The 137,805-nt window shown below is 51.5% G+C and overlaps 7 protein-coding genes and 3 pseudogenes across 18 annotated transcripts; 6 read left to right on the top strand and 4 right to left on the bottom strand.

Annotated features, from left to right (window-relative positions):
• The window catches only part of LOC101435497 (sorting and assembly machinery component 50 homolog), a 3,434-nt pseudogene extending 3,196 nt beyond the window's left edge, over positions 1–238 (top strand).
• A 1,434-nt stretch (positions 239–1,672) lies between these two features.
• Positions 1,673–2,493, bottom strand: LOC101435061 (G2/mitotic-specific cyclin-B3-like; annotated as a pseudogene).
• A 20,279-nt stretch (positions 2,494–22,772) lies between these two features.
• On the bottom strand, positions 22,773–28,591 carry LOC131274164 (kelch domain-containing protein 3 pseudogene; annotated as a pseudogene).
• A 37,912-nt stretch (positions 28,592–66,503) lies between these two features.
• Positions 66,504–77,428, top strand: FBXO17 (F-box protein 17). The gene is made up of 6 exons (XM_058280221.2): positions 66,504–66,610; positions 70,545–70,910; positions 71,586–71,697; positions 73,710–73,805; positions 74,696–74,831; positions 76,013–77,428. The coding sequence occupies exons 2-6, from the start codon at positions 70,562–70,564 to the stop codon at positions 76,154–76,156; spliced, it is 837 nt and encodes a 278-aa protein (XP_058136204.1). The 5' UTR covers positions 66,504–66,610; positions 70,545–70,561; the 3' UTR covers positions 76,157–77,428.
• A 69-nt stretch (positions 77,429–77,497) lies between these two features.
• Positions 77,498–81,428, bottom strand: MRPS12 (mitochondrial ribosomal protein S12). 5 transcript variants are annotated; one of them, XM_004481442.5, is made up of 3 exons: positions 81,300–81,428; positions 81,013–81,079; positions 77,498–78,899 (listed from the first exon to the last, which is right to left on the bottom strand). In XM_004481442.5, exons 2-3 carry the CDS (start codon positions 81,059–81,061, stop codon positions 78,529–78,531), a joined length of 420 nt encoding a protein of 139 aa, XP_004481499.1. In that variant the 5' UTR covers positions 81,062–81,079; positions 81,300–81,428; the 3' UTR covers positions 77,498–78,528. The 5 variants fall into 5 exon arrangements, with proteins under 5 accessions (XP_004481499.1, XP_071065355.1, XP_004481497.1 ...); XM_071209254.1 differs by having other exon boundaries at positions 81,332–81,418; XM_004481440.5 differs by having other exon boundaries at positions 81,305–81,411.
• Positions 81,429–81,480: 52 nt separating this feature from the next.
• SARS2 (seryl-tRNA synthetase 2, mitochondrial) lies at positions 81,481–90,821 on the top strand. 3 transcript variants are annotated; one of them, XR_009181580.2, is made up of 16 exons: positions 81,481–81,891; positions 84,249–84,344; positions 85,443–85,472; positions 86,029–86,169; positions 86,250–86,304; positions 86,921–86,984; positions 87,223–87,328; positions 88,048–88,095; positions 88,352–88,456; positions 88,727–88,772; positions 88,845–88,932; positions 89,016–89,125; positions 89,822–89,915; positions 89,994–90,086; positions 90,168–90,271; positions 90,357–90,439. XR_009181580.2 is itself a non-coding variant. In XM_058280213.2 (16 exons), the coding sequence occupies exons 1-16, from the start codon at positions 81,582–81,584 to the stop codon at positions 90,492–90,494; spliced, it is 1,590 nt and encodes a 529-aa protein (XP_058136196.1). In that variant the 5' UTR covers positions 81,481–81,581; the 3' UTR covers positions 90,495–90,821. The 3 variants fall into 3 exon arrangements, 2 of the variants coding, with proteins under 2 accessions (XP_058136196.1, XP_058136197.1); XM_058280213.2 differs by having other exon boundaries at positions 90,206–90,271; positions 90,357–90,821; XM_058280214.2 differs by having other exon boundaries at positions 81,543–81,891; positions 88,348–88,456; positions 90,206–90,271; positions 90,357–90,821.
• Positions 90,822–90,950: 129 nt separating this feature from the next.
• CCER2 (coiled-coil glutamate rich protein 2) lies at positions 90,951–95,315 on the top strand. Its single transcript, XM_058280220.1, has 5 exons — positions 90,951–93,076; positions 93,240–93,280; positions 93,415–93,502; positions 93,776–94,275; positions 94,949–95,315. The coding sequence occupies exons 1-5, from the start codon at positions 93,001–93,003 to the stop codon at positions 95,036–95,038; spliced, it is 795 nt and encodes a 264-aa protein (XP_058136203.1). The 5' UTR covers positions 90,951–93,000; the 3' UTR covers positions 95,039–95,315.
• Positions 95,316–95,412: 97 nt separating this feature from the next.
• On the bottom strand, positions 95,413–105,471 carry NFKBIB (NFKB inhibitor beta). 3 transcript variants are annotated; one of them, XM_058280219.2, is made up of 7 exons: positions 105,191–105,470; positions 102,696–102,735; positions 98,159–98,264; positions 97,744–98,077; positions 96,727–96,815; positions 96,330–96,602; positions 95,413–95,557 (listed from the first exon to the last, which is right to left on the bottom strand). In XM_058280219.2, exons 1-7 carry the CDS (start codon positions 105,327–105,329, stop codon positions 95,462–95,464), a joined length of 1,077 nt encoding a protein of 358 aa, XP_058136202.1. In that variant the 5' UTR covers positions 105,330–105,470; the 3' UTR covers positions 95,413–95,461. The 3 variants fall into 3 exon arrangements, with proteins under 3 accessions (XP_058136202.1, XP_071065354.1, XP_004481495.1); XM_071209253.1 differs by having other exon boundaries at positions 98,159–98,383; positions 100,319–104,984; positions 105,191–105,424; XM_004481438.4 differs by lacking the exon at positions 102,696–102,735 and having other exon boundaries at positions 105,191–105,471.
• Positions 105,472–105,739: 268 nt separating this feature from the next.
• SIRT2 (sirtuin 2) lies at positions 105,740–127,574 on the top strand. 3 transcript variants are annotated; one of them, XR_011646349.1, is made up of 16 exons: positions 105,740–105,841; positions 106,598–106,644; positions 109,539–109,587; positions 109,858–109,971; positions 116,233–116,274; positions 116,436–116,542; positions 116,670–116,726; positions 117,217–117,285; positions 122,964–123,093; positions 124,978–125,037; positions 125,316–125,371; positions 125,509–125,585; positions 125,662–125,713; positions 125,867–125,976; positions 126,494–126,564; positions 126,702–126,768. XR_011646349.1 is itself a non-coding variant. In XM_058280215.2 (16 exons), the coding sequence occupies exons 1-16, from the start codon at positions 105,826–105,828 to the stop codon at positions 127,042–127,044; spliced, it is 1,170 nt and encodes a 389-aa protein (XP_058136198.1). In that variant the 5' UTR covers positions 105,742–105,825; the 3' UTR covers positions 127,045–127,574. The 3 variants fall into 3 exon arrangements, 2 of the variants coding, with proteins under 2 accessions (XP_058136199.1, XP_058136198.1); XM_058280215.2 differs by lacking the exon at positions 125,867–125,976 and adding an exon at positions 126,889–127,574 and having other exon boundaries at positions 105,742–105,841; XM_058280216.1 differs by lacking the exons at positions 106,598–106,644; positions 125,867–125,976 and adding an exon at positions 126,889–127,574.
• A 125-nt stretch (positions 127,575–127,699) lies between these two features.
• Positions 127,700–136,092, top strand: RINL (Ras and Rab interactor like). 2 transcript variants are annotated; one of them, XM_004481435.5, is made up of 12 exons: positions 127,700–127,902; positions 128,960–129,077; positions 129,277–129,436; positions 131,717–131,819; positions 132,764–132,836; positions 132,920–132,984; positions 133,371–133,526; positions 133,608–134,033; positions 134,291–134,608; positions 134,813–134,944; positions 135,088–135,251; positions 135,332–136,092. In XM_004481435.5, exons 2-12 carry the CDS (start codon positions 129,028–129,030, stop codon positions 135,386–135,388), a joined length of 1,704 nt encoding a protein of 567 aa, XP_004481492.2. In that variant the 5' UTR covers positions 127,700–127,902; positions 128,960–129,027; the 3' UTR covers positions 135,389–136,092. The 2 variants fall into 2 exon arrangements, with proteins under 2 accessions (XP_004481492.2, XP_058136195.1); XM_058280212.2 differs by having other exon boundaries at positions 127,700–128,282; positions 128,315–129,077.
• Positions 136,093–137,805: the final 1,713 nt, after the last annotated feature.

The raw sequence follows: 137,805 nt of genomic DNA, 5'->3' as shown, positions 1-137,805 counted from the left end.
GAACATACTTTTTTCTCAATGCAGGAAATCTCTGCAACCTCGACTATCGGCGGGGGGGACCCTAAGGCCCATGTTCGTAAGCTGGCCGGACGCATCCGCTGGTCTTACAGCACCAGGGCTGTTCTCAGGCTCGGCAACGTCGCTCGGTTGGAGCTTAATTGCTGCATCCCACGGGAGTCCAGAGGGGCGACAGTCCTGTGCTGGTGTCCAGGCTGGTGCTGGGATAAGGATCCTGTAGTGGAAGCAGAGCGACCCCCAGCTCCTTCCAGGACAAGCTCGGGGGTGCGGGCAGCAGCGAGTCGCTCAGAACCACTCGCCTCCTCTCAGAATAAATGCATCTGAGTATTCTTTAACCCCAGTCCTTATGGGAAACCATGCCAATAGATTTTAAAGACAACTACAAAAAGAAGAAAAAGAACCTCATTCCTTTTCATGACTGAATAATATTCCAGGGTATGGCTACACCACAGTTTGTTTACCCATTCATGAGTGGGTGGACACTGGATTGCCTCCTTCTGGCTATTGTGAATAACACCACTGTGAACACCATGTGTAAGTACCTGCTCAACTTCCTGCTTTCAATAAATAAATATGTATATATATATATATTTGGTTATTTACCTAGAAGTGGGATTGCCGGGTCATATGGTAATTCCATATTTAACTTTCTGAGGGATCGCCAAAATGTTTTCCACAGCGGCCGTGACATTTTACATTTCCACCTACAAAATGTATCAGTGTTCCTATCCCTCCCCATCCTCATTTTTTAAATTTTTTAATTTTTATTTTTTATTTCTTTCCCTCCCCTTCCCCCCCCAGTTGTCTGCTCTCTGTGTCCATTCGCTGTGTGTTCTTCTGTGACTGCTTCTATTCTTATCAGCAGCACCAGGAATCTGTTTCTTTTTGTTGCGTCATCTTGCCGTGTTAGCTCTGTGTGTGTGTGGCGCCATTCCTGGGCAGGCTGCACTTTCTTTCATGCTGGGCGGCTCTCCTTACAGGGCGCACTCCTTGCACGTGGGGCTCCCCTACACGGGGGACACCCGTGTGTGGCACTGCACTCCTTGCAAGCATCAGCACTGCGCTTGGGCCAGCTCCAAATGGGTCAAGGAGGCCCTGGGTTTGAACCGCGGACCTCCCATGTGGTACGCAGATGCCCTAACCACTGGGCCAAGTCCACTTCCCTCCCCATCCTCTTCAACACTTATTGTCCATTTTTAAAAATATTAGCCATTCTAGTGGGTGTGACATGGTAGCTCATTGTGCTTTTGATTTGCATTTCCTTAATGGCTAATGATATTGAGCATATTTTCAAGCGCTTACTGGTCATTTGTAGCTCTCCTTTGATGAACTGCCTTTTCAAGTCCTTGGACCATTTTTTAATCAGGTTGTTTGTCCTATTGTTGTTGAGTTATAGGAATTCTTTATATAATTGATAGGAACGCAGAATGGTCCAGCCACTGTGAAGGACTGTTCGGCAGTTCCTAAAGAAGTTGAATATAGACAGCCATTAACTTCCTTATTAAATTTCTAATCAAATACTACAATAATTTCTTCTTTCTCATAAAATACTTAAATATTTACAACATTATCAGTTTGGGAAAAGACAAACAACAAAAGGTAAAAGTGATTAAAGACAAAATCAAACATAGAATAAATATCATCTATTAAAGTGTTATCTGGCCCCAGTGGTTTTGGTGACTTCAAAGCAGACTTGATGAGAAAACTTGGAATACACAGTCCTGAGCCTGTTGCAAGACTGGAATGTCAGCAGGATGTTCAGCTGCTGACCAAAGGGTGAAGCTCAGCAGTCTTGTAGCCTCTGTAATATTCTAGGGTAGGAGCCCAGTGTCCAGGATTCTTCAGATAGAGGGCCAGGAGGCAGGAACCAGCAGCTAGTTTGGAAGCACGCTCCTGAACATAAGTCACATTCCTTCAGGGTCATCTCACAGATGAAGCAGGACAAGGTCAGGGTCTTCGTGTTGGCATGGACACACCTAGAATATCTGCATAGAAAATGATAGGCGATGGGAATGTCGATGTCAAATTTGAGGGTTTAAAGGATGTGGATTTCCATGGCAAGCATCTCATCTCATTGATAAATATTATCATAGATGTATAGGAAGTCATCCACAGAAGGTGGGCAAGCTTCCTCAAATTTTGCTGCGATCAGAAAGGCTGTGGAACCAAGGAGTTGTAGTTTGTCCCTTCTGCATATTACCTCCATTAGGTAGTGATTTACCAGCTTTACTGCCATGTACAGGGTCTCATGACTCATCTCAAAGGCCATCTGTACCTCCACCAACAGTCCACAAGAATGGCCCTCATGTAATTACTGATGTCAATCTGCCTGTTCATGTATATTTTAAGTATGAATTTTTCCTCTCTGTCCTTCATGTAACTGAAGATATCCTTGGCATACATTGGGTTGAAAAATGGATCACTGTGATCCTTGTCAATATCCTCCAGTGAGGTAATCTCTTCCTGTGTACTCATGCCCTAAAGTGAGAAAGGTTTACTGGAACCACGTGACCCTACAATACCACTCCACTGGGTACATAACCAGAAGAACTGAGAGCAGTGACACCAACAGACATCTGCACACTAATGTTCATAGAGGCGTTAGTCAGGATTGCCAAAAGTTGGAAACAACCCAGGCATCCATCAACAGATGAATGGATAAACAAACTATGATGTAGTCACACAACGGAATATCATTGCAGCTGTAAGAAGAAATGAAGTCATAAAACATATGACAAGATGGATATTGAACCTGGAGGACATTATGTTGAGTGAAGCAAGCCAGACACAAAAGGACAAATATTGCAGGATTGTGCTACTATGAAGTAATTATATTGTGTAATCTCATGGAGTTAATAACTTGAATATGGGTCACCAGAAAATAGAATAAGGTTAGAGAATGGAAAACTGAGGGTTAACTTGTGCAGAATTGGTAAAAAGGATGTGTGTTAATCTTTGGAAATGAATAGAAAAGGTAAAAGCCCAACATGATGTTAGTAACTATCACTACTATTACGTGGGTATGACAGTGGTTGGAAGGGAAAGCCTAAGGTTGTGTATATTACTGAAAGGAAGGCTAAAAAAAGGTAACACGGGACTATATAACATAGTAAAACTGCATGTCAAATATGAACGGGTAAAATCGCATATATCAGACCACTTTTCTTCGAAACTGAACAAATGCATATTAATACTACAAGATGTTCATATTAGACAAAAAATAATATGCTAAGTGAAAGAAAGGACACAAAGTACTACAAATTGTATGATTCCATCTATATAAAATTTAAATATAAATCAACTTACAAAAATGAAATTAGTTTAATGGTTATGCAGGGCTGGGGAAGGACTGCTAAGTGGTGTGGAGGTTTTCTTTTTGGAGTCATGAAATTGTTCTAAAACTTTTTGCGGTGATGAATGTACAACATTGTGATTATACTAATAGGCATTGATTATACACTTGGGTAGATCATATGGTATGTGAATATATCTCAATAAAACTGCTAAATAAATGAATAAATAAATAAATAAATGTACAAGAATATCCAGAAATAGCAGCTATGGACAGCAGGGGAATCATAGAGAGATTGAGAGGTGAAAAATTTTCTTGTTTATTTGTCTATTTTTGCTTATTATTATTATTGAAATAATGAAAATGCTCTAATAATGATTGAAGTGATGAATGCACAACTATGTCATTATATCAAATATCATTGATTGTACACATTGGATGAATTGTGTGTAGCAATAAAATTGATTTGTTAAAAAAATTAACTGGCTGTAGATGTAGCAATAAAATTGATTTGTTAAAAAAAAATTAACTGGCTATAGATGTGAGGGTTGAGTTCTGAACTCTCAGTTCAATTCCATTGGTCTATATGGTCAATATTTGTGAGCACACCAAGCACTCAGCTCTTGGTTTCTATTTCCCATTCTCCACTAAAAGGAACAAGGACTCCTTAGCTTATTTCAGGGCTGGGACATTAAAAGTATAAGATGAGTCTGGAACATCTTGTTGTGGCAGAAGAGAATTATATGCTTTATTAATATATATCAATTAAATTGATTTGAGAAAGAGGAAGGAAGGAAGGGAGGGAGGGAGGGAGGGAGGGAGGAAGGAAGGACCATGTCCTTAAGGCAAATCCATTCCTGTGAGTGTGAACCTATTGTAGGTGGGACCTTTTTTGATTAGTCCACTTTAGTAGGGGGGTATGACCCAGGGTGGGTCTTAATCCTTCTTACTGGAGTCCTTTATAAACAGGGTGATTACAAAGAGACACAGAGAAAAAGCCACAGGAACAGAGGGAGCAAGCCACAGGAACAAGGAGCTGAAATCAACAGCACCCAGGAGAGAGGAAGCCAGAAGCTGAAGCAATGAAACCTGAAAGAGAAGGGAGAGACCAGCAGATGCCTTCTGGTCTTGGAGAAGAAACCATCACCTGATGATGCCTTGATTTGGATGCTTTCACAGTCACAGAGCGGTAAGCTTGCAACCTGATAAATCCCCGTTTTAAGAACCAACCTATTTCTGGTATATTGCTTCTGGCAACTTTTAGCAAACTACAACAAGGAGTATGCACACCAACATTCCGAATGTTTTCAATCAGTTCCCTAGAGTTACAAGCTCAAGTGACTAAGAGATTGCTAGCATAATTATTGAAGAAGACACTTCTACAAAATTTTGTTCCCTGTTATAACAAAGGTCACCAGCTTATCCTACAGTAGCTAGTCTGTGCACCTATTATAGGGCCACAAAGACAATGCCACGTGTTTTATTTTATGCATTTCTGGTATCAATTTCTATATTAATTAAGTTGCAGCCTAGGCTGCTAGAGCAGATACCCTCAAATACAGTACCTCAAGCAATAAAGAAGCTCATTTCTCACTTAATAGTTTACAGGTTGGTGGGTAGGCCAGGGCAGGTAGCTGGCTTTGATCCTTGAGCAGTCAGTTCTACCACCTTCAACATGTACCTTCATCTCTAAGTCCAAGGAAACTACCAAACTTCCCATCCTTTGGGTAGAGGGAAAAGAGAAGCATAGCACATTGGCCCTGTTTTTAAGATGAACTGGAAGTTGCACACAATACCTCTCCTCACATCCCATTGACCTGAACTTAATCACACGGCCACATCCAGCTGCAAAGGAGACTGGGAAATGTAGTCTGTGGCTGGGTGTCCAGCAAAAACTTGGAGGAAGAAAGGGGTAATAGATATTAAGGATACCAAGGAAGTTAGCAGTCTCTGTCATCATGGATGGTGAGGTAAAGACTACTCACTCCCCTCCAGTGTCCATTTTCCTATTTCAAAAGAGTAATAGAAACAATATCTCTAGGGAAGTGGATGTGGCTCAAGCATTTGGGTGCCCACCTACCACATGGGAAGCCCTGGGTTTGGTTCCCAATGCCTCCTAGAGAAGAGGAGCAAGACAGCAAACTGACCTGATAGGCTGGTGTAATGGACTGGTATGGAGAGCTAATGCAATGAGATGATGCAACAAGAAAACACAAGAGGAGACACAATGAGAGATACAACAAAGCAGGGAGCAGAGGTGGCTCAAGTGGCTGAGCACCTCTCTTCCTCGTGGGAGGTCCCGGGTTCAGTTCCCTGTGGGTTCAGTTCCCAGTGCCTCCTAAATCAGAGAAGGCAAGCAGACACAGAGAACACACACCACTGGAACAGAGAGCAGACAACACCAACAATAGACACAGAGAGCAGACAGCCATCACAATGAGGGGAAGGGAGAAATAAATAAATAAAATAAATCTTTTCTTTAAAAAAAGAAACAAAATCTCTAGCCACAAAGCTTCTTGAAAGAAAACTACATTTCCCATCTTCCCTTGCAGCTAGGTGTGGCCATGTGACTAAACTCTGGCTAGTAAAAGGGAGGAAAAGCAGTGGGTGCAATACCCAGGATGTGCCTTTAAAGGAGGGGCCATGCCATTTCTATCCTTTCTTCAGTATTCCTGTTGCTTGGAATATAGAAGAAATGGCTGGAGCACCATCATGGAGCATTGTGGCAAGAGCCACATCCTACAATGGCAGAATAAGAAGCTGGCAGGAGCCTAGCTCCTGCCCGTGGCAGAGCCACCATTCCACCCTGAACAGCCTAAATCTTAATTTTACTTAGGAGAAAATAAACTTATATTTTATTTAAGTTACCATGATTTGGGATGTCTGTTACATACAACTAAACCCAAATCCTAATTAATACAGAGAACGTCATACTTCATGTTCCTTTTGCAACTTGCTTTTTTCACTCAACATTACTTTTTTTTACATTTATTCATATTGATTCATGTAGATCTAGTTCATTCGTTTTAATTACTATAAACATGGTATCTATTTATTTAGGTCATCTTTGCTGCCCTCTAATAAAGTCTCATAATTTACTCTAAAAATAATTTGAACATCTTTTCTTGGCTTTTTGGATGCATAGTTTATGAAATCTTTTTTTAAGAATTATGTTTCTAATTGGTTGTTGCTGCTATTATGGAAGTGCTATTGACTTTTTAAACATTTATATCAAGAAACTTGCTGAAATTTCTTGCTAGTTCTTAATGGGAATTTTTCTAATTAAGTTGGATGTTGGTTACAGGTGTTGGCAGGCTCCTGTTATCAGGTCCACGATACCCCCTCTTATCCCTAGTTGGTGACAAAGTTTTATAAATGAGTGTTGAATTTTATCAAGTGTTTTTCTTTAAATTTTTAAAAATTAACCTACTAATACCATAAATTGGGCTGGTTTAACAATAGGAATTTATTGGTCCACAGTTTCGAGGACAGTAGAAGCCCCAAATCCAGGCTTCGGCAAGGCGATACTTTCCGTCTAAAGCAGGCAGCGTCCTGGGCTGGCCGCCGGTGATCCTTGGGTCCTTGCTTTCCTGTCACATGGGGCTGCACACAGCCGAGGCTCCTTCTTGCGGTTCTTCCTCTTCCAGTTCTGTCGACTGCCAGCCTCCTGCCCTGGGGCTTCTTCCCGTGAGGCCTCTGGTAACAGGATTAAGGCCCATCTCCATTCGCCTGGCCACACCTTAACTAAAAATAACATCTTCAAACTGTTCTGTTGGCGGAGGAGTGCACAGCCCGCAGCACCAGCGGCTGGAACTGGAATATGCCGTTTGTGGAGAGCGTGATCCAGTCCCCAACGTTTGGTGTATTGCCTTAATAGATTTTCACTTTAAATTATTAAGTATGTCATAGGTACGGACGTAGAGAGGATGCTGTCACGTGCTCCCCACAAGCCCCCCTCCGGTCCGAGGCGTCACTCGACCAGCCAGCGGCGCTGTTGGCGGCTGACGACCTACAACGCCCTGGGGTTAAGAGAGCCGGGCCACTCAGCGAAGCCCCGTTGCAGGGTCCTCGTCCTCTATCCAGCCAGTAAGGGTGCGCAGAAGCCTGGACGAGGGACAGCACTGAAGGGCCCGCCCCGCTGCAGGTTCCCTGGAGGGTTGGCTGAAGCCCGCGTCGCTGCTGCAGCGCAGTTCAGTTTCTCCCTCTGTCCATCCTGCTCCTCTTTCTTCCTTACAAACGTTGCCCCAGGGAGCATTCCACGAAAAACCATCTGCCTGCAAACTCCCACTCAGGCTGTCTCCCAGGAAACCCTACATAAGATAAACACTGTGTGTGTGTGTGTTTGTATGAATTTTTTAATAGTTTAACATATTTTAATAGAAAACCTACAGGAACAGTACAGAAGACAGACAATGTTAAAAACATACACTTGCCTGAAGGACAACTTGGAAAAGTGTAGTAAATAGATGGACTCTACCGTACAATAAAATGCTACAAATGCCAGTTAGCAGTCATCAGTAAGAAATTTGCTTGTATTTTTAAAAAATCTAAATGCTGGCATTGTCCAAAAAAGTTTAACAAGCATATTTATGTTAATAATTGTCATAAAGTTGAAGTGTTGAAATTTGTTCATTGAAACATTTTTTCTTTAAAGATTTTTTAATTTATTTCTCTCCCCTCCCCCCATCAGTTGCCTGCTCTCTGTGTCCATTTGCTGTGTGTTCTGCACTGGGAATCTGTGTTTCTTTTTGTTGCATCATCTTGCTGTGTCAGCTCTCTATGTGTGCAGCACCATTCTTGGGCAGGCTGCTCTTTCTTTTGCACTGGGAGGCTCTCCTTACGGAGTGCACTTCTTGCGTGTGAGGTTCCCCTGTGCGGGGGACACCCCTGCGTGGCAGGGCACTCCTTGTGCGCATCAGCACTGCGCATGGGCCAGCTCCACACGGGTCAAGGAGGCCTGGGGTTTGAACCACGGACCTCCCATGTGGTAGGCCGACGCCCTATCCATTGGTCCAAGTCGCTTCCCCATTGAAACATTTTGACTTGCATTAATGCTTTATGTCCCCACACTTATATTACAAATTCACACACAAATGAAAATGGAAAAATCACTGATACGTGATTTCTGTACCCATTTTTCCATTCACAATCATATACTTTGACCCACGGGGTACAAAATATCTAATAGAAAGAAGAGGAAAACAATTTTTTTGAAATGAGATGTTTCCCATTATAGTGGATTTTTTTTTCTAGGAGGAGGGGGTGAGATTCACAAAAATAATCTCAAACTGCCACAACCCACTTTCTTCTTTGGCTGGAGCCCAGCAACCAGAGGAAGTGCTGGCATTACAGAGCGACAGCTATGGCTATGAACACAATTCTGCATTAAAAAAAAAAGAATAAAATACATACATTGTGTTCACCAGCTACATTCTTTTTTTTTTAAGATTTATTTATTTATTTCTCTCACCTCCCTCCATTGTCAGCTCTCTGTGTCCATTTGCTGTGTGCTCTTCTGTGTCTGCTTGTATTCTCATTAGGCAGCTCCAGGAACTGACCCTGGGACCTTCTGGAGTGAGAAAGAGGTGATCATTCTCTTGCACCACCTCAGCTCCCTGGTCTGCTGCATCTCTTATTGTCTCTCCTCTGTGTCTCTTTTTGTTGCATCATCTTGCTTCATCAGCACTCTGCATGGGCCAGCTCACCATACGGGCCAGCTTGCCTTCACCAGGAGGCCCTGGGTATTGAACCCTGGACCTCCTATATGGTAGATGGGAGTCCAATTGCTTGAACCACATCCGTTTCCCCACCTACTACATTCTGAAACAGAACATTACCAGTACCCTAAGTGCCTCCTGTGGGTCCTTCCCCAAACCTTCTCCTTCCAAACTATCCAGAAATAATCAATATCCTGAGTTTAATCACTCCTTGTTTTTCTTTAGTATTTTGCCATCTGGACTTAAATCTCCCCCCAAAAAATATATGTGGGGAAGTGGATGTGGCTCAACCTTTGGGCACCCACCTACCACATAGGAGGTCCCAGGTTCAGGTCCTGATGCCTCCTAAAAGAAGAGGAGCAGACAACACCTCCTGCCACAACAAGCTTAGATGCCACCTCCCACCACAACGAGCTTAGACACCACCTCCTGCCGCAATGAGCAGATGCCAGGAGCCAGCAGACACCGCAGCCCACAGGGAGCAGATGTGGTTCAGGCTGTTGGGCACTCGCCTCTCAAGTGGGAGGTCCCAGGTTTGGTTCCCATTGCCTCCTGGAGAAGGCAAGCAAACAATGAACAGACAGACCAGAGAACCGTCTGGGGGAGGGGTGGATAAATAAAGAAAAACAAAGTAAATAAAGTAAATCTTAAAAGAAAAAAAAAATAGGGAAGCAGACTTGGCCCAGTGGTTAGGGCCTCCGTCTACCACATGGGAGGTCTGCGGTTCAAACCCCGGGCCTCCTTGACCCGTGTGAAGCTGGCCCATGCGCAGTGCTGATGCGCGCAAGGAGTGCCGTGCCATGCAGGGGTGTCCCCCGCATAGGGGAGCCCCACGTGCAAGGAGTGCGCCCCATAAGGAGAGCCGCCCAGCACGAAAGGAAGTGCAGCCTGCCCAGGAATGGTGCCGCACACACGGAGAGCTGACACAGCAAGATGACGCAACGAAAAGAAACACAAATCCCCATGCCGCTGACAACAGAAGTGGACAAAGAAGACGCAGCAAATAGACACAGAGAACAGACAACCGGGGCAAAGGGGGGAGGGGAAATAAATAAATAAATAAATCTTAAAAAAAAAAAAAAGATTGGAGACCTAACCCCCCCACACCCGGCACCTGAGAACATGATCTCATTTGGAAATGGGATCTTTGCAGACGTAATCAAGTTAAGAGGAGGTCCCAAGAATTCACAAGGGCTCTAACTGCTGTCTTCACAAGAAAAGTGACACAGAGCAGAGAATGCCATGTGAAGACAGACATGGGGTCTGCTGGGCTAAACTCCAGGTGTAGAGGCCAGGTGAGGATGGAGGAAAAGAGCAGAGAGGTGCTGCCACCAGCCAAGGCACGCCCGGGGCCTCCAGGAGCCGGAAGGAGCCAGGAAGGGGCCTGCCCCGCAGGCTCTGGAGGGCGCCTGGTCCTGTCGACACCTGGAATTTGGACTGCTAGCCTCCAGAACTGTGCAAGAGTAAATGTCTCTTGTTCTAAGTCACCCAGTTTGTGGTAATTTACTATGGCAGCAACAGGAAATTAGTAGACCCTCTAGGTAGACTTCTGTATATATTTAGCACTGTCTGCTCTTGAGCTTTATTTAAATGGAAGCATGCTGTCGTGTTCTTTTCTGACCTGCTTCTTTCATTCAACATCGATTTTGGGTTCACCCATCTTAACAAAGACGGCAATTGTTCATTAGTTTTGCCCTTCATGTGACTAGGCTACGGTGAGGCTGCATTCTGCTCTTCTTCAATTTAATTTCATTTTAACTTGTTTTATTTTATTATTTTATTATGTTGGGCTTTGCTTCCCCCACTCTGCTGTTGATGGATGTCTGCGCTGCGTCAGTTTGGGGGCCCTGGCGCCCCGGGGGCACGCGTGTCTCTAGGGCAGCTTCTCCACCTCAGCACGGTCGACCTGGGGGCTGGGTAACTATTTGCAGTTGGGTGCCGTCCTGTGCGCTGTAGGAGGTTTCCCAGCATCCCTGGCTAGCTGCCAGGAACACTGCTCCCCAGTTATGACAACCAAAATGTCCCCAGACATTTCCAAATGTCCCCTGGGGGGAAAATCGCCCCGGGGGAGCACCACTGCTTAACATCCGCAAGCTTCCTCCCCTGCATAACAGTGCCATACAGCACCTCCCTGCCAGAGCTGGGTGCTAACGCATGTGGGGTGCTCAGAAGAGGGCCTGGCGCGGGGGGGCGACCGTTAGACGCCCGTCAGCATTAGCATTCTCGGCTCGATGCAAGAAGCTGGCACAGCTCCTCGCAGGGACCACCAATTAGTTCCCCTGCCTGCGCCTGCTTCCTCGAGCACCAAATAGGGATTTTCTGCTTTTATGAACCTCCCTCGTGGGGCACAGAGCCACCAGGAGGAAGGGCCCAGGCTTGTCATTGTCTTCGTGGGGTAGGACCCCTCTGGCAGCCAGACAGGTGGTTTAAAGATGGCAATCGCTGCTTGGCAAACAGCCATGGCCAAGTGCCCCGCTTTGCCTGGCTCCGTCCTCAGGACCCCTCCCCTCCCCACTGTCAAAGGGGCACAGCCTGGCACACGGGGGTGGGCTGAGCGGGGGGCATTCTGAGACCCTGAGCTAGAGCCCCAGCCGTGTCAGTTCTGACCGGCCCCTGCCACAGGAGGCCGTTATCCAGTACCCTGGATCACCTCCAGCCCTGCAGCTCCTGCTACCTGACGGCCATTCCCCCTTCCTCTTGCTAACAGAACACCAGGATTTTTTTCCTCGCTGCAGCCGCGTGCCCAGTCCCAGGTGATGACTCGGGATAAGCCAGCCCTGGCAGGCCCGTTCCCCTCGTGCAGCTCCTCTGTGGACGAGGGTGACCATGGAGCCCAGCTCTGGCCCAGGAGGCCTGGGGAGAGAGGTGCCCGGTGGCTTCTGCTGAGGCACAGGAGGGAAAGGGGAGCTCCCCGCGCCTCCCCTGCCCACGTCTTCCCCCTTTGGGAGAGGGTTATAGGAACTGCCTCTGAGGAAACCATCTCTAAGGGTGAAAGTCAACATGCCGAGGGGAGCGGAAGGCAGGAGAAACGGCCCGGCTCCTTGAAGACAGACTCGACCTGCTAGACCAACCCCGAGACAGATTGCTGTAAGCGGTTTGGTTAAACAGACAATAAGTTATGCTTTTGTTAGCTGGACTTGCAGCCAAGAGCCTCCCTCCTGACCCAGGCTTGTGAGTGGAGCTCAGCGGTTGAGCGCCTGCTTTGCATGCACAAGGTCCCGGGTTCAATCTCTGGTCTCTCCTAAATTTTTTTAAAAAATTAAAACAAACAAACAAATAAGATTGTGGGACGAGTCAATGAAATGATACATGTCCAAGCCAAACACAGTGACTGACCCACCGAAAGTGTTCATGGCAGAAACTAGGCGGCCGCCAGTGGCCTCTCTTCTTCCTTTTAGTGACAGAAATCACCGCCACCATCACCTTGACCCCGACGTTTAGCTGGACCCAGGCCACTCTGCCAGAGATGTTCCTCAGACTCTCCCGCAGCTAGATGTGTCCCAGTGACTAGACCTAACCCAACAGGACGTGAGCAGAAGCTCGGGGCCGCGGGGTCATCTCCTCACAGGGGTCATCACCAGCTTCTTCCTTGGGGCGGCGACGCGTATGTGGAGGTGCAGGCACCTTCAGCCGCACAGAAAGGAACAGCCGGGGGGTGGCAGAGCAGCCAGGAGGAAGGGGCCTTGTTTTCTGAATGTCACAGGGCTGATTTCCTGAGTCCACTCACCTCTGGGCTGTCACACCAGAGAAAAATAAGTGTCTGTCTTTTTAAAAAATCATCAACTAAATTGATTGATTGGTCAGAGAAGTTGTAGGTTTACGGAAAGATCACACAGAAAATACAGAGTTCCCATCTACCCATCCCTGCTTTTATCGTTTTGCATTTACCATTTTACATTAGCGTGGTACCTTCGTTACAATTGATGAGAGAATATTATTAAATCCACTATAATTCATAATTTACATTAGGGTTCACTGTGTTGTACAATCTTATGGGTGTGTGTTGTTTTATTTTTTACATTTTTCTCTAGCAACATACATACCACCCAAAATTTCCCCTTTTAATCACAGTCAGATATGTCATTCATGGTGTTAATTACATTCACAATGTTGTGTTACCATCTCCACCGGCGAGTAACAAAACATTAGTTTCCATTACCCCAAACAGAAACTCTGCACCCATTAAGAATTAACTCCCCATTTCCTACCCCCACCCTGGCCCCTCCTAACCTGTATTCGAGTTTCTGACTTAATAAATTTGTTTATTCTAATTATTTCTAAATATCTATCTTGATTGAGCCAGGGTAATTGAGGGTCTCCTTGTTTTAGCATCATAGCTTGTGCTAATTAGTAGAGTGCTCTATAAATGGAAGCTACTTTGATTATCTATTTCCAGAAGCTATTCCTGGTTTTCAAGTTGCAAAAAAATTTCCAGCTATTTAAAATACACCATAGGGAAATGGATTTGGCTCAACTGATAGAGCGTCCACCTACCACATGGGAGGTCCAGGGTTGAAACCCAGGGCCTCCTGACCCGTGTGGTGAGCTGGCCCACGCACAGTGCTGATGCACGCAAGGAGTGCTGTGCCACACAGGGGTGTTCCCCGCATAGGGGAGCCCCACGTGCAAGGAGTGCGTCCTGCAAGGAGAGCTGCCATACACGAAAAAATTACAGCCTGCCCAGGAGAGGCGCTGCACACACAGTGAGCTGGCACAGCAAGATGATGCAACAAAAAGAGATACAGATTCCTGGTGCCACTGACAAGAATACAAGTGGACACAGAAGAACACACAGCAAATGAACACAGAGAACAGACAACTCGGGGTGGGAGGGGAGAGAAATAAATTTAAAAATTTTTTAATCTTTTAAAAAATTAAATACACCTTGGATAGTCTTTGGGGTTATAGAGGGTTTAGAGGAGGAATTCATTCCTTATTGCTGCTGTAACAAATTGTCACAAACTTATTAGTGGCTTAAAACACTGCAAGTTCAGGTTGGGCCTTACTTGGCTAAAACTGAGGTGTGGACAGGGCTGTGGTCCTTCTGGAATCTCTAGGGCAGAACTTGTTCCCTTGCCTTTCCCAGCTTTCAAAGGCCGCCCACGTGCCTTAGCTGGCAGCTCCTTTCTCCATCCTCAGCACCAGCAATGCTAGGCCACCTCTCTGCTTCTCGCTTCTGATAGCCTCGTCCAGGTTTAGGGGCCCATGTGATGACATTGGGCCCATTGCCATGCCAAGGTCAGCTGATCAGCAGCCTTAATCCCATCGGCTGCCCTAATTCCCCTTTGCCATGTAACGTCACCGATCCGCAGGTGCTCCCTCGGGTGGGTGCGGGGGGTGGAATTATTCGGCCGACCATAGAGGAGCCCATCCCTCGTAGGCTACCCTTCCTTGCAGAACTGAATCCTCTGTCACCCGGAGATGGAGCTGTGCCCGGAGAGATCTGGGAGCCCTGGGTGCAGACTCTGGGGTTTCCCGTAGCATAATAATAATCTCATCTCTTTCTCCTCTCAGCATGGAGGCAAGTGAGCAGACAACACAGGAACCGGCTCAGTGGAGAGGAAAATAACAGCTTTAGTCACGATGCAACAATTAGATAATAAGATTTGGCGCTGGATTCAAACGGGCTTCCCAACACCCCTTCCCCTTCAAAAGGAAATTTACTCCCAGAGAGCTGACACAGCAAGATGACGCAACAAAAAGGGACACAGATTCCTGGTGCTGCTGACAAGAATACAAGCAGGGAAGCGGACTTGGCCCAGTGGTTAGGGCATCCGTCTACCACATGGGAGGTCTGTGGTTCAAACCCCGGGCCTCCTTGACCTGTGTGGAGCTGGCCCACGCGCAGTGCTGATGCGCACAAGGAGTGCCCTGCCACACAGGGGAGCCCCACGCGCAAGGAGTGCGCCCCGTAAGGAGAGCCGACCAGTGCGAAAGAAAGTGCAGCCTGCCCAGGAATGGCGCCACCCACACGGAGAGCTGACACAGCAAGATGATGCAACAAAAAGAAACAGATTCCTATTGTAGTTGGTGCTGGGTTTAAGATATATGTAGGGGATTTGAATCTCTGGACTGATAATATGACACCCAGGCCCAGAGCCTCAACAGACTTCAGCTCCTACACTTTGACTTATTGGACTTACTCCACTCAGCTAACATGGAGTTGAAGAAGGTCAACCACCACAACATGGAGCCTAGAGTGTCTACAACTAGAAGCGGGAAGAGTGCATCCAGTACCCATGTGGAATCTAAGCCCTCACTTGACATAGATGTGCAATGGACACAACCAATCCAATGTCCACAGAGAAAATGTGGAATGGGTGTGGGAACGGTAGCCATGGGGGCTGCTGGGTGTGGGGAACCGGAGGAAGAGATGAGATGTGGAGGCGTTTTCAGGACGTGGAGTTGTCCTGGATAGTGCTTCACGGACAATTACGGGACACTGTAGATCCCCCCAGGGCCCACTGGATGGAACGTGAGAGAGTCTGGGCTATGATGTGGACCATTGACTATGGGGTGCAGTGATGCTCAGAGATGAACTTACCAGGTGCAATGGATGTATCACGATGATGGGAGAGAGTGTTGCTGTGGGGGGAGTGGGGGGCGGGGGCGGTGGGGTTGAATGGGACCTCATATATATTTTTTTAATGTAATTAAAAAATAATAATAATAAATAAATATTTAAAAAAAAAAAAGAAACAGATTCCTGGTACCGCTGACAAGGATAGAAGCAGTCACAGAAGAACACACACCGAATGGACACAGAGAGCAGACAACCAAGGAGGAGAGAGAAATAAATAAAAATAAATCTTTAAAGAAAAAAAAAAAGGAAATGTACTCAGCCAGTCGGAAGCAGAGCTGGAGGATCCAAACTCTCCAGAAGGGGAAGAACGGTTTCCTCCCGAGCAGAGGAGAAGGGGCTGTCCTGCAGGAGAACTCGAGATGCCAGAGACCACCCATTCCCTGGGGGGACCAGAAGGAGAGCGAAAGTCCTAACTCTTAGGGTTTAGAAAGCCCAGGGCGCTGGCGGACAGAGGGGTCACTACCCCTGCACCTCTCGGCCTGACATCCGGGTGGTTGGCAGGCAGCGCCCAAAGGACGTCCTCGCCTGGGAAATAGCCCTCCTAGGGGCTCTTCACGGCACGAGCACGTAAGGACAGTTAGCGAGGTGGCAAGGAATTCCTGGCCTGGCTGTGCTGGCTTTGAAGCAAGGGGCAGGAACCGGGCAGGTGGCGGAGGGGAGATGGCAGAGGGAGGGGGAGGACGCTGGAGGGCTGCCAGCTGTCTGTCCGTTTGCCGTCCTCCTCCTGTCTGGGCGGCCCTGAGTGCCTTGGGCTCTCCATCCCTCCCTGCGTGGTGGAGGAAATCCCGCTCGGCTGAGCTTCAGGGTGTCCTTTTTCCCCCTGCCAGGGACTAGTGGAGGGGGCGTGTGGCCAGTTCTGACCCATGGCTTGAAAGGAGGAAGCCTTCCGGGGGCTCCTGGGAAAGGTTCATGAGGCAGAGACGCTTGTGAATCCCTGTGTCCCCCGCCTCCGCCTCCAGGCCGTCCCCACTGACTGTCCCTGGCCTCTCCGGGCTGGGCTGACCCACTGAGCCTCCAGGGCCCGGCGGAGGGGGAGCCTGGTCCCCGAAGGGCCGCGGGGGCGCAGCGCCCCTGCCTGGCTGCCCAGGCCCGCCATGCAAATGAGAAGTAAACCTTCCTCTTTTTTTTCAGGTTCCAGGGATTGAACCCAGGACCTGGTACTTGGGAAGCAGGCGCTCAGCCACTGAGCTACAGCCTCTCCAGGGAAGTAAACTTTTCCTGTGAGTGGTCCCGGGGCTTCTGGGATTGTTCCAGCAGTTAGCGCGCCCTCACGCGGCCCCCCTTTTCCAGGAGGGGTCCCGGGGGTGAGCCTTCATTCCTCTTTCTTCCGGTAGACGACGGTCCCGTCTGCGTGCAGCATCTAGAGCTGTGACCACCGCCTTGCTGCCCGGGGACGGCGGGAAAGAGCCTGGACCCTTCAAGATGGGGCTGAGCAGCTGGGGGAGCCCCCACGTGGCTGTCGCCTTGGAAATCCTCGCTCTGTCCTTACATGCTTTCTTGTTGCCTGGGCCACTTGGAGTCAGACTTGGAGACTAATCCGGGGGATGGGGAGAGACCCAAACTCCAGCCCGGTTTGGGGTGCTACCGGGCAGGGTGAGGAGCTCTGTCAGGGCAGTGGGTTTGTTTCTGTCTGTGCCGGCCCCCGTGCACCCCTCAGCGGACGCAGGGACCACCCTGCCCCGTTGGCAGGGGGGCTCCCGCCCCCCTGTCGCTGGCGAGCAGGAGTCCTGGGTGCCAGGCGGGCCCAGCAGGGAGCCCGGTGTGGTGGGCAGTGGCCCTCAAGGGCGAGAGCAGAGTCCAGTGCTCCCCTCGAGCTGGCCGTGCCCGGTGCCCGCGTGCCCTTGCTCACTGTTAGACCCGAGGCGCCTGTCCCGAAGGTGGAGACGTGCCGGATCTGCAGAGGCCTGAGGCCCGGAGCCCCGCTGCCCGCCCCGCCTCTCCCACCTCCTCCCTTGCCCCAGGCCCACCTGAGAACCTCTAAGCCTTCCCAAGTGACCTCAGGGGAGGGGACAAGGTCAGCAAGAGGGAGCTGCCATCCTCCCGGGCCTTGACCGGCCACCGGGGGTGCCACCACGGTCTGGAATGGGCCCCACTGACGCTCTGTGGCGGCCTGACTGCACCTCCTAAGGACCCACCAGGCCACTGCCGCGTGGGTGGCGAGCACGCAGGGCTCCGGCCAGACGGACCCCGAGCCTCGCGTCCCTCGTCTGTCACCTGAGTGCGTACGGGGTGATATTCATGATAGTCAAGAGGCTTAAAGCCAGCACAGCACAGCTCTGTTAGGGTTGAAATGTGCCCCCCACACACACACACACAAATACACGTTGAAGTCAACTACTCCCACTTCACCCCCACCCCCCGCCCACATAAGGAAACCCCAGGAAAACCCTGGATGCCAAAGCTCAAGAGGCTCCCCAGGCAGAGAGTGTAGCTCGTGGTTGAGCACCTGCCTCCCATGTCCCAGGTCCCAGGTTCAATCCCCAGTACCTCCAAAAAAGACAGCTCCCCGGGAGGCTGACACATCCTACTCCATGGAATGAGGACGAGGAAGCTTTGCGTCTGGGGGCCTCCCCGACCTCACTCTGCGTGTCTCTTCGAACTTGTATCCTTTTACTCTAATAAAACGGTAAAAGTGCAGCGCTTTCCTGAGTTTGGTGAGTTGTTCTAGTGAATTATCAGACCTGAGAGGATGAGAATCTCCAAGTTCGTAGCCAGCTGGTCAGAAGTGCGGGCAGCCGGGAGCCCCTGAACTTGCGGCTGGTGTCTGAGGTTAGGATGATCTGGGGGGGTCTGTGCCCTCAACCTGCAGAGTCTACATTAACTCCAGGTAGGTGGTGTTGGAATTGCAGTGTAGCCGGTGACAGAAGTCATTGGAGTGACATTTTTTTGGAAATAGGGTCATTGCAGGTAGAATTAGTTAACTCAAGATGAGGTCCTCCTGGAGTAGGGTGGGCCCTTGGTCCAATATCGCTGGTGTCCCTATGAGAGGACACACCTGCCCGGATGGACAGGTAGGAGCAGGGACGCAGGGCTGTGGTGGAGAGAGACATCCCACAACGCAAGTCCTGGACAGCCGGGCACCTGGAGGCCATGGCGTGGGGCCCCTCCCTCCCGTCTCTCCTCAAACGTCCCCAAGGAGGGGGACTTCCCTGGCCACTCGGGTGAGGGTCTCCAAGACCACCTTCAGGCTCGATGATTTGCTAAAAGGACTTGTTGTTTTTTAAAGATTTATTCATTTCTCTCCCCCCTCCCGCCCCCCCCCCCCCCCCCCCCGTTGTCTGCTCTCTGTGTCCATTCGCGGTGTGCTCTTCTGTGTCTGTTTGGATTCTTATCAGCAGCACTGGGAAACTGTGTCTCTTTTTGTTACATCATCTCGCTGCTCCAGCTCTCCTGTGTGCGGCGCTGCTCCTGGGCAGGCTGTGCTTTTTGTGCCCGGGGTGGCTCTCCTTATGGGGCACACTCCTTGTGCGCATCAGCGCTGCGCGTGGGCCAGCTCACCACACGGGCCAAGAGGCCCTGGGTTTGAACCCTGGTCCTCCTATGTGGTAGTGGAAACTCTACCAGTTGAGCCAAATCCGCTTCCCTGCTGAAAGGACTTGTAACCAAGAGTTAAGAATTAACAAGGGAAACGGACTTTGGCCCAGTGGTTAGGGCGTCCATCTACCACATGGGAGGCCCGCGGTTCAAGCCCCGGGCCTCCTTGACCCGTGTGGAGCTGGCCCATGCGCAGTGCTGATGTGCGCAGGGAGTGCCCTGCTACACAGGGGTGTCCCCCGCATAGGGGAGCCCCACGCGCAAGGAGTGCACCCATAAGGAGAGCCGCCCAGCCCGAAAGAGGGAGCAGCCTGCCCAGGAATGGCGCCGCCCACACTTCCCGTGCCGCTGACGACAACAGAAGCGGACAAAGAAACAAGATGCAGCAAAAAGACACAGAAAACAGACAACCGGGGGAGGGGAGGGGAATTAAATAAAAATAAATCTTTAAAAAAAAAAAAAAAGAATTAACAAATGTTGAATGTAACATTTTAAAAAATATAAAGAGAAAAAAATAAATAAATAAGCTTAACATATGACCCTGTTTAAAAAAAAAAAGATTTAACAAATGATTGTGATTACTGAATCAATATACAGGTTTGTTTTTGTTTTTGTTTTTCACTTTCTCTAATAGTATATTGTAGAATAGCCAAAAGTTAATACCTGAAATTACTGGAACTCACTGAACTAGTCTCAGCCCCTGTTATTTGTTTTGTTTTGTTTTGGAGGTACTGGGAATCGAACCAAGGACCTTGTACGTGGGAAGCAGGTGCTCAAGCACTTAGCTGCATCCACCCCCAGCCCATTTATACTTACTATTTTACTGGTAATCACTCCACCTTCCCTTGTGTGAAACTCCTTAGACTCAGGGAGACAGACTTTTAGGCTGATCTCCTTTGTGCTTAGCACTAAAGTCTTCCTCTCTTTGAAACCCCAGGGTCTCAGGACTTGGTCACTAGAGGTATCGGGCAGGGAACCCCCTCTTTGCTCTGTAACAGACTCATAGAACTCAGGAATAGGGAAACGGACTTTGGCCCAGTGGTTAGGGCGTCCGTCTACCATATGGGAGGTCCGCGGTTCAAACCCCGGGCCTCCTTGACCCGTGTGGAGCTGGCCATGTGCAGTGCTGATGCGCGCAAGGAGTGCCTTGCCACGCAAGGGAGTCCCTGCGTGGGGGAGCCCCACGCGCAAGGAGTGCACCCATGAGGAAAGCCGCCCAGCGCGAAAAGAAAGAGCAGCCGTGCCGCTGACGACAACAGAAGCGGACAAAGAAACAAGACGCAGCAAATAGACACCAAGAACAGACAACCAGGGGAGGGGGGGAAATTAAATAAATAAATCTTTAAAAAAAAAAAGAAAAAAAAGAACTCAGGAATAGCAGTTATACCCACGGTTACGGATGATTACAGCAGAAGGACACAGAGTAAGCTCAGCGAAGGCAAAAGGCTCATGGGGCAGAGTCCAGGAGATGGGGAACCAGCTCCTTTGTCCCCTCAGTGGAGTCACACGGACAGCGTTTCATTCTCCCAGCAGCGCGGAGGGACACCACGTGCTAAGCACTAGCAGCCAGGAAAGCTCACCTGGGCCTCGGTGTCCGGGGTTCTCCTGGGGGTCAGCCCGGAAGGTGTGGTGCGTCCATGCCTCTGACCTTGGCTTCTCAAGGTCCAGCCACCTCCCACCCCCAGGGGTCAACACGATGTAGGTAGCCCAGGACCCCAAAAATAGTTGTCTGCCATGAATCGCACCTTCAGCAGAAACTATCTGGCATAGCCCGAGGTAGACAAAGACACACTAATCAGGCAGAAGATCCCAAGGGCTCAGGGTTTATCTCCGAAGAGCCTGTCACTGGTCAGCATCGAAGACCTCTGGGATGGGAGCGTCCAGCTCAAGAGGTGGCAACACAACTGCAGTTCCCTATCTCCCACGACTGGGTGGCCACCAGGAATCAAAGGTCCCTCACCCTGCCCCTATCCTTTCTCTTCCCAGACCACGTGCTTCAGCACGCCAGGGTCAATCCAGTGGATCCACTTTTTCTGACAGCAGCTGGAAACGACTTCTAACCCTGCCAGCATTAACGACCCTGCAGTTCTGACTCCGACTGCCCGGCTTAGGTCAGGTTCACAGCTGAAGGGCCATCCTCTACCAGACGACCCTGCAGGCGCCAGGTGCAAGCTCGGGGGATCCCAGGGCCACCCTCACTTTTGACCAATATGCAATTGGGGTTCCCATCGCCCCCTCAGTTCCAATAATTTGCTAGAACCACTTGCAGCACTCAGGAAAGCACTACACTTGGCATTTCCCATCTTATTATAGTGGAAAGGCTGCAAATCAGAAGAGATACAGAGAGGTCTGGGAGGGTCTCAGATACCAATTCCATATCCTCCCAGTGGAGTCAGAATGCCCCCTCCTGACATATCAAGATGAATAAGCCATCATTGGAAGGTCCCTTAGGCTTTGGAGGCTGAGGTTTTTATTGGGTTTCATTAAAAGGTAGGATTGGGAGCAGACGTGGCTCAAGTGGTTGGGTACCCACCTCCCACATGGGAGGTCCCAGGTTTGGTTTGCAGTGCCTCCTAAAGAAGATGAGCAGATGCAATGAGCTGATGCAACAAGCAGAAGTAATGAGCAGACCCAACAAGCAGGGAGCAGATGTGGCTCAAGCATTTGGGCACCCGCCACATGGGCAGTCCCAGGTTCGGACTCTGGTGCCTCCTAAAAAAGACGAGCATAGTCAACGAGCAGAGACAAGGAGCAGACACCGCGAGCAGACAATGAGCAGACAGACAAGGGAGACATCTGCAGGAAGGGGTGGGGTGGGGTGGAGGGAAAAGAGGGCAGGATTGATTGAATCAGTGGTTGAACTCAGTCTCCTGCTCGCTCCCTTTCCCAGAACTGATACTAAGTGGCTGATATTAAGTGATATCAGGGCTGATATTAAGTGGCTCAAAACCCAGCCCCCTAATCACATGGTTGTTCTGATAGGTGTGGCCCCACCCAAAGACTACCACCCTGTCCCGGGTCTACTCGTTGGGAGTATGGTTATCAGGTGAGGTCTTGTGGGGGGAGGTCCCACCTAGAATAACAAAAGACACTTCCACCACGGAAAATTCCAAAGATTTAGAGATTACCCTCAGGAGCTGGGACGGAGGCCAAGCCTCCCTTTGGCTCTTCCCTGCACACCACTCTCCTGATAATTGCAACCCCACACTCCAGCTGGCTCCCCTAACCCTTCCCTGCTTGATTTTTCTCCACAGCACTTATCTCCAACCACTGTCCTGTGCCCTCTATTTATTATCTAATTATCCACCTCCCCCTTGAACGTGGGATTTCCGCCCCTCGGTGCCCTGCTGCAGCTGCATTGGTACTAGGGGAGTATCTGCCGAGCAAACGGGCATTCAAGGTTCACACGGTGATGTCCCCGGGCCCGCGGCGGGTCTAGGGCTTGGTGGTGGCCGCAGAGCCCCCCACGGACCCTGAACCTGCCCTTCGTCCCTGCCTGTGGCACCCAGAATCTGGGGTCAGGCCCGCTCAGGGCGCCCGTGGGCTCTGCATGACCTTCTAATAAAGTGCGTTTGCCCTGGAATCGGGCGGGGTTGGTTCTGGTGCAGGGACCCAGGCCCTGAGCGAGTCACGGTGCCCGCAGCGCTGGGCCCTCGGTGACTCGCGACCCACGACAGCCTTCCAGAGCAGGTCCGTTGCCGGCGGGCGCCAGAGCAGGGCCGTGGAACCCGGGGCCGCTGGTGTCACTGCGGTGACAGCGAGGAGTCCCACAAAAACAGACAAGCAGGCAATGGAATATCGTTCTGTTAAATATAAAAGACCACTTATCGTTGGAGTCAATCTGTGTGAAACGTCCAGAAGAGGCAAATCTCTAGAGACAGAAAGTAGATAATGGGGGCCCGGGGGGGACCAGGGGGCAGGGGGGCGGTAAGAGGAAACACGAGGGGGCGGGGGGGGGGTGACTGCTGGAGGGTCCGGGATTTCTTTTAAGGGGATGGAAATGTTCTAAAGCGAGACTGTAGTGATGGTTGCAAAACTCTGTGACTATACGAAAAACCCCTGAATTGTACTCTTTAACTAGGAAATGGTGTATGTGAATTCTGCATCAATAACACTCTGTATCAATAACACTACTGTTTTTTAAAAAGGCAAACAGGGTTTCACACTTTAACTGTCTGGGAAGCACTGGGCTCAGCCAGGGCAAGTTAGTTTTGCTTGTCGTTGATTTGTTCCCCCGTGCAACTTGAAAGCTGTGAGTCTATCCGAGGAGGGTATGTCCCCTGGCAAAGTTTCCCAAACGTATCTATCTCCCCGAGCCGACTGTCCAGGGCCTAGGAAGGGCTGACTGTCACTCACCAGAGACGACGTGAGCATCCAGCAGTATCTCAAAGGCACACGCCGCCTCCTCGCGCCCTCCGCAGGAAAAGGCGCCTCCTCTAACCCTGGCACCCCAAGCCCCGCCGCCCCGGGACCCCTGCCTCTCCCTCCCTCCAAATGTGCGCAGCCCCTGCCCTGCTTCTCACCCACCCCTGGTCCCTGGGTGACTACGATCCTCAGCCTCGGTGCCATCAGGACCCTGGAAGAGTGTCACAGCACACAGTAGGTGCTGCACAGAGTAGGTTCTCAGCCTCTGAAAGCCCTCTCTGTGCGGCGCTGGGCTTTGAGATCGCTTGGCCCGGCTCCTTCCCCTGCCCCCTCCAGCCCCCGGAGCCTGTTAGCTGCTCCCCCACCCCACCCCACGAGGACCCCTTACTTCCCCTCCCCCTGCTCCACGGGCCACAGGTTTTTAAGGAGCTGAGTTCACTGCCCCCCCCCCCCAAGGCAGCCCACTGGCACCATTGGAAGAGCTGATGGGCCCCAGGGACCATCCCCACAATCTCCTAGGGACACCCCCAGACCTGCCTGCCCATCCCTGGGTCACGGCCCAGACGTCAGCCTGGTGGGTGAGAGCAGAGCCGAGCAAAGGGTTGAGGAGGCACGAGAGTGACACAGCTGGCCTCTCTTTGGGGCAGGAGTTCTTAACCAGAGGTCTGGGAGCTTGAATTGAAATTCAGTAAAACATCATTCTTGTGGGGACGTGTTTGTGTGGGTGTGATATATTTATTACATAATACCCAATAGAGGGAAGCAGATTTGGCTCAACTGATAGAGTGTCCGCCTACCACATGGGAGGTCCAGGGTTCAAACCCCGGGCCTCCTTGACCCGTGTGGAGCTGGCCCATGCGCAGTGCTGATGCGCACAAGGAGTGCCCTGCCACGCAGGGGTGTCCCCCGCATAGGGGAGCCCCACGCGCAAGGAGTGCTCCGTGTAAGGAGAGCCACCCAGCGTGAAAGAAAGTGCAGCCTGCCCAGGAGTGGTGCCGCACACACAGAGAGCTGACACAGCAAGATGACGCAATAAAAAGAGACACAGAGTCCCAGTGCCGCTGACAAGAATACAACTGGACACAGAAGAACACACAGTGAATGGACAAAGAGAGCAGACAACTAGGTGGGGGGAGAGAAGAGGAGAGAAATAAATTTTGAAAAAATAAATAAATCTAAAAAAATAAAAAATAATGTATAATCCTATGTTAAACTATGGACTATAGTACAATAATAAAAATGTGCTATCATCAATTTAAAATTAAAAAAAAAGTAATATCCAGTAGACTGTGGACTTAGTAAGGGGCCCGTGGTTTTCACCTGACCAGCAAAGGGGTCTGTGGAACCAAAAAGGTTAAGAACCCCTGCCCCAGGGGTCGTGGCCAGGCCAGAAAGCAGAATGCAGCAGGGCAGTAAACAGCCGGCGCTAACTCCAATCCAGCTGTGCAGCCACCCAGGAGGCGCTGCAACGTCCCTCTGATTTATTCTGCTGGCTGGAAAAGTTAGATAATGAAGCAGGGGTGTGGGCCAGAGGACCAAATTTTTGCAGCCCCTTTTTATGGTAATTATTTATTGCAGCTCAGCAGATTTTTTCATAGCACTCAGCCCAGCCCCAAATCTCCAGCCCAAATTACCCTCATCTTGTCAGTAAAATTGTTTCCCTACGAGTGTTTTTTAACCCCAGGAAGAATTAGACTCAAGCACAGAGATTAAATAAATCAAACTTAGAGAATTAATACTTTTGCACTCTAGGAATGACCTGGAAGATTTGCTATTTAAAGTATTTGTATTGTCCAAGAGAATTTGGCATATTAGAAAACATAACTAGTTAGTCTTGTAAAATGTATAGTGAAGTAATTTATTATTTTATACTGATGAACTTTTTTCACTGAAATGCAAAAGAGAACTTTACTAAGTTAATAAATGGTACTGGAATGTTTAAAAGATCTTGATGAGTTTAATTTATTATATTTATGAGATAAGTACTTGGGAAGGTTTTGCTTCTTAGAAGCTTCTGTTGAGCTTTCAAAGAAAATCGAACAGTTTAAATTTATGAAAGCAGAACATGTAAGGAATTTAATTAACTGAGATTCTAAGTGGGATGTTAGGCTGTTGAACTGGAGTTAATTGAATATTAATCAAAGATCTCCCTGATAACGGCTTAAAATGTACTAGATTTATAAATAGAATAATATTTGAAAGTAGAATGTAGACAATGTGCTTAATTTGTAGCTTTAATACATTGAAAATTAACTTAAAAGATGAACTAATCAGTCCTTCTGTGAAAAAATGCCACTTGCAGTGACAGCAGAAAGCTCACCCGGACCTCCTGGCCTCTCTCGGCGTCTAGAAGCCGTCTTCCTCACCGGTGTGTTTATCCGGTTTTCCCTGTACAGAAAGGGTGCTAGACCCAGCTAGCTGTCCTCAGCACCTGTCTTCTCTTTTCCCATCGTCGTGCTCAGAGGCCTCTAAGCTGTCCCAGAGATGCCCGCCTCCTGCGCCTGCCCTGTTTCATCTCCCCCACGTGACAAGGAATGGATGTCTCTTGAAAACAACCAGCAAAGACCCAAGGCCTGGCAACAACTAGGCAAGTAAACTTGGAAGATGGTCCTTCCCCCAGTTGCCTTGAGATGATTGCAGCCCGGCTTTGAGAAATACCCTGAGTCAGAGGCACCCAGTGCTACCCCTGGGCTCCTGGACACAGAAACCGTAAGATAAAGGTTTGTGAATTTGATTTGCTACATTTGGGGGTCATTTGTTACACAGTGATAGCTAACTAATACAATAGTCATAAAATCTTAATGGGCTTAAGGTGCCCAGAAACAAAAATTACATTTCCCAGTCTTCCTTGCAGACAGATGTAGCACGTGGAGTATGGTAGTTATGACAAGCACCTCTAACCATGCAGGCAAACCAACACAGAGAAGGAATCCTTGTCCCTGACTAACTGTGGAGCAGAGCCATTGTATTGGCCCAGAGAGAAATAAGGAGATAGAAATAAACTTCTAACTTCTTAGCTTGAATCTTTATTAGAGAGATGAATCTCAGCTTCTTCCAAACCCCCATTGTCACATTTTAATCTCCCCCACCCTGAGATGGCTCCGTCGTCTGTTTGCTCATTGTTTTTGCTTATTGTTTTTGCATTCATTGTCTGCTCATTTTTTGTATTGTTTTTGTTTTATTTTTGCTCATTGTGTGCTTGTTTTTTTTCTTTAGGAAGCACCGGGAACTGAACCCAGGACCTCTCCTGTGGGAGGCAGGTGCTCAACTGCTTGACCCACATCCACTCCCACATTTTAATCTTTTAAACAGAAAACAAACACTTTCCATTTGTTTTTGTTTTCATTTTTGTTTTTTTGAAGTTTTTGATTTGTTTTTATAAAATCTGAGCTGGCTGAGATTCAGGGTACAGCAACAGCTCAGGGAAAGGTGGGATTATCTGCTGGTCCCCTTCTCCCCGGGTAGGAGAGGTGTCATGCCAACAGCTGCACCCCCTCTCAGCTCCTAATCAATGCTCACGGTTCAAGCAGGGGGACGGGGTAGGTAAAGGGATGGGGGAAGCTCCTGAGGCTCAGATACTGCTTGCTTCTCCCTTCTCCCCATTCTATTCCCTTCCCTTCCCAGCAGAGCCTCGCTGCCCTGGGGAGAGCACAGGCCCAGGAGCAGCTGGAGGGAGGTGGGTGGGACCGAGCACCAAGGGAAGGGGCCCTCGGCCCAAAGAGGGAGACCCGGTCCTCCTCCCTACAGCTCCCCACTGAGTTCACAGCCCAGAAAACACCTCCAGACCAGCAACTCCATGTGGAATACACCGAGTCTGGGGTCCAAAGGGGCAGGCAGGTGAGAGAAGGGCAGGCGCAGGAGGACAGCAGGCTCCGAGGGGGGGTGGCAGGAGCTTGCTCCTCCCCGCGGGAGGATACGATGGGACGACTGATATTGCCGGCGGTGGTTGTGGCGCTCAGCGCCCATCTGATGCCGGGGGCACACAGGACTGGCCGAGGCTACACTGAACCACCGCCAGTTTGCACGGGGTCTTCAGACTAGGGCTAAAGTCCAAAATGTGTGAGTCAGAGTGATCTATGAGGACATTCTCATCTCCCAGGCCTTCCTCAGGAAACGGACCCCACAGAGGACAGTCTTGTCACCAATGATACAGCAGCGCTGGCACCTGTGGGGACACGGCCCCTTGCCCTTTGGTTCAATCTTCCTCCAGGTAAACAACACAGGGTTAAACTTCCAAAGGTCACGGAAGTGCCAGTTCAGCCTTGTGTTAGAGTCACCAAAGACGTACCACCCCCCACTGTCACCAAAGGCGGAGTGACTCTGGAGCCCCCCGGGCAGCACAGGGGTGGGTGGGCAGTCCAGCCAGGCCTCGGTCCTGGTGTCAAAGAGACGTGGATGCGATTGCAGTAAATCTCATTGTTGGAATGGAATGGCCCAAAGCGGCCGGCACGACCCCCAAAAACACACGTATGACTGCCCAGCATTGCAGCTGAGTGGCAGTCCCTCCAGCGAGCAGGGTCGCCCTTCCTACAGATGAGGGTCCACGTCACGGCGCTGGTATCCAGCCTGTGCATGTCAGTGGAAAAGCAGTCTGCCATCTGTCCGTAGCCCCCGAAAACGTACATGGTCCTGCTAGGACACAAGCGGAGAGCTGTTCCTGACACTCGGGTGTGGACCACTTGTGAGTACTGATGTCAAAGGCATAGAGAACTTTTCAGGCCCCTTCGGTGTCATTCTGTCTACCCCAAAGGAAGACCGTGTTGCCAGTGAGGACGGCTGAGTGTCCATACATGTAAGGTACCCCTGGAGCCTGTCCGTGGACGGTGGGTCACCAGGGGCAGCTTTGTCCAGCTCAGGGACACTGCATTGAGCATGTGCTCATCCATCTGACACAGTGTCTCACAGTCTCCAGCAGAGCAGGAACCCCCGAGGGAGGATACCCGGTGCCCAGCGGCCACCAAGCATGGTTCAGCCTGCGGGGCCGGCCCTCCAGGTGCACTGTCCACCGTAACATCCCCTGGGCCACTGGTTACAGCAGCATGCCCCCCCGGCATGGCCTGCTGCCTCTGCTACCTGCCAGGCCGGGCCAGACGGGGCCTCCAGCCCTGGCGCCGCCTGCAGCCTAGAACCCGTTACGCGCCAACCATCGACGCGGTCCCCAACGAGATGTCTGTTTTTAATGAACTTCATTTTGATCAGTGATAACCAAATTCCTGCAAGTGTGATGTGCTCAGTTCATGCTTTCAGTATTCCTCTCCTCTCCCCCCATCACAATTACAATTGTTAGTAAATATATTTTTTCTCCTATAAATCATGGGGCATCCCACCACTGAGACACATACCACCAGTCATATAAACACTGCTCTTCTCTTTCTTTCCTCCAGGGAAGCATTGTTTATGAGGGTTACATTCTTAAATTTCTTTTCAGATTCTCCCTCACAGACCTTCTCACAGGCCATGGGCTCCTGGTGCCTCAGCTGTCCTGCTTGAGAAACGCTACTGGGTGAACTGGCTAATATCATACTCAATGGTGAAAGGCTGAAAGCTTTCCCCCTAAGATCTAGAACAAGACAAGGATACTCACTGTGACCATGATTTTCAACATTGTACTTGCAATTGGGCAAGAAAAAGAAATAAAAGGCTTCCAAATTAGTAAGGAAGAAGTAAAACTTTCCCTATCCACAAATGACATGATCCTATATAGAGAAAATCCTGAAAAATCTACAACAAAGTTACTAGAGCTAATTTAAAAATTCAGAAAAGTGACAAAGTACAAGATCAATAAACAAAAATCAGAAGAAAATCAAAATAAGTGGAAAAAAATCCACTTATTGAAGACTCAAATATCTAGGAATAAATTTAACCAAGAACATAAAGGACTTGTACACAGAAAACTATAAAACATTGCTGAAAAAAATTAAAGAAAAGACAAATAAATGGAAGAACATTCTGTGCTCATGGGTTGAAAGATGTCACTTCTACCCAAAGTGATTTTCAGATTCAGTGCAATCCCATTCAAAATTCCAAGAGCCTTCTTCACAAAAATGGAAAAGCCAATCATTAAATTCATACAGAAGGGTAAGAGGCCCTAAAGAGCCAAAAAATCTTGAAAAGAGGGAAAAAATTGGAGGACTCGTTCCCCATTTTAAAACTTATTACAGGGGAATGGGTGCAGCACAGAGGTTGAGCACCTTCCTCCCATGTACAAGGTCCTGGGTTCAATAACCGGCACTTCCTAAAAACATATCTATATGTTTATTACAAAGCTACAGTAATCAGAACAGCATGGTTCTGGCACAAGGACAGACACATATACCAATGGAATAGAATTGAGAGTTCATAAGCCCTCATATCTTTGGCCAATTATTTTTGACAAGGGAGCCAAATCTACTCCATGGGGAAAGAATAGTCTCTTTAACTAATGGTGGTGGGACTATCCACATGCAAAAGAATGAAAGTTAATCCTTACCTCACACCATATACAAAAATTAACTCAAAATGAATCAAAAACCTAAATATCAGGACTAAAACTATAAAACTCCTAGAAAACATCGGGGAGTATCATTAGTACCTTGTTTTAGGCAATATTTCTTAGACTTTGTACCAAAAGCACAATTAACAAAAGAAAAAATAGATAAAATGGATTTTAAAATTTAAAACTTTGTGCATCAAAATACATTATTAAGGAAGTGAAAAGACAACTACAGTATGGGAGAAATAGCCTTATAGGATGATATGCATATTTGTTTTGTTAGTTCACAACTTTTACTATATACTTATTGTTTATGTATGTTCATGTATGAATGATATACTTCAATAAAAAATTTTTTTAAACTTTTGAGAGAAAATATTTGGAAACCACATATCTGATAAGGGTTTAATATCTCAAATATATTATAAAAAGAACCACCACAACTCAACAACAACAACAGAAAACACTTTAAAAATTGGCAAAGTCCTTCTATTTGAACCTATAGTTAGTATTGTACTTGAGAAACGTATGTCCAAGAGACTTAAATCTTTGGTCCACCCATGTGCCAATTGATCCTTGAATCTCAGCAGAGTGCAGCACCTACTCTTCAGTTCATTGGACTCACTCAGGACAACCAACAAGGAGATGATGATGGACAATGCCCATCCCAAGGTACAGAGAGAGTCTGCAACTGCAAGCAAGGTAGTTCCATCCATCTGCCCCGTGGGATCTAAGCCTCCTCTCAATTAGAGGCAGAGTGGGGATCACCATCTCAAAATTCTAAAGATTGGGGAATGAAGTAAGTAGACTTACTATCATTCTACTATAGAGTTATTGTTAATCTAGCAATGGAAAAACTGTTATCATTGATCTGTGGCCACTGGAGGTTCTGAGGGGAGGGAGCGGGAAAAATAGGTGGAATACGGGGGCATTTTCAGGACATTGGAATTGTCCTGTATGAGTTGCAATGACGGATACAGGCCATTATATATTTTGTCAAAACTTATAAATTGCACGGGAGTATAAACTATAATGTAAACTATAATCCACAGTTAGTGACAATCTTTCAATATATGTTCATCAATTGTAACAAATGTACCACACTAATGAAGGATGTTGTTAATGTGGGAAAATGTGGGAGGGGTAAGGAATGGGGCATATGGGAATCCCCTGTATTTTTTATGTAACATTTATGTAATCTAAAATATCTTTAAAATAAATAAATAAATAAATAATGTGTTAAAAAATAAAAATTGGCAAAGGACTTGAATAGAGAGTTCTCTGAAGAAGACATATGAATTGTCAATAAGAACGTGAAAAAAATGTTCAACATCATTTGCCACGAGGAAAATGCAAATCAAAACCACAATGAGGGAAGCGGATTTGGCTCAATGGATAGAGCACCGCCTACCACATGGGTGGTCCAAGGTTCAAACCCAGGGCCTTCTGACCCTTTGGTGTGATGAAGCTGGCCCATGAGCAGTGCTGATATGTGCAGGGTGCAGTGCCATACAGGGGTGTCCCCCACAGAGGGGAACCCCATGCACATGGAGTATACCCTATAAGGAGAGCCTCCCAGTGCAAAAAACGTGCAGCCTGCCCAGGAGCTGGGCTGCACACACAGAGAGCTGACGCAGCAATATGACGCAACAAAAAGAGACACAGATTCCCAGTGCCGCTGAGTAGAATAGAAGTGGATGCAGAAGAACACACAGCGAATGAACACAGAAAGCAGACAACTGGGGTGGGGGAGAGAAATAAATAAATAATAAATCTTTAAAAAAAAAAACAACACAATGAGTTACTACTTCACACCCACTTGAATGACTACTATATAAAATATGGGAAAAAATAAAATAAACAAGTGTTGGTGAGGATGTGGAGAAAAAGGAACACTCATGCATTGTTGGTGGACATGTAAAATGATGCAGCTGCTGTGAACAACAGTTGGGTTGTTCCTCAGGAAGTTGCATCCAGAGTTACCATATGACCTGGCAATCCCACTTATAGGTTTATACCCAAAGAAGTCGAAAGCAAGGAATAGAACATATACTTGCACACTGATATTCATAGCAGCATTATTCATAATAGCCAAAAGATGGAAGCAACCCAAGTACCCATCACTGGATGGATAAACAAAATGTGGTATATCCATTCAATGGAATAGTAATCAGCCATAAAAAGTAATGAAGTGGGAAGTGGATGTGGTTAAACCAGTTGGGTACCCATCTACAACATGGGAGGTCCCAAGTTCGGATCCCAGAGCCTCCTAAAGAAGATGAGCAGATGCTGCACCCACCACAACAAGCAGACACCTAAATGAGCAGATGCCACAAGTCAACAGCTGCCACAGTGAGCGGATGTGGCTCAGGCTATTGGGCACTCGCCTCCCATGTGGGAGGTCCTGGGTTCAGTTCCCTGTGCCTCCTGAAGAAGGCAAGCAAACAATGAGCAGACAGACAAGAGAACCATCTGAGGGAAGGGGGATACATTTTTTTAAAATTATAATTAAGTAAATAAATTTTTTTTAAAAAGTAATGAAGTACCAATACCTGCTACAACATCGATGAACTAGGAAGACATTTTGTTGAGTGAAATAAGCAGGCACAAAAGGACAAATATTGCATGATCTCACTCATATGAAGTAATTAGCGCATGCAAATTCAGAGTCAGAAATTAGAATATAAAGGGATGGGGTGTCGAGTGGGGAATTTTTTTTTTTTTTTTAAGATTTTTTAAATTTATTTATTTAATTTCCCCCCCTTCCCCTGGTTGTCTGTTCTTGGTGTCTATTTGCTGCGTCTTGTTTCTTTGTCCGCTTCTGTTGTCGTCAGCGGCACGGGAAGTGTGGGCGGCGCCATTCCTGGGCAGGCTGCTCTTTCTTTTTCACGCTGGGCGGCTTTCCTCACGGGCGCACTCCTTGCGCGTGGGGCTCCCCCACGCGGGGGACACCCTTGCGTGGCACGGCACTCCTTGCGCGCATCAGCGCTGCGCATGGGCCAGCTCCACACGGGTCAAGGAGGCCCGGGGTTTGAACCGCGGACCTCCCATGTGGTAGACGGACGCCCTAACCACTGGGCCAAAGTCCGTTTCCCTCGAGTGGGGAATTAGTGGTCGATGGGTACAGAGTTACTCTATCTGGAGTCATGGAAAAGTTCTGGTAATGGATGGTATTGATGGTAGCATACTGTGAATGTAATTAACACCATTGAACTGTTTACTTGAAAGTGGTTAAAATGGGAAATTTTAGGTTATGTATATGTTACCAGAATAAAAAAAAATTAAAAACCCCACAGGCCTACATAATGCAAAGAGTGAACCCTAATGTAAACTATAGTCTTTAGTTAATAATATAATTCTACATTAACTATGAGGTGCAGCGATGCCCAGAGATGTACTTACCAAATGCAATGGATGTGTCATGATGATGGGAGAGAGTGTTGCTGTGGGGGGAGTGGGGGGTGGGGGCGGTGGGGTTGAATGGGACTTCATATTTTTTTAATGTAATATTTTTTTTAAATGAATGAAAAATAAAATAAAATAAAATAAATAATATAATTATAAAAATATTGGTTCATGTAGCAGTTTGATGTGGTTATGAATCCCAAAAATAGATATTGGATTTTGTTTGTCATCTGGTCTGTACCTGGGCATGATTGAGTTATGATTAGGGCTTTGATTGAGCCACGTCATTAGGACGTTGAGTCCCCACCCCTTGGTGGCAAAGGACTGAGTTGGAGCTTTTGATGTGAGGGTTTTTTGATGTTGGAGTTTGATGCTGAAGCCTTAAGCTGGAGCCCCAGGAAGTAAACCCACCGAGGAAAGAGAAGCCAGCCCCAAGAATGTAGGAACCCAGGAAGCCTGAACCCTCGCAAACATCAGCAGCCATCTTGCTCCAACACGTGAAAATAAACTTTGGTAAGGGACGTAACTTATGTTTATGGCCTGGCATCTGTAAGCTCCTACCCCAAATAAATACCCTTTATAAAACCAACCAGTTTCTGGTATTTTGCATCAACGCGCCTTTGGCTGACTAATGCAGTTCATCAATTGTAAAAGAAATGTACCACACTAATGCAAATTGTTAATAATAGGGAAAATTATGTGTGTGTAGGGGAGGTAATATGGGAACTCTGTACTTTATGCATGATTTTTCTGAAAACTTAACAACTGCTCTAAAAAATAAATTAAAAAGCCACTGGCAGGCTTTCTTCCTAAACCTGGAGCTTCAAAGGAGATACAGGTTCAAACACTTGGTACCTGGGAAACACTGCCTTAGTGCCCGGTAGTGCCGGGTAGTGCCGGGTAGTGCCCGGTCTTCCCCTGAAGTATTACTTGCATGGGCCAATGGTTCTCAGAGATTCCCTCTGGTTTCCTGGCACCAATAGGGAACTGCCCAGTCTTCAGTTTTCCAGAATCTGTAGGACTGCAAGTGCTGGGGCAGGCCAACTTCACAAAACGATGTCAGGAGCACTTTCCAGAGGGCCCAAGGTCTTTCAGTAGACCCACCTTACAAAGATTCAGGGACACAAAGCCTTGGGAAGCCTCAGTCAAGGAAAGTAGCCTCTGCCGGTCCTCGTGGGTCTCAGGCTCCCGAGCAGGTCAGCCTGGGGTGGTGGCTAAGGGCTCCTGGGACAGATCCGGGCCCCTCCCTTTCCCGGCTGCGTCATCCTCACCTCTGTCCTTGAGACAACAATGATCCCCACCCCAGAGCACTGCTGGGAGGACCAAATGCAATGTTACCTTGGCTCCTTAGCCCAGAACCTGGCACTCAGGGTTTAGAGCTAATGACCGTGTAGCACTGATGCATAATAACTTCCAAGAAGATGACTAGCTACCATTATTATAAAAGAATTATGACCTGTGGCAGGCTGAATAACGTCCCCCAGGAGTGGGGGGCGGGGGCGGTGGGGTTGAATGGGACCTCATATATTTTTTTTAATGTAATTAAAAAATAATAATAATAAATAAATATTTTAAAAAAAAAAATAACGTCCCCCAAAGATTTGCAGGTCTTTCTAGAACCTATGAATATTACTTTAGATGCAAAAAGGATTTGTGGGTGTGATTAGTTATAGACCTTGAGTTGAGGAGATTATTCTGGATTATCCAGATGAGCCCTAGATATAATCACGATGTTCTTTAGAAGCAGAATAAAGAGGGAGATTTGACAACAGACGATGGGCAATGTGACAAGAGGAGCAAGAGGTTGGAGTGATTGATGTAAGGAAGGGCTCCTGAGCCAAGGAATGCAGGCGCTTCCAGAATCTAAAAAAGGCGAGGACATGGGTTCTCCCCTCCAGGGGAGCCCAGCCCTGCTGTCCCCTTGACTGCAGCCACTGAGACGGATTCCAGACACGCGTAAGAGAATAAACACGTGTTGTTGAAGGGCACCGAGTTTGAGGTCATTCCTTACAGCAGCCGTGGGAAGCTAATACCTGGCCCTAGAGAGCGATGACGCTGGGGGATTCACCTAGGGGAGGGGGAGGGAGGGGTGCGGGCACCTGTGATACACTGTACCCCTCACCAGCTCCACCGCCAGCGCCCCACCGTGCCAGTGCTCCCACCCACACCCTGCCCCCCAGCCCCAGGCCACACACAGCCTCCCGTGACACCCGGCGGGCAGAGTCTCTAGGCCGTGTGGACACTGCGAACCTCTGCTTGGTGCACACTCTTCGTGCATTTACCTGCAGCTCCGTGTGCGTGGGCCGGGTGCACAGTTATGTTTTCATGCCCCACGTTTCCTCAAATGGGTTCCTTGCAACTTTCCTTTTTCGTGCAGAAGATTTCCCTCCATCTGAGAAGTGTTTCCGTTTTAGCGCTCTGTCCTCCCAATAACTGATTTGTTGATTGATCCCCTAACCATCGTCACCTGGACCAGCCAGGCCTGTTCTTGAGAATCCTCTTCTCTTCTAAGGGCCCACAGAGTCTGCAGGGCTGGGTCCTAGAACTCAGGGCTCTGAAAGGCTAATCCCAGGCAGGGGTCACTGCCGCAGCTGTCCCCAGGCCACCAGGCCGGCAGGGCTCCTCCAGAGGAAGAGAGTGGCCTCCCTCCCAGGCGGCTCCCGCCCTGTGACAAAGCAGGTTCAGGGCTGCCAGGCCTTGCCTTTTCTCAAGAGAAGCTGGAAAATTAGAATTTTGTGTGTGTGTGGCATTGCCCCATTTGTCAGCCTTTGCAACCAACACAACCTTTAGAAAGCACAGCCCATGTCTAGTAACTGCAGAAAAGTGGGCAGAGTGATTCACGGACATAAATCATGGGAAAAGGAAGGCAAATGGCTCTCAACCACATGAAAAGGCGGTCAGCCTCCTCATCGTAAGGGAGATGCAAAGTCAGACCACGGCGAGTTTCTATTTTCCACTTCTTAGAGAAGCAAAGATCGAAGAAGTCAGATAACACACTGTATTGGCAAGCGCGGTCAGGTGGATGAGAACAAAAGCTGGGGTTGTATAAAGCCGCACAGATGGTGGGCTTCTGAGCCTGCACACTGGTGTGTCAGGCTGGGCTTTGTGAGCAGACACCAGAGCAGGTGTGACTCTGAGGGGAAAGCAGGGCCAGGGACATAAAAAACAGCACGAACGCCCTCTCTGCAGGTCAGAGCCAATCCCACTGAAGGTCTCTAAGGGCTGCAGCACTGGGCGCTCTCGGGCCTCTTCCCCAGGCCTGAGTCGTTGACCAGCTGAAACTGGCTCTCACTTCCACCTAGAGCAGGGGGTCTTAACCTTTTTTGTTCCACAGACCCCTTTGCCAGTCAGGAGAAAAACCACAGACCCCGTATTAAGTCCATACTATACTACGTATTATTTTATTTATTTATTTTTAAAGATTTATTTATTTATTTCTCTCCCCTTCCACCCCCTCCCCAGTTGTCTGCTCTCTGTGTCCATTCGCTGTGTGTTCTTCTGTGTCCGCTTCTATTCTTGTCAGCGGCACTGGGAATCTGTGTCTCTTTTTATTGGGTCATCTTGCAGCATCAGTTCTGTGTGTGTGTGGTGCCACTCCTGGGAAGACTGGACTTTTTTCACGCTGGGTGGCTCTCCTTATGGGGCGCACTCCTTGCGCGTGGGGCTCCCCTACGCGGGGGACACCCCTGTGTAGCAGGGCACTCCTTGTGTGCATCAGCACTGCACATGGGCCAGCTCCACACGGGTCAAGGAGGCCCGGGGTTTGAACTGCAGACCTTCCATGTGGTAGGTGAATGCTCTATCTGTTGAGCCAAGTCTGCTTCCCTATGTATTATTTAATAAATATATAACACCCACACCAACATGTCCCTAAAAGAATAACGTGTTTTTTTTTTTTTAATTTCAATTCAAGCTCCCGGACTCCTTGTTAAGAAGCCCTGACCTACCCAGAACCTCAGCTGCTCTGCAAAAGTGACTGTGACTGTGGAAGGGTAGGGAGTGGGGCAATATGGGAATTCCCTAAATTTTTTATATTTATGTAATCTAAGTATCTTTTTTAAAAAAAATTTTTTCAGTATTAAAAAGAAAAAAAAAAGTTATCATAACTCTTAAGGTTGGGCAAGCAAAATCATACTCCCAACAGCAAAGAATACAAATTGAAACAGGAAAAATACAGAAACTGTTTCAAATCCAGGGTGGCAGCCCATTTGTGGCAGGCTTCAGCCTAAGCTCCGTGAGCTCGTAATCCTTAGAGCATCACGTTGTTCCTGGACCGCTCTGGGTTTCTAGGTTCTTGGCTACGCCGCAAGAAAGAATTCAGAGACACGCCAGAAAAAAGAGGCCGTAAAAAGAGTTTATTGAGAAAGGAGAAAAAGGAAAAGTACACGCCCGAGACTGGGGCGTGCTACGGGGTGAGACCCACAGGGGACTCCCCGGGGCGCTTTCGGGCCCTTCCTCCTCCCCCTGCCCGTGATGAGGCGGGACCTCAGCTTTCCACCTTTCTAGCTTCACCTGTCAGCGTCCAGGGAGCTAATGGTGGGCCTTTCTGTCTGGAGTTATCTGACAGAATGTCTGGGCTTCTTTTGAGCCCAGCAATGTCAAATGGAGGAACCTCATGACCAGGGACTTGGCGGGCCTTTCACCAGTTACAGCTTTGTTTCCTTTTTTTTTAAAGAGTTATTTATTTATTTGTTTGTTTTTATTTATTTATTTTAATTTCTCTCCCCTTCTCCCTCCCCCCCCCCCCCCCCCGTTGTCTGTTGTCTGTGTCCATTCACTGTGTGTTTGTCTCTGTCCTCTTGCATTCTTGTCAGTGGCACTGGGAATCTGTGTCTCTTTTTGTTTGTGTCATCTTGCTGTGTCAGCTCTCCCTGTGGGCGGCACCATTCCTGGGCAGGCTGTGCTTTTTTCAGGTGGGGCGGCTCTCCTTGTGGGGCGCACTCCATGCGCGTGGGGCTCCCCTATGCGGGGGACACCCCTGCGTGGCACGGCACGCCTTGCGCGCATCAGCACCGCACATGGGCCAGCTCACACAGTTTTATTTGGGGCTCAGCACATAGATCTAGTTGGCTCCCACATGCTGACCTCCCGTCCCTGTGGTGGCTGAGATGACACTACATTCCAAGGGCTTAGAGATCACCTCCCAGGAGTCAAGGGTAAGGTTAACTCTTGACTATAGAGAGCAGTTTAAGTGCTTATATTTGGAAGGAGTGCTGAAATGATTAGAGAAATCTGGTTGAGAGGAATATTCAGTGGAATAATTTTAACAAATTTTTCAAAGAACAAAGATTAATTAAGTATTCCTGTCCATCCACAAGCCTCATGGATGCTAAGGAATCTAGTAGCAAGGAAAAACATCTGCTTGCCTGTGTTACTGGTAAATAATGAATAAATTTTCAATAGCTATCAAAATTTTTAATGCACATGCTTTTTTCTTTAAGTGTCACTTTTTATTGATAAGTGGTTCACATAATATAAATCCACCTTTATAAAGTGTATAATTCAGTGGTTTTGAGTATATTCACTATTGATACCAAGCATACACAGGTTCTTTCTCCCCGACACACTCTAAGGCCAATTCCTGAGACACCAGGTTTTCAAAGAGAGAAAGAGTTTGTTTGTCAAGCCTTGACCTGAGGCAGGTTGTACAGGGAAGGGAAGACTTGGGTCACAGCTGAAGACCCGGCAGACAACATGGCCGACAGACAAACAACATGGCCGACAGACAAACAACATGGCCGACAGACAACATGGCCCTGAGACCCTCCTGGAAACCTCCCGAGGGATCCCGTGAGACCCTGGAATGAAAATCTCATTAGAAATGAGAATCCCATTCAGGGTCAAGGGAAAGCCCCGGGATACCTTCAAATAGCCTGAGAAATGACAGATGGGGCAACCAATCAGAGTAGAAAACAGACTTTGAAAAGTCCTAACCTGGGAAGCGGATACAGCTCAAGTGATAAGGTCTCTGCCCACCATATGGGAGGACCCGAGTGCGATCCCTGGGGCCTTCTGGTGAAAAAGAAGAGAAAGCATGCCTGCACGGCAAGCCAGTGCCCACATAGTGAGCCAAGTGCCCACACGGCAAGCTGAGTGCCCACCTGGCGAGCTGAGCGCCTGCGTGGTGAGCCAAGTGCCCGCGTGAGTGCCTGCGTGGCGAGCCAGTGCCCACACAATGAGCCATTGCTCACACAAATGAGTCACGCAGCAAGATGATGACAACAAATGAGAGACAAAGGGGAGAGTCCAAGGTGGAGCACAGTAGAGACCATGAACGGAGGTGGTGTCACTGACAGGGAGACTCTCTCCACATCAGAGGTCCTCAGGATCAAATCCTGGTGAATCTTCGAAGAGAAAGATGAGAAGAGAAGATAAAAAAGAGAGAAATAGATACAGAAGATCACACAGGGAATGGACACAGACAGTAAAAAAAAAAAAAAAAAAACAGGGTGGGGGGAGAGGAAAGGGGAGAGGGAGGGGGAAGAGGAGAGGCAAGGAGAGGGGAGAAATAAATAAATAAATCTTTAAAAAAAAAAAAAGTAAAGCCCTGGCCTGGGGCCCCAGGTGCGCCTCTCACCCTGCGGTCTGCCCGCGGTCACGCCTCGGACCATGTACTTTTCCCATTTTCTTGTTTCTTAATAAACCCTTTACTCCCTTGTCTACCCTATGGCATTGCCTTAAATTCTTTAATGCAGTGTAAGCCAAGAACTAGAAGCCCAGAAACCAGAGCCATCCAGTAACATTGGGCGAGCCAGGGCAGGAGACAGAGAGGAAATGGTGCTCCCCGACCCCTGCCAAGGACTGGTGAGTTTCAATTAGAGCCTGCCTGTAATTAGCCGGGCCCAGAGCCCCACGACTCTCACCCTGGGCTGTGCCAGGAGGTTGGTTGTCCCTTAGTCAGCCCCCGGGAGGCCCTGCAGTTCCTCTTAATCCGTTACCTCTGGGGCCCCCGAGGTGGTTTGCCTGTAAGCTGCAGATCAGGCGCTGCTTCTTAATTGCCTTTTAATGTTGGGTTTAACTGCAGAACTCGGACCCTGGCAGTGGCCATGAGATGAGCTCGCTCATGGCTCTCTCCTGAGACATCTGCAAAGTAAGCAGAAGAGAGGTCCCTAGGCAGTCCCTTTCCTAGCAGGAAAGCCTGGTTTGGGAGCTAAGATCTGGGAACCAGACCCAAATGACTCCCCAGACCTCTAAGGCTCTGGGGACACCCAGAGACATAAGGCTCCCAATTCCCAGAACGTGGGGACAGCAAGCAGGCCTCCTGACCTTCAGCACGCTGGCTTGGCAAGCAATCCATTCAACCAGGCCCAGCACTTGGATGCCACCAAGACTGACAAATGCATTTATCCTCCCCTAGGATAATGAGCTGCTTCTAATTGAAACAACCTGCCTCCTGAGAGCCTAAAAAAGAAAGTGGCTAATCTTTTCCTGCCACACCACATGGCTGCAGTCTGGCCGAGTAGGCTCTCTATGGGACCCTGAATTCCAGTTAAACCTGTGTAAGAGAGGAGAGGACAGACAGATCTGAGGGCCAGAGACCACATGGCCCTGTCTCCTTAAAGGGATGAGGAGATATACTACCAAACCGGTCAATGAAAAGCTCAGGGAGGGAAGCAGAAGTGACTCAGCCAGTTGGGTGCCAGCCTATCACATGGGACACTCCCAGTTTGGGTCCCGGTGCCTCCTAAAGATGAGCAGACTCCCGCACCCACCGCAACGAGCTGGACGCTGCAGTGTGCTAGACACCCACCCCACTGCCACGAGTTAGATGCCGCACCCTGCTGCAACGAGAAAATGCTTCAACAAGCAGATGCCACAAGCCAGCAGACACCACAGGCCACAGGGCGGAGATGTGGCTCAAGCTGTGGGCACTCGCCTCCCATGTGGAAGGTTCCGGGTTTGGTTCCTGGTGCCTCCTGGAGAAGGAGAGCAAACAATAAGCAGACAGATGAGAGAAGCGTGGGGTGGGGGGAGAATAAATTGAAATAAATACATAAATCTTTAATTTAAAAAAAAAGCTTGAGGAAATTACTCAGAGGCAGAATCTAAAAACCCACCCTTATTTCAAAGAAAGCTGATAGAGGCAACAAAAATACCGTCTTGAAAATCCTAACTCTAGAGAAGGACAGGTCCTCCTAGGAGCCCCCATCTGCCGCGGATATCTGCAGAAAGCAACAGAAACTTTCCCTGCGCCCCCAAATTCCACTAACTCCCTTTTAGAAACAGCTTTCTCAGGTTTCAACTTCTCTGCCAAAACGGAGAAGGTAAGGAGCAGCAGGCGCAAGTCCAGGACAGGCTCACCTTTTAGCTGCCACCGTTAAAGACACCCATCCCCTCAGGGTGACCCGAATCCAGGCTCCACGGGAGGAACCTGCCCCAAGCTGCCTCACCACGTGGACCGCTGGGGCCTTGCCCAGGGGAGGACAGAAGGGGCCTGAAGCCTGCAACCTGTAACCATCAACCAGGAGGCCTCGGATGACCCTTGATGTGGCAAGTACATTTATTTCGTAATTATCATGGGAACCAATTACTCAGTCCTAGCCAGCTCTCCAGACTTCTGCTAGCCCTGGCTGTGCCTCTTGAAGGGAATGAATGGGGAATTAAGATCTAGGCCAGTTACTAAACCTCTCCCCTATTAGAATAAGGAACGTCCTCATCATGTACCATGAATTAAGAGTAAAAGGTTCCTGACTATTCCCTAGCTCCCTGCCTGTTCCATTGTTTTGTTTTTCTAAAAGATTTATATATTTATTTATTTAGTACCTCCTCCCCCATTGCTTTGGGCTCACTGTCTGCTGCATCCATTTGCTGTGCATTCTTCTGTGTCTGCTTGTGTTCTCTTTAGGTGGTATCAGGACCCGATCCTGGGACCTTCTGGAGTGGGAGAGAGATGCTCAAGCTCTTGCGCCACCTCAGCTCCCTGGTCTGCTGTGTCTCTTATTGTCTCTCCCCTGTGTCTCTTGCGGTTGTGTCATCTTGCTGCGCCAGCTTTCCGTGCAGGCCAGCACTCCCTGCAAGTAAAACCTGGGCCTCTATAATCTGTCATGGGGAATTGTAGTCTGTAAATCAGCCCACTTTTCACTTTTCAGCCCCTTCCTCCCTGCCTCAACCTATGATCTGTTGTGTTCTCCCATTTCTCTTCCCTCCCTACCTTAATAAATGACTGGCCTAACTCACCTGACATGCTCTTGAAATTCATTTCTGCAGCATAGCCAAGAACCTAGACAAAATCTGGTTACAGTCTTGGGGTGGTTTTCAGCTCCCAGCGGCCTTCCCTTATTTCCTATATCAATCTGCCTCACTTTGTTGTACTTTTTTTCAGTTTTGTACAATGTATATATATTAGTCATTCAAAAGAAATAGACCACCAGCCTGTGACCGCCACGTCGTCCAGTTTGACCCTCACACCATGAGGAAACTGACATACAATGAGGCGGCGACTCACCTCGGGTCACTCAAGAATCAGAGGTGTCCCTGGGGGTCTGAGTCTGGCCCTGGAGCCCACAGGTTTGGCACAGTTAAGAGCATTCTCATTGGCATGAAGTAAGGCAATAACAAAGGACATCGACCGACAGTAACAGCAGGGGGGTCTGTTAGTCTCCTATTGATGCTGTAACAAATTACCACAAATTCAGTGGCTTAAAGCAACACCAGTTTATTCTCTTCCAGTTCTAGAGCTCACTAGCCTGAAATCAGATTCATTCAGCTAAGGTCAAGATGCCGGCCGGGCTGGCTCCTCTGGAGTTCGGGGGGAGAACCCATTTCCCGGCATCTTTCGGCTTCTAGTGGCCGCCTGTTTTCCTTGGTTTGTGGTCCCATCCTCCATCTTCAAAGTGCATCACTCCAATAGCTGCTCCCATGGTCACATGACCTTCTCCCCTGCCTCCCTCTCATGAGGACTCTTGTGATCACATTTCGGGCCCACCCAGACAATCCAGGATAATCTCCCCATCTCAAGATCCTTCACTTAATCACACCTGCAAAGTGGTCACTGGGATTAGGACCTGGATATCTGAATACCTGGCATACCACGGAGACCATCCACAAGTGAGATCCTAGCTCAAATCAGGTGAGGTGTAAGGACATGAATCAGAGCAAGGAAGGCCCCAGGACTCAGGAGGGCCTGGCAAGAAAGAAGGAGCCCAGACTGCAAGCTATCAGGAGCGAAAAGGGTCATGGGTTCAGATAATATTCCAGGGCCCTGCCCTCCCCCACCCCCACCCTGGGACAAAGGCCACCCAACCATCACATGCAGGGAAACAAGGACTGAAGGAAGGTCACTTTTCTAAAGAATTTCAGCTGTCAGGCAGCCTGACGGGGGGGGGGGGGGGGGGGGGGGGGGGGGGGGGGGGGGCCCAGTCCTGTGCTGGCACTTGAGGCAGAAGGGAGCCTGGGGCTCCATCCTGCCTTCTCACCCACCCTCAAGCAAGGCCAGGCAGCGAGCAAGCGCCACGGCAGGCAGAGCTCCCGCTCAGATCCCAGCCCAGGCCAGAGAGCTGGAGGAAAACCGCCCCACACATAGAACAGAAAGCTCACTCCCCGTTCAAGTTGCTAAAGCTGCTCAAGCAGACGCCGTAACATGGGTTGGTTTAGAACAATGGGAATTTACTAGCTTACGCTTTTGAAGCTGAGAAAAATGTCCAAATCAAGACATCATCAGGCGGCGGACTTGGCCCAGTGGTTAGGGCATCCATCTACCACATGGGAGGTCCACGGTTCAAACCCCGGGCCTCCTTGACCCGCGTGGAGCTGGCCCATGCGCAGTGCTGATGCGCGCAAGGAGTGCCATGCCGTGCCACTGACAACAACAGAAGCGGACAAAGAAGACGCAGCAAATAGAAGACAACCGGGGTGGGGGGGGAGAGGGGAGAGAAATAAATAAATATGTGAAAAAAAAAAAAAAAAGACATCATCAGGCGATGCTTTCTCCCCGAAGACTAGTTGCTGGCGATCCTGGACTCCTCTGTCACGTGACAAAGCACAGGGCAGCGTCTGCTGGTCCTTCCCTGCTCTTCCAGGTTTCATTGCTTCCAGCTTTTGGCTTCCATGGCTTTCTCTCTCTCTTTGTCTGAATCTCATTCTCTTATAAAGGACTCACCCTGAATGAGGTGGGTCACATCTTAACTTAAGAGCCTACTCACCAAAATATCCTCCTTACAATGGGTCCACAGCCACAGGAATGGATTAACCCTAAGAACATATTTTTTCTGGGGTCCATTCAAACCATCATACTCCCCATCACCCACAGACACCAATTTTATCCCTCATTTGAGAACATCAAGGGATAAGCACGGATCACCTGGCAGAAGAAAGCCAGCGGTAAGCAAGACAATGACCAAAGTAAACAAGCGATTCAGGGCCTCGGTTTTGCAGAGCTGCTATGACACATACCACAAAATGGGTTGGTGTAAACAATATTAATTTATTGCCTCTCAGTTTAGAGGCTAAATATCCTAAATCAAGGCATAGGCAAGGCCAAGCTTTCCCCTGGAAGTCCGGAGCATCTGGTGCTGGCTTGCTGCAATCCTTGGGTTGTATCTCTGCCACCCTTCACATGGAAGATATCTCTCTCCTTGTGTCTGCTTTTCCGGTTTCCGCGACTTCCAGGATCAGTAATATGGATTCAGGCCCACCCTGATTCAGTGTGGCCACATCTTACCCAATAACACATCTTCAAAGGGTCCTATTTACTGATGGGTTCACGCCCACAGGAAAACACGCGGAGAAAGATGAAGAAAGTGCCTTTGGTCGAGGTACCCGGTTTAGTCTGCCACAGGCCCAGTCAGGTCCACACACTGTACTTGGTTATGTCTCTTTGGTCCCTTCCTTTGGTTTTTCTTTTTCCTTTTTTTTTTTTTTTAAAGATTTTTATTTTAATTTATTTAATTCCCCTCCCCCGGTTGTCTGTTTTCTGTGTCTTTTTGCTGCATCTTGTTTCTTTGTCCGCTTCTGTTGTCGTCAGCGGCACGGGAAGTGTGGGCGGCGCCATTCCTCGGCAGGCTGCTCTTTCTTTCACGCTGGGCGGCTCTCCTTACGGGGTGCACTCCTTGCGCATGGGGCTCCCTACATGTGGGACACCCCTGGGTGGCGCGGCATCCTTGCGCGCATCAGCACTGCGCATGGGCCAGCTCCACACGGGTCAAGGAGGCCCGGGGCTTGAACCGCGGACCTCCCATGTGGTAGACGGACGCCCTAACCACTGGGCCAAAGTCCGTTTCCCCCTTTGGTTTTTCATACTGTGACTTTTTTGAAGAGTCCAGGCCAGTTATCTTGCAGATGCCCCACATTCTGAACCTGTCTGATTATTTTTCTCATTAGATTTGGGTTAACATTTTTGGCAAGAATCTTACACAGGCAATTTTGTATACTTCCAGGTCACATCAGGACCCACCTGATGCCAGGACGTCCCATGTATTGGGGCTGTTGTTTGATCCCTTGTGCTGCTGGCCCCTCTCCTTGGGAGGTACATCTTTCCCTTTGTAATGATAACTCATCTGCTGAGTGATCTTTTTTTTTTTTAATTGATTTTGTAAAAATATTACATTAAAAAAAAAATTATATGAGGTCCCATTCAACCCCATCACCCCCCACCCCACCACTCCCCCCCCAGCAACACTCACTCCCTTCATCATGACACATCCATTGCATTTGGTAAGTACATCTCTGGGCGTCTCTGCACCTCATGGTCAATGGTCCACATCATGGCCCATACTCTCCCCCATTCCATCCAGTGGGCCCTGGGAGGATTTACAATGTCCGGTGATTGCCCCTGAAGCACCATCCAGGGCAACTCCAAGTCCCAAAGGCGCCTGGGTGATCATTTTGAACTGTGTGACTATCCTATTCCCCAACAGCTTTTTACCAAAGGCATTAGCAGTCTTTGATCATGCAGTTATTTTACTGGGGACCCTCTATGTTTTTTTCTAATGTATCTGTAATAAACAGGTATTGGTTGTTGAAAATAATGCTTAATGCCTCTAAAACTACATAGGTCTAAATACTCTATATAGTCTACAGCAGATGCTTAATAAAGGGAACAATTTTTTTAAAAAATCATCCCAATGACCAGGTCACAATCTTTTATCTGCAAACCTATGAAAAACAGTTTCTTTAGGTCCTCAAACCGCAAAACATCAGACTAATTGGCATTATTTATAACCTAAGTTAATAAATATTCTTCTCTATATGGCACTTAATTTTTTAAGCACATTTTCTACTTGTATTATTAGCTATAGTTCATGGTTTAACTTAGGGTTTGCCTGTGCAGTTCCATGGATTTTTTTAATGTTGTTCTAGTAACATATTTACAACCTAAAATTTCCCCCTCTCGTGGAAAGCAGATGTGGCTCAACTGACAGAGTGAGCGCCTACCATATGGGAGGGTCCAGGGTTTGATCCCCAGGGCCTCCTGACCTGTGTGGTGAGCTGGCCCACGTGCAGAACTGCCCCGCACAAGGAGTGCTGCAAAGAGAGCCACCCCGGGGTGAAAACTGCACGTAACCCGCCCAGGAGTCAGAGACCTGACACAGCAGGATGATTCAACAACAACAAAAAGAGACACGGTTTCCCAGGGCCACCGAGGGTGCAAGCAGACACAGAAGCACACACAGTGAATGAACACAGAGAGCAGACAAGGAGGGCGCGGGAAGGGGAGAGAAATAAAATAAATCTTTAAAAAAAAAATTTCCCCCTCTTAACCACATTCAAATATATAAATCAGTGCTGCAGATTACATTCACAAGGCCGTGCTATGTCTACAAGCACTGTGAAGCCCCATTATCTATCACTGGTCAGGGGGTGCTGCCCCAACCCTCCCCAGCAGATGGCAGGACACTGTGCATGTTGCACACAATTACGCCCTAGAACCCACACACACAAAATCCAGAATCCAAAACAAAACAAAACAAAACCAAAAAACGCCTCAGTCTCTCAGATAACAGACTGTTTGTGGCCAACCGTCTTAGAGCAGAAAAGGCCCCCAAAGGCGCTCGGTACCAACAACGCCGGCCTCACTGCGGCGCTGCGCGGCCCGGCTGAGGCGTCCGCGCCACACCCGTGCCCAGCGAGCGACTCTGCGCGGAGACTCCCAGCCTCTGGGCCGCGGTTTCTCAGAAGAGTCGGTGGGACAGCGCATTTGAGGCATTTAGCGCAGTGCCGCACGGGAACACGTGCTCGGGGTCGCTGACGCTGGGACCGTGGTTTGCCACTAGTGCGCGTGAGGCCCATGTCCTGGGCCTGGCTCTGAGGTGTCTAAGGTCAGTCACCCTGGGGTCCCTTAGGCCACTGAGGGACCACGAAGGCCCCAGGGCAGAGGTAAAGGGGCCAATGGGTCCTGACCCAGACCTTACAGTACTGAGCCTCCTGACTGATTCGGTCTCTCCCGCTTTGGTGGCCGCAGGGGCTCAGCCGCAGGGCCGGCCTGGAGTTCAGAGAATCTCCCCTTGGGGCACAAGGTCAACAGGAGAAAATCCCCCTGGGGAGAGACTTTTGCCCAGACCCTTTCAAACCAGGCCCTGGGTGGGAGACAGAGGTAAGCCAGCTGGACAAACAGTCAGACGGATGTTCTGTTGTAGAAGTTGAGAGGTTCAATTATTTGCCTATAGAAAGGGCAGGACTCAGGAATAATTTTGGGAAAGAGAAAGGATTTATTTACCACCAGCCTGGCTCGGAGCATCTCACTCAAAATCCGAGCCTGCAACAAGATTTTCGAGTTCTTTTTGAACAGAGGAAGGGCCAATTGGTTTTTTGTTTCAGTGCTCAATAAGCGTGAATTAACATATATTTTTACGTTCTAGGTAAGCTTTTAGCATGGACTTGGTACATCCCATGTAAGCTTTTAGCACATTTGGTTTGCATTTTCCCTGAATATTTAAAGTTTATGGAGTTTGCATTGCTAAATTGTTTTTCAAGGACTGGAGCGTTGCCATGGTTACCAAGGGCAGGGCTGCAGCTTCTCTCTGCCCCACACACAGAACTCAGGACTCAGACAGCTCAGGTTATCTGTGAAGAGATGCACAGCCCCCCACCCACAGCCCGCATCATTTAGGAATGGAGGAGACCGCTTGAGGCGGAGGTGGAAGGGGAAGGAAGCAGGGTAGGGGTGGGCGCGTGGGAGGCTCCCGGCAAGGTGGGGCTCCGCGCCCGGGGCTGCCTCGGGGCGGGCGCTGGGGGACCCGGGGCTCCGAGCGCGGGGCGCCTGGGCGCCAGGGAGCCGAGAGGGGGCAGTGGAGGGTTACCGGGCCCGGCCTCCGGCCTCCGAGGGGGCGGAGGCGGGTGCTCTCCCCGCCCTCCCCGCGGCGCCTCCCCGGCTCCCGCCCGCCCGCCGCCCACCCCGGAGGAGACCGACTGCTCAGGCCGCCAGGCCGGGGGCTCCCTGGGCGGGCCGATCCCGGGGGGGCCCCCGATTGCCTCCCAGAGCGGGGTGGGAAGGGGGACCTTAGCCCGCCGCCGCCTCCGAGCGGGCCGCCAGGTGAGCGCCGGGACAGGCAGGGACCGAGGTCGGGGCCCCAGTGCCCCGTCCCCACCCGCAGCTGTGACGCCCCGGAAGGAGTGGGGAGGGTCCCTGGGAGTCTGGAACCCCCTGGCCCCTTCCCGGCCCACCCTCCCCCGAGGCTGCCCCCAGCCGCCTTCCGCTCCTTTCCACCCCGAGTAAGACAAAGGCACGTTCGAAAGCCCGGAGTCCTGCCGGGGCCTGGCTTTGCAGGCGCGGCTCTGGCGCCCCCGCGTCCCGCTCCGCTCGCGCGACCCGCCGCGGCCCAACGCGCCCCGGCCCCAGGCGGCCGCACGTGGGCGCCGCCGCGCGCTCCGCACCGGCTGGTTAACTTCTGGTGGCCCCGCCGCGAACCCGCGAATCCGTTTCAGAGCCGGTTCTCGATCAGCGACTTGGGACCCGTTCTGTGATTGATAAGTTGTGGCCGCTCCGCTCAATTTAAATTTTGTTCTTCTCAGTTACTTTTGTAAACTTTCAACGTCTGTAATGCTCTCTACTCGGTCCTTCAACTTTAGACGGTACCTGTTGCTATTTTGAAAGGCTGGAATATTCCGAACCAACTTTTAAAATATATATTATGTGTCTGTATAATTTATTATATATATAAAGAAGAAGAAAAAAGATAAAAAGAAAATAATAATTTATTATTTATACACTGAAGTCCCAGTAACACACACAACAGTAAAAGATAAAAACGACAGAGCTTTGAACGAAAAAGAGCAAACTTTTAAATATCCCTCCCTGTCAGGCAGCCAATTTTTGTAATTAATTACTTAGCAAAAATGGCCGAAGTAACTTGTAATCGCTGGTGCATCATTTAAAACTTTTTCTGCTTTTTATTTTTCTGGCAATTTCTTCTACATCTTTTAAGTAAACTCTTGGATTTTTTTTTTTTTTTGTAATTTATCAACTCTTCCACAATAGTTATTGACCCCTTGCTAAAAATAGATGGCACTTTAGACTCTTCATCTCCAGTTTCCCTCCTCTCAATGGAATCACACATTGCTTTTAGTTTGTTACCTAGTTTTGTAACAAAAAGAATAGGTTTAAATACTTCTTTCTTGTTCTATTAAGTAAACACAATATCTCTTGATTCCTCCTTTTGTAAGGCCTGGATAAGGAGCCTATGTCAAGTATATATATATTAACATAATTTTTGTATTTGCTGAAATATTTATCCAGATGTTCCACAAATCAAATAGGAAGGAGCCTGCCTTAATTTTTTCCATGATAAAAATAATATAATCTACTTTAGAAATGGAAAAGGCAGGGACACTGTTTTAGATTACAGGAAATTAAGGAGACAGAGTCACACCCAGCAGTGTGTCTTGGTGTGTGTCTTGGTGGGGCCCTTGTTAGGAAGAAACAGCTACACATGCCCTTCTTGGAGCCCTGGGGGAACTTGTCCTGGGCTGGATATTACATCATAGAATGGATTTCTCTTAGTGGTGCTAAGAGGGTGCCCCTTTTCTTTTTTAAGATGCTTTCCCCCCCCCCCTTTTTTTTAAGGAGGTAGTGGGAATTGAACCCAGGACCTCACACATGGGAAGCAGGCACTCAACCACTTGAGCTACATCCTCTCCCCTTCCCCTTTCTTTTTTTTTAAATCATTGAACCGCTGTGATCTTTTTTTGTTCTGCTTTGTTTGGAGGCATTATTCCCCAAGCACATTTCATTCATCTCACTCTTCTCCCAGTCTCGGTTCGTTGGCTGCAAGATTCCGACCTGTGGGGTTGCAGGCGGGGACCCCCCGATCCCCGGGATGTCAGCTGCTAATCCTGGTAGCCGCAATCGCAGTGGCAGCTAACATTTGTCCAGGGCCCGGCCCTGATCTCGTGTAATTTTCCCCCAACTGTGAGAGGTAGGAGCTATTAGAAGTCTGCTATCCCTGATCCAAAACTCTTGAGCCCCTATGCATTTGGGAATATAGATTTTTTTGAATAGGAGACAAGTCGTGTGGTGCCTGTACCACACATTACCTAAGCCCCAGTGGGGGTGGGTGTATTTTGTAAGAGTGGAACCGTTCCGGTGAGTGTATTACTTATTGTACAAACCAGGAAATTTTGGAAGTAAAAGGGTCACTATTAATAATTCCCTATTACACGGGGACAATAGGTACAAACCAGGCTGCCCCAGGCAGGCCAGGCCGGGTGGTCATCCTGGGGCTCAGACTCGAGGTGCTTTCTGTGTCTAGCTTTTACGATTTGTGGATGTTCTTACTGCTGCGTAGTATTCCATTTTATGACTCTACCTTACTTGACTCAGGCATCCTGGGAGGGAGGGCCCTCTGGGTCATTTCCTGTCTGCAGCTCCTAGGAACGATGCCACCATGAATATTCTTGTACCTGTTTCTGGAAATGGAATTGCTTGGACATGGAGCAAAAAAAATGCCCAATTAAAAAAAAAATGCCCCACTGATTTTTCAAAGTTGTACCAATTTATCCTCCCACCAGGAACATATGTGAATTCTTATTGATAGCATTTTTAGTAAATGATGGTAGCATTGCACTGGCTTGTTTGTTCATTTTTTTTAAGTCTTTTTAAAATTGTAGTTATATATATATGTTTTGTGTGTAACACAAAATTCCCCATTTTAACCATTTTTAAGTGTATACTGAAATGGTATTAATTACATTCACAATGTGCTACAATCACCACCATCTGTTACGGAGACTTTTTATGACCCCAAACAAGAGTTCTGTTCCTACTAAGCAACAGCCCCCCTCTTCTCCCTTCCCCCAGCCTCTGGTAACCACTAATCTACTTTCTGTCTCTATTAAATTGCTTATATTAGATATTTTATACAAGTAGAAAAGGACAATATTAGTCTTTTTATGTCTGGCTTATTTCACTCAACATAATGCTTTCAAGGTTGATCCAATTTGTAGCGTGTATCAACTTCATTCTTTTTATAATACATAATATTCTATGGTATCTGTATATCCCATATTTCCCTTGCCCATTATTCCATTGATGGGTTGCTTCCACTGTTTGGCTATTGTGACGAACGTTGCTATGGACACTGGTGTACAAGTATCTGAGTCCCTGCTTTCCGTGCTCTTAGGTATACACCTAGAAGCGGGATTGCCAGGGCATATGGTAATTTCATGTTTTAAGTTTTTGAGGAACCCCCTATCTATTCCACAGTGGCTACACCATTTTACAATCCCCACAGCAATGTACAGGGCCCCTGTTTCTCCACATCCTCACCAACCCTTGTTATTTTCCTTTAAAAAAAAATAAAAATAGCCATCCTAGTGCAAAATGGTATCTCATTGTGGTTTTGATTTGCATTTCCCTTATGACTAATGATTCTGAGCATCTTTTTCATGTGCTTATTGGCCATTTGTATATTTTCTTTAGAGAAATGTCTATTCAGGTCTGTCACCCATTTTTTTAGTCGGATTGTGTGTCTTTGTTGTTGCATTGTAAAATTTCTTTATATATTCTGGATATTAAACCCTTATCAGATATATAATTTGGAATTATTTTCTCCCATTCTGTAGGTGGTCTTTTCACTTTCTTGATAATGTCCTCTGATGCACGAAAGTTTTAATTTTGATGAAGCCCATTTTGTCTATTATTTTATTGCTCATGCTTTAGATGTCAGTCTAAGAAATCATTGCCAAATCCAAGCCATGAAGGTTTTCCCCTATGTCTTCTAAGAGTTGTATGGTTTTAGCTCTTACATTTAGTTCCGTGATCCATTTTGAGTTAATTTTTGTTTATAGTGTGAGGTAGGGATCCAACTTCAGTCTCTTGCATGAGGCTATCCACCTTTCCCCAGACCACTGCAGAAGAAGCTGTTCTTTCCCCTTATAATGCACCTGCCACTCCTGTTGAAAACCAGTTGGCCATAGATGTGTGAGTTCATTCCTGGGCTCCTCGTTCTATTCTATGTCCATCCTTATGCCTATACCACATGGCTTTGATTTCTGTGGCTTGGTAGTAAGTTTTGAAATCGGGAAATGTGAGGCCTCCAATTTTGTTCTTTTTCAAAACTGTGTTGGGGATAGTGGATGTGGCTCAAGTGGTTGAGTGCCTGCTTCCCACCCGGGAGGTCCCAGGTTCAGTCCCTGATGCCAAACAGAAAAAAACAAACAAAAAAACAGTAAACTAAATGAAAAAAACAAACAAACAAACTCTACTCAGGGGAGCCAGGGTGGTTGAGTGCTGGCTTATGGCCCCGGTACCATTTTTTTTTAAAAAGATTGATTTCGCTTGGTTATTTGGGGCCCCTTACAATTCTATATGAATTCAAGAATTGGTTTTTCCATTTCTGAAAAAAAAAAAAAAAAGCAGGGAGGAGTGGATTTGGCCCAATGGATAGGGCGACCACCTACCGCATGGGAGGTCCAAGGTTCAAACCCAGGGCCTCCTGACCCGTGTGGAGCTGGCCCATAGGCAGTGCTGATGTGCACAAGAAGTGCCCTGCCACGCAGGGGTGTCCCCCACGTAGGGGAGCACCATGCACAAGGAGTGCGCCCCATAAGGAGAGCCACCCAGCACAAAGAAAGTGCTGCCTGCCCAGGAGTGGTGCCGCACACACGGAGAGCTGACGCAGCAAGATGATGCAGCAAAAAAGAGACACAGATTCCGAGTGCCACTGACAAGACTACAATTGGACACAGAAGAACACACAGCGAATGGACACAGAGCAGACAGCTGGGGTGGGGGAAGGGAGAGAAATAAATAAAAAATAAATCTTTTTAAAGAAAAGCCATTGGGATCTTGAAAGGGATTGCACTGAATCTGTAGATCACTTTGGGTAGTGTTGTCTTCTTAACAGTAGTAAGTCTTCCAACACTGAACAAGCAATTAGGTTTTCTTTAATTGCTTTCAGCAATGGTTTAGAGTTTTCAGTGTGCAAGTCTTTCACCTCCTTGGTGAAGTTTATTCCTAGATATATTATTGTAGCAGTTTGACATAATTGATGAATTCCCAAAAGAAATACTGGATTTATGCTTGTAACCTGATCTGTACCTGGGCATGATTGAGTTATGATTAGGGCGGTGAGTCCCCACCCAGTCCCCCACCCCTTGGTGGGTGGGGACTCACAGATTAAAGGCAGGGTGAAGAACAGAGTTGAGGGCTTTTAATCCTGGAGTTATGATTTTGGAGTTTGATGCTGAAGACTTAATCCTGGAGCCCTGGGAAGTCAGCCCCAGGAAGGAAACGCTTCCCACCTCTTATTTTTAATTCGGTCAATTTTGATTCCCACTATGGAAAGCGGATGAGCTAAGCATATTCGCCCCCTCCTCTCCACCTTTCATTTCTCATCTTTTGTTACTTGTACATTTGCTTTTACCTTGTCAAGAGTGCAGACATCTATGGTCTATTCTGTTACCATATCTAAATCTTAGGTGGTTTAACTGCAAAGTTTCATTGAGGTATAATTTCCATTCTATAACATTCAACCCTTCTAAGTGTACAATTCAGTGAGTTTTGGTGAATTGACAGAGGTGTGCAATCATCACCTGAGTTTTAGTATATTTTCATCACCCCCAAAATATCCCTTATTCATCCTTCCTTTGTCAAGCCCCAGGCAACCACTAACCTTTTCCTGACATTTCCTCTAAATACAACCATACACTGTTTTGTGCCTGGCCTCTTTCATGCAGCATACTGTTCTGGGGCTTATTTCTATTATATCGTGTATCAGTAGTTCATTCCTTTTTTATTGCTGAACAGCATTCCCTTGTACATGTTTGGTTTATCCAATCACCAGCTGATGGACATTTGGATTGTTTACTACTGTATAGTGCTGCTATAAACATTCAAATACATGTCTTTGTTGTCAAATATAAATCTTTAATTTCACTTGGGTAGATACCCAGGAGTCAAATTGCTGAGTCTTATTAAGTTTCTGTTTAACTTTTCTATTAATATTCACCATTTTAAGAAATTGCCAAATTGTTTTTTCAAAGTGGCTGTACCATTCTACATTCCCACCAACAATGTATGAGGGTTCTAGTTTCTCCATATCGTTACCGGCACTTATCCATGTCTGTCTTTTTGATAATAGCCATCCCAGTGAGTATGAAGTGGTACCTCATTGTGACTTTAATTTAGATTCTCCCAGTGACTAATGATATTGAGCGTCTTTTTATGTGCTTATGAGGCATTTGTTTATCTTCTTTAGCGAAATGTCTATATAAATCTTTTGTCCATTTTTTAATTGTTTGGTTTGTTTTATTGAATTATTGATTTGTATTATTTCTGAATATAAATCCATCAGATAGGCGATATTAAAATATTTTCTCCCAATATATAGCTATCTTTTCACTTTATTAAAGGTATCTTTTGAAGTACAAAAGTTTTTAGTTTTGAAGAAAACTAAATGTTCTTGTTTATGGATCTGGCTTTTGGCATCATATCTAAGAAAGCTTTACCTAACTCCAGTCATGAAAACTTTCTCCTAAGTCTTCTTCTAAAAGTTTTACGGTCCAAACTCTTACATTTAGATCTGTGATCCATTTTGAGTTTGTATTTGTGTATGGTATGAAGTATAAAGGTCTAAATTCATGTTTTTGAATATAGATTGCCAATTGTTCCAGCTCCTTTTATTGAAAAGACAGTCCTTTCATGATGAAAACCAATAAACAGAAATCACGTTGTTTCAAATACATGATAACTAACTCTTCATTTGTAGGTCTCCAGGGCGTGCTGGCTTTCCATGGTCTTTTCAGTGGTTCTGGCCCTGGTATCTCTGGACCCCTAGAAGGGGAGCGTCCCCAGCCTCCAGGCAAAACGGAATCTCTTTTGCGCTTCATCAGATGGACATCCCTTGGCCATAGTTCAGTGTATACCATATTTTGACCATGAAACAGTTTTTTGTTTTTCTTAGCGTTGCTCATAGCTTTAACATTTTTCCTTTTGAGAGAAGCATCTTCCTGTTTATAATTCATCCGATCTAGGTCTTGGAGTTGTTTTACTTTCTTTCTTCTTTAGGACTTTCTTCTTTTTATAGGATCCTGTTCTTGTTTTGCTTGGAACATCTTTTGAAATCTAAGTGCACCCAAGACCAGCTACCTAATCTGCAGGGCCCAGTGGAAAAAGAAATGTGGGCCCCTTCTTTAAAAATGACAAAGAGGGAGTGGATGTGACTCAAGCAGTTGAGTGCCCACCTCCCACATGAGAGGTCCCAGGTTCGGTTCCCGGTGCCCCCTGAATAAACAAAAACAACGAACAAGCAAAACAAATGAAAAAAACAACTCAGGGAAGCAATGTGGCTCAGTGGTTGAGTGCCAGCTTCCCACCTGAGGTCCCGGGTCAATCCCCGGCCCCTGGTACTTCAAAAAAAAGAAAAAAAAGATAAAGAATTTCAAGACAGCAGAGCACTAAAACAAGTACAGGACCCTTCCAAGAGTGGGGTCCTGTGTGACTGCACAGGTCGCAGGCCCTGGAGGCGTGCCCCAAGTGTGCCAACTGGGATTTCTTTTCCCTTTCTGTTCTTTTGGCCCTCAAAATGGTCTGTGTCCTCTGGGGTTGGTTTGCTTCGGTTCTGCTTGTTTATCCTGGTGTTTTTCTTTAGGCTGCATTTTCAAATATCCAGTTGCCCTTGTTGATCTAATCACGTTTTCAGACGAGGGCTGGGTGCTGTGTGTAGGTCACCGGGTCGGAGAGTGTAGGCTGTCGTAACTACGTCCTCCTTCCCCCCTGGCCTCTCCCTCTCGCGATCTGAGGAGGTGACGAGAATTCTGTGTTTCGTGGGCAGCACTTACTAATGTTCGCGTGTGGGAAGCCAAATGCCAGCATGGGGAGGCCTCTGCTCCATCAGGCTGCCCACTTCCCAGGTGTTTCATGCAACGTTTTTAGAGAACAGCCGTCCATTATTGTTCTGTGCTTCCTGCGTGTGGGCTGGCGCGGTTCCTTCAGAGGTGCTGATTCCTGTCGTGGCGGCACCCTCGCCCTCCTGCCCTGCCGGCCTCCCCCAGCCGAGTCCCAGGGGTGCTGGAGGCCCCCCTCGACCCCGTCTCGAGGTCCGTCCTACCCCCCACACTTCCATCCACTAACTTTCAGAACTAATTGACCTTTCTTTTGTGGTGCTGGCCTCCCTCCTGTCCACTTCACTTTTTAATTTCTTTGCTCTCAGTAAGAGAGAGTGTCCTTTTAGATGAATGCAATCATATGCTTTATTCTAATGTAATTTACGTAGTTACCCAAAATATAGAGAGGGGTAAAACTGAAAGTTTTGGTTCCAGAAAGGTATAACCTAAATGCAACAGCTTCCATTTATGTTAAGTATAAATGAAAACGTGCATTCTATAATGTGCTGGAGCCCATATATGTGTTTATATGTTCAATTTTAATAGGTCTAGTGTCAGCTTGTTAGGAATGTGTGGGAGGGGAGAGTGGAAGTTTTCATTTTTAAGAAATTAATTGAAAATTCTCCAAATATACCCTAGTCAACTGTTTCAAAGTTCCATTTTTTTTTTAAAGGTTTATGTTATTTATTTCTCCCCACCCCCTCGTTGTTTGCATTTGTTGTGTCTGTTTGTTGGGTGCCGGTCTTTTTTTTTTAGGAGGCACTGGGAACTGAACCTGGGGCCTCCCATGTGGGAGGGAGGCACCTAACCACGTGAGTCACCTCCACGCCCTCAAAGTACAGTTTTTATTTGGTTAATAATGCACATTTTGGTAATCTGTCAAGAATGAATAAAGTATTTTTATTTAAAGGTTAAAGAAAAAAGTTAAATGGAGGTCAGACTGCCCAGATTCCCATCCCTACTCCACTTCTGACTGCTGTGAACCTTATGGGAGTCATTTCGCCTCTCTGGGCCTCAGTTTCCTCACGATGCGAAGGAACAGCAACTGGAATAATAACAAAAGTCACACAAGAGCTACCCTCATCCATTACTGGAGCTGCAGAGAGGTTTTATCTGGCTCATGCTGGGCTTTAATTAAAAAAAAAAAAACACCTTCATTGTCCACATTTAAAAATCGGTTGGATGATTTCATATAAAAAGTGGATTTCCAGCCTCTTGAAAAACTGGACTAGGTGGCCCGCTCGGGCCCGCCTTCCCACTTGGCAGCAAATCAGCCAGAGTCAGCCTTGACCACAGCTTCAGATGGGACCCTCTGCGGTCTGCCAGTCGCCCCCACACCGTTTCCTTCTACCCAGTCAGCCTTCTGGGACCCTGCTGGGCTGTTGCAGGCATTTGAAACTTGGGGTCCCTGGGTAAGTGCCCGGAGCCAGGCGCCTGTGAGCTGCTGTTCCCGCGAGGCCGGCCAGGGGCTGCGTGAGAGCCGGGCTCAAAGCCAGCCCTGCCTCTGGTCACCAGGCCCTGTAGCCCAGAGCGCTGTCGTGGAAAATCACACGGGCTGGCACAAGCCCTGGCAATCAGTGGCTCCGTTTGCCTTCTTGAAGTGCGCACCACTCTGAATCTTGAACACACAGATGACTCTAAATAATAAAGAATTCTTACCTTTTTTTTTTTTTTTTCAGTTTTGTTTTGTTTTTCTGAGGTACCAGGGCTGGGGATTGAATCCAGGACCTTGTATGTGGGAAGCCGGTGCTCAACCACTGAGACACAGCAGCTCCTCTGAGTTGTTTTTGTTTTGTTTTTCTTGAGTTGGTTTTTCTGTTCGTTGTTTGTTTTTTTAAGAGGCACTGGGACCTCCCATGTGGGAAGCAGGACTCAACTGCTTGAGCCACATCCACTCCCTAACCTTGACTTTTTTTTTTTTTTTTTAGATTTTCTTTTTATTCCCCACCCCTCCATTGTCTGCTCTCTGTGTGTTCTTCTGTGTCTGCTCATCTTCTCTTTAGGCAACACAGGGAACTGATCCTGGTACCTTCCGGAGTGGGAGAGAGGTGCTCAGTCTCCTGCACCACCCCAGCTCCCTGGTCTGCTGCGTCTTTCGTTCTCTCTCCTCTGTATCTCTTTTTGTTGCATCATCTTGCTGTGTCAGCTCTCTGCTCTGGCCAGCTCTCTGCATGGGCCAGCCTGCCTTCACCAGGAGGACCTGAGAATCAAACCCTGGCCCTCCCAATTGCTTGAGCCACATCCGCTTCCCCCTAACCTGTCTTATTAATGATTTTTATGTAAACAACATTGGCCCTACAGGTCAAAAGCAAAGAGTTAAAATTAACAAGGGAGCTGTCAGGTACAGGAAAATCTCCTGTAGGCATGAACAGGAAGCTATTCTGTCTAAAATTAAAAAGACTGACAATACCAGGTGCTGGCAATTGGAACTCTCATCCCTTGTTGATGGGGATGCAAAATGGCCCAATCGTGCTGAAAAAGGATTGGGCGGTTTCTCATAAAGTTAAATATATACTTACCATATGACCCACTGTAGGGATTTGCCCTGGAGAAATGAAAACATATGTTCACACAAAGACTTGTATAGGAATGTTCATAGCAGCTTTATTTACAATAGCTCCAAACTGGCAGCAGCCCCAATGTTCAGCATGATTGGGGTTTATCTGTTCAGTAGAACACTACTCAGCAAGAAGGAATGAATTGCGTAACAGCGTGGACCAATGCCCAGGCGTGTGCTGAGGGAGGAAGTGAGGCGCGCAGAAGCACCTGCTACGCTCTCTGTACCAGGCAAGGTCCAGTCAGGGCACTGGAGCCACACCGTAATTAGAACAGGCAAAGTTCAACAAAAAGAATTATTGACTATGACGGGATTGGAATGATTACGAATGGCCTACGACGAGTTAAGAGAAGCCCAAGGACTACAGAAATAGGAAATAAAAGGAGTAGCTACCACCCTAGGTCCTAGATGGAGGCCCAGGAAAGATAACTATCCCAGCCTTGTTGGAGCTGTGGCTCACCAAAGGGCAATTAAGTCCCTGTGTCTGTGCCGGCAGAACTTGTAGAAAGGCACCCTCTGGCACTTGCCGGAAATCCATGCTCTAGGATGCGTGCGGAGCAGCTCAAGGGGGCGTGTCTTGCCAGGGGCACTCTGCCAGGAAACCAGCTGAGGGGAATGCAGGGGACGCGGGGTGCCGGCGGAAGCTGCCGCCCGCTGGGTGCTGCTGACCCCACAACACCGCAGAAGCAGGGTGCTGGAAAACGGTGCCTGCAAGGATGTGGGTGCCTGGGACGTGCCTGCCCTGCAAGAGACTGCCTGGAGCAGCCCTCATACCCCAAAGCCCTGGTTTCCTGCAAATGTCTCTCTGGCGCCCTCTGCTGAAAAAATTTAGTATCATATCAGCCGGCAAAGGCAAAAGATTTCAAGTTCCAATCGGACAGCCTGCGATTGTGAGCTGGTAAATTGATTAACCGACACACTATAGGATTCCATGTATATGAAATTCTAGAAAAAGAAAAACCGAATCTACAGGGACTAGAGTAGATCAGTGGCTGCCTAGAAATGGAGGCGGGGTTTGACTGGTGAAAGGGAAACTTTTGGGGGTGATGGAAACGTTTCGTATCTTGACTGTGGTGATGGGTACATGGTTGTATATAGTACACTTGAATTATGCACATTTTATCAGATGTAAATTATACCTCAATAAGGTAATTTTTTAAAAAGTAACCCATTTTGGGAAACGTAGGGCTCTTGCAAATACAGATGGAGAGGCTTGTACATACACACAGAAATGCGCCCCAGATCCCACCACTGAGATACCCCAGCTCAGGTGGCGGTGCTTATCTCTTGATGAGGTATCGATGTAGGTAGCTTGTGAGTTGGCTTAATCGCTCCTTCACCCTGTCAAGCTCAACGTTGGTGCCATGGGTAGCTGGGAGCAGACTTTGGGGGGGGGGCAGTGAGGTAGACAAGTGCCCACTCCCCTTTACCTCTCTCCCCTTCCCCAAGCTGAATCCAGAGGGCATCTCGCTTTCAGTTTGTAATTCTTTCAAATGATCAAATCATCATAAGAACTGAAACCTATTAGTTGTCTTATCACTGTTGGGTCTTATTCCTTGAGTCTTAGACATGGCTTAGGGCAGGAGTTCTTTTTTGTTCCGTGGACTTTGCCAGTCAGGTGAAAACCACAGATCCCTTCTCAGAATGTAGCGGCAGATAGTTTTATGACACTCAACATCGGCATGTCTTTACATTAAATTTTAGAATTATTCAAAATTACATTTTACAACTTCCCCATAATTTCAATATCTGATAACCCAACACGGTTCAACATCTGTTCACACAAGTCATGTTTGGCAAACGTTTAGAAATTTGAGTTTTCCCACAGCATCGTAAAACCGTCTCTGCCATCCCTACCAACCCTTTTACATGTTGTTATCCACTGCACCGAGAACACACTATAAATAAGTAATTTTTAACTCTCAGATAGACATGTGGATTACAGCAGCAGATCAGGATTCATGTCCTTTCAGGAATTCGGTGTCTTTTCTGGAATTACGGTAAAATCGCATGGGTTTCAGAACCTTCCTAGAAACGTAGTTGCAAAAGAAAAATGTATTATGCACGTGGACATGTGCAGACATAGCTAGGACCACAGATGGTTATACACTGCAACATCAGCCACTGAAAGACATAAACGTCGATTGCGTGGATGGACAAACTCAGTGTGGGCGTGCTTGATTTACACTAGTAGCCAGCGGGTCTGTTCGTGTTAAAGGTAACCTACTTTCAAAAAGTTATGAATTCTCATTTAAACTGACCAGTTTTGTAAAAATTTAACAATCAATGAAAACAGTTTACCTATTTTCATTCATTTGTTAACAAACAATTGTAGACAGGGAAATACTTGAATGTAAAGCAATCACTGGGCAACCAAAGCGAGAGTGCTGGACTTCACCATTTGAAGGCTGAACAATTAGTAGGCGTCAAGTTGCCAGCACAGATTAGGTAACAAACAGATGTCTTGGGCTGGCGGGAAAAGACCGCACATTTTCTCTGCACACAAAGACGGCTATGTTGTCTGGATAAAACATTTAAGCGTCTTTGTGTTTGTCACATAAGACAATTTCGACCTGTCATTTTCATGTTTTGATTATTTTAATTATAACAACATAACTGTTTCTTTGATATGATTGGTTACCTAAAAACACGGCTGACGTCATGATTAACAAATTTTCAACCCAACTGGCTCGGTTGAAATCACTAATAATCGCGCAGCATGTGTGGAATGTAGTATGTATTTCAGGCATGTTTTATTTTGTGAGGTTGTCTTTTTCACTTTGTATTTTGTTATTTTTCGTTATAGTTACATTGATTATAGCTGTGCAGAGTGAAAGTTTCGACGTCTATAACTTGTGCCGACCCTGTCATTTATCCTCACAAATGGCACCCCTATACTACAAAAGGTTAAAGACAGCACTCAGAAGATCTCCTTTTTGTTACCTATTGTGTTGCCAGATAGTTGGCCAACTACATCACACAGTGGTTTGTACACAGTATGACTGTGATCACATGTGATCTAGTGTCGGGTTTAACAACTACCATAATTTCAAAGTATGGATGAGGCTCAGTGATTTTTCGAGATATGCAACAACTGTAATGTGATATGAAATGAACACTACTGTAATTTATTGCACACATTCCTAAGTGAGGGAAATGCTAACTTTCAGTTAGAGGTCAGAAAGAAAAAGATAAGAAGTTAATTTTTTTCAATTCAAGCTCACGGACCCCCTGAAATCTTTCCACAGACCCCTGATTAAGAACTGTGTGTTAGGAAGATTAGTCCTTTAGTACTTACAACTCTTTGAGGTAGAAATCACAATTATCCCTATGTTACAGATGAGAAAACTGAGGTTCAGAGGTCAGCAACACACCTAAAAAACTTCCTGCCCGGGAAGAGGTGAACCGGGATTTGAACCCAGATCCATCTGACTCCATAGTGGGGGCTCCTGCCTACCACCTACCCTGAGGGATGCATCAGCCTGGGAGCCTCAAAATCCTCAGATACCCGCTTTCCTTGGTAGAGGGGTCCTAAAAGGCTTTACAGATACTGAGTCTTCCTCACTTAGCTCTTTTTTCCCCACGATCTCATTAGGAAAAGTTGCAAACATACAGAAAAGTTGAAATAATTATACCGTGAATGCACCCCATAAACCCGCCACCTAGACTCCACCCTTATTATCTTTTTACTCTGCTTACTTTATCACGTATCGATCCGTCTCTCCCTCTGTCCATCCATCAGTCCGTCTTATTTCTGGATGTGTTTCAAAGGAAGCTGCATCAACGCACACCACCCTGGAACGCTGGCACTCGTTTCAAGCATCCGTTTTGGCCCATGGGTGAAATCACCTTTGTTCTTTTCATGAAGTCGCCCAGCCCCAGCCACCCTGCACATGGCCAGAGGGCCACTCGCCTCGGAGAAGGGGAGACAGTGCACAGATAAACGAAATACTATTGTTTATGGTAACAGTTTGTGAGCAGTCTTCCAAGTTCAAAAAACAAAATTAAAAGTGAAATGACATTTCAAGTACAAAGATGTATAAATAAGGAAAAACATTAAATTTATAAATATATAAAGTTAAACTTAAGTTATATTCTAGTTTTTGTTTTTCTTTTTGAGGTATTGGGGCTGGGGATTGAACCAGGACCTCATATGTGAAGAGCCAGCGCTCAACCACTGAGGCACATCAGCTCCCCTGAGTTGGTGTTTTTGTTTGTTTGCTTGCTGTTTTTTTGGCTTTAGGAGGCACTGGGGACCAAACCTGGGACCTCCCATGTGGAAAGCAGGTGCTCAACTGCTTCAGCCACATCTGCTCCCTCCAATATATCTTTTTTTTTTTTTTTTGAGTTAGGCTAGTAATTTATTCAGGTAGGGAGGGAAGAGAAAATAACAGAGTAGGGGTTCCAGGTAGTGAGGTAGGGGATGAAAAGTGATGAAGAGGGCTAATTTACAAGCTACAATTACCCATTATAGATAATAAGTCCCCAGGTTTACTTGCGTGGCCACGTGGCGGAGGAAAAATGATGACAGTGGCACACAGAGGGCAGGACAGGTTTGCAGGCAAAAGAGCAGGGTGAGAGAGCTCAAGCCTCACGGTTTGCTTTTAAATTTCTCATATCCTTTTTTTTTCAAAGATTTATTTCTCTCTCCTCCCCGCCCCCACCCCCCGCCCCCGGTTGTCTGCTGTCTTTGTGCATTCACTGTGTGTTGTTCTGCATCTGCTTGCATTATCCAGCGGCACTGGGAAACTGTGTCTCTTTTTTGTTGCATCATCTTGCTGTGTCAGTTTGCCATGCGTGTGGCACCATTCCTGGGCGGGCTGTGCTTTTTTCACACGGGGTGGCTCTCCTTGCGGGGCGCACTCCTTGCGCGCATCAGCACTGTGGGTGGGCCAGCTCACTGCGCTCGGGCCAGCTCACCACATGAATCCGGAGGCCCTGGGGACTGAACCCTGGATCCTCCATATGGTAGGCGGACACTCTATCAGTTGAGCCACGTCCACTTCCCAAATATATTCTTAATGGATAAAATTGATAAAATAATTTAAAATTAATTAAAATCTAATATAAATCCATAAAAGTGAAATGATTTAAAATTGAATAAAACTTAAGCTCAAGTAATAAAGTATTAATAAAGAAAACATTGTATAAAACAGTTTAATGATTCCTGAACCTTGAAAATGAAGTTCTATTATTTGATCTTTTTTCAAAAGTGGACTCTGGAGAAACCAACCTGGCAGTGGTGTATTTGGGAAGTATTTAGGAGCAAACTTTCCCCAGCACTGAGCAGATTCTTACACACTAACGCTGAATGGTTTCCATGGAGTCCTTCATTTTAAAGAGTTCCGTTTATTATTGGATAACTTTGGGGAGAGCTTTCTGGACAACTTTTATTTCTTTTCGTGGCCTACCATCCCTTGTTTTACTCTTTTTAGAAAACCTTCCATAGAAAAGTACTCAAATTATAAAGCCCAGTGAATTTTCACAAATGAACACACCACATGGCCACATGCCATGTAGCCTCCAGATCAAGAAAGAGAATATTTCCACCCCCCAGGGCCCCTCCCCATCACTCCCCCACCTCCCACAGCCCCCTCCCCATCACTCCCCCAACCCCCAACCCCTAGGGCCCCTCCCCATCACTCCCCCAACCCCCAGCCCCCAGGGCCCCTCCCCATCACTCCCCCAACCCCCAGCCCCCAGGGCCCCTCCCCATCACTCCCCCAGCCCCCAGGGCCCCTCCCCATCACTCCCCCAGCCCCCAGGGCCCCTCCCCATCACTCCCCCAGCCCCCAGGGCCCCTCCCCATCACTCCCCCAGCCCCCAGGGCCCCTCCCCATCATTCCCTCAACCCACAACCCCCAGGGCCCCTCCCCATCACTCCCCCAACCCCCAGGGCTCCCCTCCCCATCACTCCCCCACTGTCCTGACTTCTATCCCCGTACAGTTATTTGCCTGTTTTGTGTTTTGCTATGTTCCAGTTAGCTGATGCTGTGTACAAATTACCCCCAAGCCTTAGTGGCTTAAAACAAACACCATTTTATTATATCCCACTATTTGGGGGAACAGGACATCAGCAGGGCTGTCAGCCGAGTCTCTTGCTCTATGTCAGGGGTCAGCAAGCCATGGCCCATCTGCTGCCTGACTTTGTAGGCCTCAGAGGAGATGAATGTTTTTTGCCCCAAACCATACAGCTAGGGAGGGAATAGAAACCAAGACTGAACCCAGCTCTACCTGTGTCCACAGACCCTAGAGGTTCTTAATGGGGGCTCACTTGGCATTTGAGGCAGGACAGTTCTCTCAGTGGGAACTGTCCCAGCGGGGCAGGTCACTGAGAATTATTCCGTTTAGCTGGCACCAGATAACACACTGTCAAACAGAGTGGCTTAACACAGTAACCATGATTTCAGCAGGACCTCTCCTGGATCTGGGGTTGACCAGGCCCAGCCCCGGAATTCTCACTCCGGGCTTCGTGTCCCGTTGCAGCCTGGGGCATCTGAAGGCTTACTCGCTCCCACGTCAAGCAGGTGGGATGCAGAGACTCGACACGGCCGGGCTGCTCGGGCACGTGGGCTGGCCCGCACGACACCCTGGGCACGGCCAGGCTTCTCGGGAGGTGTGCTGGAGGCGGCTCGCGCCAGCTCGTGGGAGTTGGCTGCGCACGTCTCTTTCCAGCGCCACAGTTTGGGGACTTAACATCTGTAGCTTGAAACCATCCCTGGTGGGTGGATTAAACAAATGCCATAAGCCTGGCCTCCACCAGCCCTCCCCTCTCCTCTCGAGAGTGGGGTGTTATACATTTAGCAGCACCCCACCCAGGCCCGCAAAGGCACCGGTCCCCGGAGAGAGGCCAGCAGAGGCTGTGTCCCCTTTTATGTCCCAGCCCCAGAAATCCCTCGTGGAGTCACTTCCGCAGGGCCCGGGAAATTGAGGCCATCCCCCCGGCCTGCCCGGTGGCCCAGTGTGCAGGGAGGGGGCGAGGGGTCCATCCTTGGATGTGATGGCAAAGTCCTGGAAGAGCAGGTGAGACTGGAAATGTTACCACAGCCAGCCACTTGGGGAAAATACAGCTGCATAGCAGCCTGGGTCCCCGAGAAGCCAGTAGCATCCCCCAGCCCCCCCGACCCCTCCCCCGCCAACACGCGGCACCCGCAGCCCTTGGCCTTAACTTAGGCACGCTGAGCAGCCGCGGGGTCCTGTTGTTCGAGGTTCCCCTCGGCCTCAGCAGGACATCCCCAGCAAGCCCTCTGTACTCGGAGTGCTCATGCGGTGCGTCTTGTTAAGGTCCTTGCTCCTCCGTGTACTGCGGCTGCCTTCGTCGTGCAAGGGGCTCCCCCCGGCTCCAGACACCCCACGTTGGCCAGAGACCAGCCGTTCCCGAGAAGAGCAGGCCGGGAACTGGACACTGGTGAGTCTCCCGCCCCTTTTAATGCGTGGGTTCTTAACCTCTTTATTCCACAGACCCCTTCGCCAGTCAGGTGAGCACCACAGACCCCTTCTCAGAAGGGAGCGGCAGAGAGTTTTATGGCACTCAGCATCGAAGGGCAGAGAAAAGAACAATGGGAAGTTGATTTTTTTTCAGTTGGAGCTCACAGACCCCCTGAAATCTTAACCCCTGGTCAGGGACCCCTGTTTTAATGCAACGAGTAACTCTCCACTGGGGAGAGGCACGAGCGGGTGTCACCAAAGCCTGTCTCTGCGACTTCAGTCACTCTAGTGACGGTGCCATAGCCACTGACGACTTGCCCTGCACAGGCTTATTTCCCTTTTTAGAAAGAACTTTAATCAATTTATTTAAAAATAATAACAGCTGCCATGAATTGAGCACTTGCTGGGTGCAGGCACATAATAAACATTAGATCCTTGAATCCTCGTAACCCCGGGCAACCTCAAAGAATGGTTCTGCCCATTAAACGAGATGATGGGATTCAGTGAGTCGATCCACTTTAAGCGCTCAGCACGGTGGCTTAATGAGGATCCAATAAATGTCACCAAATGAAAATATCACAGCTAAATAGTCGCTGGTCCCTTTTATATGTCATATAATAATAATAGCAACTAACGTAATTTAGTGTTTAATATTAAATGAATATCACTCTTACTTACCAGACACCAGAAGCTTTTCTTGATTGCTTTACAAAGATTAACGCACTTAATCCTCACAAAAACCCTCTAAGTAGGTACCATCATCATCCCCAGCATCAGAAGAGGAAACTGAGACACGGAGAGTTACGTGGCCTGCACTCGGTCATCTAAGTGGCCAGCAGCACAGCCGTGGTTTGCGCCGGGCAGGCTGGAGCCAGGCACTGTATTTTCATTGCTAGGCTATTCTGCCTCTCAGCATGGGAGGAAATGAGTTTCTCACTAGGTCTGGGAGCTAGCCACTGAGTTCTTGTTGAATAAAACTGTGCATCAGTTTTCGCATCTGTGAATTGGGTGTCTGATGTGATAGTTCATTCATTAGTTCATTTAACATCTATTTATTGAACAGTTAACTGTGTCTCAGGGGGCTGGGGATATAGACTGCAAATACAGCAGTGTGCAAAAAAGAAAGAAAACACACAATAATCTCTGCCCTTACGGAGATTACAATGTGGAGAGAAAGACAATAAAAACATATATAAGTAAATTATATATACTTTGAGTGTGTTAGAAGGTGATAAAAGGGGAGCAGATGTGCCTTATGCAGTTGAGCGCCTGCTTCCCACATGCAAAGCCCCAGGTTCAGTTCCCACTGCCTCCTAAAAACAAAAAAACAATGAGCAAAACAAATGAGAAAACCAACTCAGGGAGCCAACGTGGCTCAGTGGTTGAGCGCCAGCTTCCCATATATGAGGTCCCGGGTTCAATCCCCAGCCCCCAGTACCTCAAAATAACTAAGTAAAGTAAGTAAGTAAATAAATAAAAAGAAGGCAACAAGAGCTTTAGAGAACTTTTAGAATAGGGAAAAGGGATGGAGGAAAACGTGGGTGGTGGTGGTGACGCCATGAAACCGTGGATAAGGGGGCCAGAGAAGGCCTCAGGGAGAAGGTGACGTTTGAGCAAAGACTTGAAGGATGCGGGGAAGTGAGAAAAGAAATCATCCGGATCCACACAGAAGGAACAGCTCCGGGAGCTACGGAGGCTGATGTGACTGGGCAGGGTGACCTAAAGGGGGAGCAGTGGGAGATGAGGGCAGGGAGGTGACAGGGGCAGAGTACGGGGGGGGGTGGGGGCTTTGTGGGCCACTGCGAGGGCCCTGTCCTTTATCCCACGTGAGACGGAGTTGCCGGAGGGCTCCGAGCAGGGGAGGGCTGGAGCCTGCCTCAGGCGCTCCCTGCGGCTGCGTGCAGGGGACAGCAAAGAGGCCGGTGCAGCAGGGAGGCAGAGGGGCTGCCACCAGGGACCAGGTGAGAGCTGTAAGGCTGAAGGAGTCACCAAGGCCGTGAGCGTGGACAGGGAAGAGAGGAGGTCCAGCACCGGAGCTCTGACAGTAAGACGGGAAGAGGCGGGAGACGCAGCCAGGAGCCCACCTGCGAGCCCCCGGGCAGGCCGAGAGGGCTATGGCATCTGGGAAGCCGGGTGAAGCAGGCATGGTGACAGTGGCAGGCTGCTGGCAGGTCAAGCACGGTGAGGACTGAGCAGCGGCCCCTGGCTTAGCCCCAGGGAGGTCACTGGTGATCCTGACGTTTCAGGGGCAGGGGAGAGAGGCAAAGCCTAATTCGAGAAGACTTAGGAGAGAAGAGGAAGAGAAAATATGGAGGCAGTGAGTGTGGGCTTTTCTGAAGGTTTACTATAAAGAGAGCAAAGAAATTGGCTGGAGCGGAAGAGGAGGTGAGATTAAGAGAGTTGCTTTGAAGATGGGAGGAATGATACTGGTGGAGGCTGACGGAATGACCCAGCCTAGAGGGGGCGCAAAGGCGCAGCAGAGAGAAGGGAGGGTTGGGAGGCGTGGCCTGAAGCAGGGCGCGAGTGGCCACTAACGTAGGGCAGTCACAGGGAGAGCAGGCACGTGGGCACCGGCGCAGATGGGTGGCAGGTGTGTGTGTGGGGGCTGCTGTGAAAGTTCACTTCTCCTGGCTTGTGTTTTCTCTGCAGAAGCAGCAAGGTCAGCAGGTGACAGTGAAGAGGGGAAGGACTGGTTAGGGGTTGGTGGGGGGAGGCATGAAAAAACTGTCTAGAAGAGAGGAAGAGCAAGTGGGCAAGAGGGTAGTTGTAACACGACTGCCAGCCAGCATGAGGGACCTGCTTGATGGGCACAGTCACAAACCTGAAGTGAGACTAGCCAGGGGCTGTGTGTTGTCTGCCAGCTGCCTCGCCCCGCGTGGGTCCAGGCTCCCAGTGGGTGGAGGCTGCATGGAACCAGCGTGGTGCGGGAGGAAGCCAAAGCCGGCGGGTATTGAGGGTGCAGGCCAAGAACGTTCATGATTAAGCACCATGATTTAAGCTGGGAAAGGCAGAAACGAGGACAGGAGGGGGTGAGGGGCAGTGAAAAGGTAGAGGCAAAGGATGGGAGCTCGCAGGGCATGGAACAGGGTGGGGCCTGGGATACCGGAGGATGTAAGCTGGGAAGAGAGCGGGTGAGGGTGGAGAGAGGCGGTGAAGCCGAGATTCTGAGGAGGCTGCGGTTATGGAGCAAGTCCATGTGACCATAGGATGGAGGGCTCAGGAGGACTAGGTGACCGGCGACAGGAGGCCCTTGAGCCCCCAGGCGGGGGAGGGTGAAGGATCATTCACCTGGATACAGAAAGGCAAGGAGCAGTGATGGCCTCAGGAGGCCGCGCGGTGAAGGGTCTACTCTGACAACCGGAGAGCCACAGCTGGGGTTTGGCGAAAGTGGGGGTAGAATGGTCTAGAAGCAGCACCGAGGAACAAGGAGACCTACCCACTTGGAAGGGCAGCAGGAGAAGGCAACTCTCCAGGGAAGAGCGGGCTTTGGCTAAGAGCAAGAGGGTGGAGAGCTGAGAGAAGAGTGAGGAAATAAGATGTTGCTGAAGAGAGGCCCTGAGGCCCTGAGGCCCAGCAGTTGTGAGAGGAGAGGTGGGGTGAGGCTGGCTTCCTCCTCAGTGGGTTTTCCTCATGGGTCTTTAGTGCCCCTGTGGCACAAGGGGCGCTCCCTGAAGGTGGAAGCCGTGGTTAGCCGCCCGGATGGGGTCACGGCCAAGCCAGAGGTCTTTGGTCCCTGGGGAGGGGGCGGAGCGTGGCAGGGATAAGCTGATCCCTCTCTTTCCTGCGGAGCTAGGGCGCGGGAGGTGGGTGCCCGCTCATGGACCTCGCGGGGACTGCCAAGCCAGAGGGGCCTTGCGTTCTGGGAAGAGAGGTGGCCAGGCTGCACTGACTCACCGACCCCTCCCCATCTGCAGGGCGCCGACGACGGAATATGGGCGGCCGGCCCTCGCGGCAGCGGCGGCCCGCGGACCCGCCCTTGGCCCTGGACGCGCTGCCCCCGGAGCTGCTGGCGCAGGTGCTGAGCCACGTGCCGCCGCACGCACTGGTGACGCGCTGCCGCCCGGTGTGCCGCGCCTGGCGCGACCTGGTGGACGGGCCCATCGTGTGGCTGCTGCAGCTGGCGCGCGACCGCAGTGCCGAGGGCCGCGCACTGTACGCGGTGGCCCAGCGCTGCCCTTTCGGCAGCGAGGACAAGGAGGAACTCCCGCTCTGCGCCCTGGCGCGCTACTGTCTGCGCATGCCCTTCGGCCGCAACCTCACCTTCAACTCCTGCGGCGAGCGTGCGTGCCGGGGGCGGGGCCGAATGCCGGATGGGCGGGGCTTGGGCGGGGCCGAGGAGTCCAACGGGAGGGTGGGGCGGAGCCAAGACGGGAGGAGCCAGGAGGCGTGGAAGAGCGAAGAGGCGCTTGGTAAGGGCAATGGGATGGGCCAAGGTGGGCACGCGCAGAGCTAGGGGCGGAGCTTTGGGGAGAGACCAATCGGGGCGGAGGAGCCAGGGACTGGGGGCGGAGCAGGATGGACAGAACGCCAACGCAAGTCAGAGGAGGCAGAGCGAGGGCGGGGCCGTGGTTGGAGTGCGCGGGGCGGGAAAGGTAGTCCCCGTGGGCGTGGCTAAGGAGGGAGGTTCAGGGGCCGACTAAGAAACAGATTGGGCGGCTTTGAGAGCGCGTGGAAGGGTGGGGCTGGGTGGGCGGGGCCTCGGTAGGAGGAGCCAGGCGCCGGGATGGGAGGGTCTGAACTGATGGGCCGGGCTTAGTCACGCTGTCATGGGCGTGGCCAGGAGTGCCCTGCTTGAGGGGCGGGGCTAGAGAAGAGGCCAGGTGGGAGGGGCAAAGCGCAGGGGGACGGGCCGGTGGGCGGGGCTGTGGCGAGGCAGCGCACGCGCGGACCCAGTCGGGTGGTGGCGAGCACTCTGCCGGCGAATCTCAGCTGTTTGGCCCTCTTCTATCCCACAGAGGGCTTCAGAGGCTGGGAGGTGGAGCACGGTGGGAATGGCTGCGCCGTGGAAAAGAACATAACACTGGTGCCCGGGGCTCCTTCCCAGACCTGCTTTGTGACTTCCTTCGAGTGAATGGCCTTTGATTCCTGCGGCCAGGGTCTCGAGGTGGGAGGCGGACCCTACCCTACCGTCCTCATCCTCACCGTCACCCACCTTTACTCTCCTTCCCTCCTCCATTCATTCAGTCAGTCGACAAATATTGGTACCTGGCTAGCCAGGTACCAGGCACTGTTTTATCTGCCAGAGACCCAAGGGAAAATCAGAAAGACCATGAACCTGCTGTTTTCATTTCCATTTTAGATGTGGGCTTAGGAAGAGGCATTAAGGACATTGGCAGTAAAATAAGAATAATAATGACAACACAGCAAACATTTCCAGGGCTTACTCTACCAGACGCTGTTCTCAATGCTGTCCATGTAACTCTTCCAATTCTCACAACTACCCAGTGAGATAGGTGGTGGTATCCCCAAAGAGTACCCAACATCTAGTAAATGGTGGGGCCCAGATTTGAACCCAGGTAGTCTGGCTCCAGAGCTTCTGATTGTGATAAATGCTATGAAGACAACCAAACAATTTGATTGGTCGATTGATTCTCCTTTATCCACAGACCCCATACCTGTTCTACATGTTCCGTCCCCCAATATGCAACCATTCTAATGGGGCATTATCCAGCTTTCTAGTAGTTCAAGATATATTAGGGGTGAAGTAATCTCTTGTTTTGATTTGCGTTTTTCTATTTACTATTACTTAAGCTTGTTAGCTTTTTAAAGACTTCCTGTTTTGTACAATTCTTCTTTTAAAAACTGCTGATATTTTCTATTAGGATTGATGTCTTTTTCCTGGTAATATGAAAGAATTCCTTATATATTCTAGATGTCAGTCCCTTGTCCATTCTGGACATGGCAGAAATTTCCTGCTCTTCCACCTTTATGAAGTATGACCATAGTGTTCTTTCTTGAGTAGAAATATTTTTAATGTGATCAAATTCACTTTTTTTTTTCGCTTTAGAATTTGTTTTTGAAATTTTGTTTTAAAAGCCTTTCCCTACCCCTAGATTAGAACAATATTTTCTTATCTTCTCTCTTTTAGTAACCTCATAGTTTTATCTTTCACAATTAGTTCCTTACTCCATCTTTGGATGTTGTATTAGGTAAGGATCCAGGTTTACCCCCTCCATATATTGGGCCAATTTTCCCAGCACCATCTATCTATGCCCATGGAATGATGGTACCACCTCCTCGTTTATGAAGTTCCCAGACATACCTAGGACTGTTCTCTGAGTCCTCTGTCCTATTCCCTTGTCAGTTTCCCCGTACTGGACTGATACTACACTTTATCTGCCATTAGGGCTTTGTTAACTGTTTTGGTCACAGTCCTGGCAGGAAAGAGATGGCACATGCAAATGAGGAGAAAGGGACTGTTTACAGAGAGGTGTCGGCAGCCCACAAGGGATACTGCAGGACCCCTGGCTGGTAACAGTGGGGAGAAGGGACCCTGCCACCCCTGGGCCTAAAAGGGGTGAGGGGAAGAAGCAGTTAATGAAACATGAAATCAGGGGACTATGAGAAGAGGATGTTGACAGAACTGGGACAGCGATCCCACAGATAAAGCCAGAACAGTAAATACTGTAATTTTACTCTCTTCCCTCCGTTCATCTGCTGGAACTTGCCAGTGGCTGACCCAGCCTGGCAAGCAAGACCAGTCCCTACAAGCAGAACCACCTTAGACCTTGACCCATGTACTTTAGAAGGCCCCAGAATTCCCTGTTCAGACACCTAATGGGTGGGCCTTCATTTTACCCACGTCCTGATACCCACAAATATTAGAGGAAGGCCTGCATACACTCAGCCTCCCAGAGCCCACAACAAGGGGGCAAACAGGAGGTGTTAGGCTCACCATAAATCTTCACGCTTTGCTTGTAGAGCAAACCATGAGGGGCTACTTTAGACAGAGCTGCCAAGGGAGGCTTCCTGGAGGAGGTGGTTTCTAGGCTGTGACTTGAATGACAAGGGGCGGCCGTGTGCAGCTGTGTGAAGGCAGCCACGGCACTGTCAACCCCCTCCCCATCCTCCCTTCTCAGCTGGTGCTTCAAGAGGCAGCTTGTGGACCTGGTGATGGAGGGGGTGTGGCAGGAGCTGCTGGACAGCGCCCAGATCGAGATCTGCGTGGCGGACTGGTGAGTGGAGAGTGGCAACCTGCCCCCCAGCACCAGCTGCAGGGGCCCCCACCAACCCCATGGGGTCGCTGCAGTTACTGGGCCCCTACGCAGACGGGGCTGAGACGTGACGCTGCAGAGCCAGCCAGGGGCAGAGCCTCGGTAGGCCCAGAGCCCCCACTCCACGCCCCTGCTCAGCCGCTTCCCAGCAGGCCAAGAAGCTGTTGATGTGCCATCACAGACGGGCTTGGCTTGGTCTGAAATAAGGAGCCCCTCTCCCCCTGTCACCCCCAACTCAGCGCTGATGCTCAGGGTTGTGGAAGTCCAAGGCCTCGGAAGGGCCGGGAGCACTGTGCCCTGAGCACTGAGTCCCAGAGGGGGCAGAGTTGCAACAGGGACACGGGCTGGCTTCAGAGCCTGTGGGCTTACAGCGAGCTCCCTCCTTCCCAGAGCAGCCAGGCTCCTCCCCAGAAAATCCAGGTCTTCCCTGGGGCTCTGGTTCCTCCCTGAGGCCCCCAGGCTTCTTTCCCTCCACAGCAGCCAGATGTCTGTGCCCTTGGGCTCCTCCCCAGGGACACCCAGGCTCCTCCCCCGGGGTTCTGGGTCCTCTCACTGTGCTTTTCCTTCCATTTCTGGCGACCCGAAGAATCCACCCCAGAACACCTAAGCTCCTCCCCAGGTTCTGACTCCACCCTCAGAAGTACCCAGACTCCTCCCCCAGGTTGACTCCACCCTCAGAAGCACCCAGACTCCTCCCCTAGAGGTGCCCAGGCCAGGTCCTTCCTGCCCGAGGTGTGGGTGTGTGCTGCCCTCATCAAGATGCAGGGAGGCCCAGCCCTCAGCCTCCCCCCACCTTAACCCAGAGAGCTGGGTGGGTGACGGGGGCCTGGAGGCTCACTGCCACCAGGCAGGTGGGGGGCCAGAGAGAACTGCAGCTGCATCTGCCGGCTCAGGGTACGCCTCCTGGATGTGTACGAAAATGAGGTGGTCAAGTTCGCGGCCTCACCCAACCCGGTCCTTCAGTGGACTGAGAGGGGCTGCCGACAGGTGGGTCCAGACTGCCGTCCTCATCACCCCTGACCTCAGGGCGCACTCGCCCCAGCCTCTGCCTCTGCTCTTTCCTTGTCCGTTCTCAGCACTGCTGGACACCCTCTAGTAACAGCTAACAATTCCTAACACATCTTAGGCCCTGTTCCAAGAGTTCTACCTATTTCGTTCCCTTGGCTCGACAGCCTCGTTGTTGAACATACATTTATTGAGCACCCCCTGTGTGCCAGGCACTGCTCTAGATGCTGAGGCTGGGTGGACAAAAGCCCTTGCCCCATCCCCATGCCAAAGCTGAGGAAACTGAGGCACAGAGCAGTTAAATGATGGGCCCAAAGTCCCACTAAGGCGTGTAGAGTCTGATTCAAGGTCAGGCTGCCTCCTGGACCTGTGCTGTCATAATCAGTGCATCTGTTACTGAAGGAACCACTTAGATCAGATGTTCTTAACCAGGGGTCCATGGACCCAAAGGTTTCAGGGGGTCTGTAAGCTCAAAAATAATCAACTTATTATCTGTATTTTCTCTTAACTCTAAGTGAAATCTAGCATTTCCTTCACTTACGAATGTAAGCAATAAATAAATTTCAGTAGTATTCATTTCACCTGACTGGCAAAGGGGTCCAGGGAACACAAAGGTTAGGAACCCCTGGCTTGGATGGTCTTCCTGCTTCCGCCCTTGGCCTTTCCCCCATAGACACAGCACCAGAAAGATTCCACTGAGAAGTCAGCCCAGTCCCGACTCTCCCTTCTCGTGACCCTCCTGTGGTTCTGTCGTGGAAGAAAAGCCAGTCTTCCCGTGCCCCACCAGGCCTGCAGTCTGCCCCGTTACCTCCCTACCCCTCACCTACCGGCTCCAGGCACCCTCCCACCTCAGGGCCTTTGCACGGCTGTATCCTCAATCTGAAACACTCTCCCTCCAGATCCCTCTCCTCCTGTAGGTCTCTGCTCAAATGTCACCTTCTCAATGGGCCTTGCCTGACTCACTTCATAACCTGTCTCCTCGCAGGATGCTTTCTGTCCCTTACCCTCACTGATCTCAGTCAGCAACTGAGTTCCTCACTAGCATGTCAGCTGCACGGGCTTTCTTCCCGGCTGTGGGCCCAGTGCTGACTCGGTCCTTGAAGTATCTGTTGAAAGGATGGAGGAGCACCCAGGCCCTCACTTCAAACCTCTTTGCCCCACAGGTCTCCCATGTCTTCACCAACTTTGGCAAGGGCATCCGCTATGTGTCTTTTGAGCAGTACAGGAGAGACACGCACTCCTGGGTGGGGCACTACAGCGCTCTGGTGACCCACTCCAGCGTGCGGGTCAGGATCCACCTATCCTAGCCAAGCAGGCTGCCAGACACCCCTGTCAACCCAGGGCTTTGCAGCCAGGAACCAGAGGATGCCCGGGGTTGGTGGTGCTGGGGGGACCCTTCTGGCCTCTTCTAGATACACATTCCGAGAACCCCACTCGCTGCTGCTTCAGCATGGTGGCCCACCAGGGATCACAAGCCAGAGATCTACTCGGGTTGTGCAGAGATGGCCTCCTCAGCAACCAGGGGTGGGGGGCACACATCAGAGACTAACCCAGAGGCACTTACGTTAGTTTGCCAGCCAAGTGTTTTCTCACATGTGGCAGTCAAGAAACAAAGGCCAGGAAGCAGACATGGCTCAACTGATAGAGTGTCCGCCTACCATATAGGAGGTCCAGGGTTCAAACCCAGGGCCTCCTGGCCCACGTGCAGTGCTGATGCACGCAAGGAGTGCCATGCCACCCAGGGGTGTCCCCCACGTAGGGGAGCCCCACATGCAAGGAGTGCGCCCCATAGGGAGAGCCACCATGTGTGAAAAAAGCGCAGCCCACCCAGGAGTGGTGCCGCACACACGGAGAGCTGATGCTGCAAGATGATGCAACAAAAAGAGACACCCATTTCCCAGTGCCGTCAAGAATGCAAGCAGACTCAGAAGAACACACAGTGAATGGACACAGAGACCAGCAATAGGGGGCGAAGGGGAGAGAAATAAATCTTTTGAAAAAAAGAAAAAGAAACAAAGGCCCAACCAGGGCTTCTAAGGGGGGGTGTTGCCGAGTCTGGGAACAGGGAATCTTGTCGGCACATGTTGGGGGAAGCTGATGGCTGGCAGGGTTCGGAGAGGCCAGTCAGGACAGAGACCGATGAGGCCTCAAGGGACACCGTGGCCACCGTGTTGGGGTATCCAGGATTCAGCTGTGAGCATGTGGAAACTGCCTTCTCTGCAACGACTGCCAGCATCACCCCATCCGCATCTCGAGCCCATCCGGGCCTAGCGGGCGCTGGTTCTATCAATCCTCGCAGGCCAGGCCCTGCGTTTCTCTGCTGACCCGAGCTGTGTCCCCCATCCCTACCTCCTGGCCCTGCCTCAGGGGCAGCTTGCATCAAGCCCTCTTGTTCAGACTCCTGGTGCCAGGTCTACCAGGAAGGGAAGTTCCCCAGCCTCTGACTCCCCGTGTCTCCCATTTTCCCAGCTGGGCATACCAACAAACTAGCTCAAGAAAATTGGTGCTGAATGTGAAGTGAGGCCGTTTGGGTCTGTAATGTATGCACTTGTCTGCCCCTAGCTCGGATCCTAAAAAGGCTTTGAGGTGTTTCTAATCATCTTCATGATTCTCTAGAAGGCTAAGGGCTGTGCAGGAAACAGGCAGTCTTAGGAAATACTGAGACGGTCTAAGACGTCATTTAATAGCTCCCGCGTCAGTTATCAGGTCCTCCCACAAGCTCTCAGACAGGAACCATTTAGTCCAGGCAAAAACAGGCTCAGAGTTCAAATGACCTGCCCAAGGCCCCACAGCCAGTAAGCAGAGAATGTGAGGCTTGAGCCAGAGTCAGGTTCCAGGGCCCAGTGATGTAAATGTAGCTCCCAGGTCTTAAAATCTATGGCGGCCAAGATCCTCTCATTCAGTCCTCACAGTCGCCAGCATGACCATCGGCGCCACTTTCCAGGAAAGGCTTAGGCCCACAGGGGAGATGGAATATTCCTGAGGTCACAGGGCAATTGAGGAGGGGGAGGTGGGACTGCACACAGGCATGCACCGGCCTGATGCTGATACAGAGCAGCCGCTCCCACGCACGAAGCAGTGCACCTGATTCATGCTTTCCTCCCCCTTCAATGTCAACATGACAATTCCTGCCATTTTCCAGATGAGGAAGCTTTTGAGGGCTTCACCTGCCCAGGTCTCACAGCCCTCTGGAAAGTGGAAGTGGGCCTTAGTGCCACCTGCCTGTCTCCAAAGTGTAAAACTCATGCACACAGATCATCTAATTAAACCTTCAAGAAACCTTACAAAGCAGGTATTGCCATTTTCCAGGGGAGGCAACTGAAGCCAGAGGGCATGCCAGTTACCAAGGCCACCAGGAGAGCCAATGCATACAAGGCATCATTCCCACCACAATGGGGCTGGGTCTCTTTATTAGCACCCCTTCCCAGCAGTTGGCAGCGCAACGTCTCGCACCTCGTACCAACTCTACACTGGCCAAGGGGCTTTACAGAAGGGGCGCCTTTTCCTAATTCACACCCAGGACCCCTCTGGGCTAATGCGGTCCTGATGGAAGAGGCAGAGCCACATTTGAATCCAGGACCGGGGGCCTGAGAGCCCACATAGCTTTCCAAGGACCCTGCTGGGGGCTGGAGAGGAAGGTTCTTGTTCGGCACTGCCCAGTCCGCCGTGCCCCCGGGGGTCACTTCTTCTTCTGCACGTGGCCACAGTCGTACTTGCCCCGCACCACAGTGAGCTTGACGCCGGGCAGGTCCTGGGTGCGGCCGCCCTGCACCAGGACCACGTGGTGCTCCTGCAGGCTGTGGCCCTCGCCGGGAATGAAGCAGACGGCCTCGCGGCCCGTGCTGAGCCGCACCTGGCAGCACTTGCGGTTGGCCGAGTTGGGCTTCTTGGGCTTGCGGATGAAGGTGCGCAGAACCACGCCCTTCAGCTGCGGCCGCCCTTCCGTGGGGCCCAATTTCTTGGGTGGCTGCTTCGGGGGCCCCTGGCGGTGCATCTGGTTCAGGGTGGCCATGGGGCGAGCGGTCCGGAGGCAGGGGGCCAGGGCCAGGCCTGGGGAGACATAGCCAGGAGGGTGGGAGTCAGGATTCCAATGAACAGAAATAACAGGATCAGCTCGGTTTTGGTGTTCCAGGCACTGCTCCAAGCATTTTACAAGAATGCATCTGTTTAAGTCCAGGGGTGTTTGCAGATAACAGTAAGCAAAGCAACCACTGTACGTCAGGGTCTATTGTAAGCCTTTTACATGAAATTACACCTCCTATTCTGCAAGGAAGGTATGACTTTTAACGCTGTTTAAAAATTAATAGGGAAGTGGATGTGGCTCAAGTGATTGAGCTCCTGCCTACCACATGGGAGGTCTGTGGTTTGGTTCCTGTTGACTCCTGAAGAAGACAGCGAGCTGGTGCAATGGACAGGCATGGCAAGCTCACACAACAAGATAATGCAACCAGAGACACAAGAAGAAAGACATAATGAAAAACACAACAAAGCAAGGAGCAGAGGTTCCAGGTACCTCCTAAAGAAGACAAGCAAGACGGTAAGCTGACACACCAGGGAGGCACAGCAAGCTGACACATGATGGCATAACAATAGGCACAGAAGGAAAAGCACAATGAGAGACACAGCAAAAGCAGAGAACAGAGGTGGCTCAAGCGATGAGGCGCCTCCCTCCTATATCAGAGGTCCTAGGTTCAGTTCCCAATGCCTCCTGAAGAAACAACGGTGACAAACAGACACAAGTGCAAACAAAGAAGGGTTGGGGAGAAATAAATAAAAATAAATCTTTTTTAAATTTATTTTTAAAAAGTAATAATAACAGCGAACAGGAGGGAGCTGAGGTGGCTCAGGTGATTGAGCACCTCTCTTCCACATGGGAGGCCCTGGGTTTGGTTCCCAGTGCCTCCTGAAGAGACAACAAGGAGACACAGAGAGCACACAGCAGATGAAGGCAGAGAGCAGACAGCGACCGCAAACAAAGATGGGAGGGAATAAAAAAATAAAATGAATCTTTAAAAAAAAGAAAACGCAAACACAAGCACTGACATGGCATGGAGTTCTGCTCTGGACCCTCTACACAGAGTGACCCGTGCAATCCCCACAGCAGCCCCGTGGAGCGTTCCTGCCAGGTATCACTGATTCGTCTCACACCCACATCCAACCCATCCACAGGTTCTGTAAGCTCAGCCTTCCAGTGAGAAGGATCCGGCCCCTTCCCCTCTCCTCCACTGCCCCCCGCCCCCGCCCTCGTCCTGTCCACCCTCGTCTCCAGCTGGCCTACCTCCTGCTCCTCCCTGGTCTCTCTGCTCCTACACAATGAGCACCTTCCGTGTCCTGCCCCCATAGTGGGGACGCAGTGGCCTCTGAGACAGCCCCGGGCTTTGAGATCACAGCTCCATCCACCCGGCCATCTCCCACTCCTCTATGGCACGAGCAGGCATGCGCTTTCAGCACCCAAACTTCACACACAAAGCCCAGTCCAGGGCAGGTCCTGGCCCCACGGCCCACTCCCCAGAGTTACAGCAGCTTCCTCAGAGGGGACAAGACCTTCCCAGGAGTCTCCTCCTTCCTGGCTGCTTGCTTTTGGGGAAGATCTTCCACCTTTCAGTGCCTCCGTTTCCTCCCCGTACTGCAGGTGGCATGGTCATGTCCCCCTCCCCAGCACGCACTCTGTTCGGAAGGCTCTCGTAGGACTGAGGGCAGGGCCCAGCTCCTCTTGCCCACTGTTTTGATCCTGGGCGAGGGGCAAATGGAAGGTGCTTAATAAAGGTCTGCAGAGTGAATAGTGAATGAAATAGCACACACAGGTCCGTGAGGAGCACGTGATGTTTGTGGGAGGAATAAATGCCTAACTAAAGGACCCCTCTCACTGTCTGACACACACCAGACTCTTGCTAAACATCGGTTGAAAGAATGTCTCACCCAGGGGAGTTATTTAATATTTGCTGAAGAAATAAGTGGTGGACCCTAACTCCTCGCACTCACCTGATGCAAAGCAGGCCTTCCATGCAACTACTTAGCACCCATCCCACCTCTCGCCCTTGCAGCCCGAGCTGCCCTCAAACTCACCGTAAAAATATCCCTGATTTCCTCGGGGCTGTGGCAGAGGCAGGCAAGTTCCTGCGGGGATAACCCTCACCCAGCCCGTCTCTGCAGCCGCACTTACTTCTGCTCTGGAACGTGCTGAAGCCTCGCAGAAGGCCGGACCACGACATCCCGCCGCCTGGAGCTTCCTGCGTTAGGGGATGAGACACTTAGAAAGGAGGAGTAAAGCCAGGGTTCAAATTCTACCCTTCCAGTCTCAGAGCCTTCTGGTTAAATCTCAGGAAGTCCCTCTAAAGGTCTAACCACAACCCCTCACGCTGCTAACAGTAAATCCCTCCGTAAATTTTGCCTCGCTCGGAATGGGCTCCCGAGTACCCAAGTATACGGAGGACCAGAGGACTCATCGACCTCACCGACCCCAGCAGGGTCCGCAGACACACCGACGGCAGCCTCTAGCCCCTTCCGGAGACTCTCCGACACGGATTAGCTAGAGCTGAGGCTCGCGGAAACCGAAGGGGCGGGGCACAGGCGACGATTGGTCAATGACGGAGTCAATCTCGGCCTACTTCCCTCATTGACCTGTCTGAGGCACAGCGTGAAAGGCTTTCTCTAAGGCGCTCTCGCCCCTTCCAGGGTCTGATTGGCTCATCCCGAGCAGGACGGCTGCTTTGCAGTTGGTCTCAACGAGGAATGGGCGGGACGAAGGTGCACGATCGCTTGTCCCACGTCCAAGATGGCTGCTTCCATGGCGCGGCGCCTGTGGCCTCTGCTGGCGGGCCGGGAGCTCCGGTCCCGGGCTGGCTGCGTCTGCAGTCAGAGCCCAAGGAGAAATCTCGCTACGGAGAGACGGGACCGGAACCTCCTGTACGAGCACGCGCGCGAGGGCTACAGCGAGCTCCCGCAGTTGGACATGGAGCCTCTATGCGCATGCCCAGAAGAGGCCGCACGCGCTTTGGAGCTCCGCAAGGGGGAGCTGCGGCCGGCAGACCTGCCCGCGATCGTGAGTGCGCTTGCGCCAGCGGGCGGGAGGCGGGACCCGGCTGCTTTACCTTTTATCTGTTTTCTTTACGGAGTAACTGGACTTGCAAGATGCTCTCCAGCAGGGGACGTACTCCCGTCAGGAATCTTAGTTCTTTCCAAGTTTGCCAATTGGGCGGGTAACCCCAGCAGGTTATTATACATATGCCAAGGATGCTTCCTGTGTCCTGGGTGCTCACCCTACACCTTTTTCACAATGCGTGCTGGGTACCTACGGTACGCTGGGAACATACCATGTGCCAGCTCTTATGCGAAGCTTACCCTAAAACCACAAAGGAAAATAATAGGTCGGGGGCATCAGACGGGGGAAGGGAAGGGCAGGGAGGAGTCTTGCCTTTGAACAGTGAAAAGTAGAAACCTCAACCGCTCCACAAGTAGCAGGCGGGTAAATAGGTTTATTTAATGAATGCGTGTTTCCGTTGAAGACATTTACGGAGCACCTAATGTGTTCCAGTATTGAAAATAAAGTATTGAATAGTAATAAAAATAGCTAGCACTGAGGAGGATGGACCTCTTGTTTTTTGAATGTAATATTTACCAAAAAAAAAAGGTTAAAAAATAAATAAAAAGCTAAGAACTAAAACAAGGAAAGAAAAAAAAAAATAGCACTTACATAGTACTCCATGCTGGAGATGGCCGTATCCCTAAGCCCTGTGCTGAGCATGGTGGGATCCCCAAATCCTCCAGCCCTCTCAGACTCCTCTACCTCCCTCTTCCAAGTACTTTATATATACAAACTAGCCTTGTTTAATTTTCACAACAGCCCTGTGATGTAGGTGGTGTTGTTCCCAGCCCCATTTTATCAGAGGAGAAGCTGAGGCACAGAGAAATTGACTTGCCCAAGATCACACAACTAGTAAGTGGCAGAATGGGCATTTGCATCCACACTACCTGGCTCCAGAGCGCACTCTTTACGCCACTGTGCTTGCTCGTGAGCAAGACAATCCAAGTTCACAGTCTAGTGAAAGATGCAGATGTTTAATCTACAATTATAGATACATAATTGTCCTCTCTATTAAGTGCTGTGAAGGAAAAGTAGATGGCAGTCTGGGGGGACATCTCAGAGGAGGTGGCATTAGGCAAAGAGCTGTGGAATGAGTGCAAGTTAGCCAGGGGAAGAGGAAAGAAGAGTGTTCTGGGTAGAGGGGACCAGCTGGGCTCACACAGCCTGTCACTGCAGAGCAGCTAATTTAAAGTTTTACACCCATTAGCAGGGTTTTCAGACCAAGAGTAAAAAATGCATTACACGTCCTGACCCAGTACCCACCCACGACTGAGACAAGCTCCATTGACAGTTCTTGCTCTTACCATGTTTGATACATTTTTTTTTTTTAACTTATATGTGTATACTACCTGATTTTTTTAGGAAGTACTGAGGATTGAAACTGGGACCTCATACGTGCAAAGCAGGTGCTCAATGACTGAGCTAAACCCACTCTGCCTGATTTCATTTTTAAAGTGTTGATTTAGAGATCCTAAACTAATGGGTCGCATCTAACAGGTTAGAGCATCAAGTGTTAAGAGGAATATGGCATGGGATTTCTTCCTGGGGGCACTGGGGAGCTCTGAGTGCCTGTAAGCAGGGAGATTGTAGAAGAGCTCTCTGGCTGGAGGGGGTGAGTCTGAAGGCTGGGCAGCCAGGACACGGCCCGTGTGGCAATGACAGGGCCCTGAGTGGGGCAGAGCAGGGAGGTGGATACAGATCTGATGCATGTTCATGAGGCAGAATGGACAGTTTCCGGGGCCTGGCTGGGGAGAGCCGGGCCATGAGGGGGAGCCCCCGGGCCCCTTCCTGGGAGGTTGGGATTCCTAAGGAGGAGGAAGAGCAGATTTGGGGGCAGATGCTTTCCACAGAGTCACTTTTGGACATTGCAAGGTCCAGGGAACTTCCACAGGGGGGCAAACCTCTGTGTCCCACTCTCGCCTTCTGCTTTCCAGCCCCAAAACGGCACCAAGTGCCGGAAGGAAAACTGAAGCCAGAGAGGGCAGAGGGGCTTTCCAGGGGATCTGGGCTCTCAGGGAGGGACTCCAGGGGTCTCTCCCAGCCCACCTTACTCCGCTGTGTTGAGGAGAGCAGTTAGCTGCTGGACCAGCCCCCGGGGCCCAGAGGGCATTCTGTCTCACATGGTATTGAGAAGTGAGCGGCCCAGGCTGGAGAGTTCTAGTACTGAAGGCAAGGAAGGCAGAAAGGGCAGCTGGGGACCGTCGGGGTCTCCGCCCCAGCCCCCCGCAGGCCCAGGTGCCAGTGGGCCAAGACTCCAGCAAGGAGTAGGGGGCAGTGGCTGCTTCACCACCTTCCCCTCCCATTTCCATCCCTAGATCTCGGCATGGCAGGAGCTGAGGCAGCTGCGGGAGCAGATCCGGAGCCTGGAGGAGAAGAAGGGGGCCGTGGCCGAGGCAGTGCGGGCGCTGCTGGTGAGCATGGGGGTCCTGGGGGGCTGGGGGCTGCGGCAAGAACACCCCTGGCTGCAGGTCACAGGAAGCCCAGTCTCCGGAGCTTGAACACTGTGCAGTGATGAACCTCGCATAACAGGCCTCGCAGGGCCAGGTGGCCTAGGGTGGGTTGACGAGCAGCTCTCCCAGCGTCTCCAAGCCAGGCCCTGTCCCTGGGCTGATCTGTCCTCACTTGACCCCTCAGGTTCCACGACGGCTGTGGGATGCAGCCTCCCTTTACACAGCTCCTAGAGGCAGGAAAGGGGGCCTTCCCTGGCTTAAATGCCATTTCGAAGGGCCAGGAGACCTTTCCTGAAGGCTGGCAGAGTGTCCTCCTGGCTTCTGGGCCCACACACCCCACTCCCACAGCCACATCAGCAGCAGCCGGGGAAATGCCAGCTTAAGCCGCTCAGGGTCCTGCTTTGGGCCGGACCCACTTTCCTGAGCTATAGGCTGCTGGGAAATAATAAACTGAGTCAGAGGCTATAAGGAAGGAGGAAGGAGAGTAACTGGTTCTGGGTTCGACAGCCAACAGCATCTGCCCCGGGGGCCTCAAACAGCATCGTGAAAATAATAGCGATCAGTGCACCAGGCACTGCTGAGGTGCTCTGCATACTCATTTAATCCACGTGACACCTTGGTGAGACAAATCTGTTTCTCCAGCTGAGGAAACTGAGGCCCCCAGCGGGTAAAACTGGCCTAAATCCCACAACCAGGAAGTGGGAGAGGCGGAAATCCCACGCGGACACTGGGCTGCTGTTAGCCTGCTGTTAGCCGCTGTGCTTGAAGGCCCCTCCCACCACTGATTCAACCCCCACCCCCACCCCCGGGCTACTGCTTCCCAGGTGGGCAGCAAATCAAAATGTGATGTGATCTTGGTCGCAGCTTGGCAAAAGGGGAACTGAGGCACAAGGTGGAGGAGAGGCCCAGCAGGGCTCACACAGCCAGTACTGGTAGAGCAGATGAAAGGTCAAGCAAAGTCTAATCTCCTGACCTTGCTTGACCTTTCACCTCTCTTTTTGTTCTCCTTCCGCCTTACCTTCATCAACCTCATCACCCCCTTTGTCTCTTTTCTACCAGGAAAATCAGGACAAGAATCAAGTGCATCAGGTATACAGAGAGTTCCTGTTCCATCCCTGCTGGGGTGAGGCAGAGAAGATACCCTATCCATCATGATTCCTCAGTTGTGAGTGACAGAAAACACAGCTTGAACAGTTTTAAGAATAAAAGCGACTTTGTTGGTTCATGAAACTGAAAAGGCTAGCTTCAGGTACAGCTAGATCCAGTCCCTGGATCTCTTGGTTCTGCTTTCCTCTCGTTATCAGACCAGCGTTCTCCCCTTAGAGATCAGGGGTGAGTGGCATAGCTGGGGGCGTTCAGGACACAGGTCACCGCTTCCGTGTTACATCCAGCCAGAGTCCTGGGGCTTGTTAGCTCAGCTTGGGCTGTGTGCTTATCTCTGAGCCAAGCACTCTGGCCAGGGCAATGGAATGCGCCAGCTGGCCAAGCCTGAGGCATGACCCCATGGTCAAAATTCAGGGGCCAGGACCAAAAGAAGCAGAAACAAATGTCCACCCCAAGGGTTCTTCCAGCAGGGATTGAGGCCAGACTTGTTGAGGGACTGCCCTACCCTTTCCTGGGTTGACCCTGCTTGCCCCACCCCCAGGACCCAGAATATCAGAGTCTGCGGGCACGGGGCCAGGAGATCCGGAAGCAGCTCATGCCCCTGTACCCCAAGGAGGCCCAGCTCGAGGAGCTCTTCTACCTGCAGGCGCTGAAGCTCCCCAACCAGACCCACCCAGACGTGGTGAGTGCATGGCTGAGCGGCAGAGGCGGCCGGGGCCTGCCCGGTGCCCCCTTCTCGTGACGTCCACTGTCTCCCTGCAGCCCGCCGGGGACGAGAGCCAGGCCCGAGTGCTCCAGGTGGTCGGAGAGAAGCCAGGTGGGCCACAGCCCAGGGCCTGGGGCAGGGAAGTGGGGGCCTCCTGGGGGGCTGCCGGAGGCGCAGACTGCATCTTCCTGGCTTGGCCGGGCGCGGCTGTCCCTGAGGGGCAGTGCTCACGTTTTCCTTCTCTCCTTCCCTTTACTTCATTCCACTGTCTCCTGGGTCTCTTTTCCTCTGTGCGTGTGGGCACGTGGCGCACGCTCGTCGGCCGTCTCTCGCACCCCCTCTTCCTCACTGCTGTTTCAGTCCCTGTCTCTCCGGGACTCTTCCTCCCTGATCGTGCGCCTCCTCCTCTGTCCTGCTTCTCTTTCCTTTCCTCTTCGCGTCTCCTCCTCTTTCCCAGCTGTCCGCCTCTCCTCTTCTGACTCTGCCTTGCTGCCACTCCTTGCCTCTCTCCTCTCTTCTCCTTCCTGCCTCTCTCTTCCTCCCTCCAGTTCCCTCTTTTTCTTTGTCTCTGTTTCTGACTCCATTTCCTCTCTTCTTTCTTTCTCTCCCTCTTTCCCCTTTCCCTCCCTTTCTCTGTCTTCCTCTCTGTCCCTCTCCATTTCCCTCTGTGTCCCTCTCCCTCTCTCTCCTCCCTCCTCTTACCCCATTGCTTTTTACCCATCTCCAGCTTTTTCCTTCCAACCTCGGGGCCACCTGCAAATCGGCGAGAAACTGGACATCATCCGCCAGAAGTGAGCGCCCGCCCCGGCCCCTCCGCCCCGCCGTCCCCGCCCCACCAGCTGGCAGGCAGCTCCTGCCTCCTCAGGCTGGGCCTGGGGTGTGGAACTGCCAGGACAATGTCCCCGCATGAATATTTGATGCTCCAGCTCCGTCTGGCATCCGGGCCCCTGTTGCCGGGTATTTGAGTGCCTTCCCCACGGCCCAGCCCTGGCTCCCACGTACCCACCTGTCTGTCCATCTGTTCCCCAGGCGCCTCTCGCACGTGTGTGGCCACCGCTCCTACTACCTGCGTGGGGCTGGGGCCCTCCTGCAGCACGGCCTGGTCAGCTTCACGCTCAGCAAGCTCGTCCGCCGGGTACGGGCCAGGATCGGAGGGCTGCCTGGAAAGGGTGACACTGAAGCCGAGCTCGGGGGGCGCAGGGGTGGGGGTGACCTGCTCCGCTCCAGTCATGGTTCTCAGGGCTTTGTGTTTATCGTTGGCACGTTTAATTCTTCAGACGACTTTATGAGGTGTGTACACTTTAGAGACGCGGAAATTGAGGCCTGCAGAGGGAAGGGAGCTGCGCAAGGTCTCACAGGTGGCTCGTGGAGCTGGTTCCAGAGCCTGCGCACATAACCCTCAGAGCCAGTGGCCCCCCTGCCTGTCCGCAGCACGAAGGGAGTGTTTGGAAACCATGGTGTGTGTTGAAACTGCAGGAGTCGGCTGCTTGCATGGGTTCTCATGGGCCGTGGGAGGGGCTCAGATATGTGCTGCAGGCACTGGGGAGCCATGGATGGCTTTAAGCAGGGGGGGACATGGTCAGACCTGTACTTCAGCTGCACAGTGTGGGGAGCAGAGGGGTTGAGGAAGCCGTGGAGGGTGCAGCAGAGAGGGCTGCAGTGGCAGGGACAGGCTGGGCCTGGGGGCCAGCTCCAAGCCCACTGCTCAGGTCCTCCCCAGTTTCCCCTGAGGTGGAACAGACTGGAATGACAGGGGAGCTGTTGGCTTACCTCACAGTGGTCCTTCTTCAGGCCTGAGCTTGGGGTCTGTTGGGGGGGCTCTGCGCCTTACCCCATCCTCTTCCCCCTTCACAGGGCTTCACCCCTATGACTGTACCAGACCTTCTCCGGGGAGCTGTGTTTGTGAGTGAGGCCCCCCCCATGCCCGGCTGCGTGCCAGGTCCCGTTCCGGCAGCCGCAGCCAGCCCTCCTGGACCAGCAGGGGGCCAGCCTGACCCCCAGAAGAGATTCCCTGGCTTGGCGTTGAGGGGACCAGGGCCATAACGGGAGGCCAGAGCAATTCCAGATGTTTTCCAGGGGAGGGGGTTGTAACTGCAGAGTGGGGGAGGATGGTGTTGCCCACCTCCTGAGCCCCACACCTGGCCTCCTCCCCAGGAAGGCTGTGGGATGACACCCAACGCCAACCCATCCCAAATTTACAACATTGACCCCTCCCGCTTTGAAGACCTCCACCTGGCCGGAACAGCAGAGGTGGGCCTTGCAGGTGAGCACCGCCCGGGTGGCGAGGATACCTCCTGTGTCCTCAGGGTCGTCAACCGGGAGCATCCCAGGAGGTGGGGGCTCCCTGCCTTGACCGCTCCGCATACCGACACGTGCAGGCGTATAGGTTGCCGACTGCAGTAACGATCAGCCGCGTGCCTGGGCGTGGAGTGGCACCCACCAGAACGGGTGCCTTTTCACATTCTCACCAAGGCTTCCTGTGGACTGGTGGCAGCCCAGACTGACCCTCTCCTGCCCCTTCCCTTCCTCCCAGGCTACTTCATGGACCACACCGTGGCCTTCAAGGATCTGCCAATCAGGTGACACCCGGTTCCTTAAGATCTCGTCCCCGCCCCTGACATTCGCTCGCTGACCTTACCCACTGCCCCCAGGATGGTGTGTTCCAGCACCTGCTACCGGGCAGAGACAGACTCAGGGAAGGAGCCGTGGGGGCTGTATCGAGTGCACCACTTCACCAAGGTTGGCGTATCCCAGGACTGGGGCGGGGGGTCACCCCAACTGCTCAGGGCGCCCTGACCCCTGCGCCCCCTGCCCTGCCCCAGGTGGAGATGTTTGGGGTGACGGGTCCCGGGCTGGAGCAGAGCTCGCAGCTGCTGGAGGAGTTCCTGTCGCTGCAGATGGAGATCTTGACAGAGCTGGGCTTGCACTTCCGGTGTGCAGGGGCCGGGGGCTGAGGAGGACAGCAGAGGGGTGGGCGTGAGCGGGGGCCTGGGTGGGGCCAGGTGCTCCCCGAGGGAGCCTGGTCCTTCTCCCCCGACTTGAACCTCACCCTTACCTTCTCCCGCTTTGCCCTTTTGCCTATGTTGGGATTACACGGAGGAGGCATGGGTGTAGGTCTGTGGTCCCATGTAGGATTATATGATGGTAGCAGAAGCAGTGCAGGCCCTTGTCCCCTGCTGCTCACCGTCCCTGGACGTGGCCTCCATGTGTGTGATCCAAGACGGCGAGTCACCAGCTTGGGCAAAGGAGGATGGGGAAAGTGGAGCACTCCCCTTCCCTTGAAGGGGGTGGCCCAGATGTTACGAGCCCTACATCCTCTCCCACTGCCAGCCACAGCTGGCTTTCAAGAGAGGCTGAGAAATGGGGACTTTCTGGGGGGGGACCTGTTACCAGAAAACCGAGTAGTGCTATTACTCCCAGGGGCGGAGAATGGAGCCCGTGTGCTCTGGACTTCCTGCCTTCTCCTTGCACCACCTTCTCCACCACCTCTTGCCCCTGCTTCACCACTGCCTCTTTGCCCCCGTCATCTCCTTGTTTACATCCATTTGCCTCTTTGGTCGCTGCTTTCTCTTCCCTCACCTCCATTTCTTCTCTGCCTCCCCTGCCCCGCCCTCTCCCTGGGCTACAGGGTCCTGGACATGCCCACCCAGGAACTGGGCCTCTCTGCCTACCGCAAGTTCGATATCGAGGCCTGGATGCCAGGCCGTGGCTGCTTTGGAGAGGTGAGCAGGGGCGCAGGGCAGGCACAGAGGACGCAACTCGCCCCCAGGCTGAGCCTCTGACCACCCCTCTCCCCCCAGGTGACCAGTGCCTCCAACTGCACAGACTTCCAGAGCCGCCGCCTCCACATCATGTTCCAGACGGAGGCAGGGGAGCTGCAGTTCGCCCACACGGTAAAGGCCCACACCTTCCCCCCTACCCAGAGGCCTCCGCTCCCCGAGACCCACACTACCCGGCCCTCCCCCCTGCCGCAGCGGGGCCAGCACCTGGTTCTGAGCCCCCTCCCTGCCAGGTGAACGCCACAGCCTGTGCTGTGCCTCGCCTCCTCATCGCCCTCCTGGAGAGCAATCAGCAAAAGGTACGGGGATGGAGGGCCCCACCCGGAGAGGCAGAGGGTGGGGGGCTGGGGCGGTGCAGAACTCTGAGGCCTGCTCTGTCCCCAGGACGGCTCAGTCCTCGTGCCCCCTGCCCTCCAGCCCTACCTCGGCACTGAGCGCATCACGGCCCCCGACCACGTGCCTCTCCAGTACATCGGTCCCAACCAGCCGCAGAAGCCCAGGCTCCCAGGCCAGCCGTCCTGAGCTGAGAGGCCATCCACACCAGCCCGCGGGGCTGGCACTGCCTCCCAGAGCTCGGGACCCTGCTCGCCTGGGGATTGTCTTCCTGGGCCCTCCCTGACATCGGCATTCCTTGCGTCGGCTCTGCGCCCGGGAACCTGAATGCCAGGAACCACCTCGCCTACCCCCTTACCCCAGACGTCAGAGCCAGTGAGCGACCCTGTTGTCATGGGGCTCCCAGCTCGCACTGGGAAGCAGGCCACCTGGAGACTTGAAGGCTCGGGGGGTGGGGAAGGAGCAGTGCCGAGTGGAAAGTCCCCAATAAAGGGTTAGCCCACAGGGCTTGGTGGATCTGTGAGTGAGAAGTCCCCTGCCCGACATCCCAGAGGTGCTCAACGGACAACTGCGAGACCCACACCTGGAAGTGTCCAGCACCCCAGAGGGCACAGGGTGGCTTCAGGGCCACGGGGGAGCTGAACTCCAAGTCCTCCCCACTTCCTCTGGGACAAGTAGGAAGAGTCACCCTCCAGTGGCTCCCGGTGGCCTGTGGCTTCATCCCGGCCCCTCAGCCCCTGCTCCTTTCCCAGTCTCCCCTTCCCCTGCCCCAGGCAGGGGTCTGATAGTGTAACAAACGCAGCGGGCAAAGCGGTCCTTTGATACTTTCCCCAGAACAGACTTCTGCCAGGGTCCCCTCCTCAGTAAATGGAGCCATTTCCCAGCAGGCCACAGCCCTCCGAGCCATCCTTGACTTCTCTCTTCTCATGTCCACGTGCAGTCCATCTTCAGGCTATTTCCAAAATCTGCCCACTTCCTTCTCCTCCACGGCCCCCACCCTAGCCCTCTCCACCACCACTTTCCATTGGTACCTTCCCAGCAGCCTCCTCCCTGGTCTCCCCCAGGCCGTTCCCCTACCTGTGGACACCTGGTCGGGACACAGCCCTGCTCAGAGCCCCCCCGGGGCGCCACCTCCCTCGGGAAAAGCTGGAGTCCTCGAGGGCCCCGTTACCTGCCCCCGGCCTTCCCCTTCTCCCTTTTTCTGGCCACCCCCCACCTGCTTTGGGGTTCTGACTCCCAGCTCAGGCCTGACCTGGCCTTGGCACTTGCCAGCCCCATTCCCAGATGACCCTTCCCTGTTCCCCGGATCTCGTGTGAGGGCCTCCACTTGTTCAGCCAACCTGAGCCCACGTCACCTCCTCCCAGAGAACTTCCCTGCCACCCTGCCCCGGGGCAGCCCCATGTCTCTGTCTGTCCCCAGCACCGGCGGTCAGGGCCTCCCCCTTGCTGCAGTGGGTCTGCTTCATACCGTCTGCCTCGCCTACTCGAGGGGCTCCATGCGAGCTGGGGTATTTGCCAGTTTTTTTGTTTTGTTTTCAGTATTTATTTCTCTCCCCTTTCCCCCTGCCCCAGTTTCTGTTCTCTGTGTCCATTCCTAGTCTTGTCAGCAGCACTGGGAATCTGTGTCTCTTTTTGTTAGGTCATCTTGTTGTGTCAGCTCTCCGTGTGTGCAGCACCATTCCTGGGCAGGCTGCACTTTTATCATGCTGGGCAGCTCTCCTTACGGGTGCACTGCTTGCGCGTGGGGCTCCCCTACGCGGGGGACACCCCTGTGTGGCAGGGCACTCCTTGCGCCCATCAGCGCTGCGCATGGGCCAGCTCCACACGGGTCAGGAGGCCCAGGGTTTGAACCGCGGACCTCCATGTGGTAGGCTCACAACTTTTCCGTTGAGCCAAGTCCGCTTCCTGTGTTTGCCAGTTTGCTGCTGCAGCCGCAGGGTGGAGAGGAGGACCTGGCGTGCTGTAGGTGCTGAATAAACATTACCAGAAGGGGCACATGGCTCACTGCCTGCCTCACATATACAAGGACCTGAGTTCAATCCCCCAGTACCTAAAAAAAAAAAAAGCCAGAATGAGTGGAGGTGCTGGGGACTCTGCAGTTGCCCATTGCTGGGCGTGTGTGGCCTCAGGCACTAAACATGAACTTACTGAATCCCTGGCAAGCCAAGGAGTAGGTTGTCATCAGTCCTGTCTTACAAAAGAGGAAACAGGTCTCGGGGAAGTTAAGCGACTGTCCCAGGGTTCCACAGTGGGACGTGGGCCTAAGGCCAGAGCTCCACCACAGCCTCTAAGGATGAAGGCTTATGAGGCCTGCTTTCCAGGTGGGGAAACTGAGGCCCCAGGGGGGCAAGGAGTTGGCTGAGGTCATCCTGGAAGTGATTCGAACCCAGGTCTGCCTAAAATGGGGCAGTTGAGCTGGATCGGGCCCAGTTTCTCTGGGAAGAGAAGCCTCCACCCTCCTAGAAGCACTTGCAAGCTGGAAGCCTGGAGGGGCAGCAGGTGCAGGGCGTGGACCCCCATGAATAATTGAGGGTCTCGGGCGGCTGGGCCGCTTGGCAACTGTCATCTGGCCCCGGGCGGGGAGGGGGCGGCAGTGACGTCACGTCCTCCCCTGCAGGGTCCCCGGCGCAGGTTATAGGGAGCTGCACGGCCCGACCGGCCCAGCGCCGCGAACCCCGAGCCCGGACGCGCCGCCATGCCGCGCCGCGGGCCCCGCTCGGCGCTGCTGCTGCTGCCGCTGCCTCCGCTGCTGGCGCTGCTGCTGGGGGCGGGTGAGCGCGGGCGGCCGGGCGGGACCGGACTGGAGACCCCACGGGGCCGACCTCGGGGCGGGCACGGGGCACCTGGCGGGAGGGCTGAGACGGGTGGGCGCGCGGACGTCCCTGGAGCGGGGTCAGCACCGGGGACAGCGCCCACCTCCCTCTTCCCCTACAGCCACCGCCGCTCCCCTGGCGCCGAGAGCCTCCAAGGAGGAGGTGAGGAGCGCGGGGTCCTGGCCTTCCCTGCCCAGCCTCCACGACCTTCACCTCCCCGCCAACCCTCCCAGCTGCCCGTGCCCGCTTTTCCCCTGCCCTCGACCTCCCCCTGACCCTTCACCCTTGCCCCCCAGCTGACCCGTTGTCTGGCCGAGGTGGTCGCAGAGGTGCTGACGCTGGGCCAGGCCCAGAAAGGGCCCTGCACGGCTCTCCTCCACAAAGGTAAGGAGCCCTCACCCCTGCCAGGGCTCTGCCTCGACTGGCCCCGAAGCCGCGTGTCCTGCCCCAGGGTGTCCTCTTCCCATTCCCAGAGGGGCTCCGTGGGGGCTAGCACCCGCCCCCAGCCCTGCCCTGCGCAGAGACTGCTCCCAGCCCCCGACGCTCCTCTCCCAGTTGTGGGCGGTCCCCCCCGCGGGGCCTCGGGGAAGGTCCCAGAACTCTTCTGGGTCTCAGTTTCCTGATTGGACCCACGAGGAGAACTTCTCTTTCTGCCAGAGATGTGTGAGGCAGAGCCCCACGGCTGCGTGCCTGCCGAGGAGAAAGGCCTGCTGGCTGGGGACTTCAAGAAGCGGGAGGCTGGGGAGGCGAGGTCCGGCCAGGAAGTGAGGGACCAGGAAGAGGAAGAAGAGGAGGCAACAGAGAGGACCCACAAGTCTGAGGTGCGGGAGCAGGCCGCCCACGAGCAGCTCCGTAGCCGGCTCCGCCAGGAGGACGAGGACGATGAGGGAAAGGAGAGGAGGGGGCCTGGGGAGGCCTCTGAGGACCTGGGGCAGCAGCGTCGAGAGTGGGGAGAGGTGGCAGAGAAGGCCAGTGACAAGGAGACGGTCCAGTCTGAGGCAGAGGAGAAGGGCATGCACGAGCCAGGTGGGGGCCGCAGCCTGTGGCAGGGGGACGAGAGGGGTGGAGGAGAGAGGCATGACGAGTCCCTGCACCACCACTGCCACCAGCCGGAAGCCGAACCCAAGGAGGAGAAGGAAGAGGCTGCCGAGAGGGAGGTGAGTGGGGAAGGGAGGGCAGCGGCCGCCTGCCAGCACACTAAGGCAGTGAGGGAATGGGCACAACCACGGGTCAGTGGTGTTACAAGGAAACATTTCCGGGTGTTGGGCTGTCATTGACAAGATCAACCGTGAATGGATCACGGTAACCAAAATTGTCACCAGAGAGGTAGCAAAATCCAAGCAAGATCTTGATTAACCAAGATCACCTTTATACCAAGGTTACTGTAACCAAGATGGCCATTATTGCATGGAAACATCCAAGTTTGCCACGTTGCTCATCCATAATGAGCAAGTAGGCCACCATGAACAGTGGTCACCACGCCTGTCTCTCTGGACACCACTGCTGGGCTATGGAAAATAAGATATCACCATAAGTGGTGGCGCAGTAACCAAAACAGCATCACATCTCAAATGGGTCATGTACCTTTGCTAGTCCTGTGTCTACTGCTGTGGGCCATGGCGGTCAACATAGACCTCAGTGCTGGGTTGCGTTGGCCAACATACCCCTTCCAAAGCTATGGCAATCAGATCATTACAGGTCCCTGAGACTAGGATGGCCACTGCTGACTGCCAGTGTGGAAACGAAAAGGCCCACATTCCTGGGGAACCACTGAGGTGGTCTGCCTTTGAAGGTGGGTGCCGACTACCATCCCATTTCTCATCCGAGCAGGAGCATGATGTGGAACAGCTGGAGCACGTGAGAGAGGAGCTGAAGAAGGCGACGGAGATCCTGGGGGAGGAGCTCAGAAGGAAGGGCTGAGCCCGGACCTCATGTTCTCCTTCTGCCCAGCACACCCTGTGGCTTAGGACTACTGACCCCACAAGCCCCCTCCTTACTTGGCACCCCAACCCAACCTGGCCAGGAGTAGGGAGAAGGGGGTGCCTTCAAACCAGGCCTGAGGGGCAAGTCTGAGCTGGATAGGGGGGCCAGGCTCAGACATGACTCAGGAAAAGGGACCCTTCCACCCTTTACCATCTAACCTCCTAACTCTGCCCTCTCCCAGGGAATAAAGCACAAAGAAAGCCACCAAAACTTATCGCATAGCCCTTGGCATTTTTGTGTAGCACTTCGTTTTGGAGGGACGGGGGCCCAGAAATGAACTGGAAGGTTGGGGAGGAAACTTCAGTCTCTGGTTGTTGGAACTGTTGTTTTATTGGACTGGAAATTATAGTAACAAGCAAACTAGATGGGGTCTTCAGGGAGAGGATTTGAGGCTGGGCTAGGAGGTAGCTGCTTGTGGCTCCGGGCACTGTGCACCACGATGTCATCATATTCACCCTGGGGGCAGAGGAGAGCAGGCAGAGGGGCTCAGGCAGCTGCCCCCTTGCCCACTGCCCAAGTCCTTCCACCCCACCCTAAGAATCAGGTCTTTCCTTGAAGCCCCAGTTCCCTGCTCCTAGATCTCAAACCACCATTTCCAAGGTCATGTCTTTCACTGCCTGAGTTCTCTCACCAATGCTGCTCAAGTTCTATCCCTGCTGCTGCTGCTCCAGTTTGGAACAACTGCTGCCTCTTGAGGCCTCTCCTCCACCCCTTCCCTCTGCCTTTCCCCAAATTCTTCAACCTCCATCATTCAGCACCTTCCCCTGCCCAAGGTCGTGTCTCTGCCTGGCTTCTCCAGCTAATCCTCTCCTCACTGCTGCCTAAGGTCTTTCCCCATCCATCACCGGCAGTTTGCAAATCTGTACTGCCCAAGCTCACTGTCCCGCAGCCTGAGTTCTCCAACTCTTGCTCCTCAAAACTCACTCCCCGTGTTGCCTACCCGCCACTGCCGGAGTTGACCAGTGATGATATCCAAGATCTCTTTCTCCATCTCTGCCTGAGTTCTACTGCCACTGCCTGCATTTTTCAATAATCACTGTTCTTCCAGCCACCCCTGCCCCTGTATCTCCTGGCTGCTGCCCAACATTACGGCTGCCTGAGTTCTCCAAGCACAGCAGCCCAAGGTCGGTCTCCATGCTCTCCCTCATTTCTCTTTCCTCCCTTCCTACCTGCCAATTTACCCTGACTGTCCCCCAGCTGGGCTGCCCGGTCTTTCCTCCTGACTCACGCCCTCATCCCCGCTGTCACTGTCACTGCTGCTGCTGCTGCCGCTGCTGCCGCTGCAGGGGCCAGGCTTGTCGTCCTCGTCCTCGGGGGCCCCATGTGCACGGAGGAGGCGGGCGAGTATGGGGTTGGGTCGGAGTGTGGCGCTGCCCAGTGGGGTGCGGCCACCGTACATGCGGGCAGCAGGGTCCGCACCGCCCCTCAGGAGAAGCTCCAGCACGTCAGCAGCTTGGGCCTCCACCGCCAAGTGCAGGGGGCTCCGGCCACACGTGGGCTCCTGGCAGGGGTGCGGGAGAGCGGTCAGAAGGCCTGAGGAGGGGAGGGTCAGGGCTTGGAGGCCCTGTCCCACTCTGGGGACAACCCCCCATATCTCTTCCCCCCCTCCCCCGAGGGCGGCTCACCGGTTTGTTGAGGTCAGCCCCGGCCTCCCGGAGCAGCCGGATCATCTCGGCGTCTTTGTGGATGACGGCCACATGTAGTGGGGTGTGGCCTGGGGACAGAGTGACGGGTGTCAGGCAAAGGAAGAGAGGGCCTTGTGGCCTGAGGGTGAGTGGGTCTGGGCCCTGGCCCCTGAGTTCCTGGGTTTGCCCAAGAGGCCCCTGGACCCCAAATGCCTCAGTCTCAGGGAGCCTGGGCTGGCAGGCAGGTCTCAGGGCCTGTACTGGGGGACGTCTGGGGCCCAGGAGTGAAGAATCTGGGTCCCAAATGGTCTGGGGTCTTTGGGTGGGAGGTCTGGGTCCTGAGTGGGTGCCTCAGGCCTGGATCACGGGGCCAGGAGGCCTGAGTCCCTGGTCTTAGTTCTCAAAGGACCTGAGACCTGAGAAGCTGCAGGGCCTGTGACCTCGGGGTCACTGACGTCCGTTCGTGGAGGGAGGGGCCTGGTCCCAGGAGACTGCACTCAGAGGTGGGGGCCTGAGGCTCAAGTTCCAGACCCCGGGGTGGATGGGGTCTTTTCTCCCAGGGGGCCCAGCTGAGGAGGGCTGTCCCCGAGCCCCGCTGTCTCTCTCCAGGATCCTGGGGTGCCAGCGTTTCACAAAGGGCGTGGGCTTTGAAGTCCTCACACCTGGAAGGGACGCGCCCTGTGGCTTTAGGGGGGCTAGGCGGCCTGTGGGGCCTGCACCTTGCAGCTGCGAGCCTGGGTCCCTATAACTGGCTCCTGGTAGCTCTGGGCCTATGAGTCTGGGGCCTGGGTCCCAAGTGGTCTGAGTCCCAAGTGGTCTGGGGCTTCCAGGTGGTGGTCCTGGGTCCCGCCTGTCTAGTTCTCAATGCTCTGGGGCCCAGATGGGGGGCCTGGGTCCCTGAAGCCCAGGTTTTACTTTCCAAGGGGCTGGGTCTTGGGTAAGGGAAGCAGAGTCCAGAGCCTGGTGCTCTCGCCCACCCAGGGCGCCGAGTCCTTCCCTGCCGCGGAGGACCCTCACCCTCGTAGTTTTCTGCCTCCAGCTGCAGCTTCCAGTCCTCCTCACTCTCCTCTTCTTCCTTTTCCAAGTCGGGTTCCGCATAGAAGGCGACAGGGGCTGCGTCGGTGTCAGGGGTGTGGTCGGGGTCCTGGGCGTGGCAGGTGCCAGAAGCCCCCCTGGAGCGCCGGGGGCGGGGCTGGAGCAGCGCCCGTGCGCAGGCGTGCGCCCCCATGCGGCAGGCCAGGTGCAGCGCAGTTTGGCCCCTGCGCTCCGCCAGGCGCAACGCGGCGCCCGCTGCGTACAACTTCTCCACCGTGGATGCCTCTCCCAGGATGGCTGCCAGGTGCAGGGCTGTCTGCGGGAGGAGGAGGCAGGGGTCAGGGGTAGCACAGAGCACCCCAGCACCCAAGCCTTTAACTGGCCGCTGGTAGCTCACCTGGCCCAGGTCATTCTGTAGGTCCAAGTATTCAGTGCCAGCAGCGAAGCTCAGGAGGAAATCCAGAAAGGGCTCGTGCTGATGAATCACTGCCAAATGCAGTGCCCTGAGGACAAAGGCAGGGGTCAGAGGGCAGAGGCCACGTACTCCTTCAATCATCAAACATGAAGCGCCTACTGTGTACTAGGCATTGTGAGCACCATTCTGGAGTCAGCTGTCAGGTATCTGGGAGGGTCAGAGGTCAGAGTGAATTCAGCAAATTTGTTGAACCAATGTTTATTAAGCAGGACTTTTGCTTTCACCCAAGATGACGTAAGATGGACCATATTTCCCTCTCATCTGAAACAGCTAAAAAAAAAATTCAAAATATGAAAACAACAGTTTTAAAGAACACTGGACATCACACTACAAATGACAGTGACAGATGAAAGGGATGGGAACAAGTGAGGTGAGCCCTACTACTGATCGCCACAACCTACTGTCCTAGGGTTTCCAAGTCAAGGTGCAGGGAGGGAAGGAGGCAGAGTCTAGAAAACCGCCTGAGGGGAGGAAATGGCGCTGAGAGTCTGGGGAGACCCGGGAAGCTAGAGTTTGCAGACCCAGCACAGAAGAGGAGAGAGCTGCACAGAGAGAGAAGCCAGCGATCTGCAGGGGTTCCCCCTGGAGTACTGAGCAGAGCCCTGATCATTCCATGTGTGTGAGGAAGCTACCCAAGTCTGGGGGGAAAAATCTATCCAAATAGATGAGAGAACAGTGTCCCTATCATTCACAGAGGACCAGGAATTGTGCCTGTTCATACCAGCCAGAGTAGAAAAACCCACAAGCCAAGAGTCACTGAGTAGAACACTCAGAAAGGTCTTGCCTTGGAAGTGGGCAGTAATAAGCCCTGGACTGAGCACTGCTCCAGACCCGCCTTGCAAACCATACGAAAATACACTGGATGAAATTGACAATGGATTAGACATTGCGAAAGAAGACAAGCAAAAGAAATGATTCGGAATGAAATCCAAAGAGAAAAAAAAATCCAAAAAATGAAAAGAGGAACAGTGAGCTATGGGGCAATTTCATCCCATTTTTTTTCCCACACGTGGATCTGAAGTCCCTAAAGTGGGAAGAGGACAGAAAAAAATTTTTCTTAAGAAATAATGGTTGGGAGAGCAGATGTGGCTCAAGCAGTTGAGCACCTGCTTCCCACACGGGAGGTCCAGGGTTTGATTCCCCGTGTCTCCTGAACAAAACAACAAGCAAAACAAACAAAAAGCAAATCGGGGGAGCTGATGTGGCTCAGTGGTTGAACACCAGCTTCCCCCTTCATATCAGGTCCCAGATTCAATACCCCAGTCCTCGGTACCTCAAAAACAAAAAAAGGCTGAAAAAATGTCCAAATTTCATGAAAACTAGGAACCCACAGCTCCAAGAAGTGTCAATGAACTCCAAGCACAAGAAACATGAAGAAACCTACATGAAGTTTTATCATAATCAATTAAAAAAAAAAAAAAACTAGTGATAAAGACAAAATCTCAAAGGCAACCAGAGGAAAAAAGACATCCTAAGTACAGAGGAAGAAAAGAAGGCAGATTTCATGTGGGAAATAATGTAAGAAAGAAGACAAAGGAGGAACATCTTTAAAGTACTGAAAGAAAAGGACTGTCAACCTAGAATTCTTTATCCAATGAAAATACCCTTCAAAATCAAGGGCAAAATAATGACTTTTCAGGCACACAAAAGATGAAAACAAAATCCATCACCAGCAGACCACAATACAAGAAATATTAAAGGAAAATGATATCAATGGAAATATGGGTCTACAAATACAAAGGAATGAAAAGAGCACTGAAAATAGTAACTACATGAGTAAGTGTTACAAGTTTCACAAAAACTTTCTGACACCCAAGTGCAAATACTGCAGTCACTCAATGAACCCAATTCTGACTCCGACTACTCAGAGCTGGGCCAGACTCGACTGGTTCGGGGCAATCCTCTACAAGACCGCCACCAGTCACAAGTTGAGGGACTCAGGTCACCCACATTCTGATCAACTGGCTACAAACTTGGGGGTTCCCACCACACCCTCAGCTTCCATAATTCACAAGAATGACTCACCTAACTCACCGAAAGCACTATATTTACAATTGTAGTTTTCTGAACACAAAAGGATACAAAGAAGAAGCCAAAGAAGAGGTGTATAGAAGGTGAGGTCTGGGAGGGTCTCCAATGTAAGCTTCGGGTCCTCTCCACACAGTCAGAACGCATCATCCTCCAGGCACAGTGGTACAGTGATGTCACTATCGATCACAGAAGCTTGTCAGGGCCTCCAGTGTCCTGAATTTATACGGGGCCTCATTACAAAGGCATGATTAGCAGAATCAATGTCCATGTGGTTGAACTCAATCTGCAGTCTGCTTCTGCTTCCAGAGGTCAGGGACGTGGGCTGATCTGATGGGTTCAATCCCTGCTTCACTTGGTTGGTTTTTCTGGTGCGGCCAGCCCCCCACCTAAGACTGCTGGTGTGGATGGCCCCACCCTGTCACTCATTAGCGTATAAATTATCAAATATGATCCAAGGCCCACCATGAATAACAAAAGATAGTCCTATCACGGGAAATTCCAAATGTTCAGGAACTAGGGACAAAGGCCAGTCAAGTTTTTATTATGCTACAGTGGGTGAGAATATAAAATACTTTGTTGTGTGTTTAAGTATGTATGCATAAGTAAAATGTATGACAACAAAAGTATAACGGTAATGAAAATGCTCTAATAATGATAGAAGTGATGAATGCACAATGTGATATACCAAATACCATTGATTATATACTTTGGATGGACTGTATGCTTTATTAATTAATATGGATCAACAAAACTGATTTGTTAAAAAAAAAAAAAATTATAGTGGCCAAGAGGGGGAAAATGGAAATATACTCCTGTAAGATTCTTTTACTGTACATGAAATGGCATAGCACTTGAAGGTAGATCATAAATTAAAGTTGGATAAGTTAAAGTTGTATATTATAAGCCCTAAAACTCAGTTAGCAAACCCTTTCTGTAATGGTCCAGAGAGTAAATATTTGAGGCTTTGTAATCCATATGGTCTCTGTCCTAACTATTCTATTATTACTGTATTGTGTTACTGCTCTGGCACAAAGGAAGCCATAGAAAACATGTAAATCAAGGAGCATGGCTGTGTTCCAATAAAACATTAGAGAAGTGGATGTGGCTCAAGCAATTGGGTTCTTGTCTACCACATAGGAGGTCCAAGATTCAATTCCCAGGGCCTTCTGGTGAAGGGAAACTGGCCTGCACAGCAAACAGGCCCGAGCAGAGTGCTGGCCCATGCAGGAGTGCTGGCCCACGCAAAAAGCTGGGGAAACGGACTTTGGCCCAGTGGTTAGGGCGTCTGTCTACCATATGGGAGGTCCGCGGTTCAAACCCCGGGCCTCCTTGACCCGTGTGGAGCTGGCCATGCGCAGCGCTGATGCGCGCAAGGAGTGCCTTGCCACGCAAGGGTGTCCCCCGCGTGGGGGAGCCCCACGCGCAAGGAGTGCGCCCGTGAGGAAAACCGCCCAGTGTGAAAAGAAAGGGGAGCCTGCCCAGGAATGGCGCTGCCCACACTTCCCGTGCCGCTGACGACAACAGAAGTGGACAAAGAAACAAGACGCAGCAAATAGACACCAAGAACAGACAACCAGGGGAGGGGGGGGGAATTAAATAAATAAATAAATCTTTTTTTAAAAAAAGAAAAAAAAAAAAAAAGCTGGCACAGCAAGATGATGCAATAAAAAGAGGCACAAAGGAGAGACAATAAGTGATGCAGCAGACCAGGGAGCTGAGGTGGCACAAGAGATTGAGTGCCTCTCTCCCATTCCAGAAGGTCCCAGGACTGGTTCCCGGTGCTGCCTAAAGAGAAGACAAGCAGACAAAGAAGAACACACAGTGAATGGACACAAAAAACAGACAGTGAGTGCAAGACAACAAGGTGTGTGGGGGGGAATAAATAAATAAATAAACCTTTTAAATAAATAAAATTATACTTACAGACACTGAAATTTAAATTTCATCATTTTCACCTGTCACAAAATATTCTTTGAATATTTTTTAACCATTACAAAAATGTAAAAACCATTGTTAGCTCACAACTATACAAAAAAAAGAGGCTGGCTGGATTTTGCCAGTGGGTCATATTGGCAACCCCTGCCTTAGAGCAACCACTAAAATAACAAAACAAAAATTATAGCTAATAAGCCAACAAAGGAAATAAAATGGAGTTATTAAAAATACTTCATTATTCCAGAAGAAAGCAGAAAAAAGGGAAAAGGACACAAAGAATAGGTGGGACAAGTAAAAAATGAAGAGCAAGATAATAAACAAATATAACCACATCAACAGTTACGCTAAATGTAAAGGGTTTAAAAACACTAATTAAAAGGCAGTGCTTGTCAGGCTGAATAAAAAGCAAAGCCCAACCGTAACCCTATGTTGCCTACAAGAAGTGCTGTTTAAATATAAGGACACAGTTTAAAAATAAAAGTTGGGTACCTACCTACCACATGGGAGGTCCCGAGTTCGGTTCTCAGTGCCTCCTAAAGAAGATGAGCAAGACAACAAGTTGATCGCAGCGAGCTGACTCAACAAGATGACACAAGAGATGACACAACAAGGAAACACAATGAGAGACACAATAAGGAGGGAACGGATGTGGCTCAAACCTCCTACATGGGAGGTCCCAGGTTCAGTTTCCAGTACCTCCTAAAAAGATGAGCAGACCCAGAGAGCAACAGACATAGAGAGCAGACAACAAGTACGAACAAGGGGGGAGGGAGAAATAAATAAAATAAATATTTAAAAATAAATAAATAGGGAAGAAGATGTGGCTCAAGTGATTGAGCTCCTGCCTACCACATGGGAGGTACTGGTTCAGTTCCCAGTGCCTCCTAAAAAAGACAAGTAAGACAGCTAGCACATGATGGATAGGCGCAGCAAGCTGACGCAACAAGATGATACAATGAGACACACAAGAAGAAAAAACACAATGAGAGACTCAACAAAGCAGGAACAGAAGTGGCTCAAGTGATAAGGAACCTCCCTCCCACATTGGAAGTCCCAAGTTCAGATCCTGGTGCCCCCTAAAGAAACAAGGAAGACAAACAGACACAGCACGTACAAACATCAAGGGGGTGGGGAGAAATAAATAATAAAAATAAAAATAAATCTTAAAATAAATAAATGAATGAAAAAAGATATGATGCTGACACTAGTCACAGAATGAGGAGTGAGTATTTTACTATCAAAGTATTAATAGATTTCAGAGCAGAGAATATCATAAGGGATAAATAAGGTAATTTCATAACAATAAAGGGGTCAATTAATCAAGAAGACATAAAAATCTAAATCTTTGTTCCCCTAATAACAGCTTCAAAATACACGAAGCAAAAACTGATAAAACTACAAGGAGAAATAGACAAATACACCATTACACTTGGGGATTCAATAACCCTCCCTCAATAATTGGTAGAACAAGTAGACAGAAAACTAGCAAAGATGAGCAGACTTGAACAACCCTATAAATCAACTAGGCCTAACTGACAATAAGAGAACACTCCACTCAACAACAACATAATGTACATTCTTCTCCAGTGCACACATGACATTCAACAAGCTGGGCCATAAAACAGTGTTAACAAATTTTAAAGGATTTAATTCATAGTAAGTATGTTCTCTGCCTACATAGAATTAAGTTTAAAATTAGTAACAGAAAGATAGCTGGAAAATTTTACAAATGTTTGGAAACTAACATACTTTTAAATACGCTATGGGTCAAAGAGAAATTACAAAGAATATTGAATAAAAATGAAAACACAACATATCAAAACTTGTGAGATCTCGCAAAGCAATACTCAGGGGGAAATTTATAGCATTTATATACCTATAATGGAAAAGAAGAAAGGTCTCAAATCAGTGACCTCAGCTTCCATCTTAAGAAACTAGAAAAAGAACAGATTAAACCCAAAGTATGCACATACTCACAAAAATGGAAATAATAAAGATCAGAACAGAAATCAATAAAACAGAAAAAAGCAATAGAGAAAATTAATGAAACCCAAAGCTGCTTCTTGGATCAATATTTATGAAGTACCTACCATGTGTGAGGCTTTTTTTGAGTCACTGGGGAAGTAACAAACAAAACAGACAAAAATCCCCAGGTATAATCCCTCACTTGGGTCTTTTCAACTGCTGTTCCTTCTGATGGAATGCTCTTCTACCCTGACACCTATTTTCATTTTCCTTCTTTTTCCCCATAGGTCTTACTATTTTCTGATACACATATTCATTTTCTTTCTCTCTCTCTGTCCCTCCCTTCCTTCTTTCCTCCCTCCCTCTTTTCTTTCTTTTTATTTCTTTATCTTTCTTTCTGTCTTTCCTTCTGTCCATCTGTTTACCCATACTAGAATGTATGCTCCACAAGGTCATATATCTGTCTGTTTTTTTCATTGCTTCACCACCAGCACCTAAACAGGTCCCAGCTCATTTTAATGTTCATTGTATTTGTTGAAGGGATGAATCCCTGTTCTCAGGGAACTTACATTCTCTCCTTGAAGGTAAGATTTTAAAATTAGTGCTCGGAAGGCAGGATCTTAGAGTCAGAGACCAAGTATTAATTTTGGAAATCAAAGCATAAGACTCAAAAGTCACCAGCTAAAGACCAAAGACATCTTGGAGGTTGGAGGTCAGGAGGAGCTGGAGTCAGAGTTCAAAGAAAAGTCTTAGGACTGGAGTCAAAAAGTTCAAATCCGGTTTTCAGATCAGTGGGAAAGGATGTGGATTCCAGGAGCTGAGAATCAGATTCAAGAAAGGGGAGTCAGAAATTATTGAGTTTGAATCAAAGTTGAATAAGAGATTGATGTTATCAAAGATTAGGACTTGAGGGTTAGAGGTCAGATTTACTGTTAAGAGGTTAGGGAGCCGGGGCCAGACACCATAGGGGAATCAGGGGAAGCAGATCTTTGGGATAGGTTTGCCAGTCTAAGGTTCACTCACGTGTCCCCATCCTCAGTGACGTAGCCGAAGACGAGGGGCGCCCACGACAGCCCCGGGCCCAACTCCGTGCCCAGCCCTGGTCCTCCAGGGGCCGCTGCGTCCGGACCCAGTGAGCCCAGGCCGCTGTCACACCACTCATCCGCGTCTGCAGCCTTCCCCAAGCACGCGACCCCCGCCATGGCCTCTGCAGGCTCGGGAGACCCCCGCGGTCGCCCGCCCGCCTGCTACTGGGCTCTGCCCGGACCCTGGCGCTTCCGCCCAGCGGGGAATTCCCCAACACTCCCCCTACTTCGTCCAATCAGAGTGAGCCAAATCGCTCTCTCCCCGCCCCACTCTGCTCTAGAACCAATCAGGATGTGCAATTGTACTACAGCTCTCGACCCATTCCCACATTTTCCGCGCGCCCTTTACCAACATGGCTGCCGACCCCCAGGCCCTCTGGAACTCGTAGTCCGGCCCTCTCGTATCTTCATTATCCGAGAGGGCCGCCTCGAGACATTGTGAGAATCGCTTCCATGAGGCCGCCGTGCCTGCTGGGAGTTGTAGTTCTTTGTCTCTTCCCTGCCCCTTCCGTTTCCGGTGTCGTCAAGGGACCGAGAAATCGGTGACAGCCCCGAGGGCCACGGCCCGCGCCCATGGCTGAACCGGACCGTGAGTCAGGGCCCCGGTGGGAGGGTCGGGCCGCGCCGGGGCCTGCTTATGCTGCAGGCCCCGGGGCCCAAGAGCAGGCGCAGGGGGGCGGGAGGTGGGGGCTGCATGGGGGAGTAGGATTGGAAGGCCGTTGCTAAGTGATGCGTATTGCTTAGGTCGGTGAATTTCTGGGTCGCGAGGTTTTAAGGGCCCGTTTGCCTCGTTCCCCAGATTGCTAATGATCGCATGTTTCTCACACTCCGGTTACTAAGGACATGGGTTGCCTCGGTCCTGGTTGCTAAGGGTACCTGATAGGGGCAACTTAAGGATGTTAGGGGACCCTTGGTGTCCCCTTCTATCTCTTCCTTCTAGTTCCTGTGCCTTTCCTAAACTTACCCCCCCCCCCCCATCCCTTCTCCTCTTCCAAAACAGACTCCCAGCCGGGTAGCCCTCCCTGTCTCCTCTCCACCTCTATAAACTTCCCTTGGCCTGGTAAACCGATCCCTTTCTCCCAACACACACTATGCCTTCTAACTTCTCCTAAGTCTTCCTCCAGTCCCTGTATCCCTTCCTTTCTCCTCCCTCTCCTCCAAAACCTTCCTCTCCCAGCCTGTCTGTAAAATCTGCTTTCTCCCTCCCTCCCTCTATTCCATTTTTATCCCTCCCCACTTCAGTATAACTAGGTCTTCTTGGTCCCCCACTCCCGCTTTGAACCCCTTCATTCTCCCTTAACCATTCCCTCCACTGTAACCACGTCTGCTCCCCCTCCTCCCCCAGCCTCTGACCCTCTGGAGACCCAGGCAGGGAAGGTGCAGGAGGCTCAGGTGAGATGGGGGGAAAGGGTGGACTGGAGGGAAGGAGAGCAACAAACTTGTTCCCACATCGGGGGGGAGGTGGCAGAGGGAACACAGATACCCCAGGGCCCTCAGCTCACTGCCCCAACCCCTTGCCCACCCCAGGTGCAGCCTCCTGGGGAATGGTGGATTCTGGGGCCTGCCAGAGAAAGATGCACTGCCTCAGTCTCAGGCCTGCTCTCCCAAACTTCCCTCTTTCCTGTCCCCTCCCTGCCGGTCCCTTCTGAACCTCATTTGTGCTGGGCCCAGAAGAGACAGGCATGGGATTCGGTCTCTGAACTTATGGGTCTCACTGACAAGTAACTAAAGCAACCCTCCAGGGTGACTGTGGAGGTAGCTCAGGGTGCTGTGGGGGCCAGAATAAGCTTTGTGGGGTCACAGAAGAGACCACCCAGGCCCTTCCCTGGAGGAATCCACAGGCTGTCTAGGTAAGTGAAGAGTGACTTGGAATTTTCCTATGCCTGATGAGCAATGGTGTTCCAAGCAGAGGTAGTTAGCTTGCATGAAGACCTGGAGGCATAAAAATACTTGGTAGCTTGGTGGCTGGGGATGGAAAATTATATTAATACCTAGCATTCGTCAAGTCCTTACTCTCTGCCAGACATTCTGCTTAGGGCTTTACATGCATCATCTTATTTAATCCTCCCAACATCTCTCTGAGGGGAGAGGCCTATCGTTGCCATTTTACAGAAAAAGATTTGAGGGAGCATTGTTAGCAACTTGTCCCCTGTGCATCGCCTAGAGGAACAGGGACATCAAACCCACAACACTCAGCACACTGCTTCCCAGGCACCGAGCCAAAGAAGGGGAGACAGGGCGGCCTCCCTGGAGCTGGAAGGCAGCCGCCAGCACCTCCGCCTCCCCTGCAGGCAGAGCCGCCCCGTGCCCTCAGCACGTGCTCAGCAGGGCCCATACGTCCTCCCACAGAGCCTCATTGTCAGCGGCCTGAAAGAATCCCAGCCCGCCTCTGCTGCTTCCCAGATGTAGGTCAGGGCAGATGCTGTGAGCGCAACTCCTCACAAAGGCACAGCAGAGTGATATTAAGGGTATAAGAGCTTCCTGTCAAGCTGGGGTTCCTCCCTCGCCTAAGCTCCAGAGTGCAGCCACTGTCCATGGGGCTCAGAGGACAAGGTTCAATATTAAGAAGGGACCCTCAGTCCCAAAGAGAGGGACACGAGGATGTAAATTGCAGCATTGTCTGTCATAGCGCAAAACTGGACCTGGCCCAATGGCTGTCACTTGATGGGGTAAGTGAAGGATGATTCCCCACACAAAGGAGTACTATGCAGCAGTGTAACAGAACGAGGTGGGCCTGTCGTATATTGTTCTGGGAAGAGTGCAAGGTGCAGCCCGTGTGCACTGGTGAGACCCGTTTCTGCAAAGAAAATGAGTTTTTACTTGGAGAGAATAAAGCTAGAGCAATTAACACCAAAACTTAACAGTGATTATCTTGATGGGGATGGGTCAGTGCCCTGAGTTATACGTGTTCTGATGCTCAACGTTTTAGCCAAGCTGGTGGGAGCTTAGAAGGCAATAAAAATGTCAGAATATGGTTGGAAGGGGAAGTTCCTATTAAAAAGCCTGGGAACGAGGGTAGTGAGTGGTGCGGGAAGGGAGAGGAGTTGGACGGGTTTTTAGCAGGAGGGTGAGGTGGTCAGATTAGGTTCTTTGGGAGATCCAGGGCTGGGCCCTAAGAAGCTGCAGGCACCACCCAGTGGTGGATCCTTCTGGAGTTCCTCTCTGGCCAGGCCCTGTTGTAGGCGCTGGGGATTCAGGGAGGAACTCAGCAGACTGAGTCCCTGCCTCATGGGTTGACATCCTAGGAATTCCATAGATGTTCAGGATTGAATGATTAGACCACAGAAGGCAATGGGAATGGCCTGTGAAGGGGAGGGGAGCAGGCTGGGCCCCAGAGGGTAGATGAGAGGCTGAGAACACGGCCTGGAGCCCAGGAAGGAGGCTGGGGCAGGGCCTGGGGGGAGAGGATGGGGGCGCCGGCTGGTCGGCTCGCCTGAGCGGCCTCCTGGGGGGCTGATGGGCTGTGGCGGGAGGGCGAGGGGGCAGTGCGAGGGGCAGGAGGCATCCAGGACGAGGCTCAGGACTCTAGCAGAGAGCTTGGGGGACGGTGCGGCCACCGTGAGATGAGGCTCAGGAGGAGCAGATGTGGGGAAGACACTGAGGCTAGTTTGGGACGTGTGGGAGCGGGGCCCTGGGGGACCCCCAAGGGAAATGTCCAGGAGGCCCAGGATCTGGAGACAGAGCAGGGGGTGTCCTCAGCGACTGGGCATCGGCAGCGGAGGGGGATGAGAGCGGGAGCCCAGGGAGGGCCCAGGACAGGGTCCCAGAGTTCAGCGACCTAGGGGAGGAGTTGGGAAAGGACGTGGGAGGGTCAGAAGTGGAGGCCGTCCAGGCCTCACGGAGGGGCCGACAGGGCTGCAGGGAAGGGGCGGTGGGCTCAGGCTGCAGGGCCGAGGGGGGTAGGCCGAGGAGGTGGGCAGGGGCAGGTGATGGCAGCACTAGCATTTCCTGAGCACACCTGCCGCCACCTGCTCTGCCTCCTGGCGTTGTTCTGAGCACCTCATTTCCTCCTCCCAGCTGCCCCCTGGGGTGGGCTGCACTGCAGAGAGGCTCAGGGGGATGCAGAAAGGAATGGCACTCCCGCAGGTGTACTCCTAGGAGTGCAGGGTGGGGTTCCCACCCAGAGCCCACAGGCTGACCCCAGCACTGCCCCTCCGTCACCCTCACCTCCTGAGGCCCACCTCTGGGCCAGAGCCTTCCCCCAAGCCCAGCTGCCACCCGCGGCCTCTTCCCTGCCTCCCTGACCCAACTTCTCGGGCCTGGCCACCCCATCCCATCCCTTCCAGGACTCAGGTTCCGACACTGAGGAAGGAGCAACTGGAGGAGAAGCAGAGAGTGAGTATCTTCTGGGGGTGGGGGGGGGCGGTCAGGTCTGGGTCACACCCTCTTCTCTTCCACCAGGGGTGACATTCAAAGTATGTAACAATGGGCTCGATGGTGCCAATACCAGAGCAGGGTCCTGGGGAAGCTGGCTGGGCTAGGCATTGTGCCTTTAGTTGTGGGGAGGCCGGGGTACTCCAGGCCTGGGGCAGGGGTCTTGGGACATCTATGTACCCTAGCCAAGTAAAATGCCCTCCCTGCTGATTGTCTCTTCCTTTTGGTCAGTGGACTTCCTGCGGAATTTCTTCTCCCAGACACTGGGCCTGGGCACCGAGAAGGAGCGACGACTGGATGAACTCACTCTGGAAGGGGTGTCCCGCTACATGCAGAGCGAGCGCTGTGAGTCCCCTGCCTGCCCTGGGCCTCCCCCACCATCACAAATGACTTCTCGCACCCAGCCACCTGCCACCTGAGTCCTTCACCCCAACTCAAACTGGCTTACACCTTTACAAAGGATTGTGTTGGCTCTGTAACTAAAAGGCAGCTTTAGGCATGGCTGGATCCAGGTGCTTCCATGGAGTTGCCAAGAATCTACTTCTCTGTCTCTTGACTCTGCTTTTCTCTGTGTTGGTGTAATTTGCTCCTGGCAGCTCCAAATCTCAGTTCTGCCTGCCTAGCAGCTGCCATGGGAAGAGAACACCGCTTTCCCAGGGGTTCCAGCAAAAGAACAGGGTGGCTCCCATTGGCCCAGGTTGGGTCACCTGCCTGGCCCTGAGCCAGTCACGAGGTCTCTGATTGGCCAGGCCTGTGTCATTGAGTGAGGTTACTGTGGGTTAAATCAGTGAGTGCAGCTGTGAAATGCTTAGAACAGGACCTGGAACCTAAGGAGAGCCCCATCCGTGTTTGCCGTGAGTGTTATGAAGGAATCTGGGCTCAGGCCTATTATTGGGTCACCCTGTAATTTATATTTCTTGCTGCAAGTGAGGTCACCGATGTCTGAGAAACCAGGCCCTTGACAGTCCTCAAATGGAACAATCGACCCTTTGAGGGTCCAGAACAGCCTTTTGTTGAAGATGTCTCCTCCAGTTTCCCTGTCCTGCAGCTACTGCCATCGCCCCCTCGGGCAGCCAGGCCTGCTGCCCTGGGCCTCCCTTTCCTGGGGCAGACAGCCAGTTGTCTGCAGCATCTCTGGCCTGGGCACACCCCAAAGAACACTGGGAATGGACTGCAAAGCATCTGTTTCCTCTGTCCTCCTGCCCCTGAGCTTTGGGGTCATTGACTCATGGGGTCCCCGAGAGAGGATAATAACAAATAAGAGCAGTTCCTTGAGGCCTCACTGTGTTCCTGGCGCTGGGCTAAGCACTGGACAGGGTCCTCTCATTTGGGCTTCCCATTAAACCTCTGAGGTCATTCCAGGAGTGATCTGGACAGGCAAGGAAACTGAGGTTCAGAGCTGTTGTGACGTGGTGCAGGGTCACACAACTGGCAAGTGGCAGAGTGTCAGAATTTGACAGACCACCTGAAGCCAGAGCACATTCTCCTACCCATGCACCTCCTGCTGGGGTCCCATCAGGCCAGGTTCTGTCATCCCGAGACAGAGCCCAGGGCTGAAGCTGCAGTGGGCCTTGACCTTTGTTCCCCTCTACTATCCACCCTTGTTCACACCTCCCAGTCCCCGGGGTGTCTGGGCTTGAGTCTATCCATCAGCTGGAGGGCAGGTGGTGGGGTGGCCGGCCTGCCCGGGGCTCGGGCAGCACTAGGCGCTTTCCACACAGCCTACGCCCTTGTGCAATGGTTTGCCTCCTCCCGTATCTTCCCACCCTCTTTTATAAAAGCTGGTGAAACTGGGGGTGCAAAGTGACTCAGAACACGAGCAAATCCGTACCTAGTGTTGTCTCAGCGCAGGGCTCTGTTCTAGGCTTTTGGTGTGTTAATTCCGTCTGTTCTCAGCAGCCCTGTGAGGCCAGGACTAATATGCCCGTATTACGGGGCAGGAAACTAGAGCCCAAAGTGGGGAGCCAGGGCCTGGGCACTGGGCGTCAGCTCCAGAGTCCCTCACCCACGCCCCTGTTCCCTGGGCTCGCTTGTAGCCGCGAATCTGTGGGCTCCACCTGAGAATGATCAGGCTTCGGTGGCTGATATGGGTTTGATGACAGAGGAAAGTAATACGCTGAAGGAATGTGTATCAAGTGGTAGAAACAGATGTCGTCCAAGAGTGTGTCTAAAAGAGAAGGCAGCCACAGAGGTTTCTCTAGCCTGCAGCTCTTCCTAGGGACTGCCCCTTCCCCCTCTTCTCACTGAGATCTCACATGTGGTTTTGTTTTTTGTTTCTTTTTTTCTTTAAATGTTTTATTTTTGAAATACTTCCAAACTTAAAAGCCACTTACAAAAATAACACAAACCCCCTACAGAACATTCAAACACACCCCTCTCCCCCTACATACCCAGATGCCCCAATTTTAACATTTGGCCATATTTTTTGTATCGTTCTAGCTCTATTTCTCCATCCGTCCATCTACCTATCTGTCTATTTTCTGAACACTGGAATGTGAATTGTACACGTCATGCTTCTCAGTACTACAGAAGCATTTCAGAAGAAAGGATGTTCATTTATGTAGCCTCCTTAAGTGCAGTAACAAAGGTCAAGAAATTTAACATGGATATAAAGCTTATAGTCTATATTCTGATTTTGTCTTATGTCCCAGTAATGTCCTTTTCAGCTTTTTCTCCATGACCACTTATTACGTTTAGTTGTCATTATCTCTTTGGTGGTTCTTTTTTTGTTTTAATGGTGGAAACATATCTACAACATAAACTTTCCCACCTCAACCACTGCCAAGCACATACCATTCAGTGGGATAGATCATATGCCCGATGTGACAGCACCCTCACCACCTTCCATTGCTAGAACTTTCCCATTTTCTGAACAGAAACCCTATACACATGATGCATTAACTGCCCATTCCCCTGTCTCCAACCCCCTTGGCAACCTATACTCTAATTTTTCTTATGAGTTTGCATATTCTTTGATAATTTCTTTGTAGTTACCTTTTTTTTTTTTTTAAAGATTTATTTTTATTTATTTAATTCCCCTCCCCTCCCCCGGTTGTCTGTTTTCTGTGTCTTTTTGCTGCATCTTGTTTCTTTGTCCGCTTCTGTTGTCGTCAGCGGCACGGGAAGTGTGGGCGGCGCCATTCCTCGGCAGGCTGCTCCCTCCTTCGCGCTGGGCGGCTCTCCTTATGGGTGCACTCCTTGCGCGTGGGGCTCCCCTACGCGGGGGTCACCCCTGTGTGGCACGGCACTCCTTGCGCGCATCAGCACTGTGCATGGCCAGCTCCACACGGGTCAAGGAGGCCCGGGGCTTGAACTGCGGACCTCCCATGTGGTAGACCGGACGCCCTAACCACTGGGCCAAAGTCCGTTTCCCATGTAGTTACCATTTAATATCCTAAATCTATAACAATCGTTTGCTCTGACACCAATTTAACTTCAATAGAATACCCAAACTATATTCCTATACTTTTTCGTCCCCCTACCTCTATGAAGTTTTGTGAGAAATTACATATTTATACATTATGACTCCAAATCACTGATTTATCATTACATTTTATGCATTCATAGGGAGTAAAATGTGGGGTTAAAAACCAAAGAGAAATAGTACTGGTGTTTACATTTACCCACGTCATTATCTTTACCAGAGATCTTTATGTCTTCAAGTGACCTCAGTCTGTTGTCTATTGTTCTTTGTTTTCAACCTTCAGAGCTCCCTTTAGCATTTCTCGTAGGGTTGGTCTAGTGGTGACCAACCCTCAGTTTTTGTTTATCTGTCAGTGTTTTAATCTCTTCCTCAGATTTGAAAAAGTTTTGCCAAATATGGAATTCTTGGTTGGCATTTTTCTTCCTTTCAGCACTTTATTTTTTTAAAAGATTTGTTTTTTATTTATTTCTCTCCCCTTCCCCACCCTCCAGTTGTCTGCTGTCTGTGTCCATTCGCTGTGTGTTCTTCTATGACCACTTCTATGACCACTTCTATCCTTATCAGTGGCACCGGGAATCTGTGTTTCTTTTTGTTGCATCATCTTGTGTCATTTCTCTGTGTGTGCGGCGCCATTCCTGGGCAGGCTGCACTTTCTTTCGTGCTGGGCAGCTCTCCTTACGGGGCGTACTCCTTGTGCATGGAGCTCCCCTATGCAGGGGACACCCCTGTGTGGCACGGCACTCCTTGCACGCATCAGCACTGCATGTGGGCCAGCTCCACATGGGTCAAGGATGCCCTGGGTTTGAACCGCGAACCTCCCATGTGGTAGATGGATGCCCTATCCATTGGGCCAAGTCCGCTTCCCTCAGCACTTTAAATATGTCATCCACTGCCTGCTTGCCTCCATGGTTTCTGATGGGAAACCAGCACGTAATCATTTTGAGGCTGCATTGTACCTGATACATTACTTCTCTCTAAGCTTTTAAAATTCTCCTTTGTCTTTTGGCATTTGACAGTTTGATTATTATTTGTTGTGGTTTAGATTTGGATTTATCCAGTTTGGAATGTGTTGAGCACCTTAGATGTGCATATTCATGACTTTCATTAAATTTGAGACGTTTCTGCCATTATTTCTTGAATACTCTTTCTGCCCCATTCTCTTTTTCTCCTTCTAGTGGGACTCCCACAATGCATATGTTGGTATACTTCATGGTACCCCACAGGTGTCTTAGGCTCTGTTCACTTTTCTTTTCTTTTTTTTTATTTTTTAGATTTATTTTTTATTTATTTCTCTCCCTCCCCCCCCCCCCCATTGTCCACTTGCTGTGTGTTATTCTGTGTCCTCTTGTATTACTGTCAGTGGCACTGGGAATCTGTGTCTCTTTTTGTTGCATTAGCTCTCCATGTGTGTGGTGCCACTCCTGAGCAGGCTGCACTTTTTTTCAAGCTGGTGGCTCTCCTTATGGGGCGCACTACTTGTACATAGGGCTCCCCTACGCAGGAGACACTCCTTGCACGCATCAGCACTGCGCGTGGGCCAGCTTACCACGCGGGTCAGGAGGCCCTGGGTTTGAACCCTGGACCTCCCATGTGGTAGGCGGATGCTCTATCTGTTGAGCCAAATCTGCTTCCCTCTTCATTCTTTTTTATTTCTGCTCCACAGACTGAAAGATTTCAGTTGTCTTATCATCCAGTTCACGCATTCTTTCTTCTGCCAGCTCTAATCTGCTGTTGAACCCCTCTAGGGAATTTTTATTTCTGTTACAGTGGTCTTCAGCTCTATTTAGTTACTTTTCATAATATCCACATCTTTATTGATATTCTCTTTGTATTCATCTGTTGTTTTCCTGATTTCTTTTAGCTCTTTGTCCATATTTTCCTTGAGCTCTTTGAACATATTTAGGACTTTTTTTCTTTTTAAGTCTGTCAGGAATGTCCCAGGTTTGATCCTCCTCACTGATGGTTTCTAATGCTTTAATCTTTTTCTTTGTCTGGGCCATCGCTTCCTGTTTCTTTGTATGTTTTGTAATCTTTTGTTGAAACCTGGACATTTTGATATTTTAGTGTGCTGTCTCTGGAATTTAGACTTTAAGGTGTCCGTTTCTTAAGCTTGTATCCACCTAGTGTTATGGCAGATTTCCTTGAATGCCAGGAGCTAACAAAAACAAAATGAGGAAAAACAGAACAACAACAAAAACAACAAACCCACACCTTTCCCAGTGTTTGCAAATTCACCTGAATGCATGTGTTCCTTCAGGGCTATGCACTGAATGACTTTAGAGAAGAGTTCAAGGCCAAAGCCTAATGTCCTCCCTCATCCTTTCCGCACGTGTGTCTTCTGGGCATGCACGCTTGGCCCTAGGAATTCCCCCATTCACATGCACCGTCTTCCCTAGGGAACAGTATTTCCATATGGTCCCGGGCTCTGCATGTCCCACAGCCAGCAAACCTTTCCCCAGGCAGCTACAACTTGCCTGCTCTCCCCCAGGGTTCTGTGGGAGAGCTCCGTGAACTGTCTCTACACACTGGGCAAGTTCCGGGACAGTCTATCAGGCAGCCCCCAGACAGACGGGGCCAGACATCCATGCTCCCAGTAGGTACACCAGGTTCCTCTGCCGCCTCTGGAACGGGGACCACGGCCCTGCACTGGGAGCTCGGGCCAGCTCTATGCTCAGCTGGGGAGGGGCGGGGAGGGGCCAGCCTGGGCTCCCAGAGACTCGACCACTCTTAAGTGGCCTTTTTCATGATTTGGCACTTACCCTGTTACTGCAAGCCTTTAACTTTCCGAAGCTTTGAGAAAGATGTTTCTTCCAGTTCTTGCTGCTTGTTTGAAGCTTTGTTAGGGGACAGAGCCCTGACCTGTCTTACTCCATGATCCCAGTCAGGTGGGCCTCTCATGCGTTTTCGTCTAGACCAGTTAGGAGGAAAAGCTTCTCCCCATATGGCCTTTTCCTGAGTCTTCCTAAGTTGGTATCATTCCAAACAGATTCTCTGTCCCCGTGTTGGTCTTCCCCCAGTTGACTGTGACCCCTTCCCCTGCCTAATCCTCAGTTTCCTCATCTACAAAATGGTCGTGCCCCAGGGGCCCCCAGGCCTGACACGGAGCAAACAGGGCCATGATAGGTGTGTATTGTAGAGGCTGAGCAAACCCTGTCACCTGATGCACAACTCCTCTCCTGCAGGTCGCAGGGTCATCTGTTTGGTGGGAGCTGGAGTCTCCACGTGTAAGTGCACCCCAGCCCCAGCAGCGCTCAGCAGTGGGGCTCCCTTCTCAGGGGCTGGGGAGGAACCGGGGCCTGGCTGGGGCCTCACCGGGGTGGGGTCAGTGTGGTACAGAGATGGGGCCAGCGTCCCTTATCGCTTGCCCCCGGCCCGCCTCCCGCAGCCGCGGGCATTCCTGACTTCCGCTCCCCATCCACGGGCCTCTACGCCAACCTGGAGAAGTACCATCTTCCCTACCCGGAGGCCATCTTTGAGATTGGCTACTTCAAGGTATGCACGCACCCGGGGGAGAGCGTCCCAAGCGCTGATGGGGGAAGGGCGGGGGTCGCCTACCCCAGCCCGCATCCCACCAGGGGTATCTGGATGCCCGTCTGCCCTCCGGCTCTCTCTCCCACAGAAACACCCAGAGCCCTTCTTCACCCTCGCCAAGGAGCTCTACCCTGGGCAGTTTAAGGTGAGATCTTTTGTGGGGGAGCGGGAAAGGCTGGGTGAGAGCAGGCACGGGAAGGCCCCCTCCCGCGCCGTCAGGCAGGTCACAGTACTTGGGCTCTGGGTCCAGTCCACCTGTGTTCAACTCCTGGTCCTCATTTCCTGGTCTTGTGACTTTGAGCCTCAGTTGTCCCATCTGTGAGATGCTGAGAGGACTGATCGCAGAGTTGTTGTGAGGGCTAACGCGCTGAGAATACATAAGAGCCCAGACTCTGGGGAAGGGTGTAATCTGGCTCTACAAACTACCAGCTCTGTCGTCCTGGCAAGACAGTCAACTTCCCAGTGCCTCAGTTTCCTCACCTGCAAAGTGGGGATAATGATAGTCTCTCTCACGAGGTTGTTGTGCTGATTCTGTGAGCTAAAACGTGTAGTGCCTAGAAGAATTCGTGGCACATGGCAGTGTGTGGTCAGTGTCCTCTGTGATGGTCAACACTGTCACACTTACTCTCCTCCAGCCAACCATCTGTCACTACTTCATCCGCCTGTTGAAGGAGAAAGGGCTGCTGCTGCGTTGCTACACGCAGGTAAGTGGGGCAGTGGGCACCGTGGGAGGAGGCGGGTGGGCTGGACGTGGTGCCTTCTCCCAGGGCAAGAGCTGCAAGGCTAAGAGCACGGGCTGCAAAGCAAGCAGGCAACGGGCCGCGCTTGGCCTCCTGCTTCCCTGCCTTGTGACCTGGTTTGAGTCATTTTCCCTCTCTCAGCCTCAGTTTCCATTTCTCTAAAATGGGTCAGAACTTCTTCAGCCTCTCAGGTCTGTGGGAAGGGGACAGTGAGCCCCTCTCAGGGCCATCCCTCATACCCATAGACATCCAGATTTTATATTTGTTACGATGGATTTCCAGCAGATGATACCCCGTGACTTGAGCTAACAAAATCAGTATATGATGACCATTTTCCAACGGGTAGCCATAGTGTCTCAAGGAAGGGGCGCGGTATGTTTCAGCAGCTCGTTCGCTGCTCGTTCGTGTCCAAGGCGCAACCAAGGCCTGGCCCAGGGGGTACTCAGGCAAGGGCGGCTCGCACTGTTGGCTTCGAGCTAGTCAGCAAGACTTTAGAGGTCTTGCACCTCTATCGGTAAACCCTGTTCGTGCCTCGACCTTTGTTAGATGAGTATGTATTGAAGTTGCCTGCTGTGCTCCTGCAGTGATGTCGCGTGTGCTATAAATGTGCCGCAGAACCCGAGACCGCCCGAAAGGCTGCTGACACAGGACTGGGAGTGCTAGCCTGGCGCTTGGGCGCCTGCAGATTCGGGAGCTACCACCAGGGGGAGGGCGAATTCTTCCTAGGCCCGGATTTTTCAACCTGCGGACAGGTGTTCCAGCTTAGCGCCTGGGGTTTCCAGGAGCTAAACCTGCCCGCGCCTCCCGGAGAGTGAGACCTGCTCCCAGATGCGGCTCACACCCGGTAAGGATGGTGCCCTCGGAGCGAGGCGCTCTCCCGCGCCGCCGCGTGGATCCTCCTGGGCAGCCTTTGTCACGGGACACGTTTGCTCATGCCGGGGCCCTGCAGCGGTGAGCAGAACCAGCAGGCGCCCCTGTCCTCACAGAGCTGATACTGTCACGTGGGGAGAGGGACGAGGAACAGAAAGGAGAAGCCGCAGGCCTGGGATGTCCAGGGGTAGCAGGTCTACGGGGCACACTAGAGCAGGAAAGGGGAATCAGAGGTGCTGGGTGGGGCCTGGGAGACGCTGGGGAGTTTCATGTAGGGTGGTCAGAGAAGGCCTCGCCGAGAAGGGGACACTTAAGCACAGATCTGCAGGAAGAGAGGGAGGGCGCCAAGGGGTTGTCCGGGGGAAGAGTTTGTCCCAGGCAAAGGGAATAGCCAGCACAAAGGCCCTGGGGTGCGGCCGGAGCATGTTCCAAGGACCCTGAGAAGCCGCAGGAAGAGAGCAGAGGAGGGGAGGCCAGGGAGGTGATGGGCAGGATCCTGCAGGGCCTCAAGGGCACAGAGAGTCTGCTTCCCCCGAGGGAGCTGGCGCCGCAGGGGCTCCGAGCAGAGGGCTCCACAGGCTCCCTCTGGCTGCGTGCGGGGACAGTGTTGGGGGGCTGGGGAGCAGGGAGCCAGGGAGGGGCTGCTCCACGGTCCAGGTGGAGGACAAGGGGGACAGGCCAGGGTGGGGGCCACAGAGCCAGGAGACATGGTGGATTCTGAACGTCTGTTGAAAGTGGAGCCAAGGGGACTTGCCGATGTCCTGGGGGTGGCTGTGGGAGAGAGAGGAAGGGTCTCGGGCCTGAGCACCCGCTGCTCTTTCCAAGGTGGTGGGCAGTGCAGGTGAGGGTGGGGGCAGATGAGTTGAGCCGAAGCATGTGGGACTTGAGATGCGGGGAGACAGTTGAATGAAGCGGCCTGGACTCGAGGAGCACGAGCCGGGCTGGAGGAGCGGAGGACAGGTGGTGTTCAACTCAGGCGGAGGAAGTGGCCACCAAGTCACCCGCAAGGGCTGCTCAGAGAGGCCGCCCCTTCCTTACACCACACAGTGCGTCAGCCGCCCTGCTGGCTTTACGTGTGGGGGTTGATGGGAAATGTGCAGGCACATCCCCCTTATTTGCAGTATTCAATGCATGGATTTAACTACACGCACTTAAGTAAAATGGCAAATCACATAAATACACTAACATGGAAAATTTTTTCCACTCACATTTCATGAAACTCTTTTATTCAAACTCTTCAACCTCTTCTTCAACATCAGCTGCTTTTTGACTTACTGACCCAGTCTTACAGAACACATTGTCTTCACTTCTTGGTGACTTGTAATAACACAGCATTTTAAAGTCTGCATACGATGCCATTTTTATCTCAAGATACAAGTGTCCAAACAAGGGAAAGTTGTCTTGTTCACTCAAGTTTCTATAATCTTTTTTTTTTTTTAAGATTTATTTTATTTCTCTCCCATTCCCCTCCCCATTGTCTGGTCTCTGTGTCCACTCACTATGTGTTTTTCTGTGTCTGCTTGCACCCTTGGTGGCACTGGGAAACTGTGTCTCTTTTTTGTTATGTCATCTTGCTGCATCAGTTCTCCATGTGTGCGGTGCAGCTCCTGGTCGGGCTGTGCTTTTTTCACGCGGGGCGGCTCTCCTTGCAGGGCGCACTCCTTGTGCGTGGGGCTCCCCTATGCAGGGGACACCCCTGCATGGCACGGCATTCCTTGTATGAATCAGCACTGTGCATGGGCCAGCTCCACACGGGTCAGGAGGCCCTGGGTTTGAACCCTGGACCTCCCAAGTGGTAGACGGACTCTCTATCAGTTGAGCCACGTCCGCTTCCCAAGTTTCTGTAATCTTCACAGCAACCCTATAGTTCTTTTAAAAAATAAATGTATACACAAAATACGGATATATACTTCTATATATTTAAATGTATATGGCATCTACATGGGGTTCTGTACTCAGCTTTTTTCCCCCCACTTAACCTCTTGTCTGGAAGACCCTCCCATATCCACACCCACAGAGTAGCTTCACACTTTTTTTTTTAAGATTTATTTATTTATTTATTTCTCTCTCCTCCCCCTCCCACCCTGGTTGTCTGTTCTCTGTGTCTATTTGCTGCCTCTTATTTCTTTGTCCGCTTCTGTTGTTGTCAGCGGCACGGGAATCTGTGTCTCTGTTGCGTCATCTTGTTGCGTCATCTTGTTGCGTCAGCTCTCCATGTGTGCGGCACCATTCCTGGGCAGGCTGCACTTTCTTTCGCGCTGAGTGGCTCTCCTTACGGGGCGCACTCCTTGCGCATGGGGCTCCCCTACAAGGGGGACACCCGTGTGCAGCACGGCACTCCTTGCACGCATCAGCACTGCGCATGGGCCAGCTCCACACGGGTCAAGGAGGCCCGGGGTTTGAACCGCGGACCTCCCATATGGTAGACGGACGCCCTAACCACTGGGCCAAGTCCATTTCCCTTCACACATTTTAAAAGCTATGTTTTATTCCATTATAAGCACTTTGCCTTCATTTTCAAAAAGATTTAATTAGATGTCACAGCTGGGTGGGGGACCTCCGCTGCCCGCATTATTCTCCTCAGCTTAAAGATCAGTCAGTGGAAAACCATGGAGAGCAAACATTGTTTGAGGGGAACAGCACGGTTTTTGTGGGTTTTTTTTAAAGATTTATTTCATTTCTCCCCACCCCCTCTGTTTGCATTTGCTCTGTTTGTTGTGTGCTGGTCTTCTTTTTAGGAGGTACCAGGAACTGAATCCAGAACCTTCCATGTGGGAGGGAGTCACCTAATTGCTTGAGCCACCTCCGCTCCCTGCCTTGTTGTGTCTCTTGTTGCGTCAGCTCGCTGCACCAGCCCATCACATAAACTCGCTGACTTGCTCGTCTTCTTTAGGAAGCACCAGGAACCAAACCTGGGACCTCCCATGTGGTAGGCAGGAGCTAAGTCACTTGAGCCACATCTGCTTCCCATGGCATGTTGTAAAAACATTTAAGACGCCCCTACTCTCGAGGTCGCTAAGGCAATTTGAGAGCTGAGTAGCTGTGCGTGGGGTACCCTGCTGAGGGGAAAGCACCCCAGCCCAGGTGCCAGCCGCCACCTGGGCACAGGGCCAGGGGCGCCGCCTTCACTTTGCACCGATGTGCGGTGTGAGCTGCAGGCCCTGTTGTTTCCAGGCAGTAATGGGTGGTTTTGAGAAGAGAAGTAAGCTGAGGTTTAAAGGTCAGGGGAAAAGAAAAAAGAACAAAACAGAACAAAGTCGGGATTGCACAGGAAAGCCCAGACTCCTGGCCCCGCCTGAAAATCCTGACAATCCAGCCGCCCCCTGGACCACACTCCCAGAGGCAGCTGGCGGCTGGTGCTGAGTGCCCGCTGCCCGCCCTGGGCGCTGCCTGCCATCTGCCTGGGTCCCGCTCCCCACCGCACCATTTCCTGAGGACACCCAAGCCACGGCTACTTGCCACCTAGAGTCATGTGCTCACTGCTGGCGTCATATTGCCCAGCTCCCCGCCCTGGAAGCCACTGCTGTCACCTGTTCTTGTGTCTCCTTTCAAAAATGTTCTATATATAGGCAAGCAAATGCACAAATGCATATTTTGCCCCCACATGCTAGCCACACTACCTTTTATTATTTTGTACCTTTAAACGTATTGGGGAGATATTTTATATCAGTACCTACAATCTGCCCTCATTCTTTTTTGTTTGTGAATTTCTTTAGCAAAAGTTGTGTCAAAGAATAACACAGACGTGTTTGGCTAGTTCACATGCTGTTTAGTTTGCTGAATGCAAATTGCCGTGTTGTGTGTGAGGGAGTCAGCTGGTAGACTGAGTCAAATAACAAAGGCAAAAACAGGTTTGGAATGGGTCAGTGGCGGGTGGGAAGCTGCCCGAGCGTCTGGGAACAGGGACTCTTGTCTGCACGTTTGGGGGAAACGCTGCTTGCTGGAAGGGAGCAGAGAGGTCCGTCTGGACAGCAAGTCCTTGTAAGGACGTGCTTTCAGTTTAAGGAGACTCAGGGAAACCCCGTGAGTTAGTTCAGCTGGGGGCCTCGTGGGACAGGCGGTCTCCGTCAGCATCTGCCTCAGTAGCAGTCCTTGGTGGGCACACGAGAGCTGCTCCAGAGGGGGCTGGGCGTTTTAAGAAAAATGAGAGAGCATGTTTTTCTCTGGGGAAGAGAAAAATATTCTTGCCTGTTTAATATAGAAAATGTTTCTGTCTTAAAAGAATACAAGTTCGTAATCCATCTACAAAACAGACCACAGTAAGACCTGCAAACGGGAAAACGCTGGGGTAAACCAAATAAACCCTCCTGGTTCGGTTCTTTATGTTAATGCTTGGCCAGGACTGCCGTGTACAGCAGTGCAGGTTGGGTACTGCAGAAGAGCATCACATCTAAGGAGGCCTGTTCACGTGGAGACATTGTAGCTTTGTGCATTTATTTCAACTTACTTCTGGCAGGCTGCAGTGGTTTGGGTTCTAACAAATATATTTTCTGAAAAAATGGAAGCAAAATCCCCTGATTTGCAGAAAGATGCCATGTAGGCTGGTGGTAGCCATGGGCCTGGCCTCAAAGACACTGGTGTTTGGGCCCCTGCCTTCAAGTGACCATGACTTTCTCCTTCAGTGGCATTGTTGGAATGGAACAGGACAGTTTCCAGGCACACCTGGTCCCACCAACCCCACTTGCTTCTCTTGGCCTCGACTCCCTCTCTGCCTCTGGTCCGCACGCAGCGCGCTTTGTCCCAACCCCTCCTCCCTCTGTCTCCCCTTCCAGAACATAGACACCCTGGAGCGAGTGGCCGGCCTGGAGCCCGAGGACCTGGTGGAGGCCCACGGCACCTTCTACACGTCGCACTGCGTTAGCGCCGGCTGCCGGCGGGAGTACCCGCTGAGCTGGATGAAAGGTGAGGCTGCAGGTCAGCCAGCGGGCGCCCAGCTCGCCGTCCCCGCCTCAGCCCCAGGAGCAGGGTCCTGCACGTAGTGGGCACTCGTTGCCATCTGACCCATGCCAGTTCAGTCCTGGACAACTCTGTGGCTCTTTTCAGTAGATAATGGTAGCCCCCAAAGAGCTGAGGTTCTGCTGCTCCCTCCCAACCTTACAACCACATTTTTTCTTTTATTTATATATATATGTATTTTCAGGAGGTACCAGGGTTGAACCCAGGACCTCATACATGTGAGGCGTGCACTCAACTCCAGAGCTCCCCCCACCCCACTCACAACCAGATTTTAATGCTGCGAGTTCCAGATCAGACTCCAGAGCCCGGGCAGCCTGTGCTGGGCTGCGAGCTCCTAGAACCCAGCTCTGCCTTTTAGGTCCTCTCACCCCATCTTGCATGAAAGGTTCATCAAGGCTAATCTAGAGCAGCACTGTCCAAAAGAACTTTCTGAATTGATGGAAATGTCCCACGTCTGCACTGTCTGATAGGGGAGCCTACATGTGCCTACCGAGCTCTTGCAAAGTGGCTAGTGCAACTGAGGAGCCCAGTTTTTGAAACGTTACTTCATTACTTCTTGCTGTTACTAATTTAAATTTTAAAAACCACATGGCTAGCACCTGGGGCAGCGCCCTTTTAGAGACAAAGGATTCCATCTGCTCATTCATCGGATTAGAGGTGACGGCTGGGGACTGTCCCTGGGGGTGCACACCACAGGGCTGGCTAGAGTCGTACTCCCTGTTCATGGAAGGTTGATTTTTTAAAATTTAAAAAAAAAAAAATCAGTCCACGTATCCTGAATGCCAGTGTGAGCCTGCTTCTGACTCCACTGCGCTAAGAAGCCACTTTTTCCATCCCTGGAAACTCGTTTCTGACATTCTTTATGCCGATTTAACAAAGCCTCTGGTGTCCGCGGGAGATGAGGACAGCTGCAGCATTTGTGGTAGGGCCTCTGGAGAGTGGCCTTTCTGATTAAATGCCAGCTGACCCCTGGGGGCGGTGAGGGTTCCTGAATAGCCCAATGCAAGCAGCTGGGGGTGTTTACAATGAACATTGCCCCCCATTATGTTTCCCTCCCAGCAGTGTCACATACATCACCACAAAATATCATGTGTCTATACAGAAACATCTTAAAGTACTTCCATTGAAGCAGCGTTCTGTAAATGTCCTTTGAGTGAAGGAATGACTGGATAGTTGAACCAATGAGTTAGGATCTGTGGGTTACAAGTAACAGACACGCTTTCAAGCTTCCTTAATAGGCAGTAAGGAGGGTGATTGTCACACGGATGGTGGGGAGAGGGGTCTGTCACAATTCAAGGGCAGGAAGTGGCTGGGACCCACCAGGCCTCTCTGACCCGGGAGAAGTGGGGCTGTGCTCAGAGGCCCACCGGAAGATCTTCACTCCCTTGTCTGAATTGCCTGGTGGAAGTTGGTAGAATCCTGTTGTCCCCATTAGGGCCAAGTGTCTGCTCCTTCATTTATTCTTTCGTTTCTATTCACTCACTCGCTCCAGACATGGTGCTGGGAGCCAGCCCTGGAACCCGGGGTGGGGTGGAGGGTGGAAGAAGAGAGGTCCTTCCTAAGTAGGACAGACAGCCCAGATTCCCGGTGACAGAGTGGATTTGTGTTGACAGATTTGTGACAGGACAGGGCAGGCGGGGAGGGGGCAGGGCTGGCGGGGAGGAGGCAGGGCTGATGGGAAGGGGGCAAAGCTGGTGGGGAGGGGGCAGGGCAGTTGGGGGGGGGCAGGCTCCTGCAGCCCCCTGCAGCCCCCAGCAGCCCCCAGCAGCCCCCAGTAGCCCCCAGCCCAGGGCTCTTATCGCCTTCTCTGCCTTCCCTTCTCATGCCCAGAGAAGATCTTCTCCCAGGTGACTCCCAAGTGTGAGAAATGTCAGAGCCTTGTGAAGCCTGGTGAGCCCTGACTGGGACCCTCCTGCTAACCGGCCCCTTCCCAGCAAGGCCCCCTCCCAACAAGGCGGGGCTCCCCACCCACCCCCTCTGGCTTCCTCTCTCCCTGGCTAAATCTGGCTGGGGAGAGCGGGCTCTGGACACCCTGGGCGGCCCCACTGCTCCGCAGCTCCCGTGGGTCGGGTCTGCCTTCTGCTCCCTCCTCCCGGGCCCTGTTCCTGCCTCCCCATTTCTCTCACTGGCTCTTTCTGTCTCTGTGTCTCCATCTGTCTCTGCCTCAGACATCGTGTTCTTCGGGGAGAACCTCCCAGCACGTTTCTTCTCCTGCATGCAGTCTGTAAGTGCCCCCGGCCCACGTGGGGACACCCTGGCCGGGTCCTGGGGAAGGTCGCATCCCCAAGGAGCTGCGCGTGTGGCCTTACAGAGGGGCGGGGGGCGGCCGCCTCGCCCTCCCTGACCGCGCCCCCCTCCTAGGACTTCCTGAAGGTGGACCTCCTCATCATCATGGGCACCTCCCTGCAGGTGCAGCCCTTTGCATCCCTCATCAGCAAGTAGGTCAGGGGCGGGGGCAGGGGCAGGGGGCGGCCGCCAGCTGGGCCCTCACCTCCTGGCTTGGTGTCCCCTCAGAGCACCCCTCTCGACCCCGCGCCTGCTCATCAACAAGGAGAAGACAGGCCAGGTGAGTCAGCCTCACCCACCCACGGGGCCCACCCCACCCCTCCTCACGCCCGCCCTCACATTGCCTCCCACCAGCCTCCTCGGGGAACAGGCTCCTGAGAGAAGCCCAGCCCGGGAGTCCCAATGCTTTGAACTTCCTCTCTTGGAATTCTAGACTCCAGTGACGGCCTGGGCTCTAAGAGTCCACGGGCCCTGGGCCATTCAGGGCCTTTCTGAGAGGCTGACCGCGCCCCAGCTCCAGCCGGCTTAGACCGAAAAAAGAAAGTAGGACTTCCTGGGACCCAAGAGTCCGGGCTAGGTGGTTCCAGGGCCCTCGCCAGCGCCCCCGGGGCCTGCCCTCTCCCGGCTCCGTGTCCCGGGGCCGCCTCGCGCTCAGGCAGGCACCCTCCTGGGAAAGCCCTGCTCGGCCCCTGGCTGCCCCTGAACCGCGGGCACGTTCCTGGACGCTGCGCCCTGTGCCAGGGGCTCGGGGCTGTGAGGGCCTGCCACCCAGTAGTGAGAGTGGGGGAGGGCGTTTCCCCCAGAGAGAAGCGGGGGCGTGGGCGTGGGGCATTCGGCCATCCTCCATGCCAGGCGCCGTTCTGGCCTCGTGAGGCCTTGACTCCCCGACACCACAACCCCAGCTGGGAGCTCGGCGACTATCCCTGTTCTTAGGGCGAGGAAGCTGAAGCCTGGAGAGGCCAAATCACAGAGCTGGGGTACAAACCAAGGCCCCCCGGCTCCCGAGCCTGCGCTCTGAGCTTACCCCCTACCCCCCCACCCACCCCCGCCCTCCGCACAGACTGACCCCTTCCTGGGAATGATGATGGGCCTGGGAGGCGGCATGGACTTTGACTCCAAGAAGGCCTACAGGTGAGCCAGGGGCCGGGTGCAGGCGGAGCCTGGACGGGTGGGCCAGGGTGGGAGGGAAGGCGCCGGAGGGAAGGCGCGGCACCCTGCTGGGGAAGGGCGCCCGGGTCCCCAGCCTTGACACTCCACCCCTGCCACAGGGACGTGGCCTGGGTGGGTGACTGCGACCAGGGCTGCCTGGCCCTCGCCGACCTCCTGGGATGGAAGGTGAGCCTGAGCCCACCGGCCCACCCTGAGCCCAGTCCCCAGATCCTTCCCTGGCCCCACGGGTCCCCTGGCCCCATAAGCTCCAGGACCTCCGACCTCTGGGGACTTGGCCCCTTGCAGAAGGAGCTGGAGGACCTAGTCCAGAAGGAGCATGCCACCATCGACGCCCAGTCGGGGCCGGGGGCTCCCAACCCCACCACCTCAGCTTCCCCCAGGAAGTCTCCACCACCCACCAAGGAGGAGGCCAGAACCACGGAGAAGGAGAAAGCCCAGTGACGGCAGCGCCCCCCAGGCAGGACACCCAGCAGCCCTGGGGACTCGGAGGCCCCAGCCCGTTCTGGCCCCTCTAACTTGCAGCTCTGGGAAGCTCCGAACACACCTCCTAGCTCTTAACCACTCCTGCCCCAGACAAATCTCTAACACCTTCCAGGGTCTGAGGTTTGAGCTGTCTCTAACAGCCCCCAATCGCTAACCACTCGCAGGGACAAGGATCAACCTCCCCTAATCTCTAACTGCTCCCAGGGGGCTGGGGGCCTCCAAATTTCTAACTGTCCCAGGACATGGGGCCCAAGAGCCCCCAGTCCCTCTGCTGCCCCCAGGGCCCATGGCCAAGTGGACCACATCTAACCTTCCATGGCTGGGGTTTGGGGCCTTCAAGTATAACTCACCCCGTGGTGGGGGGGGTCTCTGTCTCCAACTTGGAAAAGTGGGTTCTGGGCCCCCTCCCCTTGGGGCCCGTTTTCCCCGTGGGAATGGACAGAATATGTTGCTTATTGGAGACAAATTTAAAAAAAAATTTAATCAGCCATCTGGCCTCGATGTTTCTTTCTGTGGGCACTCAGGGAAGCAACCGGAGGGAGAGAACGAGCTTCTGGGTCTTGAGAGGAGAATGGGAGTGAAGGGTAGAGAGGGGAGACCCCAGGGTCTGGGGGTCCTCACAGCTCTTCTCCCTGGGCACCCAGCCAGGCAGGGTCCCTTCCTCTCTGCCCGTCACCTAGGCCCTGAGCCCCGGGAGTGTGGGAGGAAGGTTGATTTCAGATACCCCCAGCCCCGCCCCTTCCCCCCACCGGCTCAGCTTCCTCTCTCTGCAAAGAGCACTTTCACTTCCTGATACTCAGGCTTCTCCGAGAACAGGTAGGGGCACCCCAGGGACCCACACATCTGCCTCTCACCCCCCACTACTTCCCCGTAGCATGGGGCAGCTGCCCCCTCCACACCTGCTCAGCACCACCCATCTCCTCTCAGACCCAGGGGGCCCTGTGAGCAGTTGCCGGCCCTCCCCCACCTCCTCCTCTTGGCCCTCCCCCGCCTGGGGCACCTGCCTACTGCCCTATCCTTTCCTAGTACCCGGGCCCTGGCGATGAGCTGATCTGTTTAACTGACTATTCTCCACCTCCTACCCCCACCCCAAGCAAGAGTGAGAGCGAGGGGCCTGGCCTACCCATCACCTTCACCCAGGGCTCCAGCACCTAATTCAGGGCCTGTAGTCAGTGAATGTGTGTGTGGGTGGGTGGGTGGATGGATGGGTGGGTGGGTGGGTGGGTAGATGGATACTCTCTTCTAGAACCCAGATTTCCAGGTCCTGGGACTGCTACAGGGAAAACGTTAAAAAATGCCCACCGCAAAGTGATATAACCCACTTTAGGACTCTCCCTGGTTAAGAGTTGGGATTGGATGGATGAATAGATGGACAGAGGGATGGATGTTTGATAAAGAAAAAAACAAAGTGTAAATGTCTGGATCTAGGTGGTGGGCAGATGGTGTGCCCTGCCAAATTCTTTCAGCTTTTCTGTAGGTATGAAAATTTTTGTAACAAAATACTGGGGGGAAAAGATTCAAGGAGCCCTCCATGGTCTGGGAAGGGAGGCAGCGAGGATGCCCACGGAGTGCTTGTGGTGGGCTGAGCACCTTTCCAGGCCCCGGGACTTGGCAGGAGTTGTTATTCAGCTAGTACCGTCGGACGGCTAAAATCTCAAAATATTTCCCTACAACACAGTAAATAGCTGTTGTTTTGAGGACCTCCCTCCCTAAGACACCCTGGCCTTCCTCCTGGGATGCCAGATCTCTCCACTAAGCAACAACGAAAGAATTAACACCTGGTATAGAAAGGGGCCTCTGGCTCCATTTGGATTGGTCAGGGTCTCTGCCGCATTGACTGTAAACATTTGCGCTCATACCTGGGCTGGAGCAGCCTCGAGGAAGCCATCCTCCTCCCCACCCAAGACCAGACATGGCTGGCTGGCCTCCCACAGCCTGAGGATGGCGCAGCCGGAGGACACGGCCGCTGCAGCCCCCACCAGTGGGGAGAGGTGAGGGTTTCTGGGGCTGGGGTCTCCATCTCCTACCCTGGGATCCAGAAACACCTTCCACCAATGTCCCACCCCCAGGACCTTGAACCCCAGTCCCTGACCCTTCACCCCTGGGCTGCCCCTTCCTGTACCTTTGACCCCTCCTCAGTGTCCAACTGCCCACCTCTGACCCCGGACCTCCTGGCTCTTGCCCATCCAGGCTGGCCCCATCGCAGGTGAATGGAGCAGGCGAGACGCCCCTGGGGGTCCTCAGGACCTCAGAGCCACTCCACCGCCTACAGAGAACTTGGGGTGTGTGGCAGATCCCAGAGTTGGAGGTCCAGGATGCAGAGGTCCTTCTGGAACGGTGGCCACCGGGGGTGAGTCCTCACAGTGGGCCCCTGCTCTGACCGTTCCTGGGACACCCTGTCTCAGTCAGGGCTGTTGGTTGCTAGAGACAAATCCTGTGCAAACCAGAAAAACCAAAATGGCTACTGTATTCGTCAGCCAAAGGGGTGCTGATGCAAAGTACCAGAAATCTGTTGACTTTTATAATGGGGATTTATTTGGGGTAATAGCTTACAGTCACACGGCCCTGAAGAGTCCAACTCAAGGTTGCTTTCTTACCGAAGTCATTGCCCCATGTTGAAGCAAGATGGTCGCTGATCTCTGCCAGGGGTCAGCCTCGCCCTCTGCGTGTCCTCGCTCTCAGCTGCAGGCTGGCATAGGCCTTGTCTCAGGGCTTCCTCTCTCTCCTGGCTTTGTTTCTTTCTGGACTTTATAGATCAGTCTCAGCTCTCTTCCCAAGGTCAGTGGCAAACTATCAGATGCATGCTTCATCTCTCCCCAGGACTTTAGCTGTTTGAGCCTTCTCCTTTCTGTCCCATGGCAGGATCAAAATGACAAAGTTGTCTCCTCTGTGTGTCTTCTGGAGTCAGTGTCCATTTGTATTGGCCCACCAAGGGAGCAGGGACTCAACCTGAGTCATGCCTTACTGACACGGTTGAATCAAAGCCCTAATCTTAACAGGAAATTTAATCAAGGGCCCCTCAACTGAATCCAATATTATCAAAAAGTTGTCACACCCGGAAGATTCAATTAAATTACAAACACATTCTTTCTCCTTTTGGGATTCATAAAATAATCTCAAACTGCCACAGCTACTTATCAATTCAAATGACTGAAAACCCCAGAAGTAAAACTAGCTGCAAGAGTGCCTGGCTCCTGATTTTCAAATGACTTAGACATTTCTCTTTGTCCTATTTCTTGGCTTTGCTTTCACCTGCAAGAATTTGGTATCAGGAAAGCTTTAGGCTGCAAGTAACAAACAAGTAGCTCAAACATGCAGGCATTTATATTTCCAACATAACCAGAAAAGCAGCTGCTGGCCTCTAGTTCAGCAGTGGAGTGACATCGAGGCCAATTTCTCTGCAGTTCCCTGGGCCTTCCCTCATGCGTGCACAGTGGCTGTCCCTGGCCCATGTGTTCTTTCTTGGCCAGAAGAAGAGCAGAAAGGAGACAACAGCTGCGCATATTTCTTTTATCAGGAAAAGCAAAACCTTCATAACTGAATCAGAATATAAGGGTGGGGCTCAGGTTTTTTTTTTTAGAATTACAACTATTTATTTTATTATTTTATTTTATTTACTCTGTATTTTATTTTAATTTTTTGGAGATACTGGAGCTTGAACCCAGGACCTCATACATGGGAAGCAGGCACTCAACCACTGAGCTCCATTTGCTCCCAGCAATGATTTTTAAAAGCTCACCTGGGAGTTATAATAGACAACTAGAGGTATAAACCACTGCTGACTTATCCACCACCTCTGGTTAGGTGCATTTTTTTTTTAAGTAGTTTTCCCCCCAGGTCGCTCCCTCATCTGTCTGTCTGTTGTTTCTCCTCACTGTTTGTGCTTGTTCTCTCCTCTTCTTCTTTAGGAGGCACAGGAACTGAACCTGGGACCTCCCATGTGGGAAGCAGGCACCCAACTGCTTGAACCACATCAGCTCCCTGTTCATTGTATCTGCTTGTTGTCTGCTCATTGTGTCTTGTTACTTGTGTCCACTCATGTCTACTTATCTTCTTTAGGAGGCACTGGGAACTGAACCCAGGACCTCCTGTGTGGGAGGCCAGTGTACAACTGCTTGGGCCACATCTGCTCCCTGGCTAGGTGCATTAACACTGCAAACAAAGCCAGGGTCCTGCCAGGAAAAGGGGGATAGATTTGGATGAGGTAACTGAGTGTCTCCCCCAGCTTCCTCCTCAGGCAGGCTCTCCTTGTGGTGGCAAAGAGGATGTCCCCAGCTCAGGGCTGCATCCCACCAGTTTAGCAATCCCAATCGGAAAACAGGCCTCTTTCTAAGGAGTTCCAGCAAATCCCCATGGAAGATATTCATTGGCTGAGCTGGGTTCACATGCCTGTCCTTAAGCCAATCACCGTGATCAGAGTTTCATTGACTAGGTCAGTGTATGGATCCACCCCCGGGACTTGGGGAGTCAGTTCCACCTACATGAATGGAGAGTAGGGAGGGGGCTTTCCTAAAGGAAATTTTGGGGATGAAGTCCAAAAAAAGGAAATGGATGTGAGGCGGGCAGAAGTAACAGCCTCCTGTACACATCCTCTTTAAGCTGACCTTTGCCTCTACCCCACCCCACCTAGAGTTTCCTGATCACAGGGCATGGCCCCAGCCAGGACCTCGTGTTGAGGACAGGACCTTTACCAGGGGAAGTCAACACCTACAAGATCCAGAAGTTTCCCGAAGGTGAGGAGCCTACCCCCAAGTTTCCAGTCCAAACTAAGTTTCTTCGTTTGTCACTAAGAATTGTCAGCTTTACTTCCCAAAATATCTTCTGAATCTTCCCAATCCTCTCCACCTGCATCACCCTCGTCTGAGCTACCAGCACCTCTTGCCCAGATTCCTGCAGCAGCCTCCTTCCCCTGCTCCCTCTCTTTCTCCCTCAGTCCATTCTGAGCACAGCAGCCAGGGTGGTGTTTTCAAACATCAATCAGATGTTACACCCTTGCCCCAAACCCTGCAAAAGGTTTGCAACCTTCTTAGATAAAAATGTAAACTTTTCACTATAGTCAATAAGGGGCTGCGTGCTCTAGCCCCTGCATCCACCCCTTTGCATCATGCACCTTGAACTTGCTACGTGTGTTCCAGAAAGCTCATCCTTGAGCAGTTGGTTTTGTTTCCATCCTTTAAGCTTCTGCTGAAAAGTAACCCTTCTTAACCACCACAGCTAAGAGAGCCCCTGGCCACTTAAAAAAAATTTTTTTAAACTTTTTAATATTATTTTTAAATTTGTCCTCTTCCTCCTCCTCCGCCTCCGCCTCCTCCTCCTCTTCTTCTTGTCTCTTTTGATCGCTCCATTTCATTCATTACACTCAAGACAATATGCACTTATCTTTATTTACATATTAATTTTCAGCCTCCTGCCACCCTAAGGTAAGCTACAAGAAGGCAATGAACTTGTCTGCCTTTTGACAGTTTAGACCCAGAAATGAATAAATATTCATCTGACAAATGAATCCTATTTGGGGGTGAAAATACTAGAGTAAAGAGGAAAAAAAGGGGACTCCAAGTGGCAGAAACCTCCCTGTTTGGAAGGTCCCCGGGGAACGCAGGAATGTGGAAAGGTCCCAGGGGAGAGGAGGTGGGGCTCTTCACCTTTTCTTCTTCCTCACTCCCCACCCCGCACCCAGGTGTCTCTCTGGAATCCTCTAACCTCTGCATGCGCGACCTGCCCCATCTCCTGGCCTTCCTGGCAGCCAGCAGGTAAGGTCACTCTCAGAGGGGCCAAGTGGGAAGCTTCCCTAAGACACCCCATCTACACTGTGCTTCCCCCCATCTCTCTTCAGAGATGTCTTGCCCAGAACGCTGCTCTTACCTCCTCCCACTCTGGGGCCTGAGGACCAACACGCAGGTAAGGCACGTTTTCCTGGGGAGGGAGAGGCCAACTTTCCAGCCTCCTTGGTCCAGGGGGATGGGACCTGGGGACCAAATTTGTGGGTTTGAGGGAGGATAGGGCTGGAGGGTGGAGGGAGCTGGGGGCTTGGACTTTGGGGTCTCTGAGGGATGAGGGGATGGAGGTGCAGGCTTCTGGTCCTAGGGGAGGAGGTCCCTGGGTCTGAGAAAGGAAGGGGCTGGGGACTGGCTGCTGGACTCCAGGGTCCTGAGTGAGGAGGGGGCAGGGGCAAGCCTCAGGGCCTCCAGTAATGAAGCTGGGAGCTAAGTCTCCTGGTGTCCTGAAGGAGACAGGGCTCGTCCCTCGGACACCTGGGACACCCCTTCACTTCTGGTGGCCCCCAGGTCCTCCACAGATGGGCAGGGCCCAGCTCCACGCCTCAGGGAGGGCCCTCTCCGTGGTGAACCAGCTCTACCTGGAGACCCACAGAGGGGAGGAGATGGAGCAGACGTTCCCAGAGACGACACCAGAGACGGAGACTGGCCAGGGCCAGTGTCCAGGTGAGCGCGGCCCTGGGGCCGGGAGGGACCGTGAGCTGCCGTCGCCGTCCTGTGGGACCAAACCCTCTCCCCACGCTGCAGCCCCTAGGAACCGCGCCCCTCACCGCGTCTCCTGGGTCCAAGGCCTGCTCAGCACGGAAGTGCCCTGTCCTGAGCCAGCTCTACCCAACCTGGTGGAGGAGGAAGAGGAGGACGAAGAGGAGGAGGATCTGGAGGACAACGACTACCAAGATGAAGACGAGGGACCTGACGATGCGCTCACCCTTCACGTTCGGGCTCTGGTCAGGGCCCGGAGAAGCTACGTGGCCCGGCAGTTCCGGGGCCTCCGGGCGCGCCTCACCTCAGACTCCGGGGGCCCTCACAGGCCTGGGGACCCGGCCACGGAGCTGCTGCAGGATGTGCGGCACCTGCTCACCGACCTTCAGGACTACTTGGCAAATGACCCCGATGTCCGGGCTCTCTTTGGGAGCAGAGGGCCTGGGGTCCCCCAGAAGGAGGAGGATCTTGGTAATGGAGGGGACTGGGAGGGACTTAGGTCACTCGAGCACCCAGGGGTCCAGGTTTGCCGCCTCTTGTATGAGTTCGCCTCTCTCCGTGGGCCGAGCTCTGCTCCCCCTTCCCCTCCCACGCGCTTCCTTCCACCGCCTGCATCTTGATCTCGCGTGTCCTCAGCCCCTTCTCTCCCTTTGGGTGGCCAGAGGCTAGGGTGCGGTGGCGGTCTGCAGGGAGGCCCCTCCCTCACCCGCGCCCATCTGCCCCCGCAGGCGCCGCAGTGGAGGTAGCCCTGTGCCGGGCTGTGCTGGCGCCCCTGAAGCCCGCCCTGTGGATGCGACTCCGCACCCTCCGCGCCCCGGAGCTGCGGCTGCTGCAGCAGCGGCAAAAAGCGCTGCGGGAGGAGGCGGGGCCCGCGGGCGCGCCGGGGGCGGGGCCTGAGGGGCAGGGCCCCGCCCCCGCCCTGCGGAAGCGCATCCACGCGCGCCTCGCCCACCTCCACGCCGCTTGCGCCCCCCGCCGCAAGGTGGCGCTGCTGCTGGCCATGTGCCGTGACGTCTACGCGGGCCTGGCGGGAGGCGACAACCGAGGTAGTAAAGAGGGGTCGGCGTCTACGCGGACCTAGACTGGCTCGAGGGTTGGGGCGGCGTCCGCTTGGCCAAGAGGTGCCCGCGCGCACGAGGGGAGAAGGCGGCGTGCCCCAGTGGGAGGTGTCGGCGCAGGCGTGGGGGTCGCACGCACGGGGGGCGGCTGCGCGGCCGCCCACCCCCGGGCCTGCCCTCCCGCCTCCCCAGAGCCGCTGGGGGCCGACGCTTTCCTGCCGGCGCTGACGGAGGAACTGATCTGGAGTCCAGACATTGAGGAAACGCAGCTGGACGTGGAGTTTCTTATGGAGCTCTTGGATCCCGACGAGCTGCGGGGAGAGGGTGAGCCTCCTCTGCGCACCCCACCGCCAGGAGACCGGGACCCAACAGGGGGCCCCAAAGAGCCTCCGCCGGCAGCTGGAGGGAAGGTGGGCCGACTGCTGGGGGACTTCCGGGCTCCGCTGACTGCCCCTTCTGGTCCCCAGCCGGGTACTACCTGACCACGTGGTTTGGGGCGCTGTACCACATTGCCCACTACGAGCCCGAGGCGGGCCGCGCGCCCCAGGAGCTCAGCTCCCAGGCCCGCGCCTCCCTGCGCCAGTGGCAGCGCAGGCGGACACTGCACCGACAGGACCCCGCCGAAGCCCAGGTGACCGCCGGCCGGGGTCGCGGGCAGAGGGGAGGGAGTGACCTGCTGCCCTTCTGACCCAGCTCTGCCTCTCCCCGCAGGCCGACCTGCCCTTTGAGGAGCAGTGGGCAGTGCAGGCTGTGCCTGCGGATAGCTGACTGTTGGGGGACCTCGAGTCCTTCTGCTCCTCAAGCAAGATGGGGGAGGCCCCTGGGACAGCACCGACTTCTGACCCTTGAGTTTAGGGGCAGTCCTGGTGTCCCAGGAAAAGGAAACGGCCCACTGCCCGCCCTTTGCACTGGCTGTTCCTGGTTCCTGGAATGCCCTTCTAATTCCACAGGGCTCCTTCCCTTCCCTCCTTCAGCTCTTCATGCAGCTCCCACCTGCTCAGTGAGGCCCTCCCTGTCCACCCAGTCTAAAGCTGCAGCCCCTCTCGCTTGGCCTGCCCCATGGTAGGAGAATAATGGCAACGTTCTCATCCCCGGAACCTTAAATAAATGTTACCTTCCAGGGTAAAAGGCACTTTGCAGACGTGGGAAGGTGAAGAACCTTGAGATGGGAGATTAAGTCTGTATTGTCTGGATGGACCCAATGTAATCCCAAAGGTCCTTGAAAGAGGGAGGCATGAGGGTCAGAGGCAGAGAGGGTGATGTGAGGATGGACGCAGAGGTGGAGTGGTGGGGCCAGGAGCCAAGGAATACAGGCGGTCTCCAAAAGCTGGAAAAGGCAAGGAAAGGAATCTCCCGGGACCTCCCCCAGCGCCTCTGGGAGGACTATGGCATTTGATTTTAGCCCCTTGAGACCCATTTCCTACTTCTGATCTCCAGAGCTGCAAGATAATAAATTGTGTTGTTTGAAGTCACTGAATTTGTGGTAATTTGTTATGGCAGCTATAAGAAAGGAAATCCTCCTTTACCTAGATTTTTTTTTTCCATAGATTTACCATCTCCTAACATACCATGTAATATATTTGTTTATGTAAATTGTCCATGTTGGTCTCCCTGCCCTTTGGACAGCACTGTCCAATAGAAATATATTGTGAACGAAAAATGTAATTTAAATTTTTCTAGAGGGGGACTTCCGGCAAGATGGTGGCTGAGTGAGCTTGCCCTGCCGTCTCTCCTGGGAAGAGGCAGCTGGGCGCCGCCGGAGGTTCTCTGGGACCAGGCTTTTTCGGGATTTTTGCAGGGCAGGAAGTGTCTGGACATCGATTTGGTGGGAAGGTAACGGAGAGGATTGGTCTATAAGATACAATTTGGGTTCTATTGCCCGGAGGTGAGACCTGCACACGGGTTGCTCCCTCCTTGGGGGCGGGTGGAGCCGCAGAACGCGGCCGTGCTTTTTGGTGGCTCTGCAGTGTTGGGGAATTCGCGAGTCCTGGGCAGGCTGTTGGGGGGTTGACGGGACGGGAAGCCTTTGCGGATCGATTTGGGGAGACAGACGATGTTTTTTTGTGAAGCGGGGGAATTTTTGATTGCGGACACAAATAATAGCGCTTCCGCCTGGAACCCCGCCCCCACAGGCCCAGCTCCCGATCTGCAACGGAATCAGACTGTTGGCAATACAGGGACGTAATTGGGAGGTTGTTACAGGGTGTGGCGAGGGAGGGGGACACGTCTGGAAGCCAATTGGGCAATACTTTGCGAAGCTTGGGAATTCCAGTTGTGGAATCTGTTTTCTGCGTTTCCAACTGGAGCCCAACCCACGGGCCGGGCTCCGGTGCTGCGTCATTAAATCAGCTGCGCTGTAGAGGCGCCTTCACATGGCCATTTTGTGGGATCATAGGGTGGGAGCGGTCCAAAAGCTGAACTGACAAAATATCCACAAAAATAAACCCTAGTGAGTAAGCGAATTGCAGGGTTCAGACATAATATAGAGTTTGCGGATCTGACTTCCCCCATAGGGCTGGCACCCAGCTGCGGGGATCCCTGAGGGCTGTGTTACACTATGGGCTCCTAGGCTTCCTGTTGACCAGATCAGAGGTTGCCAGGTCTGAATCCCCTAAACTCTGGTGGCCCACACCCCAGAGACTCACACCTCTTGAGTCTTCAATATCTCAGACTTTCCACCCCTGAATCCATCACGCCCTGAGGTCCATCTGAGGTCCTTGAATGCCCTAGCCTTCAACGTTTGCATTTTTTCTTTACCGTTTCATTTTGTTTTGTTTTTATTTTCATTTTATCTTATTTTTTACTTTTTTTAATGTCCTGATTGCTAATATTGCATTATCCCCTAGTCTATTCTCCCAGCATATCCCCCAAAGTCTTTTTTTTTTATTCAGTTATTTAGGTTTTTTTTTGTTCTTGTTGTAGTTAGTGTTGCAATTGTGGTTTGCGTATATCTGTTTTTTTCTTACCCCTACCTGTTCCCCATCCTTTGCCCACCCCCCCTTTTTCTTTTTTCCTTTCTTCTCTTCTTTCTTTTTTTTTTTTCATTTTTTATTTTTTCTTTCTCTGTTTTTGCTCTCCCTCTTCTCCCTCATTTTCTATTATTTTATTTTAACTCAATTATACAATATGTGCTGCAGGGAACACCTCACATTTGCTGGGTTCTCTCATCCTCCACTGCCTCATTT

Source organism: Dasypus novemcinctus, chromosome 18 (assembly GCF_030445035.2).
Source record: "Dasypus novemcinctus isolate mDasNov1 chromosome 18, mDasNov1.1.hap2, whole genome shotgun sequence".
NCBI classification, from domain to species: Eukaryota; Metazoa; Chordata; class Mammalia; order Cingulata; family Dasypodidae; genus Dasypus; species Dasypus novemcinctus.
The sequence above is the reverse complement of the archived record's forward strand: the minus strand, read 5'-3'. Positions and strand labels throughout refer to the sequence as shown.

Coding starts and splice junctions, on each gene's coding strand:
- FBXO17 (XM_058280221.2), top strand. CDS start 70,562: ATGGGCGGCCGGCCCTCGCGGCAGCGGCGGCCCGCGGACCCGCCCTTG. Junction 73,806..74,695: donor GAGATCTGCGTGGCGGACTG/GTGAGTGGAGAG, acceptor GCCACCAGGCAG/GTGGGGGGCCAGAGAGAACT. Junction 74,832..76,012: donor CTGAGAGGGGCTGCCGACAG/GTGGGTCCAGAC, acceptor TTTGCCCCACAG/GTCTCCCATGTCTTCACCAA.
- MRPS12 (XM_004481442.5), bottom strand. CDS start 81,061: ATGTCGTGGTCCGGCCTTCTGCGAGGCTTCAGCACGTTCCAGAGCAGA. Junction 78,900..81,012: donor CAGCACGTTCCAGAGCAGAA/GTAAGTGCGGCT, acceptor ATGTCTCCCCAG/GCCTGGCCCTGGCCCCCTGC.
- SARS2 (XM_058280213.2), top strand. CDS start 81,582: ATGGGCGGGACGAAGGTGCACGATCGCTTGTCCCACGTCCAAGATGGC. Junction 86,170..86,249: donor ACCAGACCCACCCAGACGTG/GTGAGTGCATGG, acceptor GTCTCCCTGCAG/CCCGCCGGGGACGAGAGCCA. Junction 90,087..90,205: donor AGCTGCAGTTCGCCCACACG/GTAAAGGCCCAC, acceptor CCTCCCTGCCAG/GTGAACGCCACAGCCTGTGC.
- CCER2 (XM_058280220.1), top strand. CDS start 93,001: ATGCCGCGCCGCGGGCCCCGCTCGGCGCTGCTGCTGCTGCCGCTGCCT. Junction 93,503..93,775: donor CACGGCTCTCCTCCACAAAG/GTAAGGAGCCCT, acceptor TCTTTCTGCCAG/AGATGTGTGAGGCAGAGCCC. Junction 94,276..94,948: donor AAGAGGCTGCCGAGAGGGAG/GTGAGTGGGGAA, acceptor TCATCCGAGCAG/GAGCATGATGTGGAACAGCT.
- NFKBIB (XM_004481438.4), bottom strand. CDS start 105,369: ATGGCGGGGGTCGCGTGCTTGGGGAAGGCTGCAGACGCGGATGAGTGG. Junction 98,078..98,158: donor TACAGAATGACCTGGGCCAG/GTGAGCTACCAG, acceptor CTCCTCCCGCAG/ACAGCCCTGCACCTGGCAGC. Junction 95,558..96,329: donor GTGACAGCGGGGATGAGGGC/GTGAGTCAGGAG, acceptor CTCTGCCCCCAG/GGTGAATATGATGACATCGT.
- SIRT2 (XM_058280215.2), top strand. Junction 116,727..117,216: donor TCTACCCTGGGCAGTTTAAG/GTGAGATCTTTT, acceptor ACTCTCCTCCAG/CCAACCATCTGTCACTACTT. Junction 126,769..126,888: donor CCGACCTCCTGGGATGGAAG/GTGAGCCTGAGC, acceptor GGCCCCTTGCAG/AAGGAGCTGGAGGACCTAGT.
- RINL (XM_004481435.5), top strand. CDS start 129,028: ATGGCGCAGCCGGAGGACACGGCCGCTGCAGCCCCCACCAGTGGGGAG. Junction 134,609..134,812: donor GGCGGGAGGCGACAACCGAG/GTAGTAAAGAGG, acceptor CCGCCTCCCCAG/AGCCGCTGGGGGCCGACGCT. Junction 135,252..135,331: donor AGGACCCCGCCGAAGCCCAG/GTGACCGCCGGC, acceptor CTCTCCCCGCAG/GCCGACCTGCCCTTTGAGGA.